The 131,023-nt window shown below is 38.4% G+C and overlaps 2 protein-coding genes across 2 annotated transcripts in view; both read left to right on the top strand.

The window, feature by feature from the left end:
* Positions 1-14,236, top strand: part of RAB32 (RAB32, member RAS oncogene family) — a 20,119-nt gene extending 5,883 nt beyond the window's left edge. The window contains exons 2-3 of the mRNA XM_009898773.2: positions 10,482-10,759; positions 13,152-14,236. Coding sequence (XP_009897075.2) covers positions 10,482-10,759; positions 13,152-13,301 — 428 coding nt within the window. The 3' untranslated portion in view covers positions 13,302-14,236. The remainder of the gene's footprint in view (positions 1-10,481; positions 10,760-13,151) is intronic.
* Positions 14,237-17,377: 3,141 nt separating this feature from the next.
* On the top strand, positions 17,378-124,722 carry ADGB (androglobin). Its single transcript, XM_054162507.1, has 37 exons — positions 17,378-17,491; positions 18,279-18,979; positions 32,591-32,741; positions 36,084-36,176; positions 38,280-38,351; positions 39,617-39,805; positions 43,317-43,456; positions 44,691-44,774; positions 46,372-46,574; positions 48,485-48,613; positions 52,087-52,181; positions 55,416-55,590; positions 56,299-56,389; positions 59,459-59,603; positions 67,894-67,939; positions 68,645-68,647; positions 69,039-69,201; positions 71,024-71,087; positions 72,871-72,973; positions 73,968-74,109; positions 77,537-77,651; positions 79,056-79,223; positions 80,781-80,919; positions 83,843-83,977; positions 85,964-86,057; positions 88,475-88,609; positions 88,809-88,962; positions 100,174-100,361; positions 101,903-102,087; positions 107,006-107,205; positions 108,083-108,194; positions 114,385-114,572; positions 115,885-116,040; positions 118,475-118,583; positions 120,467-120,554; positions 122,446-122,629; positions 124,503-124,722. The coding sequence occupies exons 1-37, from the start codon at positions 17,378-17,380 to the stop codon at positions 124,692-124,694; spliced, it is 5,445 nt and encodes a 1,814-aa protein (XP_054018482.1). The 3' UTR covers positions 124,695-124,722.
* Positions 124,723-131,023: the final 6,301 nt, after the last annotated feature.

Below are 131,023 nucleotides of genomic sequence, written 5' to 3'. Positions count from 1 at the left end.
CAGGGATCAGTGCTGGGTCCCATCCTCTTTAATATCTTCATTGATGATCTGGATGAGGGGATTGAGTCAGTCATCAGCAAATTTGCAGATGACACCAAGTTAGGAACAGATGTTAGTCAGTTAGAGGGTAGAAAGGCTCTGCAGAGGGACCTTGACCGACTGGCCAGATGGGCGGAGTCCAATGGCATGGCATTTAACAAGTCCAAGTGCCGGGTGCTGCACTTTGGCCACGGCAACCCCATGCAGAGCTACAGGCTGGGGTCAGAGTGGCTGGAGAGCTGCCAAACAGAGAGGGACCTGGGGGTGCTGATTGACAGCTGCCTAAACATGAGCCAGCAGTGTGCCCAGGCGGCCAAGAAGGCCAATGGCATCCTGGCCTGCATTAGGAATAGTGTGGCCAGCAGGAGCAGGGAGGTCATTGTGCCCCTGTACTCTGCATTGGTTAGGCCGCACCTTGAGTACTGTGTCCAGTTCTGGGCCCCTCAGTTTAAGAAGGACATCGAGACACTTGAACGTGTCCAGAGAAGGGCAACAAGGCTGCTGAGAGGCCTTGAGCACAAGCCCTATGAGGAGAGGCTGAGGGAGCTCGGATTGTTTAGCCTGGAGAAGAGGAGGCTCAGGGGTGACCTCATTGCCCTCTACAACTACCTGAAAGGTGGTTGTAGCCAGGAAGGGGTTGGTCTCTTCTCCCAGGTAACCAGCACCAGAGCAAGGGGACACAGTCTCAAGCTGTGCCAGGGGAAGTTTAGGCTCGAGGTGAGGAGAAAGTTCTTCACCAAGAGAGTCATTAGTCATTGGAATGGGCTGCCCAGGGAGGTGGTGGAGTCGCCATCCCTGGAGGTGTTAAAGAGGAGATAGGACATGGCACTTGGTGCCATGGTCTAGTCATGGGGTTTGTGGTGTCAGTTTGGACTTGATGATCTTCGAGGTCTCTTCCAACCTTGGTGATACTGTGATACTGTAAGTCTCCAGGCAGATGAAAGACTGTGACTGATTGGTGAATGCTTCTTGCTCACACACATTTAAGCACACATTTCATGCAATAATAGTCACTTAATGGTGATGTTGGCTGGAAAAATGTGAGACGAGTAGATACATTTTGAAGAGGGGAAAGTAGAAGGCTTGCTTGTGTTGGAAAGTTTTGAATAGTGACTGCAGCAGTAGAGACAAGAAATGGAACTGAAGGTGTACTGTGTGTTTCCTTCTAGAAACCACCCCTCTGTGGGAAATCATGTGTGGGTGTCATTTCATGTGACTTCTTGAACAGCTGAGTTAGAGTTATGAGCTTTCAGCTGAGACTGCTTGACTGTGCATGGATCTCTACAGCTAAGTATCCAAATAAGTGCTGAACATGTTAAACTTGTTTGAAGGCAAGAGACATTAGAAAGAAACATCTCTGAACACAGGTTCTGGATGACAACATGCTTGAGGTTTTTATTGTTTTGGGGTTTCTAAAAATTCTGTCTTCTGTTTTTTTTTGTGAAATGCTATGAAATAAGGTATGGTTATTGGTCTTGCTGATGCAGCTATTTCTTTATCTTACCGGTAGGGTACTCAATCATTCATATTAATGAATGTTCTTGTGCTTAGTATTATAGTGTACAGGAACATGAAATGCTGTATATATTGTGTTGAACTAAACTTGCTTAGCCTGGAGAAGAGGAGGCTCAGGGGAGACCTTATTGCCGTCTACAACTACCTGAAGGGAGGTTGTAGCCAGGTGGGGGTTGGTCTCTTCTCCCAGGCAACCAGCATGAGAACAAGAGGACACGGTCTCAAGCTGTGCCGGGGAGGTTTAGGCTGGATGCTAGGAAGCAGTTCTTCACAGAAAGAGTGATTTGCCATTGGAATGGGCTGCCCAGGGAGGTGGTGGAGTCACCATCACTGGAGGTGTTTAGGAAGAGACTGGATGGGATGCTTGGTGCCATGGTTTAGCTGATTAGATAGTGTTGGGTGATAGGTTGGACTCTCTCAAAGGTCTTTTCCAACATGGTTTATTCTATTCTTGAAGCCTGTGTGATTATGGAATTCCTTAAGTAGAAGGTAAATGTTACTGTCTTGAAGTTGGTGTCATAAAGGAGTTTATTATGGCAATTTTGATTATGCAGGAGAGTACTGTTTCATTAGTTTTCATTTAAATGGTAGAATATAGACAGATGGGGTTTTAAGTGTTTTGGAAATAAGCTTAGAGTTTGTTCATAGGCTTTTCTAGGTGCCATGCAAGAAAGGAGATTAAAGATGTGATCTTAGAAGACCACCCTATCTAGCAGAGACTTGAAAGAAAGTTTGTTGTATTTGACCTTGCAGGTACTTTTAATTTCTTTTAAGGATGGAAATGTACATAGTGAAACAGTGCTTGAGGTTTACATCACTACAGAATAGATGAGCTTCTGCCTTATTTTCAGATAGATCATATGCAGTTGTTGCTCAGAAGTTTATGCTTTCTACAAGGTTGCAATAAATAATGCTTCCCTAGCACTCCAATACAGAGAATAAAGAATGGATCTATATCATCCATCAAATGTGCAGGGGGGAAAATGCCTTAAAGGGAAATAATCCCTAAGTTTATGTGTAGAATAGACCAGACAGGAGGAAAAAATGGTATATATTACACAACATATACACAACTAATTTTTGCATTAGATTATTAAACAAACTAGAAATCTTTGCAGAAGTTGATCATAAGCTTTCTTGAGAAAAGTGTTGGCTAAACTCTCACCCTCCATGTAATTCTGACTCAAGTAGTCAGAAATTAATCTGGTTTGACAAGTCAAGGGCATTAACCTTTGGAGAAAAATTGGTGTAGGTAATATTAATTATACTCTTTTGATGTAAGGAGCTTTTATGAATTTAAATTGGCATTCCTCAATTCTTCTTGCGTCAGTGTTGCAGCTTCACAGTCTTGGTGTTGTCTTATTTACATGTCTCCCTCTTACCAGTTTGTCTTTCCTCATATGCAGATTAGGACAGGGTGCAAGTGAAGTGAATGTACACAAGTACAATCTGAGGAGGCAACTACTGTAAAGGGGTTTTTCTCAGCTGATTACTTTCTGTCCTGCATTTCTGAAGACAGGTAATCTTAGCTGCTTGGTTCAAAAAAAGGCTCCAGCATGCTGTATAAAATAACTCTTTCCTTCAGTAGTGGGCAGGCCTGCTGGGATTCAATCTCACAGCTGATGGAAATAATTTTCCTTGAACTCCAGTGGTAACAGTTGCCCTCCTTTTGCAGTCTTTTTTAAACTGGCCCCTTCAAATACTTGCTTGAACTTCTGAAGTGTGCTGTGTATGCCATGTCAGAAGGAAGTGATTTGCAATAAGGGATTTTTTTCTTTATATTTTTGTATGAAAGCATAAGAAACAACTCTTTTGAAGTTCTTGTGAATGTTAAAGCTAACATGTGGGCAGTGACTGCAAAGCACAGTTTGCATCTCGAGCTACCTGAGATAGAACATTAGATGTTCAAAGTTATCTTCTGGCTAAGGAGACAAAGGCAGATGGAGTGATGAGATTATGCTTTGAAAAGTGATGGCATTTTAGGGGTTTACAGAGCTTATTTAGAATAAATATTTTAACCCTGTCCAGAGGAATCTTAACTCTGCCTAGAGAAGGTGTAGCAAGCTTTTAGTAGTACTGGCTTCTAGATTAGCAGCAAATGAAAAGCAGTATTCCTTTTTGTATGCATTTTAGCAGCTTTTCAAATAATAGATTAAAAGGCAGTCTCTGAGTGTTGCTGCAAACATCTTATGAGAACTTGTTTTTCAAATGCTCCCAGGCTAGGGTACAGGGTGGAGGGAAGTGGCAGCTATTTGGTACAAAATTCCAATCACACACTATGTGCCATGACACATTGACTATATTAGAGATTAACATTTTTTCAGTCTCGTGATAAATTTGTTTCTGAGGCAAACTGACTTTAGAACTGTTCTCCTGTGTGCCCTGTGAAATGCTGTAGTGCCATGCAGCATCAATGGTAAGTACACAGTACAGCTCTGGCTGAATGACAGCTCATCAAAGGAGATGGATTACAGGGTGTCAGGCATGAAATAGCTTAACTCTGGCGGATTGGTTAAGTGTAGTTAAAGCAAGGTAGGAAGTACCAAGTCATGCTGTTGCTGGCACTAATTAGACTAGCCTCAACTTTTTCTGAATACTAATGCAAGGAGAATTTTTCATACATGTTGCAGTTGGCAACTAGATAGAAACATTTAGCTTGGTTGACTCAGTTTTCCTGAGGATGGAAATACAGTGCTTACTCTAGGACTTCCTCTCTTACTAATTTACTGTTTAGCACAGATGAAAGCAAAACAGGTGAAACTTCTTACAAACATTACTGTCCTACTTTACATCCCGTATACATGTGTTGCTGGACAAAGCCTCTTGAACCATAAGTGCAGAGTGCTGCCTCTAAACTTCTTAATGACAAGAAAATAAGCTGTTAAAATTAGTTTGGACAATCTTAAATGATTAGTTCTAGGTTACAGGCAGCACTGAAAAGTTTATCAGTCATGCTATAAAATTCCTTGTGAGAGCTCTAAAATTTTTTTTAAGGAAGGATTATGTCTTTGAGAAATAGATGGGAAAAGCACACTCTTCTCTTAGGATGATAGATGGGGTTAGCCTTCCTGATGGAAATTAGATGCCATAAGGTCTGAGTGTTTACACTTCATTACTTTTGTTGTTTCACTGGTAGTGAAAAGGTCTGTCCTGCTTTGGAATAGAGTATAATGATCGCAAAACAATGAATGGAAAGACAAGTCACTGATTTGGAAAATGGCAGGTAGCTAACAAATCACTAGCTTAGGAACAGTCTGCGTTGTGCAATGATACTTTACAATGAACTGCTTCCATATCCATGGAAATGGAAGTGCTGGAACGTGTCCAGAGAAGGGCCACAAGGATGATTTGAAGGCTGGAGCACCTCTCCTATGAGGACAGACTGAGAGAGTTGGGGCTATTCAGTCTGGAGACTGTGGCCTTCCAGTATCTTAAGCAGGGCCTACAAGAAAGCTGGGGAGGGATTTCTTAGGGTGTCAGATACTGATAGGACTAGGGGAAATAGAACAAAAGTAGAAATGGGTAGATTCAGATTGGATGTTAGGAAGAAATTCTTCACCATGAGGGTGGTGAGACACTGGAACAGGATGACCAGGGAGGTGGTAGAAGCCCCATCCCTGGAGGTTAAAGCCAGGTTGAATGTGGCTGTGAGCAACCTGATCTAGTGTGAGGTGTCCCTGCCCATGGCAGGGGGGTTGGAGCTAGATGATCCTTGAGGTCCCTTCCAACCCTAACAATTCTATGATTTTTCTGATTTCAGAATTAAGCAGTTGACTTCTAAGAATGTGTGAAAACTTTGTATTATGACCTAAATCAAAATACTGCTGTACCTGAACTGGTACTCTTCAGTGACTTTTCTGTGATTACAGAGCCTGTGTCACACATACTGTGTATATAGTATATTGTGAATGGCAGGTCTCTGGCACGGTCTCATTCAACAGAACTGCTTCAGCTACACTCTGAAACTTCCTAATGTGGACATAACCAGAGGACTAGAGTTTATCTCATGGTAAAATGGGAGTTGGTTCTACAGGGATTGACTGGCTGGTAACATTTTCCCTTGAAGACCATTCTTCTGAAGGTTGCTGCTGGGAGGAGATCCATCTAGTAGTCACTAAGCTTTTTCATTCCAGCCTTTGTAAGAAAGGACACTAGCAATTCACTTAGTTGTCTGAGGCTCCTTTTGTCTACTAGAAACTAAGAGCTACAGCCAGTGAAACTTCCGGTGCTGTCTAATACAGGAAGATAAAATGTTCTTGTAGTTCTTACTTTTTAACCTCATGGTTAAACCACAAATACCAAATATTACTTCCATAATGCTGGAAATTTAAAGTCAGTAGATGTATGTTTTTTAACTCTTACAGGTTTCTAGTACCTGCTGGAGCTGCTGGTATAGTTCAACATCTCTGGTTCAAATGGCAGCTTTGCACTAATAGCTGGAATGGGTAAGAGTGAGAAGTAGAGAGCCATCTAGAACGGATAATCTCAGAGCCTGTCTGCTCTCAAATCTGTGGCTGCTACTCATGTGAAAAAGCAGGTAGACACATTTGAGCATGTCCTGTAATATTGATAGTGCTTTGGTTAACCTACTTCTTGCTGAATAAAAGATTCAAACTAATTGGGTAAGACAGTTCTGGGACAAGCTGCCCTGGTCTGGGGAGAGATGGGAATGCAGTCATCAGTGGTAGCTTGACAGTAACATTGATATATCTGGCTGAAATAGAGCCTGGGTCACCTCACACCTGACCCTGCTACTATTGTAATGTGTATTAGATGTCTGGAGAACTGCAAGATGCATTCTTAGGGCAGTTCTAGGTATTTGCTGTGTTGTGCCAAACATCCAAAATGTAGTCTGTTCTTGCCTGTGGATCCTAAAGGACAAAGGTGAGTTTTGAAAGCAGCAGTGGTTCTAACATAGTGAGAGGAATGTGGTTCATACACAACCATATTGGCTGGTGTGCTACCCTAAATCTTCCATGCTGAATGAGATGAACTTCACTGAGAGTTGGAATTGTAAACTAGGAGCTGCCGCTCCTCGACATTAGCGTGTAAAAACCTGACCCTAGGAATCCAGCAAGTTGGAGAAAAATCTGTAGTAAGGCAGTGCAACTGGAGCCCTGAGGAGAGTTATTAGGTTAGGCCTTAGCAGAAAAAAGAATGGGGAAAAAGGGAGTTCCCCTGCTGTTGATTTTTTTTTTTTCCCCTGTTTTTTGTTCTTTTATTCAACCGAGAACCTGTCTGAAACAGCTAACTTGTAGAGTTTGGCTTTGAAGCCAAAATAGTAGCACTGTGCTTGTACTGTGTGGCTAATAAGGTCAGAGTAGTTGATAGCAAGGTCCTAAGTCATGGTATTGACAGTCAAATTCGAGTTGGTCTGACTGTCACTAATGACCCTTCTTGAATTTTGGCACATAGTCATGGCAAGTAGTTGATCTGAGAACCCTTCTTACAGTGGAATGAGAACATTAAGTATTCCCAAATGGAAACTGATTTATTGCATGTATTCATTATAGCTTAATAAATGTCCTGTGATGCCTTGAGTTTGCTGCAGTGTATAGTCCCTGTTGATGGAAAAGCAGAATGACTGGAACACTAGCAGCATGCTATTTCTGTGCATTTTGAACCCAATTTGATTCACTAGGTTTCTTGATCATTTTCTACACTATAGTAGTATTGACAAATAGTTGGGGGTTTTTTAACTTGGTTTTATCAATAAAATTTTTCCTATGTGGTATATTTCTTCTTTTCATTGAACTTAAGTTGCCTTTTAAAGTAACTGAATTCTGAGTTTCAACATTCTGAAGGACAGTGCTGATGAAAAACATTTGACTTCATTCTGAATAAACTGGGAGCTTCTTGCTTTTTATCATACTCTGGATGACTCTGCATTATTTGGTCCAGGAGAAGGCTGCAAAATTTCATTGCAATGGTCCTCCAGTTTGCAGCAAAAAGCTTTGGAATAAAACTTCAGCTAGTTGTGCATTGATTTTTTTGGGGTGACTGCAGTCTAGATTGTATAATCTATAGTTTAAGATTTGTTTGATGTGGAACTGCTAAACTTGTTAAAATTTTTGAGATTTTGCCATCCATTAAGCTGATCATCCTGTCAAAGATGACTTGAACTAACATGAATTTAATGAAAGAAACTATTTTTCCCCATCATTCTTGCCAGGATTTTATAACCTTTGGTAATCTATCTATTCTATATTAATGACACAGTTTTTGCAGGATGTCATAACTACTAGGCCCATTAGAAAGGGTTTTGAAGAACTTTGTCTTATTGATATGAGTCCCTTTGAGGAGATATTAAGGGTTTAAATGTGACCCACACAACCAGTTTGAGTTGTGTGGTTTCAGATAGGACCAAGCTTAGATTACAAGCTAAAGGAACTCCTGCTATGCTCTTGGTATTGACAGATGTAAACCAAAGGTGTAGCTGGAGAAGTGTCTTCCAGATAGGCTATTTTACTTTCTCTGAGTAGGTTCTTATTAGTTCACATAAACCGAATATTAAGACTTTTAAGTGTGGTAAGTAGTCTGGGAGAAGGAATCCTGACAAACTGTCATGCATATCCAGCAGTCATTTTCATGTTTAACTTGCTTTTCCTAGCTTCAGTTCCCATCATGTAGGAGTTAAGAGCAGAAATGGTGATAGGAGTGTAGAGTATTTCCTGCAAACCTGAAACCAGGGCTTCCACAATGCTGTCATACTATTATCATAAAACAGGACTCTCATTCTTTACACAGGGAAAGATTACTGTAGGAGCTCTTTAAAATACACTTCATGGCAAGGTTCACTATCTGAATCTTAAAATTATAACTTGGTTTACAATGAAGTAAAGGACAAAGATAACATTGCTCATGTCAGATTTATTTTAATGTAGCTTTTAGCTTACAAATTACTCCTGTTCCATTGTATAAACTGGGAAGCAAAACTAGTTTTAAACTGAATTTATTTCCTGTGATGCTGCTGTAGGGAACTGTATTAGTTCCTGATTATGCAAATATTTCACTTAAATGTTGTTGCAATTACTGGAAAATATGGTCACAATATGTGCTGAGTCATTCAGATGTGAAAACTCAGTGGTTAGAGAATGAAGAACTTTGCATTGCATACTTCCCTGCTCCCAAGCAAAACCTCTGATCCCCATAACTACCCTGTAGCTTAGCTTCTCATTTTCATCTAAAGTATAAAAAGTATATCTTTTGGCACCATCATGTTTATGTCAAGGCACTTATCAGAATGATTAATCCTGTGATGTTCTTTTCATACTGCTGTAGTAAGCAAGTAGTTATTTTCCTGTATTTGTATGGCTACGCACATTGGAGATCTTAAATGTAGTTTCATCTGATGACTTCTAGGTTTGGGTTTTTTTCCTCCTCTGAGGTGTGATCCACTCTCTGCACTGCTTGACGCTGCTCTTGCATGTGGTGAAATGACAACAGCAAAAATTCTGCTGGATGCAGGGAAGGGAATGACAAATCCTTGACTGAAGTGACCATGGCAAAATTTGAGTAATTTAATTTTCATAACAAAAAGGGAGTATGGTATTCAGACTCCAGATTTTGAAGCAGTAGTCTTTTCTACAGGTTGTTTTTTTTCCATATTGAGGGGTTTTTTGCAAGTAGAAGAGCACTTGCAAAACCTTTGCCTGAAAGTCCTATTAAGTTTTTCAAAAGGCTGTCTAGAATGTTCTGCATCCCCTACAAGAAGCCTAGCACATGCATTGTCAGTAATAACAGGATTGTAAAGAAGGTCTACTCGGTTTATACTGATTTCCCATCTTATACGCATTTTACCACAACAGAGCTCTTACCTATTAGGTGTTACTGCTTCTGTCTTCTTGCCATAGAATAAAAAGAATATACACATCCTCGTTAGAGCTCAACAGTAGAGCAGTCATAAGTGAGTATGTAGGTCAGATTTATTGTTAGTGTATGTGAATTCTAGAGGTGAAAGCTGTTCTGTGGAGTAAACTGCTGTTATAGAAAAGGACAGATCTCCTACTGGAGTGTATTTGAGCAATTGAAAGGCATCAATCTCTAATACTACAGTGGTGTTGAGTTTGGTTTTAGGTGTTAGGTGTTTCAAGTCCTGCTAATGTAAAGCTTAAATCTAATAAGATAGAAGCATTTTTTTGCAGACTGGCATCAGTCTTCTTCACAGTGGTGCCCAGTGACAGGATGAGAAGTAACAGGCACAAACTTGAACATAGGCAGTTCCATTTAAACATGAGGGGGAACTTCATTACTTTATGGTGGAGGTTGCCCAGAGAGATTTTGGAGTCTTCAGAGATGCAGTCATCAAAACCTACCTGGGTGTCATCCTGCGCAACCTGCTGTAGGGAAACCTGCTCTGGCAGGGCAGTTGGACTAGATGATCTTCATAGATCCCTTCCAATTCCTATCATTCTGTGATATGCACATGAGTTGTCTTTCACCCCAGATCTAAATTACAGAAAATATATTTTTCCAAATCTAAAACTCAAAAGTACAAAGATTTTTTATTTCTATCAATAAAACCAGCTGTGAATAATACTTTAATCATTGTTCTGGGCAGATGAAGGCCATGCTTGCTAAGTGACAGGGCAGGAGGTTTTTTGATGAAAGAATGATTTTTGTATAGCTTTGCTTGTAGTATTTGTAGGGATTACTTCACAATGAACACTACTCACAAATAAGTTAAAAGATGCAACTACAGAGTGGTAGTTAAGATTGCAAACTGCTTTTAGCACTTAATTTGTGATGTCTGATATACATAATGGCTATTACAATGAGCTTAAAGAGCCTAGAAGAGGTAATGTTATATGAAATAGATAACTAGATTTGAATGCCAAACTCACAAGTACTAACCTGGTACAGAAGTTCATTTATACTGATTACAGTTCATATTTTTAAATATACTTTCCCACTGTTCTCTGTTTCAGGACAGGAGCGCTTTGGAAATATGACCAGAGTATACTACAAAGAGGCAGTTGGTGCCTTTGTGGTCTTTGATGTCACAAGAGGCTCCACTTTTGAGGCTGTTTCAAAGTGGAAGCATGATTTGGACAGTAAAGTATTACTTCCCAATGGCAACCCCATCCCTGCTGTTCTTCTTGCAAACAAGTGTGACCAAAAGAAGGATAGTAGCCATAACCCCTCTCAAATGGACCAGTTCTGCAGAGAAGGTGGCTTTGTTGGATGGTTTGAAACATCTGCCAGGGTAAGCATAAATAAGAAAAGTGAGCTCTTCTAAGTATTGGCATAATAATGGATTAATATAGTTGTGTAGGGGATAAAATTGTCAAGTGCAGGAAATGACAGTTTCTCAGTGTTCAGTGAAAGCTGAAAGTATGCAGGCTAGCTCACTCCTGAGGAGGACTTGTGGCACAGTTGGTTTAAATCAAAACTGCATTTTAAACTCGAGAACATTAAAACTAGTTGTAAACCTTGATTAACTGAATTGGATAACATTTAGGGTTTTTTCTTGCATGCATCAGGATCAAAGTAATTCTTTAGATGTGAATACTACTGTATATTGATCAAACTATCCAAAAGATACGTGTAGTCTTTAGGTACAAGTGTTTAAATTGCAGCTTCTGTCTTTGCTGTTGCATGTAGGAGGTGGTAAGACTCTAGAAGTGAACAAGCTATTTGTTCACTTGTTACTACCCATATGTCACTAAAGCACTTTTCTATTTGATTGGGCTGAACTGGTCAACAACTTGTGATGTATATTAACAAGCTAAGACAGAATGCTGCTTTACTCAGATAACTTAACTGACTTCATACATTGCACAGTTTATAGACTGTCAAGACAGAGATAAGCTTGTGGTAGCTTAGTTGGAACTAAAATTGAACTGTTCCTTAAAATTCTATTGATCCTTAAAACAAAAGGTTCCTTCAGATAAAGACAGTGTTGATGACACATCAAATTAGTCATCTGGCTGGCAACTCCTTTATATGGTAAGCTAAACCTCAGGGTCCCTCTTGGCCTTTGGCTTTCCAGCATCCTTTAGCTGATGAACTGGCACAAAATGATGCTTGAACAACTCTAAAGGGGAAAAAAAACAAAACAAACAACTGTAAGAGGAATATAAAAAATGAAGTAACAAACCTTGTCCTAATCAATTTAAAATAAGGAAGAAATGTAAATGCTGGCAGGAATTTGTTAAATTGTCTAATAATTTGTTTACATTTGAACAAATAATTCCCTAACTCACCTGTTACTAAAAACTCGCATTTTAAGGTTCTCAAAAAGATTACCAAGATTCTGCTTTGGGTTATGTCTTCCTGCCAGCTTCACCTGCACATAACACTGCTACCTGTAAACTTCAACATGGGTTACAAAACAAATGCAAGTAACATTGGAACAAACCCTAATATGGAAGTGTAGTAACAACTTGTGTTTTAGCTGGACTTTAAGACACAACAATGTGAAAGAAGGTTCTTGGTGAAGGGAAAAGCCCGGACACTATTGGTCCTAGTACAGTTATGAATTGACTAGTCTGGCACTCCAAAGAGGTGTAGTTAAAATAGCTTAGCAAAAATTCAGGATAGCTTTCTTAAGTATACCAAATAGCTTTAAGTTCTGCCCACTCTAAATATCCTGATAATTTTTGCCTTTCTGGTGGAACTGATACTTTAATCTTCAGTCTAGTTACCAGTAAGCTCAGTCCTGATCCCTGTAGATTAAAGAGAATATTGAAGGCAAAAGAACTGCAGAGAGTATAAATATTGATAAAAATATCTTACAAACTTCCTTACACTAAAATTAGAAGAATCTTCCTTGCCTTGGGGCAGGAAAAAGTGTCTATCTGCCAACTACCAAAAGTAGTTGGTGGCTGGCATCTACAAGTTTGTGAAGTGTGATAGTGATGAGTCAAATGTTCTCATGATCTAACTGTACTTGTGTAGAGTTTAGATATACAAATACAGAGACTGGTGTGTACTGGTGTGGTATTTTCTCTGGAAACAAGGATGAGCAATTCCGATTGTGGCAGCCCTGTGGTGAGCTAGTGGGTGGTGCAGCCAAGTCAGAACTGTGACCAGAGGCCCCTTGACATAGACTAGATTGACCTCTCAGTAAGTGAGATACCTAGAGATGTATTTCAGCAGAGTATCCTGCATACACACCATCTTTAGAAGAATATGTGAAACTACTTAAGTACTTTTCAAAGAATACACAAGAAAATGTAGAATTCCTAGTTGAGGCACTTTGTTTTAACAGGATTTTTGAGGTCCTTTTACATAAATAAGTGCATCTGAACTGCAGCAGAAGCGGGAAAAGCTATGAAAAACTGTGCTATGAACAGTATAATTGACTGTTACCTTTCCTGATGCAAATATGCACTCTGGCATTTTTGAGCCTTCCAAATGCAGGTGACATTTATCCTCTGCCTACTAGATTAGAGTATCCTGTTTGAAATACATGTGATTAACTGTCTCAAACTGTATGGTAAAGTTTCTCAAAAAGCAAGTGTATGTGGAATGACCTGATGCATCATGTTGATGAGACTGTAGATGAATTTTTGTGTTTGTCCACCTTCTAATAGGAATGTGTGACTATTTAAAAAAATATAATCGCTGACTTATTTTCTTTCAATATTTTTTAGGACAACATCAACATAGATGAAGCTGCTCGATTCTTGGTGGAAAACATACTTGCCAACTACAAAACTTTTCCTAATGAAGAAAATGATGTGGGAAAACCAAGATTAGATATTGACCCATTGAAAGCAGAGAGTAAATCACAGTGCTGCTAATGCTATCACTGTTGAGTAAATGTAATGGGATGAGTGGCAAGACTGTTCCTTAAACTGCTGCTAATGGTGCTGCATTGTGACAATCCATATGGGGTGTCTGTGGTATTATCTGAATAGGTGATTCTTGTGGGTGTTTACATATTCTTGTTTAGCATGAAACTGAGCATCTTATGAGTTATCACTACTACTGTGAGTGGCTGCGAAATCTGATTAGTGTTTTCTTACTTCAGAACATAAGGTAGCGTTTACACTCCTGAAATGGAACAAAGACAGTGTCTAGTTTGCTTTTAGGACATGTGCTACATTCCAAATATGACTTGCTCATCATGGTTTTAGCTGAACTTGCACCTTTAAACTCTTTCTTTGTCACCTGTATTGTTCCACTTTAGTCTGCTCACTAACACACTTTCCTGTATTTATTATCCCCCACCACGAGGATCTGTCTTGTTGCTAAGACATTGCATAAATCCTGAAAGGTCCAATGACGGATGGGAGACATCTTTCTTAGTGTGCTCATGGATTTTACCACTGAGGAAGAACAAGATAGATAAATGGTTGTACTTAATAGAGGAATAACAGGGTTATAGAGATACTAATAAAAATGCATCTCCAACGTACATGTTTAAGGCAGAATATTTTTGGTTAATACTGTACATATGAAACACACTAATAGATGCAGTTGTACTGATGGTACATAGCTATGGTAACCTCACTCACACATTCAGTAACTTTTTCATGCACTAACACTGAAAACTTTACCAAGAGTACAAAAAGTAGATATCTTTCTGTCTTGTGATAATGAACTTGCTTTTTCCTTCTGTTGTAAGATCCCTCTGAATCCTATGAAGGAGAGAGGTCTTGAAGGAAATAGCTTAACTGGTTCTTGCTAGCCTATCAATCCCCACCACCAGCACCTCCACCTAACCCCCCCTGCTCCAGTCTCTATCTTTTTTCAGTTTTAGAACAGTGCTGTACTCTCCTGACTACTAGTAACTGGTGAACTTGCTTACCAGTTTGTAACTCTGTATACTGAGATGCTTATGTTTCCTTGTTATAACTCATATGTATTTTTGGCAGCAAATGATGATCAAAAGGATTAGAGAGCTTTCATGGTTCTTGAATACATTCTGAATGCTGGCTCTGCTTGATTGAAAGACTTCGAAGCTTGTAATTATTTTAAGGGTTTCTTCTCTCCTGGTACCTCATTGCTACTGACTTCAGAAGTCATGCCTTACTTCATATCGTCAGATCAAGCATATGCTGGATTGGATAAACTTTAATCTGTATTGAGGTTTCCTAGACTGTCTTTTGGTTTTGTTTTTGGTTTGGTTTTTTTTCTAAAGAGTAACATACTTTTAAAGAGACAAATAAATATATTTCGGCATCTTTTGTATGTTGTTGGTGTATGCTTTTGAGAAAATTAATCTTTAAATCACATGCTCCACCCTATTCACAAATGCTTTCCATGGACATTTGAGAACAGTTTTGACTTTTGGAAGCTGCTACGTTAAAGGCTTGTCATAAGCTAAGATTGGGTTTAACTATCTTAGAATCATAATACAGTTCAGATGAAAGGGTTCTTAGGAAGTCTTCTAAACCAGCATCCTTCTCTATGCAAGGTCATACCAGGATGTGTAGGCTTTTGATCTTGGGAAAGTTGTTTCAATGCTCTGTGCATCCTAATTAACCCAAGGACTTTGGTCTGGAATGACACATGGACTTCAGACACATGGACTTCCAATTTTACTTGAAGTAAAATTGGAAGGAATAATAAACTGGACCAGTACAAGTTAGGACGTGATCTGCTAGAAAGCAGCCCCATGGAGAAGGACCTGGGAATCTTGGTGGACAAGTTATGTATGGGACAGCAATGTGCCCTTGTGGTCAAGAAGGCCAATGGAATCCTGGGGTGCATTCAGAGAAGTGTGTCCAACAGATTGAGGGAGGTTCTCCTCCCCCTCTACTCTGCCCTGGTGAGACCACACCTGGAATATTGCATCCAGTTTTGGGCTCCCCAGTTTGAGAGGGACAGGGGTCTACTCAAGAGTGTCCAATGGAGGGCTACAAGGATGGTTGATGAACTGGAACATGTGCCCTATGAGCAGAGGCTGAGAGCCCTGGGGCTTTTTAGTCTGGAGAAGAGAAGACTGAGAGGGGATTTAATAAATGTTTATAAATATCTGAAGGCTGGGTGTCAAGAGGCTCTTCTCAGTTGCACCCTGTGATAGGATGAGGGGTAGTGGATATACACTACAACACAGGAGGTTCCACCTCAACATGAGGAGGAACTTCTTCACTGTGAGGGTCACAGAGCACTGAAACAGGCTCCCCAGAGAGGTTGTGAAGTCTCCTTCTCTGGAGACTTTCAAGACCTATCTGGATGTGTTCCTGTGCAACCTGTGCTAGATTCTATGGTCCTGCTCTGGCAGGGGGATTGGACTCAATGATTTTTGGAGGTCACTTCCAACTGCTAACATCCTGTGATCCTGTGATTCAGCTGGAGAGAGGAATGAGAATTCATGAGAGAAACAGCTATGCAGATACCAAGAGCTCGAGCAGGGGTTTTTCATGGTTATATTCAGTTTTATGAAGACTTCACAGTGTCATTGGAAAACATGTTCATGTGTTTGACCACCCTCACTGTAATCATAATAAAAAGAAATACTTCATTTTTTTAGAATTCCTGTATTGAAATTTTCATTGTCTCTAATCCTATCACTAGGCACCTCTGAGAAGAATACAAGTGTTCTTAGTCTCTCCATGAAATATTTCTACACAGTACTATTATTATCACACTCCTAGACCGTCTCTTAAAGCAAAACCCCCTCTGTCATGTTCTGGAATCTTTCTGCCCTCTGCAAAATGAGAGTTAAGTTTGAGCTCCAAGACCCCTGAGAGGGGCTTTGGCAGTCTCCCTGTTCACAATTTTTCTGCTTTCTCCATCTGGCATCTGTAGCTACAAAACTGGAGCAGAATACTCAAGACTTCTTTTCCTTTGCCTTGTTTGTGCTATAGCAGTTGGTAATGTGGTTTTGAGTGGTGTCTAAGAAAAAGGTAACCAGCATGCCCCCCATCCATTGCCACTCAGTGCCTAACATTCACCATTCTTGTTTTACTGTCTCGTACTTTTATTTCACATTTTCCAACTGGAAGGTTGCCTCTACCCTAACAGCTTTTCCCTTGGGGAGTATCTGTCAGACATACTTCATGGCTTGAGACAGTGGAACAGTGAATCAGCTGATTTGACCTTACAGATTCTTTGCCAGTTAGAAAAATAGCTTTTTTAAAATTCAGATTAGCTTCTCTTTCCAAACAAGCTGCCCTTGTCACTGTTAGGTTGTGGAATTCTAAATTAAGTTCTTGGATAAATAAAGAGATGTAACTGGATGGATGCAAAACAGGAGATCCTTTTTTCTCTCTTTCTAAAATGTTTCCCTTTTTAGCCTCTTTTTAAAAAAACTTTTTAATTTCCTTTTCCCCTTCCTTTTCTTCTTCCTTTCTTTTCTTCCTTCCTTTCCCCCTTTCTTTCCTTTCTTTTTCCCTTTCTTCTTTTTTCCCCCTTCCTTGCTTTCTTTCCCCCCCCTTCTTCACAAAGCACCTGGATACAGGCTTTTAATGCCATCACTCTTTGCAAACAAACATTGCAGAATTTTGTGGTAAATGGTGCATCTTCTGATTTCTGTTCTTCCTCCTTTACCACCCAAAAAATGTTTGCAGGCAGATGTACTCAAATTTCAGTTACCTCTCTGTTGTCTTTCATATAATTGGAGTGCAAGGATTATATTCACTGGGGTCATAGCACTGTTTGGGCTGGAAAATACTTTTAAGATCACAGAGTTCAATTGTTAACCTAGCACTACTTAGTCCACCACTAAACCATGTCTATGCATCTTTTAAATATCTCTGGGGATGGAGACTCTACCACTTCCCTGGGCAGCCTACCTCACTGCAAAGGATGCTGCAGACCTCACTGGTCATCTGCAGTGGGATCAGGAAAGAAATTTTCTTACTATGAAAAATTTAATAGGTCCTTCTTATACATGTTTCATTCTTTTCCATAGTACTCTCCCTGCCCAATGAGTATAGGTAAAGAATACGGATTCAGAGAAATAGACAGAAGTCATGAATTGGGATGGTTTTATCCATGTTCTGGGGCACAAACTCAGTCCTGCAAGTTCCATCCTCAATCTGTAAGTTTGCATCAGGATTCATCAAGGTGTGGAGGTTAACGGCCCTGCACTGGTACTGAAGCAGTAGCTGTCTGTTTTGAACATACCTCTGTCTCTGCTATTATTCATCTGTATGCTCTGGTCAATATTTGATAGCATAATTGGCTTTAAAGAGACCAGCTGCTCAGTTTGAAAATAAATAAATAAATAAACAAACCTGATATGCTTACTTGGTTCTCAAGTGAGAAGTGTCCCAAGTTAGCTTATTTAAAATGGATGCTGTTGGACATAATGGTAAAGGAAATGCAAAGATGTGAAAGAATTGTCACTTTGAAATTTCAGAGTATATATCTGATGTTCTGTCATCTTGATATAAATGAATATCTGGCATTTGTCTAAAATAAGCCTCTAGATGTAGCAACATCTGCATAGTTTTCCTTGTGTCTTTTGAACTACTTATGCCCTCTACAATTTAACAAATTTTCATTTATTTTTGCATTTCAAAAACCTCGGTAGAACGCCATTCACTCTGGTAATCCTGGGCATCATATCAGAAAATACTTAGTTTCATCATTTTGAAATGAAAAAATACTCGCACATTTCAGCTCTAAAATCTCTCCAGGTTGCAGAGCTAATTCTTTTTTGCTTCCTTCTCACTCGGTTTACATGTACCGGTATACAAAGCCACAGAATATTGCCACTATTTCAAAAAGATACTTTTGCTCTTCACATGTTCAACAGAAACACAGTCATGCAATTAGAATGTTTGTAACTGAAATGCATTTATAAGTATCTAATTTTTTTTCAGTTAGCGTCTTCGGAAGGAGCCTTGGAGCTGCAGAGCTTAGAAAGCGGTATTTCATCACCTTCAAAGCAAGGTCTTTTTCCGCAAAGACACTTTATTTCGGGACGAGCGCGGGGCATTTGCCCCGCTCGGCCCGCGGCGTTGGTCGCGTCTGCGGCGGGTGGCACCTGCCGGGGCGTCTCCTGCCGGGCCGGCCTCTTGCGACGGCCGGGGTTCATTCGGAGGCGGGCCGGCCGCAGGGCGGTGTTGGAGCCGCTACCTCCTGCGGCCCGGGTCGCCCGGCAACGCGGCGGACGCGGCGGGACACGAAGCCATGGCCTCCAAGGCGAGCAAGCGGTTCGGCAGCTGTACCAGCTCCTTCGTCAAAGAGTAAGAGCCCTGGGAGGGAAGGAGGGACGACGGAGGAGAGGGGCTGCCACCCGACGGCCGGTCACGGTGGACGAGAAGGCTAGGCTAGGCGACAGACCTGGTGCATGGTTGGGACGGCTGCTGCTGCTCCCGGGAGGAGGCTCAGCCGATCCCACGGTCGCCTTGAAACTTGTCCTAGAGCTCCTCGGCCATTCGCTCGCTGTTGGTCGGGCCCGGGATGCCGTTAAGCCGACAGGGTTGGGCTGCGCGGTCGGCTGCGAGCGGTGCTGCCCGTGCTTCTGTGTGGCGGCCTTGTTACTGGCACCGGCTGGACATAGCTGCTTGCCCAAAGTCCTGTGCGTGCGAGTAACTTATGCTAAGGAATTTGACTTGTTCGAGTGGATGCTTAATTAAAAGTGGTTTCGGTGGACAAGGTGAGGGGGTTCGTTGCTGGATTTTGTTTGATTTTGTTTGTTTTTTTTTAAACTGGATGCCCAGCTTGAAGTTGTACTTTTTCCTCCTATGGTATTTCTTATGCACCTGTTTGGTGTCATTCTGCAAAAATGATGCAATGCGTGTCTTATACCATAACCTGGTCTGGTAGACAAGGTACTTTGAACCTTGAAGAAAGCAATAGGAACAAGAAGATCCCAGCACACGTGGTGCATGGGCCTTGCAACATGGCTATTTATTGTGGGATAGTATGTTTGACACAGATTATGAAGTATTCAGCTTAGGGTCAGGAGCAGAGAGGAGTGCTCACTGGAATGTCATTTGGGTTTAAAAGAACCTTGAAACTGTGAACTGGAACAATAATTTTGGGAATACACAACTTCCATTTTCATCAGGTAGGGGATCTAAGTTAGTAGTTTTGACGGCAAAATGGTTAAGAGCTCTTATAGCACGTCAGTTTCATTTGCAGAAGGGAAACAATTCCCCATGCCTTCCTATTTCTGAAATATTTCTATGTAAGTTGCACCTCTTGAGATATTTTAAAGTGATTCACTGTTTGCTATGTATTTAGTGTGAATTGGTATATTTCAGTGAAAATGTATATTTCTTCCTGCAAAGATGAATAAATAAAAGCCTTTCACTTTCTTTCACTGTTCGTATTTTGGCCTGTGTATTCTGTTTCTATGTTTTGAGCAGCTTTCTCATCCTAACATACGTAAGCCTGAATGCATGGCACATATCTAATATATGTGCTCACACCCTTTTCTTTTTCTTGCCATGAATAAAGGTATCACAGTATCACTAAGGTTGGAAGAGACCGCAAAGATCATTGAGTTTTGATTTCTTTCTTTCTTGAAATCAATCTTCAAATGCCCCTTTGGCTATTTCATATCCAGTTACCCAGCCTCTGCTGCAAAGTAGCTTCTTATTTCTTGTTTTCATACACCTGTTTCATATTTCACATCTTGATTCCCATTTTGGTAATTTTTCTGGTGTTGGAGACAGCCAGTATTTCCAATTCCTCCTTTCTCCTCACTGCATCCCTATGCTTAGTAACTTTTTTGTTTTGACCACTTCCATGCAGCCCCTCATATTTACTGTTTCAAGTAGCTTATCAGAATTTTTCTTACTGTATCTAAACTGTCAAGGACACTAAGCCCAGTATCAGAAAGGTATTATACTGTTCTTAGTCCCTCTGAAAATACTGAAACATTTCTCTTCTTTTGTCATACTATATGCCAGTGGTCTCTGAACTTGTTTGATTGTGCAACCCTAGCAGTTAAAATTTTTATATATGCGCTACTGAAGTTGTAATTATAATTGTTTCCTTGTGTGCACATCCCACTTTGGAGACCACTGCTATAAGCTATAGAATTTCTATGGCAAGAACAAGCAATTAGGGACTTTCAAGTTTTGAATTACAGTCTGCTTAACTCTACAGGGAGCTTTTTATTTGGATCAGCCTTAGAACTACAGGTGGTGATTTATGCAAAATGGAAGCTGTGTTTCAGTTTTGAGCATTGCTTCTAGAGTGTTTTCCCCTTTGTCACAGGATTTGTGATATCAGAATGATGGGAATTCAATTGACAGCAGACAGATTAACATGTTGTTTCTTTATTTGGAAATGGAAAGATGCTGTATAATAAGTGTATCTGTATTACAGTAAAGATATTCCGTGTTTGCAAGTGAAGTGAAGTGAAAAGAAGATGCAAATGTAATTACTTTCTAGAAAATACAGTCTAGCCCTAGATGCAGAGAATGTTCAGCTTTCTGATTTAAGGCTAGACCTGTATCATTGTTGCCAAGAATAAACAGAATAATACCAAGCTGATTCTGCAGGACTCTACTCTGGGACAAAATGATTAATATTAACACTCTTAATATTTGTAACTGTTGAGAAAAACTGCTGAACATAGTAATAAAACAATTGTACCATGCAACCCTCTGATTTAGTCCTCATTTGGTAGTTCCTGTGTTGGACAAATTGCTCTGTTTTCTCAGGCAGTGATTTTCTTTTAATGGTAGGCAAGTGTTAGTAATAATCATGAATGTTTTATCAAAGACAATTTGCTAGGTCTTTTTTATTAGTGGGTTGTGAAGATTAGAGGTAAATCTTACACACACGCTCTAAGATTGGAGCGGTGTTCACTGCAGATACAACAATTACTTAGTAGATATTTCCTTGACATCTGTTTATGTTCATTCTGTTACTTAGCTTGTTCAGTGCATTCGAGAGACAACTTCTAGTGTACAAATTTTGTGTAAGGCTAAGAGAACTTAAGTAATGTTACTATTGCTGTAGCTGAAAGAGGAATGTTTGTTTGCAAGCTACCTGAGAAAATGTTTCCTTGAAAGTGTAGTGTTCTGTGATGATTACAAAGTAGGTTTTCCCTGAGGACCTTTGTTTTGTTTTTGAATGCAACTTGCAGTTGCAGGGGTAAAAGTGTTAAAACTATTTTGTGTAATATTTTCTTTCTGATAGTAAATTCTTCTTGGTTTTACAGATCTGTAATGGCTGAAATGCTGAATAGAAATGTCAGTAGGATGAAAAGAGAAAAAATTCAAATAGCTTTTAGAAATAATTAGTGAAAAAAGTAATTCTGAAAGCTGTCAATGCTTACCACAAAGAATTACAGTGTTACATTTTCAGGTCTTGTGGGTAACATTAATTCAGAAGTCCTCTGAGAATCTTGTACATATACTGGGCAGTGTATTTTTGATGACCTTGAAATTACTTTTCTTGATTTATAGCAAGATCAGGCTTTATTTTTTATTTTTTTTTCCCTACTGTAAATGCTTTCAACAGTCAGAACAGTACATCTGCACTGGGGAAAATCAAATGGGCATTATTGGTAGATATAGTGTGATGCTGGAGTGACACCTCAAGAGTATATGAAGAAGGAAGAAAAATTCCTTTGGATTTACTAAGCCAGACTGCACTTGCATTCCTGCAGGATGCTACATTGGGTCTCTCTTCATTACTGCTTTCTAATTAGGTAGCAGTTACTTTCAGAAGCTAGGCAATTGACGGAGATGACAAGCTGAAGAGCTCAAAAGAACTGTTGTCCTTAGAGCTTCTCTTAATTGCACCATTAGAGGATACCGCGAATCTGATCTTTTTCAGGTTGCAACAGCTGTAGCGAATAGGAACTGATGTCTTTGTCAGCACTGTAAGATACTCTGGCTAGTAAGAATAGTGATTAATTAAAATGCCTTTTAAATTAATTTGGTGAAGCTCTATACCATCAAGCACCATTTTCTGAATTAAATCTTAGTCATCAACATCTATCTGAATTAAGATTTGGATTATTAGGGACAAAAGTGAGGAGTCAGGGCCAAGAGAGGCAATTTAGAGAGAATTGTGGCATAGACATAGGTCACCATTATATAGGGGAAGATCAGAGTGGTGCTGAAGATCTTTTTAGGAAGAGCAGTAACTAAAAGCAGTATTTACTGCTGATGGATCTGTAAGAACTTGCAAAGAGAGTCTGAAGGCTGAACTGGCTGTAAGAAAGGATTTAAGTTCAGCTGTGTGCCTGATTGATTGCAATGAGTAGCAGCTTGCTGCACTGCTGTTGTATGGTGAGTTGCTGCACTAAAGCCTAGGATTACCTAATGGTTGCTATTAGTCTTAAATGCTGGAATAGTAAGAACTGAAAAAATAGCATCATTGCTAATTCATACTCGAATTCCCATATGCTTCAGCCAAAGCTTATGACTGAGGTTTTTTCCACTACCATCGTGTGTTCTTCAGGTAAGTATTCTTAAGATTTAGATTACAGCAGTGGTTTAGAGAATACAAACTGAACAGATTAACTTTTTGATGTTTTGGATGGGGCTTGCTAGATTGACTGAAGTTTGGAAATGGCAAGAGGTAGTGTCTTGTGGATAACAATATGATGGTTGAACTTGAAGCTGCTTTTAGTGCTGTGCTGGAGCGCTAGTCTTGGTTAATGTAAGTTTTAATGAGCACTAAAAGTTTCAATGAAGTCATGGAACAAGGCTGTGGAAAAGAGCTGTGCTGTATTTTGGTCTGCAGCAGTTGTTTATTTCCAGTTTGCAGATACTGTCCTGATAATCCTGAGGAACAGGCATTTTGAGGTCATGGTCTCAATAGCAGGCTGTTAATTGCAATGATTCTAAAGATTAAAAGAATTATTTTGTTTTGAAGAGCTGCCTTGAGCCTTTTGGAAGGGTTTATTGGCTCTTTGCATTTCCAGCATGACAAAGGCATTTCCTGTTCTCTCAAATAATTCAGAAGCAGCATAAATCTGCAATGGCCCCGGATTCCAAAATGTCCAGATGCAGAATTGAAGGGAGACATGTCAATGTAGCTTCAAACTTAATCATCTAAATCTGAGCAAATGTTAGCACCATGCATATGCATACTTTCCCCAGAGACAGTAATCACAGAATTATTCATGCTGGAATGAACCTCTGAGATCATCAAGTCTAGCCTATGACCTAGCACCACCACATTGACTAGAGCATGTCACTAAGTGCCAGTCTTTCATTAAACCCCTCCAGGGAAGGCGACTCCACCACCTGCTCATGGATGAATGTGTTATGATCATAGGTTCATTTTATGTTGAATTCTTTGGTTCGTGATACTCCTTCAGAAGTTATTTATTGCATCAATGTGCATCTGCAAAGTCTTTTACTGTGCCATTGTACCAATAATCTGACAAAACATTAGGGACATTCCTAAACAGTTTTTATTGTCCTTCCAGAGCATAAAATACCTGCTTTTCATTTCTTGTCCTTCATTGTCTATTTGCTTTGCACGTAACTCGTATTTCCAAGGCTAGTATTTCTGTTTGTCACAGGAACACAGTTAAGCACAACTGGATTTTTAGTGTTAGCATTTTCTTGTCAGAAAGATGAAGATCTTGTTCTCAGCAATTATGCTTCATTCATCAAAATGTTTCAATGTGTAAATGCAGCACCACTATAATCTATGGTGGTACCTTTTATTTTTCCTTCTGCTGTTAACTTTTTAGTTTCATACTTTGTGGTGGGACAATGGGATCTTCCCCAAGTACATATGATAAACATGTTAAAATAGAATATAAACCAACCTGTAAGTTGAATTTTTTTATTAATTAAATTAAATTTTAATTAGGAAATTATACATTCAAATTAGTGTTTTTACTTAAATCTGATTAAAATAAGGAACCCCTGAGAACGCAGGCTACCCCGATCTTTGGATTTGAAACTTCACGGACTCAATGGGCATGAAAACTTTAAGTAATATACCAGTGGCAATGCCACACTTAATGCTGTGTCCCTCATGGTCTTGATTTTAGATTTTTCTTTCCATGGAACTCAAAATAATGTTTTGTTGTTGTTGTTTCTTTCTTTTTTTTTTTTCTTTACTAAGACTTAATGACACAAGATAAAACTAATCTGTTGTGATTATATGAAATACTCATTGGCTTTATCACTCTATCATCAGATTTTTATGTGCATCTTCATTTTTTTCTCTAACACCAGTCTAGCACTCTATTCTGGTTTTTATATTCAGCTTCTGAGTTTTTTGTTACTTCAGATTTTTATATAGGTGTGATGGGTTGAGGCAGACCCCTCCCCACCACGGGCAAAAATAATGACTCAAACGGATTGCAAAAGTGACGGAAAGTTTAAATGGAAAGCAGTGAATGTTTACAGAGAGTCAGAAGCACAGTGACAAAAGAAATCCCAAAACAGACCCAGAAACATCCCATCCCCACCTGAGGGTACACCCAAGACCCCCGGGGCTCCTTCTCCTCCCCCCCCCCTTCCTCCCAAGGCTGGGAGACATCTACCCCAGTTACTGGAGGAGGAAGAAAAGAGAAAGTGCTAGACCCCGCACTGGATCTTATAGTGGTGCAGAGAATTATGGTAGGAAATACCTAGTTTCCTGTGTCCGCCCACTGGGCTGGACCTCTGGACACAAGAAGCACCTCACGTAGCATAAGGCACCCAGCCCAAACTGCAACAATAGGAAAAAAGTATAGTTGGTATAAACAGAACAGCAAAAGTCAGGATAATGTTAATGAGAACTGATACAAAGTTCTAAAGATGTAAATATCAGTTTCAGCTGGAATGTTGAAATTATCAAGACCAAAACTCAGACATTATTTATAAGGCAACAAAAGGAATCAGGCCAAAAATTAAAAACAAACTAAATTTAAAACAAACGAATGAAAAAAACCAACATACAAAACCAGACAGTTCTAAACCCAACAATGATTCTAGGCCACTACTTTATTTGAAATAATGTCCAGGGAACACAATGGTGTACAATTTGGGTAAGGGATTTGGCATGTAGCTCCACCTCTCCCACCCTCCCCTTTCTATAATCAGAAAGCAAATTGAGAAGGAACATTACACTAAGAAGGATAACGAAGAAAGATTTCATGGCCTTGGGACAACTGGTCAAGGGATCAGGAGACTTGGTGTTCCTCTCTATGCTTTCAGTTGCCAGAAATTATGAGGTGGTAAACAGGAAGAGCCAGCAGATCAGTGCCTGGCTCCAAGTCTGGTGCTACCAGCAGGAATTTGAGTTCTTTGACCATGGCTTGGTTACAAGACACCAGGCCCGATGGTGTCTTTTCAGTGGTGCCCAGTAACACAACACATGTGCCCAGGTGGCCAAGAGGGCCAATGGCATCCTGGCCTGTATCAAGAATAGTGTGGCCAGCAGGAGCAGGGAAGTCATTCTGCCCCTGTACTCAGCACTGGTTAGGCCACACCTTGAGTACTGTGTCCAGTTTTGGGCCCCTCAGTTTAAGAAGGACATCTAGACACTTGAACATGTCCAAAGAAGGGCAACGAGGCTGGTGAGAGGCCTTGAGCACAAGCCTTACGAGGAGAGGCTGAGGGAGCTGGGATTGTTTAGCCTGGAGAAGAGGAGGCTCAGGGGAGACCTTACTGCTTTCTTCAACTACCTGAAGGGGGGTTGTAGCCAGGAGGGAGTTGGTCTCTTCTCTCAAGCAACCAGCACCAGAATGAGAGGACACAGTCTCAAGCTGCACCAGGGGAAGTTTAGGCTTGAGGGGAGGAGAAAGTTCTTCACTGAGAGAGTTGTTCGCCATTGGAATGGGCTGCCCAGGGAGGTGGTGGAGTCACCATCCCTGGAGGTGTTCAAGAGGGGATTGGATGTGGCACTTGGTGCCATGATTTAGTCATGAGGTCTGCGGTGACAGGTTGGACCTGATGATCTTTGAGGTCTCTTCCAACCTTGGTGATACTGTGATGCTGTAACAAGAGGTAATGGTCACAAACATGAACATAGGAAGTTCCGTCTAAACATGATGGCTATAAGCAGGAACACAGTAAGTTCCACCTCACCACGAGGAGAAACTTCTTTACTGTAAAGATGATGGAGTACTGGAACAGGCTGCACAGAGAGGTTGTGGAGACTTCTTCTCTGGAGACTTTCAAAACCTGCCTGGATGCATTCCTGTGTGTCCTGCCCTAGGTGATCCTGCTTTGGCAGAGGGATTGGACTAGAAGATCTCTAAAGTTCTTTTCAAACCCCTAATATTGTATGATTATATGATTTTATGACAGGGAACTTCTTTACTTTGAGGGTGGTAGGGCACTGGAACAGGCTACCTAGAGAGGTGGCTGCGTCTCCATCTCTGGGGTCATTCAGACCCTGCCTGGATGCTGTCCTGTGCAACCTGCTGTAGGTGAATCTGCTCTGGCGGGGACGTTGAACTAGATGATCTCCAGAGGTACCTTCCAACTCTTATAATTTTATCATTCTGTGATCTCACCTTCCATTAATGTGCAGGCAAATAAAAATAAGAAAACACATGGACTTCTCCCTGAAAATGCAAAATGCGAGGCTGGATGACCATTCTGTCTTAGCAAATGTGCCCACATTTGAAAAGGCTCATTCCTGGCATATTACTGAAGTCTATTAGCAGTTTGTCTGACAACTAAAAGGATGTCAGCTATACTTAGAAATTAGAATTTTACACTTGAAAGTTGTGATCCAAATTACAGACTCCTTTAAAAATTATATGCCTTTAAAGAATAATCAGTTGGTATTAATCTTTTCTTTCTATAATCACTTCAATTTTCCATGTTTTGATCTTGCTTCATACAGAATGCACTCTGTGCCTTTTTGTGGAAGAAATCCTACTCCAGGACACAAAAATGAAATGACCAAAACCTGTTACAGGTTTCACAAACAACTATCACTGCAACTTAAATGCTTTACAGTTATTCTGCTCATCATAGCTGAACTGCATCCATGGCTTGAGTCTCTCCCCAGACATGAGAGCTCTGAGTGTTTCAACTGGTATAGTATTCTTTGGCAGAGAGTTCTTCAACTAAGTTTCTGAGATAAGAATAATTGCAAGTTATAACACATACATATTTTGGGTTTATTTTGTAATTGCTGATGACTACATTACTAATAAAGAAAAGACTATTCTGCCTTAGCTGCTTATTAGATAGTCTGATCATGACTCACTCTGTTCTTTCCTCTTCTGAAGAACGGCACTAGGTATGAAAAAAAAGAGTAAATAATTTTTCCATGGAGTAACTGATTCTTGGTCAAATATTCTCATATCCTTTCCATATTCTTATGAACTTCAGTGTTGCCATGGTTTTGGCTGTGGGTTTCTAAGATACTGAGATGCTACTTTTAAAAAGCTATTTCAGTGATAAGAGTTTGAAAGAATTTTCTGCCACGAATAAGGTCTTTAAAGGGGCCTTTTGTCTTTGACTTCTGAAAGGACTAGGGAAAAAGTTAAGTGGCTTCTCCACAGGATATGTTTGGAGGCAAAGCTGAGATCTCTCTTTGTTTTCAGCCCTGATTTTCCTAACATAAAAGTCTTATTTGGGCCAGAAATTGTTTCTCCCATCTCAAATAATCCAAGAAATAGAATAGAATAGAATAGAATAGAATAGAATAGAATAGAATAGAATAGAATAGAATAGAATAGAATAGAATTAACCAGGTTGGAAGAGACCTTCGAGATCATCGTGTCCAACCTATCATCCGACACCACCTAATCAACTAAACCATACAACCAAGCATCCTGTCAAGCCTCGCCCTGAACACCCTCAGCGATGGCGACCCCACCACCTCCTCAGGGATAAATGGGATAAATTTTTTCTTTACTGCTTTCTGATAAGTAGAAAGCTACCCAAATTCTCATTTCCCTGTGACACATCAGTATGTAATGGGGAATACGAGATGCGATATTCCTCACTGCTATCTCTTCCTTCAGATTGCTCTTCTGTAGATATAGAGAAGTTCAGAGCATCCAGAGGAGTTGAAGGAGAAAAGAAAAAGTTTCATCACTGATCCTTATTTGCTGATGTGCCAGATACTAGTTAGCATGATAGTTACAGATACTAAGTAGCATGTCCTGTTACTGAATCATTTCCATTAATTATTTGCCATCCCAAGAATTGTAATTAGTGTGAGATTAGATGTATGTTAACAGTATATTTGCTGGGATTTGAATGAAATGAAGCTTTACAGTGTAATGGTTGCAGAAATTTCATGAGAAGAATAAATAGTATTTAATGAAAGATAAAAGATTGGCAACACTTCCTAGGGAGCAAGGTGAAAACTATTAGCTTCAAATAATTTTTTTTCTTCTGTTGGGATATTATTGTGATCAAATTCACAGTTTATTTTTTAATCTTTAAAACATGCAATGAGTAATGTTTGTGACCATTTAGAACACCTACAGGGAGCACTAAGATGAAATGAAGTGAAGGCCTGTTGGCAGTTATTTAGCAACAAATGCCCTGCTGTGCAGATAAACAAATTTTTAGCAGAGTCAAACGAATGAAGACCAAACGCACAAACATTACATCTACAGAAAGGCTGGCATATAAATACCAAATCAGACCACATAAATGTTATCATACTGCAAATAAATGGATGGTTTGTTTAAACAGTCACCCTTATAGATACCAATGCTCAGCCTTTTGATTCTCTAAAATGGGCTTTAAGCAAACGCATACTTGACTCCACTTTGTAGCTTAGCTAAGGACAGGTGCATAGACAGTAACTGACAGCTGAACCAGCCAATGAGTATTTGATGCCATGCTGACATCATACCTGCTATGTAAGTGGAGGGCTGCCTGGGATAAGGGGGAGTGTTTTGAGTTTGACTGTGACACGGCAGCTTTGTGATGGGACAGGGGTAGGTGGATCACAGTATTTCTTTGTACTGTTCTATTAAACTCTCTTTATCTCAACCCACCGGGCTTTGCCTTTTTCTCCCAATTCTCCTTCCCATTCCATGGGCAATATGTTGCAGGAGGGGGCAGTTGCATAAGCAGCAGCATGCAGCTCAGCTACCGTCTGGGCCTGAACCATGACAAAGTCTCAGGCAGAGATGCCAATACTGCCAATATAAAGACAGGATTAGAAAAATGGTGTCTTCCCGAATTCTAAAAAGCCTACATAGTGTCACAAAATTATTATTATCTGGTGATCCAAAATGACATGAGTGCTGGGAAAGAATGGTGGAGTAGCTGTGTCATTCTGAAACTAAATATCAATACTTCTGCAATTCTCTTGAGAAGACTCCCTTCAAAGTTGGTGGGTTCCCTCTGTTAGGAATAGTCATAGATACTTTACCGGTAGATTTATCTACATAAAGAAGAAAGTATTCACTTCCCTGACTCCACTGACCATGCTGACAAGATCTTGCTTACAGAGTAGGTGAGCAGCAGTGGGTGTATACGCTTACAGACTAAATGACTACATTTATCTTGAAGTCTTTGAAAAACGTAGGTCATAATTTTTGGCTTTTTATCCTGTTGTGTTTTGTCTACCCTGCCATTCCCTGTTGGCACTATATCAGTCAGACCTGTATTCTTGTTGAAGATGCTTCAAGGGTCAGATGTGAATTAGTCCCAACTTCATAGTGTTTCTCCTATTAGGCAATTTACTCTTCCTTTTCTCCTTTAGGACTTAGCATAGAATTAAAAAGAAGTCTGTTAGTAAGTTGATGATTAAAATACTGTTTGCACAATGAACCCATCCTGCTTGAGCATGAGACATCCACCTTGATTTGCATTGTCCTTGTGTCTGTTAGTTTATGTCAATGAATTCTCAATGAATTGTATTAGTCCATTCTTGTAATACAGGAACTTCTTAAGATCCTTACTCAAACACAGTACTTTAATAAATGCAGCTATGTTTAGGTTTGTGGGTTTTGTGTGTTTGTTTGTTTGTTTTCATAGTGGTTTACATGTGGAGTCAAATTAACTTCCTTTCTGTATGAATTTTCCAAAAATGTTCTTGAATCATCCTTTTTGAGTAGCCACAGTGTTGAGCTTCCCCAAATTATTTCACACATCTCAGTCATAGGTGGCGCTGTTTTCATGTCTCCCATGTCAGTGCTGAGGATATTCCAAGTCAAAGACCAAAACTAATTTTCTTAGTGTGACAGTAAGCTAGGCAAGTCTTTTCATATCTCATTTAAAAAAAAAAATGCTTTCTTAATTATTCCATTATTGTTCCAAAGCAGACAGACTCTTATGGCAATTATTGCAATTATGATTTGAGAATGGCTTCAGAGAATCATCATTATTATTATAATTATTGAATAAAACTTCTATGCTTCTCTATAAATATTTAACAGATTAAATGCAGACTTGTAGTGAGAAAAAAAAACAACACAAAAAATAAGAAGTAGTTCTTGAATATTTAAAGTCACTACATGCATCATTCATATTTTATCTGAAATAAGAAAAAGTATAAAAATTAATTGTCCTAACTTGTCATGTTTTGCTTAAAAGTATATGTAAGAGGCTCCCAAGAGTTGGATTTAAATAAATACTGAACGGGGCAAAGTTTCAAAATAATCAGGTATTTAAGATGTTGGTACAGGTGGCATTCTGTTTTTCATTGTTCTTCATGCATTCCCTTTCATGCAGACACTTTGACAAAACTAGAAATGGTACACACATTCCTAGTAATCCAAAGAAACTGATAAACACTTCAGGGTATTCAATTGTTTGTTTAATATTATTGAAGATAGACTGAAGCACCATTGAGTCCTCAAGAAAATACTGGAGGGAAAAAAGATCCCATTAATGAAAGATCAAATGTAACAGAGAGGGACTGGAGGTCATTTACAGATGAATATGACAAAGATGGAAAAGCAAAGCAAGGTATAACTCCAGAGCATACATCTTCCTTCCAGTTAGGATAGCAGAAGCTGTATTTTTTATTTGCACAGCAGAAGGCACAGATGGCATTGAATTTTCACAGCTGTCTTCCAATAAGAGTTACCAGTAGCATGGATGAATGCAGTTACGGTCTAGAGAGTGAGAAATCTTCATTTTTACCCACTTCCTTATTATTACTAACAACAAAATACTATGTTGATTGAAAGGTGCCTCTGAAAGCCATCTAATCCAACTCTCTGCTCTAAGTAGGGTGTCATAGTTTGGGCTGGGTGCCCTCTGCTACAGGGGTGTTTCCTGTGTCCAGAAGTCCAGCCCAGTGGGTAGACACAGGAAATTAGGTATTTCTACCATTATTCCTGCACCATTATAAAATCCATGGCGGGGTCTGGCACTTCCTCTTTCCTTCCTCTCCGCCACCCGGTAACTGGGGGAGATGTCTCCCAGCCATGGGCCTGGTTAGGCCCAAGGCCACGGCGGGGATGGGCAGTCTCAGATCTGGCCAGCAGTGGGGGGGAGGGAAGGAAGAGCCCTGGGGGGTCTTGGGTGCACCCTCAGGTGGGGATGGGATCTTTCTGGATCTGTTTTGGGGTTTCTCTCGTCACTGTGCTTCTAGCTTTCTGCACACACTCACTGTTTTCTATTTAAACTTTCCATCACCTTTGCAATCCATTTTGTCTGAGTTGTTATTTCTGCGCGTGGTGGGGAGGGAGTTTGCCCCAACCCATTACACAGGGCCAGTTTAGATCAGGTTGGTTAGATCCTTCTCCATTTGAGACAGTAGTGAGAGTGCTGATAGCACAAGAGGCTATGAAATATAACTAGAGACAGAATTGGCTGGTCTAGCAGCTCACAGGTGCCTAGCAGTGGGAGTATTTTTTCCCAATATGTCTTTTTCTCCATGGCAAGCTCCTTTTGGTTGGTTGGGAAAAAAAATAATGAAAAAAGAAAGCCTTCAGGTGTGTGAATGAGTTGAACTGAGTTGTGAATGTTAGGACTGGAACAGTAGAAAAAGGAGGTAGAAAAAGGAGAACCATGTAGCTTGAAGCAGGGGAAAAGGAAGGGGAGGAAAATGCTCTTGGATAATGTTGTTGTGCTTTAGCTGTCCCATTTACTTCATCAGCAATCCTCATATAAATGCATTTAAATGTTTTGTTGAGTTATACTAATAATGCCATTTAGCACTTCTATAGGCATAGTTATCTTAGTGACAAAAAGTAATTGTAGTTACTGACAGTGCAATGTTATTACAGTATATTAAAAAGAATAATATTTTATGAACAACAAAAAAAAAATCTTCCTGCTACCCTTGCCTAATATACTATTCATTTTTATTCATTCCTCTGTTGGTTTCCTAGCACATTTGTGTCTCCCCATGGAGGTGCTTCCAATGAGAAGTGGAGATTTCCTATTTGGCCAGAATGGAATGAAGCAGATATCAATGCTGAAAAATGGGATACTGGAAAAGTTGGAAAAGAGAAAGAAAAACCTGGGAAAAGTCCTGTTTCAGTAAGTTGTATGACACATATATATATATTTCTAGTTTGTTTTTTGTGCCTGTATTTAATAGAGTATGTGTCACAACTTCAAAAGAATCTGTTATTGATGACAATTTTCAATCGCATCTTTTCAATAAATTTAAATAGTTCCCTACTAAACTAAACTAACAACTAAAAGTACTGTGCATTTGTTGCTTCTTAAACAAACTGTTAACATACGTATGTGCATTAATGTGTGCACATTAATCATTAAAAAAAAATTGCAATCCCTATTTTATTAAAAGTATCACAGTATCACCAAGGTTGGAAGAGACCTCAAAGATCATCAAGTCCAACCTGTCACCGCAGACCTCATGACTAGACCATGGCACCAAGTGCCACGTCCAATCTCCTCTTGAACCCCTCCAGGGACGGTGACTCCACCACCTCCCTGGGCAACCCATTCCAATGGTGACTCACTCTCTTGGTGAAGAACTTTCTCCTCCCCTTGAGCCTAAACTTCCCCCGGTACAGCTTGAGACTATGTCCCCTTGTTCTGGTGCTGGTTGCCTGGGAGAAGAGACCAACTCCCTCCTGGCTACAACCCCCCTTCAGGCAGTTGTAGACAGTAATGAGGTCTCCCCTGAGTGGGGACATGGGAACAGCTGAACTGTTGTGGTATGTCAGAGTGATACCTTCTCTGGGCACTGCCATTTCTGTGGACTCCAATGGTTAAGTGCACCTGTCTTTACTATGGGAAAAAAACCCAGAAGTTTTCTTTTGGTTTGGTTTACACACACCAGTTTCTGGACATATGAAGCAATGTCTGAAGTTCTAGTATGCAGAGAAAAGTTTTGTATTGTGTGTGTTTAATCATCTATTTTAAATGCAAATTCAGCATTGTTCAGATGCTTATTCTGTATGTATTCTTGTTTGTCATGTATATGTTTACATATGGGTTTGTTTTTGATTATCATAGGCTTAAATATATTGTACCCACATGGGGCTAAATTAGTCTTTTGAGTGAAGCTATAGATTGTATACTGAATTCTGCCATTAATTTGTCAGGGAAGAGACTCAGGGGTGACCTTATTAGTCTCTACAACTACCTGAAGGGAGGCTGTAGACAGACGGATGTTGGTCTCTTCTCCCAGGCAGCCAGTACCAGAACAAGAGGACACAGTCTCAGGCTGCACCAGGGGAGGTTCAGGCTAGATGTTAGGAAAAAGTTCTATACAGAAAGAGTGATTGCCCATTGGAATGGGATGCCTGGGGAGGTGGTGGAGTCACCATCATTGGAGGTTTTCAGGAGACTTGTTGGGGTGCTTGGTGCCGTGGGTTAGATGTTTAGGTGGTGTTGGATTGCTTGATGGGTTGGATGCGATGATCTTGAAGGTCTCTTCCAACCTGGTTTATTCTATGTATGTATTCTATGTATGTATGTACTTTGTGCATTACCACATTTAGTGTCTTTGGGCTGTGCTCTAAACATTCATTGAGCATTAATTAGTTAGGTCTGCCAGACACTATTAAGACGAAATTTTAAAATAATTGTAACTGAAAATTTGTCTTCCTTACTAGCCTAAGAGGCATTCTGAAGTGTTTACTGGAACCATTCAATTCTTCAGCCACAAGTTATGGGAAATGTTGCTATTTCTACAAGTTTAAAGGGATTCTTAAACATGTCTGAGCAGATGAATTGAGAGATCTAAAGAATTTTTTAACATGACCTCATTTCATACAAGCAGCTAGCCAGAATTCAACATTGTATAGGGCAGTTCAGTTAGAAACAGTGAGGGCATCCACTACCTTTGAGTACACTTAGAACACGAATATAAACAATCTGATTTTCTTTTGTGAGAAAAGGAATAGATCAGAAGCTCTTTTACCAAGCAGCCCTATGCAATAACCTCTCTTAGGTCATTGCAATGTGCTGCTGAGATTGTGTGTTTGACCTTGTCTGTTTCTTTTGTGTGTGTTTCATGCTTGCCCTTCCAGTAGAACTTTTGATTGAGTCTCCTGTCCATAAGGCATGAACTTCTGAGACACAACAGTTGTCTCTTATCACCATCTTAAGTAACAGATAAGTTAAAACTGGTTTTGTCAGCCAAGTTTACCTGAACCTACAGTATCCTTCTTCAAAGAATTTTTCCACTTGTTAAATTAAATAAAAGGTGTTTGGTTTTCATATTCCTTTGCATAATGTTATGTCTTTCTCACCTGCTTCCTTTTTCTAGTTTATCTAGCATTTAAGTACTAAATTTTTCTGTTACACATTGTAGTTGAGGTTGTAAGTCTCTGAAAGCAGAATATAAACTCTATTAATACAGAGTTAATTCCAGGCTACAAGACTTCCTTTAAGCTTTTAGAAAAATAATCATTCCCAAAAGGGTTTTCTTGTCCTCCAACTTACTTTTTTTTCTTTCAAGTTCTCAAAATAATTTATTGCAGACTGATATGTTGAAGGAATTTATACTATGAAACTAGTAAGAGAAAAAAAATGCATGGAAAATGCTATTTTGGAGTCTTTGTGGGGTTTTTGGGCTTGTATACTTTTGTAAAGATTTTTCTTTTGTCTTCCTTGAATCAGTAGTTATGTAGTTTTTCCTTCCCAGAAAATATTTCTCTGGTTTGTAGACATCATGGACTGTGAAACACACAGAAATGTATATACATGCCTAAAAGCTATTTAAAATTCCAGGCATGAATAAAAGGCATTAACTATGTATCTGATTAAATGCTCAGTCCACATGAGCAGAAGCATCTCTTCACCCTATATTGTATTATTAAGTAAAAATATATCATATATCCTGACACCTTCTGTTCACACAGAAGATCAGTAACACTTTAGAAATGAAAGTTTGAAAATTATTTGAGACTCTCTTTTTAATGGGCTAATTCACAACACTGTATAATTATAGCTCTCTGGTTTCTATAGCAGTATTAACTGTGTGGAACCTGCTTTGTGTCTAAACACTGCTTTAGATACTTTCAGTCTTCAGTTTCAAAAGCTCTAGGAATGAGTTAGGGTACTTAGAAGCAGGTTGGTGGATGAGTGCCTGACTTTGAAGCTTAATCATTTTTTTGAGAGTGTTTTCTGAAAGGTGGAAAAGAAAGAAAACATTTCATATAAACATATTTATAGGATGCAGACCATGTAGACTGCTTAGAACACTATAAGCAGCTTTTGTACTGAATCTTTATTTTGGGCTTTGCACTTCTTTTGGTTCAGTTATGGATACTAGTAGTTCATTTTTCTGCTGTTTTTTCCCCTTAATTATTGCATGAATTATATATTATTATAAATTGTGTGGAAAATACAATACTGTAATTAATGAAAAATGTTCCATTTCTGTCCATGCATATTATGTAGCATGTTTTTGATGATCCTGAAGGGAAAATAGCGTTGCCAACATCCTTAAAAGTGCATTCATGGAAGCGTCCACATGAGTTTTTAACAAATAAGGTAAGAAACAAGCAAGGTCATAATGAAAAAATCCCACTTGCTTAGCTATGTCACAAGTAGTGCAAAATTAGCAGAAGAAATTCATTCAATGGATAAAACCTTGCTTGGCCATGCATAGTCATCCTGTCCAGTAAATTTTTGTGCACTGATGAGTCAGTGATGCATACAGCAGCTAACCTGTGCTGCTCACAGAGTTTGGCCTTGAGGCCTGCATGGTGTTGGGTGTAATCTCTGGTTGCTGGAGAAACTCAGACATCTCGCTGTTAAGGGAGGAGCCTGCAGGCAGTCCTGCTTGTTACCAGTAACTACACCACCTGTGTCCCCTTACCTATATCTGGCTGCAGCAGCAAGTTCTTATGTGAACAACCTTTCAGTTAACTCTAACAACAATGACATTTAAAATGATACTTTACAGAGTCTGAGTGCCTTTCTTACCAGGATCATATGGACTAGCACCTCCTGGTACAAAAAAATACCGTTGTATTGTATCCTTGTAAGTTTGCTTTGCTTTTGACTCCACATTCATTTAGAAGACATCTGGACAGAGAGATGCTTTTTTTTCCTTTGTGTTCTTGTTTTCTCACTTAAAAATCAGTGTCATGGCAAAACAAGTTCTGTTTGTTTCAGCTAAGGCTTCCCTTGATCAGGTATCTCAAGTAACTATCTGTCCTAAGCTCATGAATTAGCTTTACCAGAAATACAGTACCTTTTGTCACTTCAGCTATTGTATTTCCCCGGTGTACATACAAAATACGTCCACATATCTGACAATATTGGTCTGGAAAGTAACCCTAACATATAAAATTATGCTCTTATTCAGTTTGCTTTTAAAGTTAATTGCAAAAAAACCACAACCCAACAACCAACCAACCAAAAAAAACAGCCAACCATTTCAAAGGTTAGTGTTCTCCAGTGCTGCTGCTAATCTAAGTTTTAAACAATTTTTGATTCAGATGAAATGCTGAAGTTTTAAAACACTTTGACCACCCTTCCAGCTTTTTCAGGCTTGTCAGTTTTCCTTTTGTCAGTTTGTCAGTTCTATTTTTTATTAACTAGACACTAAACAGGTCCAAGTTTAATTTTTAATGGAACTAGGAGAGGAGGAGGTCAGGGGAGAAATTGACAAGACCAAAAGATTGGATGAGAAACACTGCCAAAATGCATAAACTGAGTAGAGGTATCTGAAAGATGAGGGCAAAACAGAGCTGGCAGCCCAGAAAGCCATGGAAACGTGTATCTGTATAAAAAAATAGCTTTTAAAATCTATCCTTAAATCACTATGAAGAAAGAGTTAGTTTTTCTTTAAGACCAGGTTGAAACTTTGATGCCTGTTTTGGTCTAATGTATCTTGAACCAAAAAGTTATGATTACTAGAAATGTTAGAAGTTGTAAAAAATATAATGCAAATGTGAAGTGGTCAAAGGCTCTTAAGATGATATGTGCTACCTAATCCATTAGTAACTATAAAAGAAGCATGAACAAGCCTATTTAGTGTGGTAATCAAAGACTAAAGCAATGAGCACGAGTACATGATGCGAGGCCCAGATATATATAGTTCAATAAACTACAGTCCTAGCACATTATTTCTAAACTGCTTACAAAAAACCCCAATCCAAACCAACCCAAGAAACACAGACCCAAAAAAACCCATATAAACAAGTAATTGTCATAAAAAGTATATCATACAGTCAAAAGAGTTCATACTGAAAATACCACTCTCTAAATGACCACGAGGAGACCCTTGCCTTTGAATCTTGGGAAGAGGGAAGACAAGGTAATCTCAAAGTATGAGACAGTGTGGTGATAATTATTTAAATGCAGAGCTATGAATATATTGAGGGAATCTCAATTTATGTGTGTAATCTTTTAGTTTGGTACTCTTTAAAAGTCTTGTGGTAAAAATAATAGTTTAAAAATTCTGAACATCTACATTTCAAGACCTTTTTTTTTTCAGAAATACAAAAGCAGCTACAAGATTTGCATACGAATGGCCTTTAGTTTGTAAATGTCTAATAAATGTTTCCCAATTGTCTGTTATTTTTATGTCACTATTGTAAAAAAATTTGTTTTCATTTTTTTATGGACTTAACTAATTCCTCCTAGATTCCTGTGGTTGTCCAAAATGAAACCTCATTTGACCTCATTTCAGCAAATGAGCATATATTTTGTAGTGAGGTAAGTAAAAGTACATTACTGTTCCTTAATAATTTTTTTCCTTGCTTTTTAAGTATTTGAAACTTTTTGTTTTATTTCACTCCAAATTTCTAAAATGAAGAAATAAATTGCAAAGGAGGAAAGAATGATAGGTACAAAGTGGCAATAAATCACCTAGATTAGTGTAATTGTTGTTTCCCTTTTAGAATTTGAAAAATTAAAGCAATGTTAGTAAGAGGGCTTACAAACCTGTTTAGGTGTTTGGGTTTTTTTAACTATGCAGTCTATGAACTATGAAAATTATTGCAGGATAATATTCTCTAAAGGTAAGAACAAATAAAAGATATATTAGAAAGGATTTATATTTTTCATTCAAGCTTTCCTGTAGTCATGGATTTTGTGTGCTTGCATATATGTGCTAATGTCTGTAACCCAGCCAATCTTTTCCTTCTCTCCAGTTGAATAATTGTTTACTGAATTTCTACAGATCAGAGAAAATTATACAGCAAGTAGAACCAAAGCATCTGAATGCTTTGTTGAATAGAATATTACTTCATAATTTCTATTTCATTCAATGCTTCAATGAAAATTCAAAATTCATCACCAGTGAGAGTGTAGGGAAGGAAGCCACCAGAAAACAGATTATGTAAATTTTACTGTCCACAGAACCATTAATGAATTTTTGGGCAAGTTTCTTGTAGTAAAAGCTTATTCTCATTCTTGGTTATATAAATCACTATAATGGCCTTACAATGCTTGTGAAACTATAGCACACATCAGAAATCTTCATATTAGAAAGCCATATTAAAAAACACGATCAGTGAAAGTTTCTATTTTAAATTTTTTTAAATTAATAAATATTTTTACTAATTTGGGATTGGTTTTGATTGTGTACAAATAACAAGTACTAAAGCCAATACTGATTTTTAGCAGCTATTTAGTAGCTTATTATTAGTAATAAGCTATTAAACAGGTGATAATTCACAAGCCCTGTAACATAATTTATTTTGAAATCATATGTCCTTATTTTTATTTAGTGATAGGCAGCATAATTTATATTGTGCCTTTACTTAGTTTCAATTTATGTTAATGTAGAAAGAGATGACAATTTTAAGAAAAGTTGTTCCAGTGAAATTAATTTTTGCATGAAACAGTAGCTACACTTTGTCACTTCTTTATTTAAAACAAGATATGTTTTAGCCTTTGATCTTTGTATTATAACTTGATTTTATTTTTCTACAAGAGATAAGCTGGAAAAAAATATTCTATTTTTCTCTGGTTTTCAGCTGATGAGATGGATTGTAAGTGACATTTACACAGTCTGGAGGATCCTCAATGAAAAGAACTTAACTAATGGAACATCCACACTTTCGTGGAAGCCATGGGAACACATTTATGCCTTATGTAAAGCTACCAAGGAACATATGCCTTTGTACAATAGTTATGGAAAATACGTAGTGAAACTTCATTGGATGGTAAGTACTTCGATCCAACAATCTCTAAACTTGCAGCTAGCATGGCGAATTTTAATGGTTAGGGTAAGTATTTATTCTTTTCAAAAAGATACAGATTTGCAGGAATAGAAGTGTTGACAAATTGTTGATGCGTGTGAATAAAAATGCCTTTTATAGTTCCTGTGATTTCTGTACAACTTAGAACTTGATAAAATACAGTTATTGAAAAGGCATTAATCCTTTTTCATAGATTATGTAGAATTTTGCTGATGGATAGATGTTTGGGTTTTTATTCTGAGCACTGCAACAAGATGCTACATTTACAGTATATTTGACTGTTTTTTATTACATTACAGAAAGAGGATCCAATAATGGTGGTTGCTAGTGTTGCATATGTTCAAGCTACCTATTGAAATATTTTTTTCTGATATTTGTAACATTTTTTTGTACTGAGCAGCAGTTCTCGTTGTCATTCCTTAGTCCAAAGCACAATTTGAGTACATTTGACAGGAAGCAATTGGTTTATTCTGTATCATATTATAGCATGTAGCTAAAATAATGTTAATTTGAGTGATTAGTAGTCACCATTTGTAGTTCTTTTGAGGTGTATGTGATGCTTTACATCACATTTTTGCAGGGCTTTATTTCTAAGTCACATGTCCTCATATAGTCTATTTTAAATTATTTTTGATTTGGCACATTTACAGAAGTTTTTTCTTTTCCCCTCTTTTTTCTTATGTGTTTTGTTTGTTTTATGAGAGTATTTCTTGTCAGTATTTTGGGATATCCTTTAATACTCAGTGTTACTTGGCTTCTACTGTAAAAAAAAACCAGAAAGGTATGTCTCATTTCAGTTTTGCTAGGGAGAAAAATATGAAGGCTGATTGTGAGGTTTGCCCTGCACTATGAACTGTATGACTGGAATTTTCACTCAGTAACTTTTACCCCTTTTTTGTTTCAATCTTAATTTTATCTGCTGATATTATGTGCATTGTTTCAAAATAGAACTTAAGGTGTTTCTGTTTCTGTACAGTGAATATAGAGGTTTGATTCAAATGTTTCCCAGAGTCATTTGCATGAAGAATGTTTTTTTATTAAGTAACTCAGCTGGATGATTTTACAGAGCTATTTGTGTACAATTGTATTTAAATACCATTAAAGACTTCAAATGTGAGGACTATTTACTGAAGATGTACTGGTAGAACCAAAACATTCTGTGGGGACAATAATGTCTCAATATATTTTGCAGTCAACAGGGAGAATAACTTAATGTTGAACCTCATACTAATAAATAATCACTAACCCCAAAGTTACAAGTTGTCTGTATTGTTAGGGTTATTTTGGTTACATTTGCCTTTTGCAGAGTATCAGAAAGCACTAAGGAGCATAATTGACCCTATTGAACTTCCAGTTGCCCAAACTTGAAAATATTTTGGAAACAGTCAGTTGGAAGTGTAAAGTTGGACATGTTCATGAAAACTCAAAGGCATCCTATTGGACTTCTATAAAAACAGAATTCATGGAAACAGAAAAATTTGTACTTAAAAAAAAAAAAAAAAGAAAACAAAATCTTACCAAGTGCTTAAAAGCCTTTTTAAAAATTTATTATTTAAAAAGCAAAAAGCAGAAATCTGTGCTCATGAATAAAAGTGAACAGCCAAAACAAGGGAGACAGTTGATTAAGCAGTCCAAAGGTCCTAATGAAACACAAGTTGCTCAAGTTTATTGTATTTGTATCATTATTTCCACTATTTATTTTTTTCCTATCCATAAACCTTCTGCACCACATATTTTTCTTTCTTTCTCCTGGTGTCTTATTTCCTTAAACCAGCATATTTAACTCTAAAGATGATAGTGAAATGCTAAGAAAAGGTTATCAGTGATGGAAAATAATTGCAGTATGGATACTATTATTTATTAAGTATAAAAGGTGAGCAATTGGCAAAGAGGGAAAAAAAATGATGGTGCTAATTTTGCAAAAAATACTATTGCCTTTTAGGAATTACATGCACAGAATTGCCAAATATCTCTTCAGTTTTTATCTTTCAACTTGTACTGCTCACTCTATTAAACTTCAGCGATTGTTGAAAGAGGAGATGTATATGTGACTAGTTCACTTACTAGGTCCTTTTCAAACATGGGAAATACTAAAAACTTAGTTTTGGCTATCAGGTAATAGTTTTAGTCATAAAAAAATATGTTAGCCTTTTTTATACTTTTTTGGGTATCTTTGCCACATGGCCTAAATTTTCTTTCTCCTGGAACCTCTAGCGCTCTGTCCTGGTTTTGCTGGCACAAAATAACAGACCAGCTGCAGGCCATCAGTAGTTTCCAGTCAGCCAGGACAGCTGACTTGAGCTGGCTCACAGGTGTATCCCATACTATGAGCATCACACTCAGTGTAAAGGAGGAAGTTTGTGGGGGAGAGAGGAGTCTATTGCTTGGCTTTTCTCTCGATCTGCTCCTCTTCCTTTTGGCTAATGTGACTGCTGCACTTTTGCTGGGCTACATATAGCTTTATATTAACGTTGGTATTAATTTGGCTGTGTCATTAAATCCGTTTTCATTTCCATCTGTGAATCTTCTCTCCTTTTCCTGATTTCTGTGCTCTGCTGGGATGGAGTCATTTGGTGATAGAGTAACTGATATAGTTCATTCCCAGGTATGGGCTAAACCTAGACAAACTCACATGAAGTTAATCATGGGCATTTCAGCTTGAAGCCATACTTTAGTTACAAACAGAGAGTAGTAAGTTTGCAAGCTTTGATAACATATGGTGAATGTTTTTCTGATTTGGTCATTCTTTGTTATTTTGTGGGTAAGTTAACAGAAGTACTTGCTATTGCCCCACTAATTCTAATAAGCCTGGTTTTTGATCACTAGGATAGAGACTGTTTTGGGAAATGGTAGGCAAGATTATTTTGTGGGATACAAGCTCAATTTACTAATAAAAGATCTGGAATTGGAGACATCAGTGCCTTACCTGTTTGTTTCTTATCCTGGAAATATGGGTATTTCTTACATTTGGTCATTTTTTGCTGTTTCCTGTAGTGTTTTGTATAAAACACTGTCTTAATGCTTTCCATGGTGCTAACCACTGTAATCAACATCCTCAGGTAGTTCCTGGGAAGCAATGCTCATATGAAAAATCTTTGCTAGACTAAGACCTTAAAGAAGCATTTGCAAAAACTGACATCTTAGTTAAGCCTCTTTTTGATAATTACTGTTTCTTAGGCATCTGTCATGGTAGCTGAAGAAACAGAAATGAATGTATGCACATGAGAGGAAATATATTTAGAAATAGCTGCAATTAGATTAATTGCAATTACAGCAGTAAAATATTGTGATGAGTACTGTTTCTGTGTTTCTCAGATTATTATATGAGAACTTCTTTTAAAGCTAAATGTAATATAAAATTATGCTACAATTGGGTTCTTGGGAAAGTGCTGAAAGTTCTCTTGCATAGAAGTTCTGTTTCCAGCCCATGAACTGAGTGTTTTATTCTTCTTTTCTCTCTCTCCCCCTGTCATAGGGGTGCTGGAGAAAGATCACTGTTGATGACACTATGCCATTCAATGAAGTGGATAGTTTATTACTACCAGTTACAACCTGTGAAGTTGAACTTTGGCCAATGTTGCTGTCCAAAGCTATTATTAAGCTGGCAAATACTAGGTATGTTTAGTCATCTCACTTGTGCTTTGTTTTTTGAAGTAATTTGGAATTTGCAAAAATTTGTTTAGTATACATGAGAAACATATTTTGGTCATTGTTTTAATAATAACAAATATACACATTTCTGCAAGTCAACACCATAAATCAATAAAGCAAAATGCTCTGTACCTACAGAAGGTGCAGTGTGTTTGAAAATTCGTGCACAGAAAACCTCACAAAGAAACTGGAGTACTCTCCCTGATCTGTTTGCCAATGTTCCTAAAAAGTTTGCATGTGGTTATCTGCCAAATTAAAATGCCCAATAAATTTTTGCCAAGTTTTAACTGTCAGCCTTTACCAGTATTGGCTTAGCCAGCATTGAAAAGATTATTTTAAGCTGCTTGTTGATGCTTTTGCTACAGTTCTGCTGTCGTGGGCTGAATAGTGATCCACTTCCCTAAAACGGACCTGAAAGGCAGTTGTTTTGTGGTCACAGGTTCCTATGAGATGAGCAGTGGATGCCAAGTTTAAAACACTGGTGTGGGTAGTCAGGTTTCCTTGTTTGGTCCTATCAAGTTATGTTTGTCACAAGGGTGATCTTAAGTACATATACAAAGGCTAGGGAGTTGCCTTGGGCTGTCTATTAGGAAACTGTTTGCAGGAATGTGTTTTAAATACTGCATTCTCCAGAGTATAAGGGTTAGTCATTGCCAGCTGCTGGCATCTTTAGGCTTGATCCTCTGAGGATCTACAATCAGAAATTTCTCTAGAGAGTATGAGACTGTATTAATTTGAAAGAGTGGAGTGCAGTACACTGAAAATGCAGTCAGCTTGTGCATAATAACATGGGAGTTAAAGCAGCTGGTCAGGTAAACGAAGTTATAGATCCATATCCCTCTTCTAGCATGAGAATTTTCAAATCCATATTCCAAGCCCTGAAAAAAGGGGGCTTTACTGTGTGCAAGTATGCATAGCATGCTGCTATGCTAACAATTCACAAGCAATGCTGTTGTACCAGAGGGAACACTAAAGTAGTGGATGTGATGCAAAGGCATAAAAGCAAATTGGGCTTTGTTGGCTAGCTGTCATCAGTGGTTTGGAAAACTCCTCATGTTGCAAGTAATTATTTTTATCCTCCCCACCCCCCCAAGCTGTTGTGTGTGGATTTGCTCCTACAGAAAGCAATTTGGATTACACAGTTTATTTTGAGTTGATTATAGTATAGTTCTGTGTAATGTCTACTTCTATCTTGTAGTGTACGGACTGGGAAAAGAGAGCTGGAGGAATTTACAGTTCTACATACACTGACCGGATGGATACCAGAAGTTATTCCTCTCCAGTAAGTTGTTCTAATAACAATTTGCTTATTACTTGCTTAATATTTAATTCTAGAAGGAATTATGAGAAATAAAACTGATCTGTAAAAATCCTTCAGCATCGATTTTGGAAAATGTAAAACTTTTGATTTTGGCACTTGTGAAATGTGCCTTCAAGGGGTGTTAAATTTTATTGTATTTTTCTTTGCCATACAGTTGCTTGTAAAGCTATTTTTCCCATTAAACTGATGTATATTTGTGATAAAGTTTGTAACTAATAATAACTTTATATCTGAAAGTTCTATAGAAAGGATACATCATGAATTCAGAAGTAATCAGCCTCAGTCAATATGGTGTTTTTACCTTTCATATTGGAACTGTTGATACACCTTTATTTCCAAGCAAAACTATTATTTCCAACCTATTATAAAGTTTTTCTTGTTTCCTCTGTGTTTAAATTCTGTTTAAAGATGAGATATTCTAATTTTTCAGCTTGACATTCTTTTTACTGAATGACCAAGATATTAGTCATCTAGTAATAGTCTAAATATTTAGACTTTTGTTTAAATTACACTTTTTGCCTTTTGATCTATACATTCTAATGAAAAAAAAAAGCATATATATAAACCACAGCTATTTGTTATCTAATTTATTTAGGTATAGTTGTTTATTTATGATGGTGTTTCAGTATTAAGTTCAATAAAAAAAGTATTTTAGCACTTATTTAAGCAATTTTTATGTCCCAGGCTGTGCTTGTGATTTAGTTTTTCTGATATATTTGTGTCTCACAGTAGTGTGTGTGGAGCCCCTGGATTTAGATTTCCAACTAATGTAAATTTTGTGTCTTTATCCAGTTAATTTTACAACTGTCAACAGAAAAAAACCCACAATGCAACAATATTTATGACTCTGGTATTTCATGCAAAAGTATTATACGCTGATATAAGAAAATGTGAATAGTACAGTCTTTACAGTAGTAGTATAGTAAAGCTTTGAGTCATTCTACAATCAATTACTTTTCTTTGGTTTTTTTTTTTCTTTTAATTGATTGCATGCAATTGGTTTGCATGAAACTTTATTTGTGACCCTGAACAGCTTACTCAGCTTTAATTTGTTTCTGCAATCATTGAATTTCTGCAGAGAACCAATATGATTGCAGCTGTCGATTCATGTCATAAAAAGCTGTTAATAGCGGATGGAATCAAGTGGAAGAGGCATGGAACTATCTGTGCTGAAACTTCTAGACTATTTTATCCTAATTGCCCCCTTTTTTTTTTTTTTTTTAAAGTATAGAGCCAGAGGCAAGTTACATGGTGTGAAGTTCCCTACTGCAACTTTTATCTACTAAAAACGTTAAAAATAATGCTTATTTATATGCTTCTCTAGGCACCATTTCTTTCTTTGTGGGTCTGACCATTATCTATATCTCAAATTGGCTAATACACAAAATCAAGCATGTGTATTATACTAGAATAACCTAGTGGCTTTTCTGAGAGTTTTACTGTCAGTGGTAGTATATGGTGGTGTCTAAATGTAAATCACACTTTCTTCTCATACTGCAAGTGTCACTACCATTGACATGTGTGGATCTTTTTGTTGTTGTTGTTGTTTTCTTTATAGGCCTGAATACTTGGACAAAGTCTGGGGCTTTTTGAAAGAGCTTGTGCCAGAATTCAGGTTGCCAAATAAGAAAACTCCAGAACCTGATATTCCTCAGTCAGATACAAAACCTGAAGAGATTGAAGTCTCGGAGTTAAAAAACACAGTGAATACAGTGAATAAGCAATCAGATAAACCTGAGAAAGCTGATAAAATTGGTAAAGGTCTGTAATTTTAGGCAGTGTTATCTTTGCAGGAAAATCATGAATGAAGTTAGCAAAACCTCTGGCTTCAAATGAGCTTTATAATCCTCTGTGGGTTTGTTTCACTGAAAATAGATTCATAGAACGGTTTGGCTTGGAAGGGACCTTAAAGGTGAGGCTGTCTGGCTGATCTTTGCTTACAGTGGGCAAATCTTGCTTTTTTTCTCTCCTCACCTGTGTATTCTGGAGCTTGGGTGGTGCAGCTAGAGCCCCTGCAGGTGAACACTGAGGAAAAGTCACTGAGCACCTCAGCCTTCTCAGTATCTGTCATGACCAGATCTTTTGGAGAAGCCCCACATGTTCCTTAGCCTTCCTTTTGTCACTGATGTACCTGAAGAAATAATTCTTATTCCCCTTTATGTCCCTAGCCAAATGTAATTTTATCTGTGTTTTTGCTTTCCTAACCTGATCCCTGGCTGCTTGGATAATTTCTTTGTAGTCCTCCCACGTGGCCCATTTTCACTTTCATTGCTTATAGACTCTATTTTGCCCAAGTAAGCATAGGAGCACCTTGTTCGCCTATACTAGCCTCCTGGTGCTCCTGACTGCCTTCTTCCTTCTTGGAAGGCACTGCTCCTGTGCGTGTTGCAATGATGTAAAATCAAAAAAGTTTTATCTATAAAGCTCATTGGAAGCAATAACAGTCTCTCTTACATTTTGCAAAGAGCTTCATTTATGGCAGAGATTTGTTCAGCTCTCTCGCAGCCATTTCTCTAAGACTGGTTCCTAGCAGAGAGATAAGAGAGGTTACCGTTTCCTTAAGGGAACACTGCTCTGACCATCAATAAATTATACATTTCACCTGCTGAAGACTCTGACAATTAGATTCTATTATCTACCCGCATTTTTTTGTTTATAGCAGCTTTTAGGTTTATACTATTAGGTAAAAGTATTACTTTTCTTCAACAGCTGCTTAATCCTATTTATATTTAAACGAAAAAACTTAAGTTTAGATACTTATTTGTTCCAGTGTATTCTTAAATGTTTATGTTTTAAACTGAGTTTTCTTAGTTGATCCTTTTTAAATTGAAGGCAGGGATTTCACAACACTTCCAATACTTCTGGAAGGTCAAAAATCATACTGAAATTTCTAATTCTTCCTAGATTTTCAGAAAAATCCCTGCCTTCCCTACTTTGAATCCCAAATACTAAGTCATAATGTCAAAAGTGTTATGAAAATACTAGAAGAGCCCTGAGGGGTAATTTTTCTTAAGAATTTTTGCTGTCATTTTTATGACCCACTCACCTTGGTAGTAGATATTTCAGAGTTTGGAATAGACATGCGCAGGGATGCAGCCACTGGGATGAGCACTGTCATTCACCCAATGGAATACTCTACCTCTGTTCAGATGCTTTGCTAATGTCTGGGATTGGTGGTTTTTTTTCGTTTTAAATATATTTTCTTATAGTCTAAGTTCTAATTCTTGAAGGAAGGTTCTAATTTTGGGAGACTTTCTTTTTTTGATGTCTGTTGGGAATCTGTCTCCTCTCTGCTAGAATTTTTTGTTTTCTTTTTAAATTACTGATTTACAGGAGCAAAGACACAAAGGAAATATTTGACATAGTGCCAGAAATTAAGGAACTATTATAGTAGGGACATGAAAGTTGTGCACTAACTGCTACATGGGGCCAAAGACTCTCTGGCCTCTTCTCAACAAATCTGCATTTACAGCTTAACAATTTTTTTTAGGTGTTGTTTTAACTGAATAATATTAGTTATTTGCCAGCACACCTGGCTTGAACTAGTGTGTGGTTGACTCTTTTTTTAAAGTTATCTAAAATATCATGAAAGCATTTATACAGTATGAGCTATTATGGTTCATAGCTTGTATGTGGAAGAATAATAATTTAATATTTATTTTTCATGTTAGAGAAGGCAGAGAAGGGAGAAACTGGAAAAAAGAAAAGCAGAGAAGGAGAAAAGGAAAAAAACAAGGTAGCACTTAAGTCTCCACAAAAGTTGCCAGAAGCCCAGCGCTCTCTTCAGGCCTTAGTTAAAAGTAAGTCCTGTTCTTTTGAAGCTAAAAATGCAAACAGGAGATATATGTAAGGCAAAAGGCTTTGCTTTCATTTAATTTTGAACTTGAGCTGAGGTTAAACCTACTAATATGTTCCAAAATTGCAGTTCTTTACAGGCTGTATTACAGACTGGATTAATTCTAACTTGTTAAAATCCTGTAACTTATGTTAAGAATAGTATTGCAGTAATTTCTGTTTAATTTAAAAAGGTAAAGTCAATCTATGCAGGATATTGGGAAGTTGCTGAAAATGTATTGAAAATTTATTGCAGGAATGTGGTTGCTTTAGCGGTAGGTATTGGGGAATGAGAAGTGGACATTTCATGTAAGGAGCGTGACCAGTACTTGTGTATGTTGTGGGGAAAAGAAAGCAAAGGTGAAGCAGAAGGATGCAAGTGATGAATCCTAGAAATTCTGCTGTTGAATTGTACAGTATTAACCATCAGAGTCAATGAGATACATAACAAGCATTCTTTTAATTTTCCATTTGTTTACTCAAAGGTTTTCACTGAATTAGGGACTGAAGCCTTATAATGTGTTCTGATTTTTCAAACAGATATTATCATTCAGCAATATTTGTGTCAATTTGTTTGTTTGGGGGTTTTTTGTTTGGTTGCTTTTTATAAGTCTGAAAAATCACTCTTCAGTAGGTAAAGCTAAACCATGACTAACACAACAGAAGTTAACATATGACCTGTACACCTGATATGAAGAATATTGAAAGCCAACTAAAGTGTATTGGAAAGTTAAAACTCAATATCAGCTCTTGTTTGACAAATATGTAGGTGAAATACTAAGATATAGTGAGAAAATTCTTTGAGTCTTTAAAATTTATGGTTTTTTTTTCTTTTAAAATATAAACAATTAACTATTAAAGACAACAATTTTCCTTCTTGGCTTTTCTTTTGAAGTGGCTAGGTAGCTATATATTATATGAATCAGTTCAAATTTTACTTTCCCTTCTTCCAGGGACACAAACATTTATTCAGGTTGTGTAGTGGTTGCCCTTTGTAAATAAATTTACATTAAATGCGAAACACAAGCAGCTACAAAGATTCAAGTTTTTAACAAGTCACAGCAGAATCTTTAAATCCAAAGTGATGGACGTAAAGAGGAGACTCAGGGGTTGCTGTCTACAACTACCTGAAGGGGGGTTGTAGTCAGGCAGAGGTTGGTCTCTTCTCCCAGGCAACCAGTACCAGAACAAGAGGACACAGTCTCAGGCTGCACCAGGGGAGGTTTAGGCTGGAGGTTAGGAAGAAGTTTTACACAGAGAGTGATTGCCCACTGGAATGGGCTGCCCGAGGAGGTGGTGGGGTTGCCGTCGCTGGGGGTGCTCAGGACGAGGCTTGACAGGATGCTTGGTTCCATGGTTTAGTTGATTGGGTAGTGTTGGATGATAGGTTGGACACGATGATCTTGAAGGTCTCTTCCAACCTGGTTTATTCTATTCTAAATAATAGGCTGTGCTGAATATAGTGGGGTGTTTTGTATTGTTATAATATTCATCATCTATTATGACAATTTTGTCAAGGATATTTGTTTCAAGAAGTTTCTTCAGATGCTGAATTCATGCTAATCAACAGTACACTTGATTTATATACAAATAATTTATATACATCCTCCTCATTTTTATTTTTATTTTTTTCAGTAGAAAAGGATCAAATAATATTCTTTAAAGGTACTGGCACAACATATGAAGTCTTTCTGGTATTGTAATGGTGGTATTGATGTGAATATGGTGTGATTGGTTAATCGTTTGCATGATTTAATAGTTTGTTCATTGCTGTTTGTCTGCCCTGCAGACATTTTATTTCACAACCCATTGGGCTGGCTATGACAGCCTTACATTTGGCCTGATGTTTGATTAAACACTTTTATTCGAGAAATACTTCTCACAAGCAATGGTATTGGTGTGCCTTCTGGCACACACTATTCTGTAATGTGTAGGACATTGTAGTTACTACTGATGTGTTGGTAACTTCACCTATGTCAGTAGGGACTGAGACCAAACCTAGAAAACAGCCTTTATTTTGAGAAGTTGAAACTCAATGCTAATACAAGATCTGTGCTTAGTGTGAGAATCACAAGCATGCAGTGAGAAATAGAAGAATTCACTGTGAAGTAACTCAGGCTTACTATATGCTTGTATTCAATAGAGTAATTGAATTTCTGTAAGAATATTTAAGAACTAGGCACTTCTTACTGCTTTAAGAAAAGAAGTTGAATATCTTCTAAATAGATGGATTTAAAATCTGATAGAGAAGTGTATGGAAAATACAATTTATCTTCCCACTTTCTTTTCCCTTTTACTTTTCTCTTTGTATGTTGGCAGCATTCTTTTATTCTATTTCACAGAAAATAACTGTTCTTGGGGCCTCTTCTAGTTGAATACTTTCTAAACATAGGAAGCAATTACCCTCTATTTGAGGTGGAACTGAAGGGAACAAGAATAAAACATTCTGATGAAGAACAGGTGTTACAATTTGTGTACTGAAATCCTGTCTTCACATGCTTTCTTAGATGACTGAGGAAAAAGAGAGAGAGATCCTTCTTTGTGAACTGACTTTAAGGTCAAACAATTGGTTTATAGTTTTTGGTACTGTATTTTTCAGACGTTTTAATTTCCCTTCAGGATAAGTGACCTGGCTGTCAGCCAGACAGCCTTGGTTTCTTTTCATAATTCAGGAATTAACAACAGCTTCTTTCACAGATACAGATATGATTGAGTGGTTGCCTAGTGCAACAGTTTTTTAGGAGCAACAAGGTGAATGAGCCCCTGCTTTGTCTTGTCTATGGCAGAATTACAGGGGAAAGAAATTATTTGTAAGGCATGTGGGATAAAAACTATGGGGTCACACCCTTACACTTTCTGAAGCAGCCATCATGAACTGCATGTTTCCATCTGATTGGCAGAAAAGAGCAGTAGCACTGGTTTACAAGCAGTCCCATTTTTCAAAGTGCTTATCTCAGTCTTCATATCCATTGGCAGAAGTGGCTGGGTCTGTAGCTTTTGATCCTCTTGTAGGCAAGATCAAATTTTGCTTTCACTGATGAGAAGTCTCTAGATAGTACTGACTGATCATTATGTTTTTAATGTGTCTACTCACATGCATTGTCTTCCTCATGGCAGCATCTAATTTTTTTCTTTTATTTGAGGAGAAAAGAAAAATGGCAAGAGCTCTCTTTGACCTGCTGCATTTTATGTTAATGATTTTTGTCAAAAAAGTGAAAAATGCATAAGCTGGTGGTGGTCTAAACGGGTAAGGATTAGAACAATGTGTTTTTTTTCTATCCATGGCTTCTCTGCTGAGACCTTTACAATGAGCTCTTGTTCTGAATGAAATAACAGCCAGACAAAGAAGAAAAACTAAGGTAGAGAAAGAATAAACCAGGAAAAAAAAAATTACTTACTGTTTACCTGTTTCTAAAGCATGTTAATGTTTTCTCTGTAGAATTGTCTGTGTCAACCCATCCAGAAATGGTCGTCTATGCTGGCTGTATACCACTACATTTGTTTGAAGAGGATGTTTTTACATTAGGGCAAATGGTAAGATTCCATGTTTCAGATTGCTATAAAATGAAACACTTGGAAAATAAGTAACTATGTTGTAACAAAAATAATAAAATTAGTGCAGTGAAGCAGTTAGCAGGTAATGCCTATTAATTAAATCTACATTTCAGTACTTCTGCACTCTGAGCATCCATTTTCCTGCCACAGCCTGCTCACTTTTTCCATTTTACTTCACTTTCCTCTGGATCCTAGGAGATGAAGTCTCCTGGGAGACTAGATGTGGACTCAAAAATGTATCATGATGAAATGCTTCTGAAGGGAAAGACTAATTATTTGTAGGGCTACTTGAAAAACATGAATTTTGGTATGTTATTAAGACTACAGTTAATTACTTCTGTGATACACAATTTCTGTTTTGTTGTTCTATAAGAAACAACATGTTTATAACTATTTCTACCATTAATGGTGAAAACAGCTGGAGAATATGTACCACTTAATAGAATCATAGAATCAATAAGGTTGGAAAAGACCTCAAAGATCATCAAGTCCAGCCTGTCACCCAAGACCTCATGACTACTAAGCCATGGCACCAAGTGCCACGTCCAATCCCCTCTTGAACACCTCCAGGGATGTTGACTCCACCACCTCCCTGGGCAGCACATTCCAACAGCTAACAACTCTCTCTGTGAAGAACTTTCTCCTCACCTCAAGCCTAAACTTCCCCTGGTGCAGTTTGAGACTGTGTCCTCTTGTTCTGGTGCTGATTGCCTGGAAGAAGAGACTTCATGCAGCTGGGGTAAAAACAATTTCCACTTAGCCACTCACACTCTACCTAAAGCTGTTTATGATGCTAGAGCAGGCTTTCTTGGGTTGATTATTAATTATATTTAACTCTTTGTACATAATTATTAGACTATAAGAAATTTCCAAAAATGACTTGCAGGTGTGAAGCTCTTACTGCTCTTGATTCTTGTACTATTTTCTTTTTCATAATTGTGCTGTGTATTTTATATTGTTTTGAAGACTAGCTTGTTCTCTGAAATATTATTAATTTACTTTAAAGTCTCCCACAATACTGTTTATTTGCTAATAATAAGCAATACTACTTGTGCTAGGTTACACCCATCCTTGATTGGGGCTGAAAGAACTCAGCCCCCAGGTGGACAAAAGAAACTTGATCCAGGTGGGCAGAGGGAGACTTGGGTTTTCCCCTGCCAGGAGGAGGGGTCCCCTGGGTGAAAGGTGGTCCTATTCCTAGTCCCCCTGCTTATCTAGCAAGCCTATGAAAAGGGTAGACATCTTTTACTGCCATCTCTTTGCCTGCTTGAGAGGTCATCTGCTGCTGCTGCTTCCACTTCCTGCATTGACCATGTGGTGGGGACCTACTTTCCAAGCTGCGTCCACGCTTTTTAAAGAACTGAATCCATTTGCAACCCAGGATTACAAGGCCATCCAGGCTTGGTTTTGTGTGTTTTCCTATTTATCCTTAGCCCTTACCTTTGTAAACCCTCCCTGTTATTGTGCTATATATATTTTTTTGTTGTTGTTAAAAAATCAGCTCTTTTACTTCCATATTGATTTCAGACCATTTCTTTTGTGAACTTTATCTCTCCTTTCCCCTACCTGATTTTTGTTTTACCTTACCAGGAAAGGGAGGGGGGAAGGAATCGCAATCTGTTACCATTTGGGCTTTTAAACTCCATTTAAAGCTCAAACCAGCACACTACTCAAAAAAGCAAACTGGAAGGGGTGACGTAGGGTTATATCTTTCCTGTTACCTAATGCCTTGATTCTTGGTTTCAATCTGTTATGCAACAGAAGCTACTGCAGAGGAGGGACGGCAGACCAAACAGGATGAGGTGGATGAATCTATATGCCTAAGACAGTATTTTAGTAAAGACTGGTATTACACAGAAATTAAATATACCAGTGTAATGGATTTTGTTGTGGGTTACCAAAGCCCATTTTCAAGCTTCAAGGGCTGAGATGTACTGCACTGATAGAAATAATAAAAGTTTGAAAGTCTGAATTCAATGGTATGAGTTGTTCCTTCTATTTGTAGGAAATTTTGCCATGGACTGCAGTGGTTCCAGAATTTCCTTTTAGCAGTACCCCTTTTAGCTTTGCTTTCTAGTACGTATGTCCTTGGACTGATATGCTTTGAATTTAGTTGTCTTAGGCTTGCTGAAATAGAATGAAAAAAATCAATAATTGAGTCATTTGAGTGTCTCCTACTCAGCAGCTGACGAGTTCTCCTGTTTTTGCACCTAACTGATCTTCTTCAAAATCCTTGCTAAACTTGTACACTTTAATGTGCATTTTTAAGTTGCTTGAATATGTGTGTACCCAGTCACCATTCCTTTATTAAACTCAGAGATCAGATGAGGTTTCTGTACCTGACAGAGTTTAATTTGATGCATTCAATTCAAATAACTGACAATCACAACTACACTCTTTTCTGAAGAGTTAGTGATTACAGAATTTCAAGAACATTTGACAATGAGCAGGAGCAGTCAGAGACTTGCTGAGAAGCATGTTATAGATATAAACTATAGATTATTTAGCAAGCAAAAGAAGGTATATTTTTTAATGGATGTACAATCTTGTAACAGAACTTTCAGTACTGAAAAATACTAAGTTTTGGACTATTATTTTAATGGAAAGAGCACCACTCAATGTCCACATTTAAAATTACTCTTAAGTCTGTTAAGGGCTTTTATATACAGGTCAACCACAGTGCCTTTAGTGTGTTTTCTAAATTAAGCAATGTATAAAAGGTTAACGTCAATGATGTATTGGTTCAAACTGGAGATTTCACAAGTTAATAACAACAAAAAAAAAAGGCAGTTGCTTTTGAAATTCTGCCACTTTATAAATTCAGCATGAAGGACATTTTTACTTAGAAGTATTTTTAAATATGTTGGTGTAGAACAAAATGTTGTCACTGTTCTCTTACATCTTCATTCTGCTTCACTTCTGTTTTCTGTAGCACCTAAAATAATGGTTATATAAAAACTTGAAAGAAGCAATGAATCTATTATGAAAAATAAACTATATAAACACTTCTAAGTATTCCATTATACTTTTTTTTCTATTGAATATCAAATTCTAATTAGAATGGTTTTGGGTAGCCTTATCAGGTGATCAACTGTCTGTGATGTTGTTCAATCCATAAGATGCTTTTGTCTGCATTATGTACTTTTTTTGTGAGAGCGATATGACAAGAAAGGAGATCTGACCCCAGTCATATTTTCTTTCCATGTTTTATAGGCTGATTCTTCAGAAAAAATGAGGCTCTATGGGCTTTGCCATACATATAGCCATCCTGTCCTCATCACTAGAACTAGATCCTGTCCTCTGGTAGCACCACCACAACCACCACCAGTTCCTCGTTGGAAGGTTTTCCGTCAGAAAAAGGAAACTGTTGTGACATCTGAACCCCAAGGTTTGTCTACTCAAAATTCTAAATTTAATTTGTAGATACATTTTAGCTGTCAAAACGTTTTCAGAGCTAAATGTGACATTGTTTAGCTTAATTTCAATGAAACTTCCCAAAGGATTACATTTTTTTTCCCCTGTCTGCTTTGTATTGGTTCTTTCTTAAATGCTTTGAGAGGTGTCCTAATTTATTCCTAAAAAAGCACGCTACTGGAGAAAATGAAGTGGGATTGTTATCCAAGCAACACAGAAGCTCTGTGATGCAGATATCTGAAAGCATCTGAACATCTTTTAAACGTTTAAAGTATGTGACTAGTCCTGCCACAATAATTCAGTGTTAGAAGTACACTTGTTCTAGGTGTGGCTCTAGATGGAGTTAAATGTGGGATATGAGAGAGTGTGAATATAAAACCATTACAGCCATGTTAATAATGGATAAGAAACAGAAAATTAATAAAAATAAGCTGCAGTAGTTGTTCTTAGCTACCTTGGATAACCTTACATTGAGGTTAAGCACACTTTTAGCACCCTAGACACTGGGGATCGGTGTGTTCAGCACTTAGTTTTTTCATGGTATGTCACTTAGAGCCACCCATGGTTTTTCTCTGCTATTCTCATGTTTGCAGTGAACCTCTATAGAAAGTATTTTCTAGAATTAATACAGGTATTAAATATTCCTTATAAATATGTATTTAACAAGTTGGTTTTTTTCCAGAGCTTGTGGTAAAGAAACCTGAAGAACATGTAGAGATTGCTAGTCCATTTCTGAATTACAAATTGAATATTATCACAAAACCCACTGATGTGTAAGTATTCAATGTATTTTCAGCATTAGCATTGCACTGTTAGTCCATTTTACTGTGAAAGTGCAATGGCTTCTGTTTTACTTGTATCACGGGGAAAAAAATGGCTTAGTTTATATAGTTCAAAGCACATCTGGATCAGAGTGTTATTGATGTCACATAATTTGCCATCAATGAATTGAGTCAGTGTCAGCTGCACAACAGATAAGCCACTCTACTGGATGCTTACAAGATGTAAATAAATGCTTAGAAATTTTTGAACACTTTCTTGTAACTATTCCCAAGAATTTCTAATCATACAGACAGAGGCACATACATGCAACTACATGAACCCTCCTGTCACTGAGGGTTACAAACATACCTCTTTTGAGAATCCAGTACAGAGCTCCTGTTGGTGATAAAAATTGGGGTGCTCTAAGCTCTATGTGCTGCTCTCTACAATCAGCTATATTAGAAGCTGGTGAGAAGACCCACCAGGGTGATGAATGCACACACACCTGGGAGGACCAACCCTACTATGCTAAAAGTCCTCTAAATGAATGCCAGCCTCTTTGGGAATCTGTCTGTGTGGGGAAAAGCACTCAGTGAGCCCAAAGATGTGCAATACTTAACTCTCACTAAAAATGAGAATGTTCTTTGTCTTTCAAGTTTTCAAGTTTTCTACTGGCCTTTTTCAATTCTTGCCTGTAACCAGGAAGTTGTTGACTTCAGCCCATGAAAGTCAGTACTTTCATGGGCATCACATAGTTGGCACGGAATGATTAATATTTTTTAATAAAACAGTCTATTTTAGCTTCATTATAGTAGTTACAAGAGGCCTGAGAGTGCAAGCTGATGCTCATGCTCAAAATACAACATTTTATAAATGGTTTGTGTTAAAGACTGTTCAGAAGTTCTATAAACCTCTGAAAACAGGGGTTGTTTTAAGAAGACAGGAAAGCATCTTAGAGAAGAGGTTCCAGGAAGTCATGCATGTATGACTTTTAATCAGCATATTCAATGTTCAGTATAACACTTGCTCATTGACAAGAAAAGGATTACCAGTAAGTGTATCAGGGTCTCAGGTTATTTCCAGAGAGCAACTGTATAATACATTTCTGTTAGTCTTCAACTTAAAAATAGTCTCTATCCAGTTTTCCCCTAGGCCCCCTTCAGGTACTGGAATTTTTATCATCATAGAATAGAATTAAGCAGGTTGGAAAAGACCTTTGAGATCACTGAGTCCAACCTATCATCTAACACTATCTAATCCACTAAGCCATGGCACCAAACACTCCATCCAGGCTCTTCCTAAACACCTCCAGTGATGGTGGACTCCACCACCTCCCTGGGCAGCCCATTCCAATGGCAAATCACTCCTTCTATGAAGAACTTCTTCCTAACATCCAGCCTAAACCTCTCCTGGTGCAGCTTGAGACTCTGTCCTCTTGTTCTGGTGCTGGTTGCCTGGGAGAAGAGACCAACCCCCACCTGGCTACAACCTCCCTTCAGGTAGTTGTAGACAGCAATAAGGTCTGCCCTGAGCCTCCTCCTCTAAAGGCTAAGCAACCCCAGCTCCCTCAGCCTCTCCTCATAGGGCTTGGGCTCCAAAGCCCTCACCAGCTTTGTTGCTCTTCTCTGGACATGTTCCAGCAAGTCAACATCTTTCCTAAACTGAGGGGCCCAGAACTGGACACAGCACTCAAGGTGCAGCCTAACCGGTGCTGAGTACGTGGGCAGAATGACCTCCCTGCTCCTGCTGGCCACACTGTTCCTGATACAGGCCAGGATGCCATTGACCTTCTTGGCCAATGATCATGATTGAATGGGTTGATAATAAACCGATTAGATGTTGATTGCTTGGGTTGAACAGCATCATTTGTCAATAGAAGAAATTACCTTGAGATATTCAGAATATATCATCGTTATTCTGATATAGTTGCATTTTATTGGTTAAAAAGACATTCAATTGTTTATTGTTTGTTTTCAAATAGTAGTAGAAATACAACACCACCTAACTGATAGGTTATCAAAACAATAAGAAAGAAGACACTGCAATGTCGGTATTTCTTTTGTTTTGTCATGTTTAATAGATTGCTCCTTTGTTAACTTACCCCGTTTTGTCAAGGACAGTTTGTTCATTGTACTCAATTTCCATGGCAATCAGTTCATTTAATCTCTTACGATTCAATTAACAGGTAGTTACAAAAAATATATATCAAGTATTAGTATTTTGTTGAAGTAATATAACTGTCTAAATAAGATAAGGGACTTAGATACACATTGAGATTGAAACTCTTTTAATCTCTTGCTTTTTTCTAATAAAATACTCTGGAACACTCAAAGCCAAGATCATTGTGATAGCATTACTGCTAAAGATCTTGATACTTCATTATCTCAAGCCTTAAGAAGGGGACTAGATAACATATGCTTACATTTTTGTCTGTTCTTTATTGCTGCAATAACGCAATTACACATTTATGTCTAACTGGCATGCGTGCAACATTGTTTTGATCTTGTTCTCCTGGTTCACTTAAGCAAAGAGTTATTTGTATTTCCACTAATTTCTGCTTCTTGCTCCCATAGAGTTAGCAGCAGATCCTGCTCTTACTACAAGCAGAATAGGCCTTGCACAGGTTTCCTTGGTTATAATGTGTTTTAGCTGTCTGGTAGCTATGGAGACCTATTTTGAGGGGAAAGACACAAACCCTTCTAACACAAAACATTTGTTATTTTTTTTCCTACCCGCATTTATGATACACACATGTTAACTTGTTTTTTGTGGTCTAGGGGGTCATAGAAATTTATTCAGTTCTGGCATTATCCTATTTTGACTCAATTGTTTTGGGTTTTGTTTTTTTGAGAGCTGAGTGCAGCAGTTTAGTCTTTTTGAGCATAGATGTGTGAGTGTAGTGCCAAGCCAACAATGACAAAAAATATATGCATATATAGATTTTGTGTCCTATTGAGCTGTCAAAATAAAGAAGGCACAAATTATTTTGACAATGTTCTGTTAAGAACAGCAATTATGAGGACTGTCATTTGAAAGTAAATGTATAGATTAAAGTGTTTGAGTTTTCTTTTATTATTTAGCCACTTTCCACAGTCTACTATCAAGAAAGGATTCCATTCTGTATCCTGTCCCCCTTCTGTTACCGAATGTGATGAAAATGTAAGTGACAGTAATGTGAATATGAATCATAATGGGAGAGACTCAAATGCAGAAGATTGTTCTCAGGTAATTTAATTTGACTTTTATTTTTTTTTTAACTTGACCTAGTTTTATATTGCAAAGGATAGTGAAAGACAAGGTAGAAAGCACTTACATATGTATTTTAAAGATTCTCAGTAAGCTTTTTTTTTTTGTCCTGCTATTGAATTAACTTCCCTACCCTTTCCACTTTATAGTCTTATTGCTGTGTACTAGGTGGGAAATCTTTCTTAATACTTCTTGGTTTTAACCTTTTTTTTTATGATTTATTTCTCAGATTCTAAAAGTCTTATTGCTAACACTAGAAAATATTTTGGGTTAAAAAGTGATGGAAGAATGTTAAGAAGATAGTCAGGGATCTTCACAATTAAATCTTATTTTGTGAATCAATATTACAATTAGTGTATTTTAGCTACAGTGAAGGATTTACCTAGGCACATGACTACTAGAAAAATCTAAACTTTACAAGCACATGCCTCAAAATGGTGTCCTCATCTGGTTTTTCATTTAAAAACTTCAGATTCTAAGAGAATCTTCAACCATAATTTAGAAACTCAGACTCCCTGAGAGACAACATGGGAGAATGTAGACAGGCAGAGGTTGGTCTCTTCTCCCAGGCAGCCAGCACCAGAACAAGAGGACACAGTCTCAGGCTGTACCAGAGGACGTTTAGGCTGGATGTTAGGAAGAAGTTTGATACAGAGAGAGTGATTGCCCATTGGAATGGGCTGCCCGGGGAGGTGGTGGAGTCACCATCATTGGAGGTGTTCAGGTGGAGACTTGATGGGGTGCTTGGTGCCATGGTTTAGTTGTTTAGGTGGGTTGGATTGGTTGATAGGTTGGACGCGATGATCTCGAAGGTCTCTTCCAACCTGGTCTATTCTATTCTTTCACACAAGTTCACTATATGTGGCACACTGACCACAGGTTGCTGAAGCTAGCCAAGGAAACACTAATTATTAGGTAGAAGTTTCCCAGATAAATAAGACAAACCTTGCCCAAGTTCAGTACAAGATTACTAGAATGTCTTTAGGCAGTTGTAACTGATGTGTGGTTATTTTTCTTGCTTCTGTTTTTGATTTTTAAAATGGTACGTGCATATGCTTTCAAACTCTTCTTTTAAATGAAACCTGAACAAAATGCTTGTAATATTTAAATCTTCTATGTTGAACAGAATTTCTGGACACTAGACTATATCACACAAAATACTGATTTTTCTCCCCTAGTCCAAGAGTGTAAGAAATACATGATTCTGAAAAGCAGGTCTGTCACAGGAGGATACACAGTCAAGGAGAGGCAAGGGCAAGTTAGAAAATACAAGAGTCAGGGGGCATTGATAAAACTGGAGTGGTTGGGAGAAGACATGAATGTGAGTCTGAGGGCAATCTGATTCAGACATGAGCAGCTAACTGACTTGTACTTGAACTTCACTTTTCCTTCAGTTTGAATCTCAGCTGAAACATGCTATGCATATTAATAGCTGCAGTATGTATGTAGGATTGCATTTGTTCTGCAAGTCAAAAACTATTTTCTTTATTCATACAATCTTCTTTATTTCACATATTAACACTTCTCATTAACAAAATTATGTGGATACCTCTGAGAGATTCATTATGGGTGAGCTTTATTTAAAACTTGAAAAAAACAGTATAGGTTTATACTTCTACTAAAATAATGAGACACAGGAAGTGTCCATGTAAACATGAGGAAGTTTTTTTTTCACTGTGAGGGTGATGGAATGCTGGAACAGGCTGCCCAGGGGGGTTGTGGAGCCTTCTTCTGTGGAGATACTCAAAACCTGTCTGGATGCATTCCTGTGTGATTTGCTCTAGGTGGTCCTGCTCTGGCAAGGAGTTGGACTAGATGATCTTTCAAGGTCCCTTCCAGCCCCTAACATTCTGTGATTCTGTGAAAAATCATGTAATGGTTAAAAAAACAACAACAGAGAAACTGTGATATCCCAATCTTAATAGGTTGCTACTAATTCATAATTTTTTTTTTCTTGTAGTATACTGAGTGTCAATAACTTTGTCTCCATGTGCAATTGCTACTCAGTAGATATCTTCTTTAAAACCTTTGGTATAGACTTGGTGAATCTTCAGGATGCAGCAGTTTTATCCTGTAAGCTGACTGAAATTCAGTTACCTGCTGTATCAGATCCTAAGCAAGTTTAATTTGGAATATTTCAATTCACTCTTAACTGTATGAGGTTGCATCACTGAATATCTCATTTGCTCTTCCTAAGGTCTGCTGTCACAGAAACAGACTACTCATGGAAATAGAGACTGGTAATAAATGAAAGATTAAAATTATGGGAGCTGGATTTACCTTCTTTGAAGAATATCAAATTGAAAGACATGGCATTATTCCTCATGTGCCCAAAGCACTTGTGCCAAAGAACAGGAATTACTTTTTCAAACTTATCCTCCCTGAATTTCCTGTTTCCTCTGATTCTACATTTCTGAAATATTTTTTGATTTGCATTAGAAAAAATATTTGTTAAAAACCCCTATGTTTAGTAGTTAAATTGCTCTTGAATCACTCTGCTATTAAAATATATTTTGTGATTTAGAATTATTTTTTTAAATTTAAAAACTCCATAAAACAGAGCCCAGGTCTGTAATGAAGAGGCTTGGTTTTACTCTTCTTCAGTAGGAACGCAGAATTTTCCATGTGTGGCCTCACTGGTGCTGAGTACAGGGTCCTGTTCTGCTTGTCACAACAACAGGGTGTTGTTGGCCTTCTTGGCCACCTGAGCAGGCTTCTAGCTCATTGTTCAGCTGGCTGTCAATTAACATCCCCAGGTCTTTCTCTGCCAGGCATCTTTCCAGTTGCTCTGCCCCCAGTCTGTAGTGTTGCACAGCGTTGTGACCCAAGTGCAGGACCTAGCCCTTGGCTTTGTTGAATCTCATACAATTGGCCTTGCCTCATCGGTCCAGCCTGTCTAGGTCCCTCTGCAGAGCCTTCCTACCTTCAATCAGATCAACATGCCCTCCCAGTGCAGTGTCTCAGTGCAAATTAAGGGTGCACACAATCCCCTCAACCAGATCATTGCTAAAGGTATTAAAGAAATTTGGCCCCAAAACTGAGCCCTGGGGAACACCACTAGTGACTGACCACCAATTGGTGGATATAACTCCGTTCACCACTGCTCTTTGAGCCCAGCCATCCAGCCACTTTTTTGCCCAGCAAAGTATCCACACATCCAAGCCATGATGAGCCAGGAGAATGCTGTGTGAGGCAGTGTCAAATGCTTTACTAAAGTCTGGATAAACAACATCCACAGCCTTTCCCTTGTCGATTAGGTGGGTCACATTGTCATAGAAGGAGATGAGGTTTTTCAGGCAGGACCTGCCCTTCATGAACCCATGCTGATTGGGTGTGATCACATGCTTGCCCTGCATGTGCTGCATAATGGCACTCAGGATGATCTGTTCCATGACCTTTCTCACCACTGAAGTCTATCTGATAGGTCTGTAGTTCCCTGGATCCTCTTTCCAGGTCTTGTAGACAGGCAGCACATTTACCAGTTCCAGTCAGCTGGAACACTGGTGATGACCCAGGATTTCTGGTAAGTGGCTTGGTGGGCAATTCTGTCAGTTCTCTCATACATAGGCCATCTGGCCCCCTAGACTTGTGTATGTCTAAATGGTGCAGCAGGTCACTAACGATCTCCTCTTGAATTATGAGGAGCTTCATTCTGCTCCCCATCCATATCTTTCAGCTCAGGGGGCTGGGTATCCAGTAAAAGACTGATCATACTACAAAAGACTGAGGCAAAGAAGGTATTGAGGACCTCAGCCTTTCCCTTATCCTTGACCATTATGTTTCTCCCTGCATCAAACAAGGAAGAGATATTCTCCTTAGTCTTCCTTTTGTTGATAACATATTGGGAGAAGCATTTCTTCTTGTCTTTAACAGATTAAGATGGATTCATTTCCAGACGGGCTTTGCCCCTTCTAATGTTCTCTGTGCATAGCTTCACAATAACTTTGCTGTTCTGAGTGGCCTGCCCCCTCTTCCAATGACCATAAACTCTCATTTTAACCTGAGTTGCAACCAAATCTCTGTATTCAGCATGCACTGTTGTGTGATTATTTTTTTTTCCTGTTCCCCATAAACGTTTCAGACTCTTAGTTCATAACAAGCTTTTTCTTCTTCACAGCCTAGTCCTTTTTAATCACATATTTCATACACCAAGTGCATCAGTATTGAGTCAACAATATCAATGTATTGTAGAGAAAATAGGGGGGGTGTTTTCTGTCTAGCCCTTGAAAATGAAGAATTCCATTTTCTTTAAAATTACATCAATCTACCCAAAATAAAAATTTCCTGCTCATTTTTGTCAGGAAAAAAAAAAAAAAAGGTATGAATGAGGTACAAGGCACAGGGATTAAAAGGACCAGAGAAGACTGACACAAATGTAGACATTTGTGGTATGGAGAATCTTTTTGACAGGCCCAGAAATATCTGCTCTCTTTTACAGACTAGGACGGCTCCAACATTATAAACTGCATAAAAGAGAAGCTGAGCTGGCAATCCAGTATTTTTAAGCCATCCCTATGACTTGACCTATGTACAACTTTGCATCTGTTCTTTTCAAAAGTCACCTCTGTTACCTTCTCCCACATCACAGCTAAAGAGAACTGACATTCAATTTAATAAAAACAGTGACTCAGGAAAAGGCAGAAAGAATATGTTCAAGTGAATACAGATACAAAACACTTAGGTGATTATCAAACCTATAGATTTAACATAGGGCTGGATCATAAGAAATATTTTGGTTATCTTTCACATTTTCGAGGCAGATTTTAAATGGATTTTTAAGCTTGTGTTTGAAGCTTTATTCCTTCATCTACATTAGAATAGTTGCCCAGGGAGGTGGTGGATTCACTAACCCTGGAGGCACTCAAAAAATGTGTGAAGGCGGCACTTTGGGACATGGTTTAATGGCCACAGTGGGGTGAGGTCAATGGCTGATCCCAGAGATCTTTTCCAACAGAAACAATTCTGTGATACCATGATACCCAGAGCACTTACTTTTGTAAAAAGAGTACTGTTTTTTTCCAGAAAAAGTTTTGCCATGCATCAGTAGACAAGGATAGTGGTTTTATAAAAATATCAAGTAGGTTTTTAAGCCATATTATTTAGTGGATATGAATAGAATAACAACATAGCTAATGTTAGGAGGCTGAAAAATGCAAATAAATCCTTGAAAGCAGCAAGATATAAATTTATCAATTACCAAATTTTACAAATTTGCACTAATGATTATAAAACATAATAATTGATAAATTAGATGAAGTTTACTAGCAAATTTTCCTTGCAGTTTGTGTTCAGACTGCCCATTGATTGCAGGAAGAATAAGAAACTAAATTCTCCCTGAATCTAACTGTGTGCATCCTTTCATGTTTCATAACTGGATCCAAGTCTTTGCTCATTTCTTTCTTTATTAGATACTGTGGCAGCAGAGCTGACCTTTCAGACAACATGTGTTCATTAAGGAGGAAAAATGCCTTTCATTTCTATATCTGTGCCAAAGTCTTAGTTGCTGTAGGTGAGGCAATAGCATAACGGACAGTTGGGAGTGTCAAGGAAATTCTCATTCTCAGAGACAGTTAAGTTGAGGTACATTGACTCATCCCATACCATTAGAGATACAGACAACTTTTGACTATGTTTGCACTCCAAAAACTGAGTAAATGAGCCCACAAGGGTCTCTGCATAGCTGTGGTTAAACTGCTCTCACAGTTCAAACTGGCTCAAGTAGCATTACCTAAGCATCCAGAGTTTCCAGAGTACTTTCCTCTTCTTTGCTGGAAATTCTGTTGAAACAGTTTTTGAGGATTTTCTGTATCCCTCCAGGCCTTCTACTGCCAGCTGTTAATACTAACAAAGTAGTTCTATAGTAAGCTGCCACATGTCTGTACTAGTAGTGTGGATAATGTGTACCGTCCATGAATAGCAAGTCTGGCAGGAAGTGCTAGACTTGTGGTGCAGACACTGCAGTCTCCAAGGCTTGCATGATAGATCTAATACTTTTTATACTTTGGACATGCACAGGATTTCTGAGGAGAAAATTGAACAGTTGTACAGTTAACCTGTACCTGCTTGGTAAATCCTGCAACTCCTACAAGAAACTTGGCAATTTGGGGATCTTGCAAGTTGTAGACTGCCACGCAAAAATATTATGGCTGTGTGCATGTGTATTTCTGAAGTCAGAGGTTAAAGAGGAGAGGTTGTTCATGTATTACTAGAGGTTTTTCAGACCCAAATGTTGAAGCGTGACTGTAAATGTCTTGTGGCAAGTGATCACAGCTTGCCTTTGGGTTTGCACATTTGGACATGCAGAAGCCTGGAAGCAGGAGCTGAAGCACATGAGCAACTGCAAAATCTGATTGTGTTCTTTTAAGCCTATTTGCTCTAGAAACACAAGAAATTAATCTAAAATGAGACATATAATATGTAATACTTTTCAACTACTAAATTCTTCAACTGTTAACAACTTCAACATTGTCTGTATTTTTCTCTTAATTGCTGCTCATATAAGTTCAGTCCCTATCTTTGGCTCATGCACATTTGTTTTAAAAAAGCAGAACAGATTTGGAATAGAATTTAGAATTTGTGCTGTGTGAAAATGAGACTTTCAGATTCTCTCAATAAACAATACTGCAGTTAAATTCAAACCATTAAATTATATGGTGCTTCTGGTTGTGGGACAAACTATTAGATCTGTACTTTGTTTTCTCAACTCCTTTATTTAGTTCAGAGAGAATCAAACACAATATTTTGACATGAGATTCCTGAGCTTATTCTGGGCTTGTGCAGGTGCTGTGAAGTGCTGCAGGAATATCTTTACTGCAGCTATGAATTAAAGTACAAAGCCATAAGGTTTTCCTCTAAGGTGGCATCCACGGGTCTCTTTGTTTTGTGTATGCAGGGTAATAGGGGAGTTGGAGCAAACCTGGAGTTAATGAGGTTTTTTACTTACCCTCATGCAAGCTTTAAGTATTGTTGTGAATTGACATACAGTCAAACTTACTCAGACTTCAAATTGTGTCAGCTTGCTCCTCAAAAACTGTTTCTAGATTATATTCAGAAAGCATAAAGCAACTCCAAGTCAGTGTAGCTCCCAGAACTTCTCTTTGAAATGTAGGTGAAATGAAAATGAAATGTGTGTCCATATGTTTGTCATCTCGGTGCTATCAGTTTCAGCATTAATGCCATTGTCACAGGTAAAGTTGGGTACATACGAGAAGTTCAGATGAGGAGAAGGATGAGAAATCTTGTTAAAGGAAAACCTGGGATGGAAAGGAACTGGCACATTTTTTTTACAATAGCCCTTTTAGGTGTTAGTGTTTACTTTGCAAAGGCAAAGCTAGTCCAGTTAACCCATTAATAGTACCACATTCAAATAGGAAATAAGCTGGAAACTCTGGAACCTTTTTCTGCTCTCGCTCTCTCATAATAAAAAAAAAAAGTGCAAGTGATTCTTGTGCAGTCTATGTCAAACTGCAGGTAAGAAAGCAGTCAGAAGGAAGGACACAAGACACACATTTTTAACAATACAGAAGATTTTAAGCTCTCAAAGAAGGGGACCCTCTCTGTGTGGATATAATGAATGGACTTTCTAGAAGGCTAGCTAACTTGATTTCAGATGTAAATGTAAGATGTATTGCATTCATATTAGATAAGCAACACTAGCTTGGAATTGAAATCTGTTAGGATAAACTTGTTTGCCAAAGACATGAAAAAAGAGAAGGCTACTTTTTGCAGATAGAAAATAAAAAATGCTGTAGCAATCATTCGTGCTGTGGTTCATGACCGTTGTGCACACTTGCATGCCAAGAAATGCTTGTTGGAAAAGGAGCCTTCCATATAATTTTCAAGATGGGAAACTTAAAGTAGAAAAGAACAGAACTGATTCTAGAATGCAACTAATTAGTTCTTAGAATAGAAACAGAATAGAATAGAAAAGAACAGTTATATCAAAGAACCCTTTTTTTTTTAATAGCAGAGGAGTAGGCATATGGAACATATTTTATCCCAGACTCCAGATCACATGTACTTCTCTAGAAAAACATCAGTCTGTGTATTGGTGATGTAAATATAGGTATTTTAAAAACAAAAAAACCAAACAACAACAAAACCCCACAAACAAAACAACAACAACAACAAAACAACTTGCAATGATAACTTGCTAGTTTGTTTTGCCACCTTAGGAAGTACTGTCCCAAATTCAAGAATTGTCTTTAACAAAATAGTGCAAGATTCTAATCACAATTTTGTTTTGTTTTGTTATTTTCCCACCCCATAGGAGGCCACCTTCTTTTGTCAGGAAAATACAGAGAGACCTCTTGAAGGTAAATGTATTTGAAGTTTATATACAGACTTATGCAATTCCCACATAGTTTACCCTCAGTGTTAATCCTTATGTGCAAGTACCAGCAGTCTTACTTATTTATGTGTATGTAGTTTACAGGAAGGGATGTTAAAAAGTGGTAATAGCATGTGTAATTACACAGAATAGAATTAATTGGCCAGCACACCACTGTGTGTATTACAAAGATAATTTAAATATAAATTATGCCTTTTTCTAATTAAACTTTATCATTTTTCATACTCTACCTCTTTGGATATTACCTCACCTGTTTCTTCAGCAAACTTTCTGAATTAGCAGCTATTTGTGTTTGAACTGTTTTCTTCTATTCTGAGCTGTTCTGAGCTATTCTCAAAACCATTGGGGCCAGGTTATACACCTTCAATAACTGCTTGTGTTCATCTCAGGGTAAAAGCAGAGAAAATGATATAACACAACTTGGAAAGTTACTAAATTACTGTAAATGTGCCTATGACATTTCTGTGTTTATATTTTGATATGAATGTGACAGTAGTTCTGATTTTCCTACAATAAAATTCATGTAATGTAGTTCAAATCTATTTCTAAGTAGTTAGACTGATAGGCATAACATCACAGGGGGTACTATCGAAGTACCATGGCAAGTATTGGTCTTTGTGTCTTCCACAATTCTGTGTATTTTTTCTGTGTATTTTTTTATTTTCTGCAGGTGGTAAGAATTTTATGATACTGCCTCATCAGCTTTACACTGAATAGGAGCTTTGAACAAGGAGTTGTATTTTTCTTTACATAGATGATTTTATGTCTGCAGAATTTGTGTGTGTGTTTACCTAACATGCTCTTGCTAAAGGTTCTAGTTCCCAAGTCAATATCTGACTGAGGCAGAATACGTAAGCACTTGTATACGAAAACAACAAATATCTATAAAGAGTTGTTTCTCTTACCTTTTGAGCTTTTGGGGGGGTGGGGGGCTAGTGGGTTTTGTAAACTCTGAGATGTATGGAAAATATCCTGGTAGTTTCAGGATAATTTTCAACATTAAAATGATACTACTTTAATGTCCGCATTGTCGCTATTATTAACTCTGTGTCTTCTTATTTCAGCAGAAAAATTACATGAGAATGATAAAAAACAAGTGTCAGAAACAGCTGATACTGTTATGAACAGCCAGACAGGGGATAAATCAAAGGAAGAAACCAAGTCAGAAAAGACTGTCGTTTCCAGGGAAACCTGGATTAGCTTTGAAGATTTCTGTGTTTGTTTCCAGTAAGGAACAGAGGCTTGGGTGTTGGTTTTGGTGGTGTGGTGGTTTTTTTTTCCTGTTTCTGTTTGTTTGTTTGTTGCTATTGTTTCTTTCTTTTTTTTCCTCCATAAAATATACAATATAACAGTAGCAAAACATTAACTGTGACTATATAAAAACTGTACCTTGTCAAGAGTTCTTCTTTGTATAACTCTCTAAGTCTGGTCTGAAGGTGACTCTTCATACCAGACTTACTGTTGATGGTGGGTCTGTAGGTGCCACTGCATGTTGTATCTTGGGTATGTCCCCCAGAGTACACTGGAGAACACAGCCACCAGCTTCACAAAGGATGTGTCAGACTGTAATGTGGGTGGAAGGTGTAGGTCATGGAGAATGCATCTATTAGAGTGCTCACATACCCAATCTGGCAGTCACTGGGAGACACAGTCTGCATCTGAACAATGCAGCTCTAAGGAAAAAACCCAAAACAACAAAATCCTGCTCAACTAGATGATTTATTTTACTCCCTTTTCAATATAATTCCGAGCCTGGTACAATATAGATCTTTTGAAGAATCTGACATTGCTGAGGGGAGTGATTTTTATCAGAGACCATTCACACAGGTTTTCTGTTCATCTGAATTTGTAACTGAGATTTTGTGAAGGTTCTACTTTCATAGGTAAGTGTTTTCTTGAGAAGATATTTAACTCTGTTTCTTCTGTGAGGGAAGATGTGTAACTTTTCTACCAGCAGCACTACAGGGTCTTTAGGGATAAAAGATCACAGACCACCTTTAGACGTTAAGGTTTACTTGACTACATTGCCCCAGACCTAGGAAGATAGAGCCTTTACAAAATAAAGCATCAGGAGCAAAGTGATTTCCTTCCCTTCCAAAATCTTGCTCATAGTTTCTTACAGACAGAATGTAAAATACAAACTTTTTAACTTATTAGCCAAACATTAAACTACTGCTGACCTTTTATATACCACTGCATTTGTAAGTTTCTTATTCCTGCCTATAAATGTGTGAGTTTACTTATTTTTGCAGTGAAATTGTAAAGTAGCTATTAATAAAGCATTTGATAGATTTGTGAGGGATTTATCTCTGAGAAGTATTTAGATGCACGATTTACCAGTGGAATGTATTTCCTTGACTGACATATCAGATGCAGTGAAAATAAGATGACTGTTCTGAGTTCATACAAACTTTGAGAAACTAAGAAAATGTTAGTCGTTGTAGGAATTGATATGTCAGCAATGGATCATTAAAATGTGAAATTTCTGAGTAATCAAAATATGTTTTTTACATAAAACATTGGACTGTGCATCTGCTTCTGTCCTCAATTAAAGCTGAAGTAATTTATGTTGCCCTTGGTTAAATCAAGGTCAGAAAAATTTGTCTGGAGCTAAGTAGCTGAAGGTGTGCAAACACCACAGAGTTGAAAAAGCACATTAATAAACTACACAAAAACATCATTTCTTATAGTGATACTTTAAAGATAACATTATCACATTAATTTTCAGGTAGGTATGGAAGATGTAGAGTAATATTAGCTTATTGGTATTTATAATTTCAAATTGGAGAGATTATGGGCCTGACCTCCAATGCAAGTGTGTAGAAGTGCAGCAGAGGTAGAAATTAATGTCAGCTGCTTTTATTGGAGTCATATTATATTCACCTTCTGTGAAACTAAAAATGTTGAACTGTTTTTGAGAAATAGCAGGGACTCTGTTATATAGAAGTAAGATTAGTTTCTTATGCAATTAAATAGATGTTTACTGGAAATACGTCATTTATACTAAGACTATTTTCCTGTGTGTATCTTTATTTTGTTCTCTCCCTAGGAATCTGTACGTTTTCCACAAACCACATACATACACTTACAACTATCAGAAAATGGATTTTAAGGTATATGACTGTGTTGAGTTTTTATGTGCCTTTTTTATGTTTGTCAAAGCCTTCCACCATTAGATAATACATATATATTAAATTATATTTGTAGAGCACATAGAACTGCTATTACTGAAAAATAAGAGTGTTATGGAATGCTATCATACAATAGAAGGAAAAGAGTTGGCAAATTATGAAAGTTTGTAGTGAGAATACATATTACAGTGAATCAGATATTCATCCCATCTTTATCTTTATTAAAATCTGCCTTATAAAAACTTAGAAACTAAATTAAATTTTATGACCATTCAGCTGTAGAATCTGCTAACCCATGGCACCAAGCACCCCATCAAGTCTCCTCCTGAAAACCTCCAATGATGGCGACTCTACCACCTCCCCAGGCAGCCCATTCCAATGGGCAATCACTCTTCAATTCTCCATCATCACCTGTCACCTGAAACTCAAATCAGGAGCCTGTATAGATCCATTTTCCCTTTACATGTTATGACTGTTAGCAATTTGCAAGACTCTCTTACAGGCATTAGAAATAGCCCTTACTTACACTGAAATTACAGTATTTCTTCAAACCCGCCATTAGTTTATATTTTCAGAAGGTTATTTGACATGCTTGAATAGTCTATTCTGGCTCTAGTTTTATACTGTGACTGAAGTGCAATTGTAGAGTATGGAAATGTAAACTCCAGGCATGAACTTCATGTAAAATCCTGTACTGAGAAGTTTAACTGCATGGATTATGCTTGATAATTATAGTCTACCTGTAATTTCACACCTCTCTGTATTTGTAATCACCTCAAGAAATTTTCCCAATCACTGCACAATATACTTTCCCAAGCCATAATCAGCATAAAGACTATGCAAGCCTGTGTGCTATTGTGGTGAAAAACAAACCTTTTGCTGTGAAACCATTTTATATTATTTACATTGATACCAATGAAATGTTTACACTATTAGATAAATTCTATATCATACTTATACAAAAACACATTTATATTATGCTGTGAAGTTAACAGTAGTGGTACTGCAGGATCAAATGTAAAAAAATGTATTGCTGTGACTCTGGAGGATGTAGGAAGACATGAGTTGAAACAATTGTGAAGCAAAGAAGCTCATTCACCTCAAATTTTTGAAAAAAAAATTCTAGGAAAAGTAGAATCACTCTATAATTTCTAATATTGGCATAGGACTTATGTATTAAAGCTGAGAGTGGAAAATGCTGCCTCCATGTATTTTTGCAGAAAAAACACCACACCATAATGAGGCAGAATCAGTCATGCATTACAAATTAGAAGTGCTTATTTCTTTCGAGCTTGCAGTAATTAGTTAGAATCAGAAAGCTGCAGCACAAACCAAATTTCTCACAGAAGCACAGAATATTGGGGGTTGAAAGGGACCTCAAAAGATCATCTGGTCCAACCCCCCTGCCAGAGGAGGATCACCTATGACAGATCACACAGCAACATATTCAGGCGGGTTTTGAATATCTCCAGAGAGGAAGGCCTTTCACTGAACATTGTTTGGCAAGCAGAACTATTAAACTAAGGTACATATGAAGAATATAATTAAAAGCAGACACAGTCCTTTCCAAGAAACTTTTCTGTTTTCCTTTTCCCTCTTAACTGAGCTTTAAGATTATACATGCAGCATGTCTGAAATTTGGAATAAGTAGTGACAGTTAATTACTTTCTATACCGTATCTATGGTTACAATATCCATAATCTTAATCAGGCAGACAGCATTCAATGAAAATGAAAGATGAACCAATGCCCATTTTTCTATACAGTTTACTGATGACCAAGTCTTCTATTACTTACTTGTGGACAGTCTGAAGCCCATTGAAATCCTGGTTGGCTTTTCTGCGTTAGTACACTGGGGTGACACTGCAGGTAAGGCCAACGTAGAAAAGTGCAGGTTAATGTTGTGTTTTCCCAACACTGAGTATGTCTGTGCTGTTGTGTTTGTCTGTGCTGTATTTTGGCACAGTTGAGAGTTTAGCATTAAATAGCCCAACTGATCCTAGGAAATACACTAATATTCAAACAATACTTTCTTGTTATTTCACATTGATGATGAATATTTTCTTCAAAAGGATCCTTACCTTTACTGTTTATTGCAAGCTTTTCACCAGGATATTTCTGATATAGATGTCCTTTTTTTTTTCTTAAGGTTTCTTTTCCTACAAATTCAATTCTTGCAACATACTTGATGTCTTAGTTGATTAAAATGCAGTAAAATCAGCAATATGATCAAATTTTATATCTGAAGTGATTTTTGAACAGATGCAGAAAGCTCTTAAATATATCTACAGCTGGCATATTTCAAGATCCTACAGCTTGGATGGTTTAAATAAAAATCACTTTTATTTTACGAAAATCATAGAATGGCATTCAGAAAAGCTAGTACATGTTATGGCAGTTGGCTTAAGTTTAATCAGACATTTAAACATTGGGTATGGACATAAATTCAGTGCATCTAGAGTAGAGTAAATAGAACCAAAAGAAAGCTTAGAAAAACCCCACACTGACCATCCTGTTAAAATAATTAAGCTGTAATATAGATGTAAGCTTTATATGGCAGTTTGCTTCCTTTGCATGTAGACAGAATTCATTTTTAAGGAGTTTTAGAGCAGCCTTAAGGCTTGGAACATGTCTGATTTACACATCCTTCTAACCATTATTTTCTAGTTAATAATACAAATAAGCTATAGTCTGAACCATGCATGCAAATTAAAGGACAGTCTCTTTTCTCTGAGTTATCAACACCTAAATAAAGACTTCAATGACTGTGAAGTAGCTACAGATTCCACAAAAGTGTACTTCCTTACTGCTATCCCCTCCCACAATTGTGTGTTACTTTGGCATCTTTTATCTCTTAATCTAGGAACTAAACAAGAATGTTTTAGTGTTTCAAAAGGCACACTGATGGTTGAACGTTTCTCTTGGAAATGTGTGACTCCTGGAGAACTTGTGTTAAAGATGCATACATCTGCAACCAAAGCTACTGTATTAAATCTTCCTCTTGGGTATGTATGAGGATCCATTTCTGTCCTAACATTATAGCCTTAAGGCTTTCATAGTAAGAAAGAGTTAATTTCTCACATTATGAGTTCATGGAATATTTAACTGCTTGATAGCTAGGATTTGATAAGACTGCAAAACTGGTATGAAGTTAAAATAATTAGCAAAACCTAAAGGTTTTGAATATTTTGAATTCCTTACTCCCATTTAAGTGCATTTAGCAAGAAAAAAACCCCACATTCTGACTTGCTAAAAAGTAAAATAGGATTCAAATTTGTACTTAAAAGTGTTTCTGACTAAAGTGATTCTGAACTTTCCTTGGGCTACCAACAAAGATTAAAGAACAAAGATTTTTAGTGGAACTGTAAAAACATGACGATACCATAGGAGGTTTCATAGCTTTTCTTGAAACAGGACTTTTGTAAGAGGAGAAAGTCTGTGGCTATCCATGAAGCCTTGCATATGTTCACATTCAGATAGTGCTTAATATGATTTATTTCTCTTTGCATGTAATTCTAGATATTCAGTGTAGAGCATTTACTGAATGTTGAAATAAATAGATAGACAACAAGAGCCTTTGATACTTATTAGTTTCTGAAAATGCTTCCAGTGAAACAAGGAATATAACATCTTCATATCATAAAGCATTATCATGAAGTTGCACACTAACTCACTGAGGCCTTCTACTTTTTCCAGAAACAGAGGATCACCATTTTAATTTCAAAAAACCCACAACATGTGGGCTTAAACAATGAAGTATGGTGTCAAATAAATAGGCATAGAATGAAAATGCAATGCTAGAAATTTGGTATTTAATAGAAGATCTTTTAAAAGATCTTAAAAAGCCCTATGAGGAGAGGCTGAGGGAGCTGGGGTTGCTTAGCCTGGAGAAGAGGAAGCTCAGAGGAGACCTTATTGCTGTCTACAACTACCTGAAGGGAGGTTGTAGCCTCGTGGGGGTTGGTCTCTTCTCCCAGGCAACCAGCACCAGAACAAGAGGACACTGTCTCAAGCTGCACCAGGAGAGGTTTAGGCTGGATGTTAGGAAGAAGCTCTTCACGGAAAGATTGATTTGCCTTTGGAATGGGCTGCCCAGGGAGGTGGTGGAGTCACCGTCACTGGGAGTGTTTAAGAAGAGCCTGGATGAGGCACTTGGTGCCATGGTTTAGTTGATTAGATAGCGTTGGATGATAGGTTGGACTCGATGATCTCAAAGGTCTTTTCCAACCTCTTCTCTTCTCTTCTCTTCTCTTCTCTTCTCTTCTCTTCTCTTCTCTTCTCTTCTCTTCTCTTCTCTTCTCTTCTCTTCTCTTCTCTTCTCTTCTCTTCTCTTCTCTTCTCTTCTCTTCTCTTCTCTTCTCTTCTCTTCTCTTCTCTTCCACTTTTATTGGAAAAGTTGTGCTTATAGTTTAGTTCTGCCACCACATGAATTTTTTTTAGTGTTATTTCCAAAAGTTGCATATCTGTGTCCTGTGGAGAAGCAGAAAACATGTCTTTTTACACCTGTGAATTTCAAAGCTACCAGAGATACTGGCATCTCAAATTGATAAGCTTCTCACCTTTGATTCTCTTCACACCAGGAAGAGCCAGCAGCCTTTCAGGAAGATTTAATTTGCAGCAGTCCTGCGAGACAAATGGGCTTATTGACTACTTCCCCATTTCATTCCAAATGAGAAATTACTTGCTAAGCCAGGAGGGCTCTGTTGGTGGCTGGGGACATTTCAAATTTCACTTGCAAGAAGATGTGACATAAAAAGTTAGAGTGTTTGTGTGTGTCTAACTTGCACTGTTGGATCTCTGGTTGGATCCAAGCTGTTGCCTGGATGAACTTCTCTGGCTAAATGCCAGTCTGACAATGAGAAAAGACCATGAAACTTTACTGTTCGCTATCAGCAAGGTCCTGAAGTATTTCAGTGGGACTACATGACATTGTTGACTGGAGAGAAGAGTGTGAATGCTCTGTGTTGTATAACTATAATCAGGAATGTTTCCTCTTATGAATGGAATCCATTACAGAATGAGCTGAGTGTATCCCAGTAAGACATAGTGAATTTCTCCTTTCTACCTTAGGAGGTTACAGCTAAGTGATATGGCCCACAGTTGTTCCATAAAATGATCACTCTGTGATACCATCTAGCCTGACATGATTATGGGTTAATTTTTTTCCCGATTTTGTCAATGAGGGCATAGAAATTATAATCTCAGTAATGTGTTACCAGAACACTTGACTTCTCTAAGCTTTGTAGAACAGATGTGTTTTCAAGTGTGCCTAATAGTAATAATGACTAAAAAACTTCAGGTTTGTTACCATGTGAAATAGTGAAAGTACCTATTTTGCTAAAGGAAATAAAAAATAAAACCTAAACAATAAGGTAAAACCAAAATAATAGTGACTTCTGATTTCACCTACTGCCTATGTTTTGAGGTTCTTGAGAAGTGAGGAGTTAGAAATTCTGGTGGGTTGAAAATTCCCCCCAACACTAAATTGCCAGATCAGCTCAGTTGGAAGCAAAGCAAGCTGTATTTACACGCAAAACCACAATCTAAAATGAAATGTAATGAATATGTACAAAATATACAATATTTACAGGTATTTACAATTTATAAGCAGCACAAGAACCACCCTGGACAAAACCAGGGGGCTAATAATAGCTTCCCCACTCCCTGCCCCCTTCCCCCTCCCCCCTGTACACAGGGGACAAGAGAAAGAGTAGAGTTAGAATACATAGAATACATAGAATACATAGAATAAACCAGGTTGGAAGAGACCTTCAAGATCATCGCGTCCAACCCATCAACCAATCCAACACCGCCCAAGCAACTAACCCACGGCACCAAGCACCCCATCAAGTCTTCTCCTAAAAACCTCCAGTGATGGCGACTCCACCACCTCCCCAGGCAGCCCATTCCAATGTGCAATCACTCTTTCTGTATAGAACTTTTTTCTAACATCCAGCCTGAACCTCCCCTGGCGCAGCCTGAGACTGTTCTTTGTTAGTACTTAACCACAACAAAGAACATCACCAAGGTCAGCAAAACCCAGCAGAAGCACAAGTTAGTATCTGCCAGAGTGAGGAAGCCAAAGAGAAAATTAGTTTACATATCTAAGTTTTATGTCTGTTATTTTTCCAATGGGATTGTTTAGAATTTACCATTATTTTTCTTTTTATACCCAATGGTGATTTATTTACATTCTACTACTTTCTGTTCAAGATCTGTGGAAATTTTTCCAGGCACAGCCTGAAACTACCACAGAAACATGAGATTTGAAGAGCCAAGACCTCTAGGGAGGGGTTTAAATTTCACAAAAGGCATTAAAGGAAAAGGTTAAGAACTGCTGTGGCTTTTTTTTTTTACTTTTGTGGTTTTTTGGTTTTAGCTTGTTTGTTTTGTTTTTTTTAAGTTTAAATTTATTTTTCTTCTTGATTGTAGACGCCATATATTGCTCTTCACAGTAAGTTCTGCAATAGGGCACCATATTCATCTATGTAGCACGGTGCCATGTGTCTTTGGAGAAGAGGATACTGTGTTGCCAAGTCTTGAAAAGGTACACAAACCAGAGTTGGTCAAGCATTGTGCTAATGGTGTTTCTAGCTATTATTTAGCTTTAAAGTGAAGGACTGTTGGATTTTCATTTTGAGTTTTTATTTTTAATAGTGTAATACTAATTTCAATGTGAAATGAATGAGTGCATACAAGAAATGTGTTTTATGGCACAGCAAGTACTGACATGGACCTTGCAACAACTGCCTTACATACATGCATTAGGTAGTATCATGGTTTACAGACAACATCAGCATGTTACAAGTAGTCAAAGAAATTATATGATGCTGCTGACATACATATTTCAACAAGACTACTTCAAGCATAAAACTTTACTTATGCCAAGCAATTGGTAGTAATTGTATAAACTGTAAATTCAATTAGATGTCTGGTACAGATATTAATTAGTATTTAAAAATATCCACAATCAGTAAAGTTTGTTTTGTCCCCTGAGATCACTTATTACTCACTCACTGATTCCCAGAGCAGCTTTTAAGTCTCTAACAAACAGCTGATTCAAACAGCATTTCATAGCCGAGACAAGACTCAGGGGAGTAATTACTATAGTTTTGTTCTTCGTTGCCTACAATCCAGACAGATATCACTGTCACCCATATTTTCAAGATTTCTTCACCCAAATATTTGTTGTGGGCACTGAGTGGAGGGAGCATGGCTGCAAGAGCACAGCTATGCAAAAATAGTTTGAAAGGTGAGCGTACCAGAAAATTTACCTGATATTGTAGACTCAGTGTCCTAACAATAGGACATCAAAGCACTTTGTGCAAATTTATTACATTTACAGTAGCAAAGAAGTTTAAATTTAGGTTGGATCATTAACAATTTCTTCTGACTGTAGTATTCCCTTGTCTTCAGTTAGTGGATGAAAACCTATTTCTCATCAAGAAAATACTGCAGAACTGTATTTTGGGATCATCACTGCACTTCTGCAGTGTCATTTGCAGGAAAGCGTCCACATTCTCGCACAGAAATCCTGACAAAGATTAATGGTGCTTTAGGCAAGCATGTCTTTGGACATTGTTTTCAGCAGGATACAAATACTCATCTGTGTTTTATAATAGAGATGCTGAGTATTTCAGCTAACAAGAGTCTCATTATCACTGCAGGAGTGAAAAAAAAAATCATCCTTAATAGTTACATACTATGGTGCCCATTATAGTGTTGCAACATTTTTATTCGAGTAGCTAAAAAGAGTGAACATTTTGTAAGCTTTTGAATACCAGACATCTAATTGATTTTACAGTTTATACAATTACTAGTAATTGCTTGGCATAAGTAAAGTTTTATGCTTCATCATAGAAAAAAACCCACTTGGACACTGTCACAGCCTAGAAAGAAAGCCTTAATGCAATCTTTCTAACAATGTTTTTTTGTCATTCTCTCTCTCCAGGAGAGCTACCGGTTTATAGAGCAGGCTACAGCTATTATGAAAGCTGTTGGAAATGTGATAAATAATTTCAGCAGTATGCCTGAACTTTCTAAAGCCTTGAAGGAGTTGGAACTAACTCACTGTCCTCCTGGTGTCCATGGTACTGGAATGGCTGAAGAACACTTCAAGGTGAACAAACAATTTTAATAAACATGTATCTAAAGGCTACGGAAGGTGAATAACAGCTTAACATTGTCATTATCCTCTTCAAGCCAATGGCTGTGCTTATAAAAAGGACCACCTGAGTGCTCCAAATGAAGCATTCATTATTCATAAGCCCAAATGACATAACTTGCAACTTGCAATTATCTTTTTGGTTTTTTTTTAATATGAACACATTTTAATATGCACAGGGTAGCACACTCTAAAATTGACTCTAATTTTGTCAGTGTAATTTAGCATAGTTTGGGGCAAAAGACGTCAGCTTTTTAAATGTTATGATTTATTTTTGCATTTAAAAGAGAGTACCTGAAATGTAGGAAAGCCAGGATGGTTCCTTTCAGTGCTTAATGCTGTGATGGTACAGGAAAGCATTGATAAAGTTTATATTACAGAAAATGGTCATGAGGGTTGTTTTTTTTTTCATTCATAGTATTCCTGAGTTGGTTTTCTTTGGTTATGAAACTGCAATATTCTTATTCATCATTTCTGCCCTGTGTGATAAATTAAATGGTCTTTAGATACATAATGAAAATGTTGCAGTTATCTGTAGATCTCTATACTATAGCTTTTCAGTATTACAAAAAGGTTGCAACAACAAAAAACAAACATTGTATCAAGACAATTTTTATGTGTATACAAATGTTGGTAATACTGCTATAACTTGGTTTTTCTATAGACAGTACTTTATATATTTCCCATTTGTGTATGGGACTAGACTACAAAGCTCATGCACTTCAGAGTCTAAACTGTCTGGTTTAAAAGACTGAATTGAAGGGATTCAGGTATTTTTATCTCTGATATTATAATAATAGAACACTTTATCTCTGATATTAAATAATAGAACACTTAAGACACCAGGCTCAAATTCAGCTACATTCTTCAATCCAAATTATGAAACAAGCTCTGGAAAACACACTCTTAAATTTTGATCCTTTGAAGAAGGAAAAAAGGTTTAGATTCCTGCTCTTGAAAGCAGGAATATTGAGATTGTTGAGAATAAAAACAGAGCCACCACTGTAGTTATAGAAGTGGGACACCAAATCTTCCCCACTTGCCCACCAGTATATTGCTACATTTCCCTGTGGTGCCACCTCCTAATTCACTAAGCGTGTCCATACAGTTGTTGCTCTGTGTTCTGAAATCTCTTAAATTAGAATGGTAGTTATGATGGTGATTATTATGTGTTCTTCTGTCCTCTAGTATGAGACCATCAGTTGATGCACTTCACTTCATATAAACTAGTAAGATGTTCTCAAGTGATAAAAACTCATGCTGTATAATCAGTCTTGTATTTAGTAAGCCAGGCCTCAAAGACGTTTTCTCTTAGTTATGCACTTGAAGCAATGTAGTCTAATATAACACTTGGGACTAATTTTCTGATACTGTATTTGATAGAGGAAGTTAAAGATTTCATTTTTATGTGCAAAAAAGGTCTAAACAGTTTTTGAACAATAATGAGAGGCAATATAAACCAACTTCTAAAATTACTTGGTCTTTGAATGCTTTTCCTCTTCTTGCTTTTAGGTTTTCAACAGTGCATTTTGGTATTTGATGAAATATGTATTAAGCAACAATGTTCCTTACAGCTATAAATTTGCCTTCAGATCCTTCTCTTTGGATTTTAAAGACACTGAGGTTTATGAGGATGACACTGTGTCTTCAGGTATTGGTATTGCTAGTCACTTAAATGTATCTGCCCATTCTTCTTTTCAAGGAAGCCAGCTCTATTTTCTTGCCTAAGCATGGTTCATTCCTTATCTGATGCCTAAGCCTTCTGCTGTGGACAGTACATCTGATCCTCATCTCAGAATAGACATGATCTTTCTTGTTTTTTCAGAAAGTCTGTTCTTCCTTTTTGTTAATTTCTAAAATTCATAAAATTGCCCTTTGTCTTTCTTGACTCACACTTGTCGGTATTGACAAGGATTAACACAAGTATCTACAGCTGCTTGCGGGAAGTCAGGCTGAGAGGGACCTGGGGGTGCTGGTCGACGGTAGACTGAACATGAGCCTGCAGTGTGCCCAGGCAGCTAAGAGGGCCAATGGCATCCTGGCCTGCATCAGGAACAGTGTGGCCAGCAGGAGCAGGGAGGTCATTCTGCCCCTGTACACTGCACTGGTTAGGCCGCACCTCGAGTACTGTGTCCAGTTCTGGGCCCCTCAGTTTAGGAAGGATGTTGACTTGCTGGAACGAGTCCAGAGAAGAGCAACAAAGTTGGTGAGGGGTTTGGAACATAAGCCCTACGAGGAGAGGCTGAGGGAGCTGGGGTTGCTTAGCCTGGAGAAGAGGAGACTCAGGGGTGACCTTATTACTCTCTACAACTACCTGAAGGGAGGTTGTAGACAGACGGATGTTGGTCTCTTCTCCCAGGCAAGCAGTACCAGAACAAGAGGACACAGTCTCAGGCTGCGCCAGGGGAGATTCAGGCTGGATGTTAGAAAAAAGTTCTATACAGAAAGAGTGATTGAACATTGGAATGGGCTGCCTGGGGAGGTGGTGGAGTCGCCATCACTGGAGGTTTTTAGGAGAAGACTTGACAGGGTGCTTGGTGCTGTGGGTTAGTTGCTTGGGCGGTGTTGGATTGGTTGATGGGTTGGACGCGATGATCTTGAAGGTCTCTTCCAACCTGGTTTATTCTATGTATTCTATGTATTCTATGAAGACTCAAGTTGGTACCTTCATTTCAATGCTGTTTCTTGGTGTTAGGTTAAGGTTTGCTTATTCTTTCAAGGTTTTGGATGTATGTATTGCATTTATTTTTATTATTATTTGTTTGCTTGATTGTTTTTTGAGCAAATTATCTTGCTGGCTGGCTAGTTACTTGGTGAGTCACATACATATAGTTGGGAAGTAGCTACAGCATGCACCATCCACCTCCTCTCCGGCCTGTGTTTAGTATATGTTGTATACCTGAAGGTATTGTGAGAGTAGACATTGGAAGGCAAATGGATTTGTTGCAAGCAGAATAATTCTCTCCCCATAGATTGTTTGCTCATTTTCTAAGCAGGCTGGAGGCATAAGCAGTTAGAATTAAGTTTGCCTCTCTCTCCAATTGTAAGAGATTTATTTTGAAGTCTATTTAACTTCTTAATCTATTAATATTTAATTTATTAATAGAAGGTTTATATTTATGCATATCTTTAAGAATTTATCTGAAAAATTATCAGGAAGATGTGTCATAATCATTTGAAGGCCATTCACAATGTCACGGTTTTCCTTCTGCTATAATGAACTTGCAGTACAAGTTTTTCTTCTTGGTCAATCAAGGTGATATTAACTTTATTTTATTACTCAGTTTATTTTGGAAAATTGGTATAAGATACTGCATTAAAATTTAAACAAATATCTTTACTGACAAAATAATATGATACTTTTGTTCTTTAAGAAAGTACATATATTTGTCTCTTGCTTATTAATGGGGACTTTATCCCAATTCTCTCCTCAAGGTTGAGTTTTAGTCTGCTGCTGTTCATATCATCCTGGCGTGTATCAGAAGGGGTGTGGTTAGTAGGTTGAGAGAGGCTCTCCTCCCCCTCTACTCTGCCCTGGTGAGGCTGCATCTGATATTGTGTTCAGTTGTGGGCCCTTCTGTTCAAGAAGGACAGGGAACTGCTTGAGAGAGTCCATCATAGAGCCACAAAAGTGATTAAGGGAATGGAACATCTTCCTTACAATGAGAGACTGAGGGAGATGGGGCTCTTCAGCTTGGAGGAGACTGAGGGGTGACCTCATTAATGTTTATAAATACATAAAGAGTGAGTGCTAAGAGGATGAAGTCAGGCACTTCTCAGTGATGCCCAATGACAGAACAAGGGGCAATGCGTGGAAGCTGAGGCATAGGAAGTTCCATGGAAACATGAGGAAAAAATTTTTCACTATGAGGGTGACAGAACACTGGTACAGGTTGCCCAGGGTGGTTGTGGCACTTCCCTCTCTGGGGATATTCAAAACCCACCTGGATGCATCCCTGTGTGACCTATTCGAGGTGATCCTGCTCTGACAGGGGGGTTGGACTAAATGATCTTTTGAGATCCCTTCCAGCCCCTAGCATTCTGTGAATCTGTGATGTTTTAAAAAATATTGGTGTCTAAATTATTACTTAATAAAATGATTGGAATGAGAGACGGAAGCACTGAAAACCTTGTGAAGCTCTTTCAAGCTGTATTCAGAGTCAGACTGTAATGTATCAAATCATCTTGGTTTGTGTTTGAAAGGATATTTCCAAATTAGTTTACAAGATTTGATTTTAAAAAATGCACTGCAATAGCTCTCCATGAAGAGAAGTAAGAATTCAATGATTTGGGGTTTGGAATTAGCATAGTAGATACGTTCTGACTTTGTGTAATTACACATATATTTTGTCTAGTTTTATCATGGTAAGAGCAAAATGTTGTTCCATTTTTCTCAAAATTGATGTTTTAAGCAGAAACTCCTCTGTTTCTGGGATATAGCTCTCATTGCTTTGTGTTTGGTGGTGGTGCTTTGTTTTGTGGTGTTTTGGTTTTTTTCCTTTTAAGCTTTGTTGCAAGCAGCTACAGAACTTCCACCTTTATTGCTACTGCTCATTCTCCTCCCCTTGTTTCAGAGAATTGTGAGAAGAATCGTCTTAGTAGTTGGGATAACAGAACTCCCACTCCTGAAGAAGAAGCAGCAGCTCTTAAACTTCAAGCCATCTGGAAAGGGACCTATGTTAGGAAAGTACTGAACAGCAGAAAACCAGGTGTGTCCTTTAAATATACCTTTTAAAAAGGTTTCATACTTCACCTTGTTCAAGTATTTACTGTAAAAATTTTGTTACTAAATGACATCTAGTTAAAATGAACCGAAATGCAGCAGGAAGTTGTAGTCAAATCTCTAATCTCTTACAAAAGTAAGAATAGTGCTCAGCTGTGGTGGGTTGAGAGGAAAGGCTCTGCTTCCCTCCCCCACTGAGAAAAAAGCCGCGCTAAAACTCAGTCGGAGAAATGAGTATATTTTACAAGGAAACAGCTTATATGTAACACAACAAATACAGGTATTTTACAATATATACAGGGATATACAGCAAATGAACTCAACCAGAAACCAGACCCCCCACAGAGGGGGCTTCCTCCTGTGCCCCCTTCACTCCCCTACCTCCCTTCTCCCCCAAAGAGGTAGAAAGGAGATGAGGACGGTTAGCAGGACAGGGAAAGAAATGGAGAGGCCTGTTACAGGGAGTGAGTTAGTTCTTATCTCTTGGCAAGAAGCCCAGAAGCAGATCCAGCTGAAAGGGACAGCGAAGAAAGGAAGACTGAGAGAAAGTCCCGGCTGCGCCGGGCCTAACCTCACCTCCCACCTTACTTGGCCAATGAAATTCGTTTAGAATACCAAAATATTTTATAAACATTTAGCCAGTGTGCACCTTTCTTAAAGGCACAGCCTCAAACGGTCACATCAACCTAACCACTTGATTAGCATATTTGGTACTTGAAAGTAGAGGAAAGACAACCCCTTCTAGATTTCTGTAAATATTAAACCAGAATTTATGTTAATGTAGATTTAGCTCTCTTTATTAACTCAACCCCTTTCAGCTAGAAGCTCCTTCCTTCCATGACTGCTGGGATTCCTTTGCCCGTATATTTATTGGCACCAGATGATCTCTTCAATCTGTTTTATGTACCTTCATCTCCTGATCAGTAACTGATGTTGCCTCTCATACTGTCATCTGTAGTCTTGCTGTGGTACTTGATTTCCTCTAAGCAGTCTAGTGCCCTTCTATTTTCCTGTAGGATGTGTGATGTAAATTAGGAATTTCTGTAAACTTTCACTAGTGTTAAAATGCCAAAGCCCAGAAACTGTTCTTTTGAATTTTAGTTTTTTGTTATTTGAGTGTTATTTTGGCATCCCAACTCTTTTCTTCTATTGTCTATAATGTAATCTTCTGATTTATCAATACCCTGTTACCTTAACTCCAATATATTATCTTTTGCACTGCTTTACTGGTGGGAGATGTGTTCAGTCATAATAGTGTTCTCCTCCTTTCTCCCCTTTATCTATATTTTTTTCTCTCTTACTTGTCATTACAGCAGAGTTATTACTCCCCTCTTTTTTTTTTCTTTTTTTTTTTTTTTTTAAGTTTTGCACCTCCAATTCTGTCACTAAGTGCTTAAGCAATAAGAATGATTTAACCTAACATTAGTCTTGAAACTTAGACAACAGACAAACAGATCCAATCTAGTTGCGTATTTTTCATCTGTCTTTGGTGGATAGAAGTAGGCACCATGAGATGACAACACATCGTGTAATCTGAGAGGTGTCAAACATAGATGAGGTGAGTTAGCTACTGCAGCTGTTCTTTTCTTTTCAGACACCAGATAGCCTAGGCACATGCCTACTTCTGCAAATAAAAGCTGCTGCAGCATGTTTTCTGAGGACAAAGATCACATCACGTTAGTGTGTAACAGTGAAAAAATCCTGTAAATCAGAGAAAATATTGATCACATCATTTTTGGAGTTGTAGGAGTGCTTAAAAGTACAGAGGTGATGATGAAGGGAATTCTTCTGTCAAAGGAGAAATTAGTTTTCAGCTCAGTTGAGACTTCTGTAAAATTCCAAATAAAAACTAGTGGTTCATAAGACAATTTACTTGTGTGAGTCCCAGATTTTACAAGTGTTTGGCAGGTGTGCATTTAGAACAATAGAAAAGTTAGATGCTACATTTTCTAACTTACTTTGTTATTTCCAGGTACTAAAGAAAATGCTAATGTCAAAGAAACATTGCAAAAATTGTGGACTGTGATTGAGTTAAATTTTGAACAGTATGCTGTAATGCTACTAAGGTAATCATGTAATAAACTATTTGTTTGCAGGCACTACCATAAATTGCTGGCTCACAAAATAAATATGCTCAGATCATTACTAGGTTTATAATTACAAGTCTCTATAAGAAGGCATGAGATTAGTGGATATATGCCATGCTTTATTCTGTGTACCCTACATGAGTAAACTAATAGCAAATCTATTTTTTAGGCATGTTTGTTGCAGGTTTTTCCCAGACTTGAGCTAGAATATCACACTTCTCCTCTATTTAATTTTTTTTAATACCTGGTAGGCTATTTCATAAGTAGAAATCTGATACCAATTCCTTGGTTAAACAGCTAACCAGTTGCTTTAAAGAAGCAACTGGTTGCTGTTAAAGAATCCTGGTTGACATTAGAAAGGAAATAGCTATACTATTTAATCGTACCACAGCTTATATCTTCAGAGGATTTGTTTGTAGCACTTGCTTGAGGGAAAGTAGATGTATTTCTAGATGGATGCTCTCCCTGTTATTTAATTACAGCTTTTGCAAAGACAGCTACTGTAATTTCAACAGTGTCCATTCATTTACAAGCATGACACTCTGTGGGGATCAGATATATCCATAAAGACCTTCAAAAATCCTTCTGCAAGTGTTCATACTGCTGATTTAGCATTAAGTAAGTTTTGTTAGCAGTGAGGAGTAAGAACCAACAGTAATTATTGACTGTGAATATAAATCCTTACTCCTGATAACCAGCAATTTCAGGGACACTCATATGGGGTATAATTTTATTTCACATTTTAGCATTTTTAATCCTGTAAAACCCTTGTATGTTCATGGGATCAGATCTTTGCAGCTGCATCCTTGTTCCAAATACTAGACCTCAGTTTTAGATTTGCAGCATATTTAACAGCTGAACAGACTTGATTTTAATGTAACAAGCTACCACCTTGGGAAATAAAGTAGCATGCAGGAGTTTTTGAAGTTCAGTATTAGGGTAAAAGCCTTCCCATTCTCTAACCCCAGGCATGCTGGAAGCAGTGCCATTTTGCAACACAAACACCAGTTTAAAATGCCCTAAAACGTCACAGTTTGTGCAACAGTTGCCACCTATTTCTCTTTATACATCCCATGTAAGCTTATCTATGTTTGTAAATACTGTAATTTTCAATGAATTACGGATTTGAGGTTTTCCAGCTTTTGTGTGCGTTATTTATCACTTGTGAACGGAGCTTCTGCAAAGCTTCTTGGACTAAGATTTCAACCTGTTTTATTAAATCACTTCTGGCAAGGTTTGCATCCAGTCACTTAAATGAATGTCAAGGTCAGCTATTATCACTGCTAAAAACATGAATGTAAAGAGTTTCTCTAGTTCTGATTACTATACAGGAATAAAGGAACCTCAAAGTAGGATTGTCCAAATGTTGTGGATAAAAATTTGTGGTTGAACTGCTTGACCATGCTCATATTTGACACAGAAAAGAACTAAGCTATCACTGAAAATCTGTGTTGTAAGGTTTCTTTAGACTATCTCCTTAATGTAGAGCATATAAACAAAACTTTGAATTAGAGCAAATAAAAGATAGCAATATACATATATGTATTGCTTACTGCAGAAAGCAGGTAGTTAAAGAATAATGCAAGACAAAGGGAGTTGAAGGGAGAAGGATATTCTTTCCTTCACATCTATGTAAGCATATTTGAACTCATAATGTCCAGATAAATCACTGTAAGGAGCCAAAAGATAGAGTGAGACAGTTTACTTTTCTTCTCCCTTTACCTGACAACCTGGTCACATAACTGAGTTTTGTATGCCGGTCTTCCCATTGCTTTGTCCAGAGAAACATTAATACTGCATATGATGAATAAAAATTCATTATGTCAGTTAGGTGCCAGTAGGTTAGCTCTAATTTCACAGAACTTCCTGTGAGCTTACTTGCCTTACAGATAACTTCTGAACGTAACAGTCTTAGGTTCCCTCCTGTGTGAAAGCAATGTCCTTCATCGCATTTTAAATTGGTTTGGTTTTGGTTTTATTCCTTTCTTGATCAAAACCATTTTAAAAAGAAATAAAGGCTTTTTCTTTTCACCTCCTAAGGATGCCACAGCTTTAAGATGACAGCTTAATATAAAGAAATGGAAGCTATGCTGATACTTATTAATTAAAAAAAAAAAAAAAAAAGTAAAGTTTTTGTAGAAGCCCTGATGTTTTGGGCTTATTAGAGGTAGTAACTCATGGACAGACTGGCAGATAAATTTGTATGTAAGTGTTGGCATTCTGAGCCATTAACTCAACATTTTTTGAGAGGGAACAGCTACTAGAGAAACATTAGTAACACATTTGCTGTCATTGTTTTACATTCATGCATGAAGCAGTGCTCTTCATGACTACAGCTAGAGTCAAGATGTATGTGCCTGCCTGATTAAATGTTTTTCTTGTTTCCTTCTTTCCAGAGACATGTTTAAGACAAACTGTAAGTCAATTGAAAATTTTCCTTGTTATGAAGATGAGTGGTGTAAGCTCTCTTTTTCTGACTATGACGTAATGTATGCTGATCAGGCACCAAATGTGTGGTTTGTGGTATTTAGGTGAGTTTCTTACTCCCCTATGTAACTCTTGCAGGGAAGTACTGTTGACAAACTCTGGGGTTTTAGTAACCTGCTTTAAAAATGTAATTTTGCAAAGTCTGTTTTACTTAAATTCTAAGGAATGCTTCTTGTAGCACAAAGAATATTGTGAACATAATTGTAATAAAATGTTAAATTGTATTTATTTATTTATTTATAGGGAAATATTTTTTGTTCCAGAAGACATGCTTATAGTGCCAAAGATGTATAGTGCTATCCCTTCCTGTAGACTTCATGTCATCAATAATGACACACTGGAAGAAATGCCACATGTGTTTTTCAAAGTGACACCTCAGGTTTATACCAAAAATAAGGTAAATGCAAAGAGTCATCGTGGGAAGCATAATTTTTAATGTGGCAACAATTGCCCAAATTCTACAGACATTTGTAGCCATGTCATAATGTTCTACTTAGACATGCACCCTTATTTATTATCAGGCTTCAACTGACACTGTCTCTGATCTGCTTCTGTGCTAAACCTTTTTCAGTGGAAGAATGAAAGAATAGTCTTAATTTTCTTTGGTATTTTTAACTATCACTAAATGGAGGAATACAATCTGGCTTCCATGTGCTGCACTACTCAGTAGTACTTACAACAATTACATTAATGTGCATCTTCAGTTGCTAATGGTAATTTCAGCATTGATGCCAAATACAGTTCTAGATTTGGTCCTTAATGCCTGTATGTCACCTCAGAAGCATTAGTATAAACTTCTAAAAAATAACCACCTCCTGCCTTTTTCCCTGCAGATTAACAAAGTTTGCTCAGTCTTTCCTTCCAAGTTACATGTTCTACACTCTTGATTACTCTGTCCTCTGCACTCTTTCAAATTGCTGCTGTTTAGTTTCTTGCTTATTATGTGCAACACTAAGCACAGTAAGCTTTGCAGTCAGAATTAATTTGTGGCCACCATGAGTGAGGAATCATTAGTTTACATGTCCGGGGGCTTTACTTCTGCTTACATATCCAAGTGTGATGCTTTCGCTATTTTGCAACACCATTGTACTTCTGTAATCCACGTGCATTCCTGAAGAATTGAATCCTGTAGTTTATTCTTCTTGACAAAATGAGTAGTGAAATGCACTACATTTAAATGCTTTTTTTCCCCAGGCCATTTCCCTAATGTATTTCCCCTGAAATACTCTTGTATTCTTATCTTGTATTCCTTTAAAGATGCAATCCTTTCTTAGTTTGTGGTATCAGCTAATGAAACATATATGTTCCCTATTCCCCCATCCACAGTACTAATAAAAATATTTAATGGAATCATGATAGCATCTGGCCCTTCCAAAAGGAGCCATGAATGCATGTTTTCTGGATGTGGTTGGTCAAAAGTCCCCCTATTTTCTTAGTTATGAAAGCATTTTAGACTCAGAAGAATGATCTTTCCCACAGTGTGTTTTTCTATAGAAGGAAGCTTGATTGTTTGGTTTGACAGGACTTGGTTTTTTGCAGATTTTTTTGCTATGAGAGGACTGTAAAGAATTAATTTTACTAGTTATTTTATGATGGTTTTAGCCATTGGAGTTATGCTGAAAGATCATTTTCTAGACACCTTTGTCCATCAAAAAACAACATACAACATTGCAGTTTTGTAGTCTTCCAGTACCTTATATCCTCCTTCAACTATCAGACATAATTTTAAAAGCTTTTGATTGTTTTAATCTGTAATTTAATTATCTTTCAGAAAGTTCAGAAGGTAAGTAGACCTCGCTAAGCCAAACCCTTAATTTCTCTACATAAGCATTTTGTACTTCTTTTCTTGTTCTGGCCTGCTTCTTGTCCTTTCACTACATGCCTTTGTAAAATCTCTCCCTCCAGCTGTAGACCCCCTTCAAATACTGGAAGGCTGCTACAAGGTCTCTCTGGAGTCTTCTCTTCCCTAGGCTGAACAACCCCAACTCTTTCAGCCAATATCTGCTTTTTTTTGTGATTCAGTGATCAGCTAGTGAAAGTGGCCATTTTTATTTTGTCCCTGTTATTCCTTATTGGAGAAGTCCCCCACTTAAAACAGATGTTTTTGTTATTATTCTCTAAACTTATGACTTATATTTTTATAACATTAAACACTGTTAATATCAGTGAAGAGTGATTTTGGTTTAAGAATATTAAACCAGTATTAAAGCAGTTTTGCTGTATTTTTCTAGTTATATTTCTTAATCAGTACTACTGACTTTCTTATACTCTATAGTTGAGTTTCCTTACTTTTAGTTCTTCAACTAAAAATGATTTGTGAATGTTTCAGTGGCCCTGCAAAAGCTACTGAAAGCTCTGTTGACATTTTGACAAGACATTACACAATTATTATGAAACACAGAACACAGTGGTGCTATATGAATCTGTCACCTTTCTATTCAACAGTATTTTGTAAAAAATAGTCAGTGATATAATAAATCAAGCAAGAAATCATGCAGTATGCCTGAATTCTTAAATGGCAATATTTTTACAGAAAAGGTCCTTTTTTTCTTTAAAGAAACCTACCAGTTAGTTGTTCTGCTTCAAAACTGTGAATTGGCAGTTGACAACAGAGCTAAAAAAGAAATCCTGTCAACAGATACTGTTATTCTGCTGCAGAGACACTCCTGTAACGCATGAAAGTTTATTTCAGAATGATTGACAATAAGGATAAAATCTGCACACTAGCAATAATGTCTATCTTCTTTCTACAAGCACTACAATCTAGATAGAAACTAGTTACTTGTTTTGCATTATTGGGACTTATTTTCATATTACATATTCTTCTTCCATTTTTTTTTTTTTAGACTGCTAGATGCAGGTCTGTTTTGTTGGGGGTTATTGGTTTTGACTTTTTTTATTCAACTCTCTTTTATTATTCACAAGTATATTGAACAAATTCTAGAAAGTGTTAGAGATAAGCATTCGTCAAGCTTCAGCATACCAACAAATATAAGATTTTCAGAAATCATCACTAAAAGCATATTCAGTCTAGAAAATAGAAGCCTATTTGAGCAAGGGTGCTGATTAGTTATTTGTCTTGTGGTTGTTTGAGGCTGTGCCTTTAAGAACAAACACTGCTGGAACACACTGGCTAATGTTTTTGGTACTAGAACCAAAACATTCTGATATTCTAAACGAATTTCATTGGTTGATAAACAAAAATTCAGCTTTAGATTGTGAAGCGGTTGGAAAATTTTTTCCTCAGTTCTGTTCGGTTTGGGAGTTGGGGGAGTTTGGTGTTTCAGCCTGTTCTCCCTGCCTGCTTCTTCTGCGAACTGCTGGACTTGGCCTTCAGATAAGCAAACACTAATCCTGCATGGGCTTTTGAAGCTTGCTAACAACTCTTTTCCTTAGTAACTTGCCTTTCTCTCTCTCTAACCCCTTTTTGGGGAAAAAGGGGGGTAAGGGGGGGAGAGAGGGGGTTCCAAAGAGGGGATCCCTCCCTGAGGGAGGGATTTTTGTTGTGTTATTTGTCTTTGCTGTGTATTTCTGTGTATATATTGTAAATACCTGTATATATTGTGTTATATATAACCTGCTTTCCATATATGCTTGTAAATATATAGCTTTTGCTCTTCGACTGAGTTAGCTGTGGTTTCTTACTCTGTGGAGGAGGGAGAGCTAAGCCCTCTCTCAACCTACCACATTTATTGGCTGCCCAACTCGGGGCTTGCTGACAAATTAGTTTGATTTATTGCTTGCTTAAGTCGAACGAGCAAACATGAAGGTGTTTTGGCTTTTTGAGCGTCTGTTCTTCTCGGTCTTTGGTGTATTGATCTACAAGTATTGCCTGGGTATGATTATCGATAAGATAGGTAAATATATAATGCAAAAATTATATTTGTGGTTTAAGTACAAGATTCGGCTTCTGTATGATCAGTACCTGGAATTCTTTTATGTTAAAAAGTGCAGGAATGTTACATCTAGCACACTCCCTATTGAGATAAAAGAGTTTAAGATTCCGCTCGGTGAAAGGGTAATTTTAAGTGATGGCTGGGATCCAAAGCTGATTTTCTTGATGTGTGTAGTCCTGCTGATGATGATAATTAATGTGTATTTGTTGGTAGCACTGTACCGGGAGAAAAAAGTGTCCAAGGCATGTTTTGTTATAAAACGGAGGGTTAAGAGACGAAAACGCCACCCTAGCTCTGTTTCAGGAACATCCAGTGAGGATGATAATGGAGAATCTGTGTCAGTTAAAGATAAAGCTAAAAAGTCAATCGGCAAGGCAGCTCTGAATAGCAATGGTGATGATTCTGGCAAGCAGCCAGGGGCTACAGTTGCCCCAAACATGGCGGCTCCCGTGTCCCCAGCAGCCACCATTAACGAGGCAAAGTCATTTCCTCCTTCTTCCATGGCAGGAGCGGAAGCGTCCTCCAAAGCAACTAATCTGTCTCAAAGCTTATCAGCTTCTGATAATAAGGCAGCTGGAAACCCAAACACAGCTCCAGTAAAGCAAGTAGCAGTTTTAACAACAAGGAAGGGTAAGACTAAAGCTGATTCAGGAGCTGACGGGGATGCACAGCAAGGTTCTTCTGCTGGGGAGGAAGAGAAAATCTGTCTTAAAAATATAGCTGAGTTATTGAGATCATCAGAGGATCGAGATGCATCTCTTGGTAGGACAGCAGCTAGTGGTGGTGCCTCTCAGCTTAAAGGGATCCTTGAGAGAGTGACAGAAAGGTTGTTGGGACCACAAGTTGAGGAACAGGAGGCAGAGGAGCAAGAACAAGATGACATAACCGACTGCTCTTCACCACGTGAGGAGCTTAGAAATGTGAGAAAAGACTATCTCAGAGCAGATAAGGAGCCAGTTCTCGCTTGGCTTGGTAGATGCTATGATACAGGTGCTCCAGCTCTAATGGTTGGAGACAAGTCAGCAGCCCAGCTAGGAACTCTCTCAAAGGATAATGGAATAGATAGACATCTAGGCAAGGCTCTCGGTAAGGTTAATCTGTGGATACGCCTTCTAATGGCGGTTCTCATGAGATACCCTTCCCGAGATGATCTTCCATGGAATCCTAAGCCCTGGACTACCATAGATGAGGGAATTAAGCGTCTGAGAGAATTTGCTGTTAGAGAGGTACTCTATGGTGAACATGAATCTCTGAATCCTGATGATGTTCCTGTAGGAAATGGTCTTACTAAAAAGCTCATCAAGCTTGCTCCTTCTAATTATGCAAACATTCTGGCAAGCAGAATTGTAGCAAGAAATTATGGTGGAGCTCCTCTTACGGTTGGCCAATTCACTGATCAATTGAGACAATTGGATGATAGCATGACACGTGTTTCTTTGGTTTCAGCCATTGAAACTCTGTCTGGAAAACTGGAGAATTGCATGAAAGAGCTGAAGGATGAATTTAAAAACACCATCTCCCAATTGGCACAAAGAGATGATTCCAATTCTTCCTCCAGGTGGGTACAGGTTTCATCTGTGAGGAACAGACATCCTCCAAGGAGGTCATTCCAAAACAGATCAAACCAAAACAGACCACCAAGGCAGTCACGTAGGACTATTTGGATTACCCTGCGTGATCAGTTTGGTGAGAACATGAACAGGTGGGATGGTCAACCAACTTCTAATCTTTTCAGGAGACTGAGAGAACTGCAAAGTGGCAGAACCTGAGGTAGCAATACCAGAAGGGTAGCTGTTACTTCTACAGTTCCCCAGGACAACTCTAGTAGCTCCAACAGTGGCTCCAGTTCTAACACTGCACAGTGTGCTCGTTGCACCTGTGGACATGTTCCCCATAACTAGGGGTGCCCTGCCTCCCGCCAGGGGGAGGAGAGGGGTAATACAGATAACAGAATCTATTGGGATGTGTACATCCAGTGGCCTGGCACTTCACACTTTCAGAAGTACAGGGCCTTGGTTGACACAGGAGCTCAGTGCACCATATTGCCATCAAATTATCAGGGATCAGAGTCCATAACTATTCTGGGAGTCACTGGTGGATCTCAAGAGTTAAGTAAAGTGGAGGTTAATATAAGCTTAACTGGTAAACAATGGAAAAAGCATACAGTTGTGACCGGACCTGATGCACCTTGTATTTTGGGAATTGATTTTCTGAGAGAAGGGCGTTTCAAAGACCCTAAAGGTTACAAATGGGCTTTTGGAGTAGCTTCTGTAGAAATTGATGGACAAAAACTGAAGCTGTCTGCTAGACCTGAGCTTTCTGATGAATCTGCAGTTGTGGGACAACACAAGATTCAGGACATTAAGTTGCCGGTTGCTTCTCGGACTGTGCATCACAGACAATACAGAACCAACCGTGACTCTTTGTTGCCCATTCAGCATCTGATTCGTCAGTTGGAGAGTCAGAAAGTCATCAGCAAAACTCATTCACCTTTCAACAGTCCAGTGTGGCCTGTGCGAAAGCCGAATGGAGACTGGCGTCTGACAGTGGACTACCGAGCCCTGAATGAAGTAACTCCGCCTATGAGTGCAGCAGTACCAGACATGATGGAACTCCAGTATGAGCTGGAATCCAAAGAGGCCAAATGGTATGCTACCATAGACATTGCTAATGCCTTCTTCTCTATTCCCATAGCAGAGGAATGCAGGCCTCAGTTTGCTTTCACCTGGAGAGGAATCCAGTACACTTTCAACAGACTGCCAATGGGCTGGATCCACAGCTCCAGCATCTGTCATGCAGTAATCCATGATGCTCTGGAGGAAGGTGGTGCTCCAGAACACATCCAGTTCATCGATGATATCATCGTCTGGGGTAAAACTGCTGAGGAAGTCTTCGAGAAAGGTAACAAAATCATGGACATTCTCCTGAATGCAGGTTTTGCCATCAAGAGAGACAAAGTGAAAGGTCCTACCACAGAGATCCAGTTTCTGGGAGTGCAGTGGCAGGATGGACGCCGACACATTCCAGTGGATGTGGTAAATAGAGTCTCTACCATGGCAAATCCCACGAACAAGCAAGAAACTCTACGTTTCTTGGGGATAGTGGGATTTTGGAGACTACACATTCCTGGATACAGTCAGATTGTGAAACCTCTGTATGATGTGACTCGAAAGAGGAACAGTTTCCACTGGGGACCTGAACAACAAGCAGCCTTTGACCAGATAAAGCAAGAAGTAGTCCAAGCAGTGGGTCTGGGACCTGTGCGAGATGGTCCAGACATTAAGAACATTTTGTACACGGCTGCAGGTGACAATGGTCCAACCTGGTGCTTGTGGCAAAAAGCTCCAGGTGAGACACGTGGACGACCTCTTGGTTTCTGGAGTCGAGGTTACAGAGGTTCAGAGGCTAATTACACTCCAACAGAGAAAGAGATTCTAGCTGCCTATGAAGGAGTGAAAGCAGCTTCTGAAGTAATTGGAACTGAGTCACAACTTCTCTTAGCTCCCAGATTGCCAGTTTTGAATTGGATGTTCAAAGGCAAAGGTTCCACACCACATCATGCCACAGATTCCACCTGGTCTAAGTGGATGGCCCTGATAACACAGAGAGCTCGAATGGGAAATCTTGAAAGACCTGGTCTGGTGGAGGTGATCTCAAGTTGGCCTGAAGATACCAACTGTGCTAAACCTCCAGAGGAGAGAGTAACTCGTGCTGAGGAAGCTCCTCCTTACAATGACCTTTCTGATGATGAAAAGAAATATGCTTTGTTCACAGACGGTTCCTGTCGTCTCGTCGGGAACAAGCGAAGGTGGAAGTCTGCCGTGTGGAGTCCAACACGCCGAGTTGCAGAGGCGAAGGATGGAGAAGGAGAATCCAGTCAGTTTGCAGAGGTAAAAGCTGTCCAGCTAGCTCTCGACGTGGCTGAACGTGAGAGATGGCCAAAGCTTTATCTCTACACCGACTCATGGATGGTAGCCAATGCTCTATGGGGTTGGCTAAAGAACTGGAAAAAGAATGGCTGGCAGAGGAAAGGAAAACCCATCTGGGCAGCTGAACTGTGGCAAGACATTGCTGATCGAATCGAGAGAATTCCAGTGAAAGTGAGACACATTGATGCTCACATTCCCAAGAGCAAAGCTACTGAGGAACAGCAGCACAACCATCAGGCAGATCTAGCTGCAAGAGTTTCTCAAGTAGACAAGGACTCTGAACTTGATCTCGACTGGAAACACCGAGGTGAGATATTCTTAGCTCGGTGGGCTCACGATTCGTCAGGACATCAAGGCAGAGAGGCAACATACCAATGGGCTCGTGACAGATCCATAGACATTTCCATGGATGCCATCACACAAGTCATCCATGACTGTGACATTTGTGCTGCTATTAAGCAGGCAAAGAGAATTAAGCCCTTGTGGTATGGTGACAGATGGTCCAAATACAGGTATGGTGAAGCTTGGCAGATTGACTACATCACTCTACCACGTTCTCGTTCTGGTAAGCAGTACGTGCTTACTATGGTAGAGGCAAACACTGGATGGCTGGAAACTTACGCAGTCCCACATGCAACTGCACGCAACACCATTCTCGGTCTGGAGAGACAGATCCTGTGGAGACACGGAACTCCAGAGAGGATTGAGTCAGACAACGGAACTCACTTCAAGAACAACCTTGTAAAGAGCTGGGCAAAAGAGCACGGTATTGAGTGGATTTTCCATATTCCTTACTATGCACCAGCTGCAGGGAAGATTGAACGCTACAACGGTTTGTTGAAGACCACTCTCAAAGCCATGGGAGGTGGATCTTTGAAAAACTGGGAGAAACATTTAGCACAAGCAACCTGGCTGGTGAACAGTAGAGGTTCAGTGAACCGAGCTGGACCTGCACATTCTGATCTGCTACAGAAAGTAGAAGGTGATAGAGTTCCTGTTGTTAGGGAAAAGAATCTGTTAGGTAAAACTGTTTGGGTATTTTCGCCCTCAGGAGAGGCTAAACCTGTCCGAGGGGTGGTTTCAGCAGAAGGTCCGGGTCACACTTATTGGGTAATGCAGGAGAATGGTGAAATTCAGTGTATTCCACAAAGAGATTTAACTTTAGCTGAGAGAGTTTAATTTCAGAATGTTGTACAGCTACAGCGCGTCCAAAGGAAAGAGTCCCTGAGGAATCTACGGTGCACGAACCCTGAGAACCCTGAGAGCCCTGAGTCAACTGAGAGTCCCTGAGTCCCTGTTTCCCTTTTTCTTCGCTTCGTCTGCGGAGAGACAAACTGTTTTCCATTTTCTTGATTTTGGATTTTCTTGGACTTCTGAATCATCTACATCTGAGTATAGCCGGAATGGACGATGAACTTAACTTACGAACTGTAAATATTGTTCTGGATTGGATGGACAGTACGAACAGCCAATGAAATTGTTTAGAAAGGGGTGGACTGTGGTTGTTTGAGGCTGTGCCTTTAAGAACAAACACTGCTGGAACACACTGGCTAATGTTTTTGGTACTAGAACCAAAACATTCTGATATTCTAAACGAATTTCATTGGTTGATAAACAAAAATTCAGCTTTAGATTGTGAAGCGGTTGGAAAATTTTTTCCTCAGTTCTGTTCGGTTTGGGAGTTGGGGGAGTTGGGTGTTTCAGCCTGTTCTCCCTGCCTGCTTCTTCTGCGAACTGCTGGACTTGGCCTTCAGATAAGCAAACACTAATCCTGCATGGGCTTTTGAAGCTTGCTAACAACTCTTTTCCTTAGTAACTTGCCCTTTCTCTCTCTCTAACCCCTTATTGGGGAAAAAGGGAGGTAAGGGGGGGAGAGAGGGGGTTCCAAAGAGGGGATCCCTCCCTGAGGGAGGGATTTTTGTTGTGTTATTTGTCTTTGCTGTGTATTTCTGTGTATATATTGTAAATACCTGTATATATTGTGTCATATATAACCTGCTTTCCATATATGCTTGTAAATATATAGCTTTTGCTCTTCGACTGAGTTAGCTGTGGTTTCTTACTCTGTGGAGGAGGGAGAGCTAAGCCCTCTCTCAACCTACCTAGTTATGGAAGGGCATGAGGAAATCATCTTACTTTACCAAAACATTACTTTAGGTGATACAATTTGTGCCCCTGTACTCAGCACTGGTTAGGCCACACCTTGAGTACTGTGTCCAGTTCTGGGCCCCTCAATTTAAGAAGGACATTGAGACTCTTGAATGTGTCCAGAGAAGGGCAATGAGACTGGCGAGAGACCTCGAGCACAAGCCCTACAAGGAGAGGCTGAGGGAGCTGGGATTGTTTAGCCTGGAGAAGAGGGGGCTCAGGGGAGACCTTATTGCTCTCTACAACTACCTGAAGGGGGGTTGTAGCCAGGAGGGGGTTGGTCTCTTCTCCCAGACAACCAGCACCAGAATAAGAGGACACAGTCTCAAGCTGCACCAGGGGAAGTTTAGGCTTGAGGGGAGGAGAAAGTTCTTCACTGAGAGAGTTGTTAGCCATTGGAATGGGCTGCCCAGGGAGTTGGTGGGGTCGCCATCCCTGGAGGTGTTCAAGAGGGGATTGGATGTGGCACTTGGTGCCATGGTCTAGTAGGCATGAGGTCTTGGGTGACAGGTTTGACTTGATGATCTTTGAGAGAAAACAACCCTTTCTGATTCTAGATAGAGTGAATTGTAACACTCTAAGTAGGTAATGAGATCTCTCAAGAGTTTTTGAGGAAGGCATAAATCTAATGAAGTTGCCTAGATCTATTTCCCAATTTCTGTGTAGTGGCTGGTGATTACTCAGTGTTCAGCTATTGTGCTTTCTACATCTATATAGTATTCAGCTTCTGCATATTTGTAGCGAACATTAAGATTAATAACTAGGTATACAACACAAAGTGGTTTTTTGATATGCACCATGCTGTCAGAAAGCGCTTGAATATTTGGCTAAATCCCTCTCAGTTTCCAAGGGCACTTGTTAAGAACAGAAAAGACTTTAACTATATGCTTAACCAGGTATTTAAACATTTGAGTTCTCCTGAACCACAGGTCTGAATGGTTTCTATTACCTCGTAGAGATGAATGGGTATAAAATGCCTTACAGTTACAATTGCACAAATTCAAATCATGAATCATTTCTTTTATTTCCGTTTCAAGTATGCAGTAGTCCTGAAATCACAACCCTGCATTATTGGATAGTTTGGAAATCACAACCTTGTTTGTATGAATTTTTCACTGGTAAATATGGATTTATTTTAACTGAAATTTAGCAAAAGACTGCTAAGAGGAAAAAAATTCAAAGAATTTTCATCTGGAGTATTTCTTGGGTGGAACATAAAATTGTAATGTTCAAATTAGCAAGTTGGTAAGACTGACTTAGAGAACATGAAGGACTTAGTCCTGAGTTCCTCTGCTACATTGCAACTGGGCATTGCGCTGTGTATCAATTTAGAATCATCAAATAATCTGGTTGGAAAGTGATGTGAGGAGTTTGATTATACCTGCCCTTAAAATCATGTGCCAGCTTTGAAGTTAGATGAGACTAGATTTGATTTGTTGTGTAACTTTTTGCAAACTCTATTATCTATTCCTGCTTCCAAAGTTATGCTCTAATAGAACTTTACAATTCTTGCTTATGAAGGACATCTTATTGCGTTAGCAAGTGCAATATGGACAAAAATTGTGTTGCATGTAGTCATAGAGTGCATTTCAAGTAATGTTATTTCTTAGTAAAAGTTACTTTTTCTCCTTTCAGAAAGGATACACATTTATGGCTGAAGCACATACTGGTGACCTATCTCTGGCAGCTGGAAGATGGAGGCTCCGGCTCATTGGTTCTCATAGTCCACTCCCATTTCTCTCTCGTGAGGCTGTAAATAATGTCTATTCTACTAAAGAAATTAAAGAGTATTATATACCTAATGACAAGCATGTAATGTTCAGGTAAATATTGGGAGAAGAATGACTAAATTCTGCATTTTGTATGGACCATTCTTTCCTCTTTCTTAGAAGGGGACAGTATTAAGGCAGCTCTCTGCACTTTATGGGACCTCAAAGGGCAATAATAAATTCAGTGTTTCATTTGCGAAAACGTTATTTCTGAAGTACTGCCACTGCTTAACGAAGAACAGGTGTGATGTGCACAGACCATAACAGCACTTTGCATTTATTAGAACTCAGTCTTGAAATATTATTCATATGTTACATACTGAAATTCCATGTTACTTCTGGGGATTAAATTTGTATTTAAATCAGCAATTTGCAAGCCATTCACATAAAGCTCTAAAAATACATAGGTAAACCCCTGTGTTTTTGGATGTTCCGAACCAGTTTCCAGCTTGCAGCATTGGCAGAAAAAATGGTACATATTTTATTTAGCCTACTGATTCTTTTAGGAGAATATTTAATAAAAGTGTAGTGATTTATTTTTATTAATCCTTTTTAATTGAGTTTATTAATTTATTAAAATCAGTTTATTCTGACTTTTAGTTCAGAACTGACCCTGACTAAATCGCTGTAGTTAAGCTTTTACCCAAAAGACTACACACTGCACTGAAAGAGGCCCTGTGCTTAAAGCTGATTACATGAATATGTTTTGAAGGTTAGTTTTGGAAAATTTTCCCTTCATGGCTGACAATTCAAATTTTTATTTCAAATCAATGGATTATTCTTGAGATAGAGGTCTCTTCAACAGACAGAATCAGCTTCAGTAGAAGTTAAGAAAGCATGTAATGGAACTATAAACTCACATTCTGTAAACTCTCTCATCCTTGAGTTTTTCTCTTTTTCTCATCTCTCATGTTGACAATTCTAAAAGAAATTGGTTTAAAAATATTTATATATTTTGGGCTTCAAATCTGCTGGAGTCAAGGTGATGGAGTTTTTTTGTGTGTTGTTATTACTTGTTTGCTTGCTTACCTGGTGATATTAGTCTAACAATATGAATTTATGGAGAAAAATCAAGTAATATCTAAATTTTGAGTTGCAAAGAAAGTGTCATTTAAATTTTCTCCTGAGACTAATTCTACAGTCTTTTAATTCCACCATCTTTCAAGCTGATAAGAATAGCAGCTGCTATCAAGTGACATAGCTCTGCCCCTTTGAAAGCAAATATTTTATGTTTTTTCCTTTTTCCTCATTACTTTTTAATTGAGATAGTTCCCTAATCTGGCTAAACATGCTTTTCAACAAGTACTAGTAGAGCAGGAGAGAAAATGTGTATAAGGACATTTGATAAAGCAGTGGAAAAAAAGAAATGGCAAGAACACCCTGTTTTTGCAGCAGCAGCAGCACACACTTTGATCATGAATTCACTGTACTAAACTTCACTACAGGAAGCTTCCTTAGACTGCAGGAAAACAGTAGGTTCAAACTCCATTTTAAGTGTTTGCTTCCCAATCAGAACAACATTTAGGTATTTTCCTAAAAAAAAAATGATCTCCTATAGTAGGTTATATTGCCTTTTTTCCCCCCTTCCTCTTTAGGTATTCAGTAAAAGTCACAGCATCACATATTGCTACAGTGCAGGTACAAACCTCTAAATCAGATGTGTTCATTAAACTACAAGTCCTAGATAATGAGGAAGAAATGGTGAATGTCATTGGAAAAGGCCATGCAGTCATCCCTGCTTTTAATTTCCTGAGTAATGAAATGCTTCTGAGTTCCCACAGTAAGTACTGTGTTCTGTATTTCATAATTTTGTTAACTGAGGTATATACATTCTTTCAGTAACTTTTATGTAATCACAGAAAATAATTTTTCTGACTGTTTCTGTGGATTCACAATTGCTTCAGGAGTGAGTGAAATCAGCTGCATTTTTGAGTGATGAACAGAACTCCTTTGTCCTCAGCAACAAGGAAAAGTACCAAATGGATTGACTGAAACAAGGTGTCCAACACTATTTTCTTCCTCTGCACTTTGGTCATGCTTTATAACTAAGAGTTTTGTGGGTAATTGAAATAGCTTCTCAGTTCTGAAAATGTTTATGCATGTGTTTGCCTTGTCCTTGAGAATGGAACTACGTTTCATTTTCAAGATGTTGTCTTTATCTGTTTGATCTCAAAGTTCATGAATTTTTGATTGTTAGAGACTGGTAGATTACACTGAACTTTGATTTAAATGTATCAGCCTAGGCATCACTCCTTTCAGCAGAAACATGTGTTTTAGTGGCTTCTCATCCATCATATGAGCTCCACAGTATAAGGCAAAAGAATCTTGAATAGATGATATAATATTTACCATGCAACAATACTCTCCATTTTTGGCTCTGCCTCTACTACTCAGGTTAAGCTGTCAGATTTCTCCATTACTAGTGGACATTAATTGTCGTCGGACAGTATTTAGACCAGCCAAGAAGGTGGGCAATTTGTCTTGTTCTTATCAAGACAGTGACAAGAGCCAAATGCTGACAGTTGCAGCGGAAGAGCTTGACCTAGCAGGCAAACTACACCTGGGCTTTGTACCTGGGCAAAAGGAACCAACGTTTCGAGAGCCCTGCATCAGAGGCAGAATGGGGAAAAGCCTCATGAGAACCAAATGCCATAAGAGCTGCACAGCTACAGCCTGACGTAAACAACACTCTGAGAGTCCTGCGCTGGAGTGCATGAGAGAGAGGCCCCCTTATCCCTCTCTGAGCCGAGAGCTGCTTGAAGTGTAGTTACAGCATCTGGAAAGATACCGGACAGAGGAGCAAGTCCTGAGTACCCGGCTAACTTGCTATTGATCCCCCTTGTGGGAAACCGCAGATTGCAGCACCTCGATTTCCAGCTTGAGTCACTGTATTGGAAATTCATTATTTTTGCTTAAATCGTTTAATTGCCCTCATATTCCTTGTATGTGGAACGTGTCATTCCCAACCGAATAACAGAACCTGTAAATAAGTCACAGTGGTGTCTGAAGGTATCACTGCCAGAATATTAAATATAAAATTCACAAGTCACTTTTCAGCAGCATTAAAATTCATGTGTCTTCTCAAAGTACTTTGAAAGTATTGATTGTACCTAACAAAAATCCAGCTGGCATCAGTTAAAACTGACCCTCTAGTCCAGCAAGCTATCATTCTGAATCTACTGTATGCCAAACCTGGCAGCACACAAATACTCTGACAAGAGACAAGGAGGTAAAGAAAATGAAGGGAAATGCTTCAGTGACCAAATATGAGGTGATGGACACAAACTGAAGTTTAGAAAATACAATTTAAGCATTAGAAAAGGTGATTTGGTGGGGTGGGTTTTTTGGTTTGGGATTTTTGTCCTTGGTTCATTTTTACTTTCAGGGTGTCAAAAACTGGAGCAGGTTTCTCAGAGAGGTTTTTGGAGTCTTCATCCCTGGAGATTATCAAAACCCAGACAGACACAGCTGTGAGCAACCTGCCTTAGCTGACCCTGCTTTTAGTAATGAGATTGAACTAAATGAATGCCAGAAGTTTCTTCCAGCCTCTGCCAGAAGCACTCAGCCTCCCATGTCCCAGTGATAACAGTTAGTAGGCAAGGCTTATGGGTTTGTTTTTTAGTTTTGTTTGTGGGGGTTTCTTTCTTTTGTTTTGTTGTGTTTTTTTTTTTCTTAATGACACACAAATAATCCAGTTTCCTTGGATGTGCTGTCCAGCTAAGGAGGTATTCATGTACAACTAGATTTAACAGAGAGCCTTTAGCTTGAGGTTGTAGCAATGCCCTGCTATCATGCCCCTGCACACTGCACACAGGGCAGGGTTAGGTTACCTTGGCATCCCCTTTCATGCTTCACCTCCAGGTTTTCAGAAGTCAGAGTTCTGCCAAATTCAGTACACAAGAGTTACCATCAGAAAATATTAGCCATTTGATACTGCTAATTTTTTAGCTTGATAAAATTGGGACTGGGTACTTAAGAAATGAGAACAAATTTGGAATGAAAATTTTGCCACCTGAAAGTGCTCTTTTCAGTTGATTGATATTGGATCTCAAAATGCTGTTAATGTTACTGTTCAGAAACAATAAATATAGCTGAATGAGGTACATATTTTCAACAGTTTATCTGTAGTGCTCAGATGATATTTAACAACAATGAAGTACCACCTATCTGTTTCTCCTGCATTCCTTACATATAATAATTTTAGATGCTACTGCTGTGTTATCGTAAATTCTTTCATAATCTTCATTTCCCTGCTTTCTTTATTGATCTATTTCCATTTTATTTGTGTGATTGTACACTATTTTGATTTTTTTATTATATCTGTGGGTTCATTTTAAAAAATACATTCTTCATAAACATTACATTTGCTTATATAAAGCAGTTGTTCACAGCAGGCTGTACTCTCCGTGGACACCACTGTGCATCAGTGTTGTAAGATATTAAAGTCTTTAATCCTTTTATAAAGACTTTTAAAGAATAAATCATCTATAAATCAGTTTCTGCCTGTTGGTGCATATTCAGAATGTGAGGCAGACAGATTCTTCAAATACTGTGTTATCACTCACTAGAGTCCAAATTAGCAACCAGCACCAAAACAAGAGGACACAGTCTCAAGCTGCACCAGGGGAGGTTCAGACTGGATGTTAGGAAGAAGTTCTACACAGAAGGAGTGATTGCCCATTGGAATGGGCTGCCCGGGGAGGCTTGGTTGCATGGTTTAGTTGATTAGGGGGTGTTGGATGATGGGTTGGAGGCAATGATCTTGGAGGTCTCTTCCAACCTGGTCTATTCTATTCTATTCTATTCTATTCTATTCTATTCTATTCTATTCTATTCTATTCTATTTCCTGTGCTCACCTCCACTCTTTTGAACAATGGAGTTTTCTAACATGATTCTTTATAAAAATGTTTTATTTATATTTCCAGTGCTCTGTGGGGAAAATAACTAATTTAATTGTGTTTAGGAAATATCTTAATTTCTGTCTCAACAGCACCTTTATGTTAGCAGAAATGTAAAAGGACCTATTGAGGAGTTCATGCTCTTAAAATGTAATTCATGAAATAACAATGTTGTGATTTTGAAGAGGTCATGGAGGAGCTGTGATGATTCTGTCTGAGCTCCCATGATAATCACTATCTTTTTTTTGGTTACTGTTTTTGAGATATGGAAATAGATTTAATAAACTTTATAGCAAGCTGGTGGAAATAGAAACAGGAAAACTATAAAATAGCTCAGATTAGGATCAGCATCAAAATACTTGAAAAGACTTGGACTTTAAATGTTTGCTTACCAATAAATAAGTTACATATGGACACATTGCAAAGGCAAGTCCTTTTGTTGATACAAGCACAGCAGTCTTACAAGTACAGATGGGCAAGCGAATTCTCAAAATCCTTTTATTTTCTACAGCAGAAACTGCTGTAGAAACTCTGATACTGAATACTGATTCAGTCTGGACTCAAAGTACCAAAATCTCTTTCAGATATTTGTAGTAAGGATTAGTAAGGAGTTCCACCTGGTCAGAACTTTGCTTGGAATAACCAAGGCTGAGTATTTATGTATGTAGTAAGAAAATTTAGTGTCACAGCACCACCTGGTGACAATTGCTAGAACTATTGTTTTGGATGTGTATGCCTCTTTGGGAACTGTTCCGAGGTACCTCTCCAACAAGGAAAGCAGAATGTGTCTTACAGAGGATTGAACCGTTCCAGGTGGAACTTCTCAGGATGTTTTGCCAACACATGTGAAACTCTACGTATTTCTTGCAAAGGGTTGCAGTGATACAGTACAATTCTTTGCTTCTACAGTAAACTGTGGGAAGACTAAAGTCTTCAGTAGTGTCAAAAAGCTACCTCTTTCCCAGCTGATGGTCTGGACATTTGTTAATGTAACACAGGTGAAGTTGTTTCCCCAGAATTGCTATTTTTGCCTTTACTCAATTTGGTATGAAATGTTCCTTTTCAGAATTGTTTCCTTTCTCCATGGGCATTCAGGCAAGATATTACACAGATTTAGAAGTGAACACAAGTTTGTATTTCTGGATTAATAGTTCTGTTGCAGCCCTTAAGAGCCTGGTTGCACAGTTTTTCCACAGTAATACTTTCCTTAGAAGACAATAGTTTAACTTGGAAATTGACAGGCTACTAACTATTGGTCTACAGCTCCTTTCAAGATTGGCTTTTTCTAAACTTCAGTCAGCTATGACCTTTTTGTCATGTTGGAATAGAATACTTCTATAAGGGTAGGAGTTGCCAGAATGGTGGCCAATACACCGCTACCCTCCTTCCACAAGTGTACAGAATTTATTCAATGAGGTTAGTAACAGAGAGACCCCATCATACAGAGTGCAAGGTATTGTGCAACATACAGCACAGTGCTGTGGTGGGGAGTACAGAGAAGTGTGGGTTTGGAGGGGGAAAAAAAATTTACTTGCTTCATAAACAGTACCAACAAATATATATTGTATTTCAAAATTTTCATTAATTACTTTGAAGAGATTTGTGATTTGAATGCAGAACTAGATCAGGTTAGTATTTTGAATAAGCATAATTTTAATTGGAACCTTATGACCATAATGCAGCATGAGAAAATTCACACTGGTGATTCTTTCTTATGATTCCTTGAGGCATGTTTATCTCGTACAAGTAATTCATTGAATTTCTGGAAATGGACACTGACATTTTCTATCATCTTGCAGCAAGCAAGCCCCAGATTATTCAAAATAATATGAAGAAGGAATCAGGAACTGGAGGATCAAAAAAGAAAGGTCATATTTCATCTTCTAAGGACAGCAAAACCTCTTTGAAGACAGGGCTGGTACAAGAAGGTTCATCTTTACTGGAAGATGATTCTTTCTTCTTGGAAAACTGTCGAGATACTGAAGGAAGTCCACAGCAAGTAAGAGATTCCAAATCAATGGGACTTAGGAATATAAAAAGCAACAACAAACCAAAACAAAAATACCACCCCCACCCCTCAAAAAAACCCAAAAAACAACCCTGATAATTCTTTTGGTACATGCACAGATCTGAAATCCTGAGGAAAGAACAAAGAATCCAAAGTTAAGATTGTTCGTAGCTTCTGAATGAGGCTGTGAAGGAAAGACAATGTACATACACAAACAGCCAAATAACAGTGGGTCATTTTTTGTTTCCAAGTCAAAGTGATAAATTCAATCTTTAAACATCCTTCATTTACTAATCCAAGTATAGCATATCTTTCAGCTAAGGGCCAAAAACTACCAGTAATGAAATTAAACTTCTGATGCTTCACCATTTTCTTTGAAATGCAATGTAAGAGAAGCTCATATTTAATAGTTTCAATAAAGAAATGTCTATTGCCAGACAGCTGAAAGCCTTCAGTAGCACACACAACTGCTATGTGAGGCAAGGCTTTTAGAGAGGGATTGCAAAACCATAAATTTGTCTTGACTTCACCTAACATTTTTTGTCTATCTTACAAAAATAGCATTTGTTTTCTAAAATAGCTTTTTGCTTTCTGTCTCCAAGTGTTTCTTTACTGTGACTTTTCCTGATAACTGAGTTCAATTGCAACAAAAAAAAAAAGAATTCACAGGAATTAAAATAAAATCAGTGGACTTAACACTAACTTTTTAAGCTTACTGTGAATGCTGTAATGTGCAAGCTTGTAAATTAATTCTGTGTTTTATTTACTGAGTTCAATAGCTGGCAATTTACTAACCTACAGGACTTTTGAATGCTTACTGTAATTGTTATGTTTTCAGCATATTCACTTACTGAATTTTCTTTCACAGTCTCACAAGTATATCATACAAGCATTGGTGTTGTATAATAGTTGGCCACTTACTGAGAGTGAGTCTCTGTTTGTTCAAGAACTGAAAGAAATGGAGAAAAATGAAATCAAAGGTAGGTTGATGTAAGTCTGTATTAAATTAAATGCATCATATTACACATTTATGTTGCTACAAGCCAAGACCATATGACATTTTTTCCTCTTAGTTGCTTGATTGAAATAATTAAGCAACAAAGCTCTTTGTTCTGTGGTTCATAGAAATGGAGTTTGATTGCACGACAGATTCTACATTTAGAAAGACAACAAAGTGTCAAATAAATACACAGTGCCACAGAAAAGTACAAGCCCTACGAGGAGAGGCTGAGGGAGCTGGGATTGTTTAGCCTGGAGAAGAGGAAGCTCACGAGAGACCTCATTGCTGTCTACAACTACCTGAAGGGGGACTGTAGCCAGGAGGGAGTTGGTCTCTTTTCTCAGGTAACCAGCACCAGAATGAGAGGACACAGTCTTAAGCTGCACCAGGGGAGGTTTAAGCTCGAGGTGAGGACAAAGTTCTTCACTGAAAGTCGTTCACCATTGGAATGGGCTGCCCAGGGAGGTGATGGAGTCACTGTCCCTGGAGGTGTTCAAGAGGGGATTGGACATGGCACTTGGTGCCATGGTCTAGTCATCACATAGTATCACAGTATCACAGTAACTAAGGTTGGAAGAGACCCCAAGGATCATCAAGTCCAACCTGTTCCAACACACCTCACAACTACACCATGGCACCAAGTGCCACGTCCAGTCTCCCCTTGAACACCTCCAGGGACGGCGACTCCACCACCTCCCTGGGCAGCCCATTCCAATGACGAATGACTCGCTCAGTGAAGAACTTTTTCCTCACCTCGAGTCTAAACCTCCCCTGGCACAGCTTGAGACTATGTCCCCTTGTTCTGGTGCTGGTTGCCTGGGAGAAGAGACCAACCCCCTCCTGTCTACAACCACCTTTCAGGTAGTTGTAGAGGGCAATGAGGTCACCTCTGATCCTTCTCTTCTCCAGGCTAAACAATCCCAGCTCCCTCAGCCTCTCTTCATAGGGCTTGTGCTCAAGGCCTCTCACCAGCCTTGTTGCCCTTCTCTGGACACGTTCAAGTGTCTCGATGTCCTTCCTAAACTGACCTTCCTAATCATGAGGTCTGTGGTGAACTGTTGGTGCAGGCTATCACACACACACAGAGCTGACTCCTCTGTGCTGTCACCCCTAGATTCATGGAAAACCTAAAATACTACTTTCCTCCATTCAGTAAATTTCTTGTATCATTAACATTAAAGTTCCTTCCTTATATGTATAAACCTGCTCATATCCTTAAATTTTCCTAGGAAGATTTGATCTTTATTTATGTGGTATTTGTCACTTCTTACTCTGGCTGCATATTTCTTTTTAAATGCCCAGTCACATTTTTCTTTAAATTCCTGTTACCTTGAACAGGAGTTAGATTCATCAGCAGTAATTTCTGACATACACTATTTCTTCTCTTCTTTTCAAGATGAGTGTAAGATTTGAGGTTTTTGCAGTCTTTTTTTCAGCTAGCGTTACAAAACTTTATGAAGATCTATCCTGTTGATTTGCTATAGTCCCTAGTCAGTTTCAGTAATACTTGAGGAGCTGTCACATAGCCTTATGGGCCTGTATACAGCTTTTTTTAGTGGTGATTTCACCTGCTTTTAATTTGTTATATTCTTGGCAAAATCATCTTTTCTTGCTAGATAACTCCATTTGTTGTCCTTGTTTTTCCTTTAGTGATTGCTTCTTACAGTAGATATCCTATTACATTGTCTCATCCTTGTGGGTCGGCTAAACATGCCAGTCATGCTACTAGTATGTATCCTTTCATACAGCCATCACGATGTCAAAGAAGGTCAATTAATCTCTAAATTTCTTTGCTAGTTCTCAGCTGTTATTACTGTCATGAGTATTCTCATGTTTAGTTCAAGGCAGCAGTACTCTGGATCACAGCCTCACTTCCCTGTGCTAACCAATGCCTTGGTTCATTAGCAGTTAACCAGACACAAGCACTTTCTTTTTAGAATTCTTTTTAGATGTTGTGATCTATGTCCACTCACAATGGCTACCTTTCAAAGTAACCCAAATCCATTTCACAATTCATATTAACTGGATGTTTCTGTTTAAAGATACCAACAGATTGCCTAGGCCAACAACAGAGTTTAAAACAGTGTATCATAAAGTTTAAACACCAACACTTACTGCATTTACTGGTTAGCATTTATTTCATGTACCTCTGTTAGGCACAATATTTATCTGGAGTGCTTGTAACAGGTAACTATTTTGGGGAAAAAAAAAACAACCAAATATTTAATCTTTAAATCTGTCTCTGATTGTAAACTACCTTTAAGGCAGTTTGAAAGCTGCGCTTTACCATCAAAAGCTATTCTTTACCATCTAAAACTGCCACCAGCAGTTGTCAAACACACAATTCATATAATAGCAGTGTTGCTGTGTAACCAAAAAGGCATGCTCTCACCATGTGATTTTTAAGAAAACTGCAGTAAGCTAGGTGGAAAATTCCTGCAACACATTTCACCATTTTAAGTATCACTTTTTCATACAAGACAACAGTGCCATCTGGAGTTAGTTTTGTATCAAAGCTAATTTATCATGGCAAAGAATATTTCAGCATTTATGGGAGTTTTTAAACTAGTCTCCCTTTAAATGAAGAACTATACTATTATACTAGAAATACTCACCAATGTTATAATTATTTATTTAAACCACTTTTGGTGAAAGCAAGTTCTCTGGCACGCAGATGCTATGATAATTGTGTATTTTGTATTTGCTGATTTGCTTCAAAATCATTAATACTGTGGTTTAGCAGTAATTGTGAAAAGAACTATGTTAGCAAAACTTATTTAACGACTAATCTTTAGTCATATTTATTCCATACGAAGACTCGTTATATGGTTTATTAAAGAGTTTGTTGCACAAAAAACATTTAAAGTCATGAACCAGGAAGACACAAGTACATGGAAATTAGAAACTGCCAGATAGTTTATTATTTATATAGTCTTCATTCTTTTATCTTTGTTTTTCATTCCCTGCCCCCTCCCTATAGGGAACTGCTACTGGGGCAAGACTTCAATGAAAAAAAAAACACAAAACAAAACCAAACAACACAGTTTAAAAAAAAAAAAAAAAAAAGGAAAGGAAAGTAAGGTCTGGATCACAATTCTTCTGTAAATGGGGGAAAATTAGCAGGCAGTCTTGCAACTGCTCATACCATTTTAAGTAGTTTGATTCTGCAAACAAAATGATTTTAAAATTCACTTTGTATATGTGATTTTCAGCTACTGCCCTTGTGGCTTCTTTGGTTTTAATATTGTTGTGGTAAGATCAAAAGTTGTATTGTGCAACTGTCACAACCAAAGGTGAATCATCAGTGTGCACTGAATGCTGACTGTGTGCCTGTATTTTATATATTGCCTTAACTCAAGAGTATTAGCTGTTGCTGAGAGAAGGCCATCAGAGTTGATCAGAGAATAGTGTGCCCAGCCTAGGTAGTAGAGGTATGTTTGAAAGGGCAGGAGAGACAATATGCTTTGCAATATGCCCTTTTTTATATATATATTTATTTTTTTTTAAGCCGTGATATTTTCTCTCCCAGGTTTTCACTTCCCTAGGTTTTCTCTTCCTATAGGAGAACTTGCTGATTTGTGCCAATGGCAGTATTTCATTAGATGTTCAAGAGCATATTCAGTTTTCCCACTCTTCCTCTCTTTTCCACGTTGCCTGTCTGTACTGATTAATCACTTGCCTAGTGTTCAGTGAAAAACATAAATCAGTGATTGTGCTAGAGTTTAAAGACCTGTAGACCTCTGAGCTATGCTGTAACTCCACACTATTACTGCAACCATATTGGTGGTTGCTTCTGACCCAGTGTATATTTGCTCCAACTTTAGTGTCTGGATGAGCCCACCGTTGGAAAGATTTCTGATCTTGCTGTCTGTCAGGAATGTTTCTGAGGGCCCAGTCAGAGACAGAAAAGCAACATCTGAACTTCTAAGTAATTTCTTAATGAAGTCTGTCATGGGGAAAGTAACAGTCATTTCTGCCAACTACTGGATAATCAATCCTACTAAGTGCTCAGAGCCTATGTTAGACAGTGGGAGCATGGTATCTTCTCAAAAAAAACTTCAAAAGACTCCTTTGTATTTTACCTATGAAAAAGATACATCCTCTATAATTTGAATTTTATAACTCAGGACTAGCTGTCTCTCTTGACTAAAAAAGAGAATTGGTGTATCTCCACCACAATTTATGTGTTTCAGACAGCTTGTCACAGGCAGGACATCAGACTGGATGATCACTATAGTCCCTTCTGATATTAGATTAAATGAATTTCTGAGTAAATAGAAAAGTGGTAGGGAAGATAACTTTAACAGTTGCTAACAGCTGCTGTTATCACTGTCAACTGATGTGATGCCCAAGCTTTTCTTGGTGCCATACACATATAAAAACTGCCACAGAGTTTGTAATTGATGCAAAATCTGTGACCTGAAATGGCCTTTTATTTTCTGTATCATCTCCCTTTCTTCTTACCACATCTTATACCAAGCAACTGCCTGTCTTTGTCCTTGGAAAAGCATGGAGAAACTACTTACATCCCCTTAAAGTCAGAATGGGATGCGTGCTGTAGTGCTAAACTGCAGCCATGGCCCTTTCCAGGAATATCTAGAGTCCAGAGCATGAAAATATCAAAAGTCAGAGTTGTAAACTATTTCTAGAAGCCTTACATGGCTTGTGGTATCCCATGACATAGAAAGCCTTTGTCTGATACCATTTAGCTAATGACACTGAATTTTTCTGTTGTGTTTGTATAAACAATAACTAATTTATTTTTAAAAAATTAATAATTCACTGAATAATGCATGTACACCATCCTGATTTATGGTGTTAGTATGTTATGATAATGGATTTTTATGGAAGGTGTATAGTTTATGCGATGATGTTATAACTTCCATTTGCGTTTCCTCTGGAGTTGCTTTAGTGTCTTGAATATTTGTGGAGACTGCTTTCATTTTTGCTTTCATTCTTTAATATATGCATTGGCAGCACTGAATAAATTTAAGCTTAGCATTTCAGTGTCATTCTATATTATTTAAGTAGCATGATGAGATATGAGGTGCTTGAGGACCCATCCCTGGAGGTGTTTAAGACCAGGCGGGATGAGGCTCTGGCCAGCCTGATCTAGTGTGGGGTGTCCCTGCCCATGGCAGGGGGGTTGGAACTAGATGATCCTTGTGGTCCCTTCCAACCCTGACTGATTCTATGAATAATAAAAATTATACCTAAACACATGCATAATGTACAATGTAATGTAGATATCATAGAATATATATAGTCCTATGTGTAGTCATGTGTGTGATAAGTTTGTTTCAATATATGTAGTATTTACAGTTTTATGTAACTTTAACTTCCATATAACTTTAGCCATGACATTGCAGATCCCATTAATCATGCAGTGATTTGTCCTTACTGGAAAAAACTTGGAAAATCATAGCATTATAGCATTAATGAAAGGTACCTTGTTGTTATTATCAGATTGTAAATCAGTCACTCCCTTTCTGGAGATATTCAAAGCCCATCTGGATGCGTTCCTGTGATCTGGTATAGGCGGTCATGTTCTGACACAGGGGGTTGGTCTAGATGATCTTTTGAGGTTCCTTACAGCCTCTAACAGTCTGTGATTCTGTGACTCCTTCTTCCCCGCCCCCCCCCAGTAAATCCAGAAAGGAAGTTGTAGTGGCAGGGGAGAGATGGTCTCTTATCTCAAGTAATTAGTGATAGGATGAGAGGAAATGGCCTCAAGTTGTGCCAGGAGAGGTTTGGATTGGACATTAGGAAAAAATTCTTTCCTGGAAGAGTGGTCAAGGAGTGGAACAGGTTGCTCAGGAAGGTGGTGGAGTCACCATCCTTGAAAGTGTTAAAAAGTCATGTAGACATGGCACTCTGGGACATGGTAGGCATGGGAGTTGGGTTGACAGTTGAACTTATCTTAGAAGTCTTTTCCAACCTTAATGATTCTGTGATTTTATGAATGTGTAGTACTTCAACGTGTCCTCGAGATCTCTTCCAACCTTAGTTATACTGTGGTACTGTGTCAACTAACTGATTTCCCTTTGTCTTTCTTCATGGCTGTTTTGCACTGTTATTCCACCCTGGATATTATATGGGGAAATACATTTATGGATTGTTATGGAACTGTATCATCTAATTCATCTTGCATCATACCTGCATCTGAACAGTACATGGAGAAAAGCACGAGGAGCGCATCTTTCCCCTAATGCTCAATTCTTCAGAAGGACAAAAGTTTGCAAGTATTCCTAAATCAATCAGAAAACCAAAAGATAAAGCATCTGAGAAGACAGAAAGAGAGAAGGCCAATAAGGAAAGAGGATCACTTTTACCTCTTCCACCCCGAGCCGAATCTTGGGTGAGAACAAATACAAAAATTAGATTTGTTGCATGTGCAAAAAAGTCTGTAGGTCAGTATCACCAGCACTACTCGTGTGTCCCTTGTGTTCCACTATGCCCTGCTTTGCCACCTCTTTTAACTTGTCACCTAAGATTGAATTACACTTGTTAAAAGACATGCATCCTGCATTTAGAGATGGAATGTCATCATTTTTTTGTTTATGTATAAAGCAACTACTGATTGTCCCTTTTGTTGTCTAGTTTCTGTCTCTGATGAAGATATATTAAATTCTACAAATTTGCCATATTAATTCCACACTAGTTCTTTATTGTGGCTTTTATGGGTTCACAGGGAGATGAAATAGGTCTTTACGTTATAGTCAGTTCCTGTCTCATACGTCACAAACGTCATTAGCTTGCAGACGTGCAGTGGCAGAAAAATTGATATCTACTTGCCTGCTGGCAAATTCTTCTAATCTGTGGTGAGTTAATCTGAATGTTCTTTGTTGACCAAAAGTCTACTAACTGTGGGCCTGTATGCCTTAAAAGGAATAATAGGCTTTTGTGGATTGCAAACATATTAATGGAAGGAAAAGAAGAAACTGACAGCAACTTAACAGTACTGCTTTTTGCTGGGAATTTATACAGCACATATCTTGTTCATCAGTGAGATGAATAGTCTCCTACCCTTCAGGTGCTACTTGTACTCCATCATTCTAGAGAAACCATGTGTTAAAGTGGTTTAGGTAGTTTGGGAATTGGGTAGTTTGAGTAATTGGAAAGAACATGATGCCTCATAAAACAAAGCAAGATGTATTTCTACACCAAAATAACTCCAACCAAACAACAAAACAAAGCAAAACAAACCACCAAAAAAACCCCATACCAAACTACAAAACAAACCAAAAACCCCACAAAACCAAACAAATGAAAAACCCCCACAAACCCAACATGTAAATATGTTAAGAGTTCTAGTTTAAAAGCTAGGGAAGGGAAAGGAAAAGTTGGTAAAGAGCTAAGATAGTGACATGAAATATCATTACAAGATACTCTTGTTCATACAGACTTCTCAGAAAAACTAGGGGTGTGAACCATTCTGCATTAGAGTGGGGGAAGCACATAAATACCTCAAATAGCTTCTAGATGTTGCAGAGTAATTTTGCATTCCTTTTGCAGCCACTGCTTGTGTAGTAATCCATGTCAAAGTGTATCAATGTATAACATATATCAGCTGGGAAAATTGCCAGCATAGAGGAACATAATTTCATCCTAAATAGTGGTAGTAGGTGTATACCAATAAATACATTATGTTTATGATCCTTCACTTTCAGCAAGCTCCTTCAAACAAACCATACTGGACTTTACATGTAGTAAGTGAACAGAGAGATGCAGATGTTCTGGAGGTGAAGAAAGACACCCAGCGAGTAGATGAGATCAAAGCCATGAAACAAGCATGGGAGTCTGCGGAGCCAGGAAGAGCTATCAAGGTAATACTAGAGTGCAATCTTTGCAGTAATGTTTCTTCTAAGTTCCAGGAGCTGCTATGATGGTAGAGCAGTTGCCACAATAGCTAATTGACTTGATACTTGTCCTCTTAGTTGATTAGGATGATAGGTTGGATGCAATGATCTCGAAGGTCTCTTCCAACCTGGTCTATTCTATTCTGTTCTCTTCGTCACTACGTGGAAGACAGGAAATTTTACACAGCTGAAAGAATCAGAAGTGATTATGTGACAACTTCATCTAAGGGAAGGTGTCTCTGACCATGGCAAGAGAGGTTGGAACTAGATGATCTTTAAGGGCCTTTCCAACCCAATCCATGCTATGGTTCTATGTGCAAGAATTTTGGGCAGGAATCCAGATAATCTACTTGAGACCACAGATCTCCAAAACTTTAGATTCTACTTTACAAAACAGAGAAGAGTTTTGCCTTAAAATGCCCACTACCTCTGCATAATTGTAAAGCTGCTACTTGTAACAAGTTGAATGTTTAGCATGAACGTATTCTAGTGAAAAATACATTGTTAGAAACATGCCAAAAAAATTTCTCTTGAGGAACTGGCACCTGACCATATACCAAAACTGTCCCCTGTAGCCAGGATTCCCAAATTCATTCTGGGTTGCAGGTTACCCATGAGCCTGTACACACCACTCTCTATGAATTCACTGTTTTGAAGAAGCAATACTAATACAGATGTCAGCTGCAGCAGTGCTCTTTTAACACAGCATGTAGTTAAGATGGGAAACTAATACAAATTCTTTCTAGCAAAGCAAAAAGTTACACTGCTGATTCAGAATGGGAAGCATCATTACTGAAAAAGAAATATGAAAGGAAAAAAATGCAGTCTTTAAACTTACCTGACAGTCCCCTATCCCCACCACCTCCACTGACCATGGAGGGATACTCAGCCAGAAATCCCAGCTCATAAGCATCTTGCCTTCTTTATATGATTTCTCAGAAATTAACCTCATTCATGTGTCTTCTCAGCTGTACTTTCAGATTGTCTCTGTTCTCTTCAGTGTATCCAAAGCTCAAATTTTTTTTCTGACACTGCATTGCAGCTTTGATCGGCTATGCTGAGACTGAAAATGAAAGTACAGTCTCAAAAGGATTACCTGGAAATTAATCCCCTTTGATGTGTGGAATCTCTTCAGAATGCTGGTTCTATCACTATTACTTTTTTTTTTTAATCAAAAAAATCAACTGAATTACAAGTAAAGGGCTCCATTTTAAAAGCCCCTTTGTGACATTTTTTCAAAACTGCTATTGTTAAGAGAATTGCAGCAACTTCATTTAATACGCATTTAAAAAGTGCCTAAATTGGGGGTCTGCTATCCAAACTAAATAGCTTCCCTTTTCCTTTCTTCGTGATCACCTTGTCCTAATGTTTGCCTCTTCCAGAGGCCACATGCCCTCTAACTCTGGGAATGAGGTGCCTGACTCCTGGTTAACCTTTGGCTTCTCCATCCATTCTGACAAGCTAAGTCCTTAAGAGAAAGCCAGTGAATCAAAGTCACTTTCTGCAAAGACAGGCTTAATTGGGGATATTTTGTCATCAAAGGCAACTGAGTCTGAAAAGCTCCCATTTCTCAGGAGGAAGACTAAATCACCACGGTATAGGAGCTCATAGAAGGAGGTGGTATTTCCTTAAGGCGGTGCAATACCTGAGTGTATGCTGACACTTTGTTTTTCAGCACTGTTTTGTTGGATTTTTTAAATCCAAAGATGATTTTTAACAGCCCAGATATCAGTGACTTTACAGTATTGAGTTGCATGATGATCTTTAGTGTAAGTGTTTGATATTTCTGGACTGATTGGATGGGCAGCCTAGCACCTTTTCTGATTCCAGCTCCAGGCAGAGCTGCATACTGCAATCAGGTGTTCATTACTGACAGCATTGTTTTCTCATTTGGGATATACACTAAATATACCCAATAGGGACTGAGTGGAGTGAAACCATTCCAAGCACATTGCCTGCCTTTCTTTACTGAACTAAGACCAACTGTAAGTGCTAATGCTAATTTGTTTTTCCTCTACACAACATGTTAAATAAACCAATAAAAGTTCCAACATGTAACTTTAAAAATGGGATGTTTAATGTTGACAGGTTATTACTTCAGGAAACAAAACAAATAAAAATCTGTTGGAGAGGGAGCTTGATTATGACTACATGAGATGTAGTCCTCTTGTGTTTATCATTTTTTCTCCTCAGTGGCCGTTGTTTAGAAGTGATATTTTCATAGATCAAACTGGTGAAATATATTCACCAGTATTATGAAGTGGCATCATATCTTACATGCACTGGATTTAAAGATTTACTGTCTTATTGACAACTTACAGATTCCTGCTTTTGAAAATTCTTTGGGATTTAAAGGATGCAGCAGAATTTTTCTTACCTGGATTTAAACTTTGATCTCTAGGCTTTTCAGGAACGCATGCGGTTTATTAATAACTATGGTGTGAGAGACTCAGAGGAGCCCATAGATGGGGTTGACACTGCCAGTTTAACACCAAGTTCAGAAGAAAGAGGTAAGGGTGTAACTTTTTGTCAAGCATGTCTTCAGTTCATGTTCATTGTGTTCAGCTCCTTAGAAAAGACTCCTGCATTAAATACTGGTAGCAAATAGATTAAAAGCCCTGACAAAGGTGTGCAAATGCACAATGGCATGCTTAATTCTTATCTTCTTTATTTCCTCTTTGTTATAATTGTTGCATTGCTCTGTTTTCAGACACAGATACAGCCTCATGGCTCTTGGAGGCAGCCAAATTAATCTTACACAAACTTTAGACAGTGCTTCTGTACAAGAATTCTAACCCTAAATTAACCTGAAATTTTTGGAAGTTCAGTGGAAAATACCTATTCCCTCAGTTCCAAATTGGGTACCAGAGATCATTAGTGTAGAAATATTTTTAAAACTGCTTAGAGATGAAGTAGCTCTAAGCAGGGCACTAAAACTTTTTATGTGCATTTTGTTTGCGTTAATGTTTATGGAAATTGTCCAGGGGTGGTGCTCTGGAAGTGAAATGTCAAAAAGTGCATACTGAGTAGCATCAACTTCCTGGCAGCTTCCATAAGCATTGTCTAATTTTATTTGGCAGTTACAACTTCTATAGATTCTTTATCTGTATTCCCATGCAATTACTGGACTGCAATGAAAATATGAACTTGATGTAAGGCTGTGAGACTTTTTTTCTTCTTTTCTCCTGAGAATAATGTTGAGATCAGGCCATCACACAGAGGAAAGTATAATACCCAGCCTGGTTGTGATAATGCCTGGTCACAGCTCTTGTACATGGAACTAGAACCTGTAGCCAGTACATAACACGTTAAGCTAGTATTTTGTCAGTCATATAAGTAATCTTCCTGGAACTGTTTCAGAATGCTTCAGAACTTAAAGTAGTAGTCATCTTCACTTTATGTCTTAGACAGACACAGGCTACCCTGGGCAGCCTGGTTTAGTTGGGGATGTCTACTGACTGAGGGGAGGTCGGACTAGATGACCTTTGGAAGTCCCTTCTGGCCTGGACCATTCTGTGATTCTATGATTAGTTACTTTTTGCAATCCAAAGGAACTCTTCTAAGTTATTACAAAAGAACTTCAAAATCAATGGTTGTCTACTGAGAGTTTTGTTCTAAACTAAATTTGGAGAGGTGACACTCCATGACTTCTAAGTTGTTACGGTTCTGTTCCACAGAGTACAGCAACAGACAAACAGACAATAATGTGCTTCAATATTACTGTAATGTTCAGTATTTTAATGATAATTTTTATGTTCTGGAGAATATTTTTCAGCTGGTATATTTGTCTTTGTATAGACAATAAATACATAGACTTTTTTTTTTTTAATGGTCAGAAACTTCTATTTTTGAAAGCAGGGTGATAAGAGAGTTGTTATAGAAACAAACTACTGCAGCTGTTGTTAAATCTTATCAAATTTCACAGAGATTATCAGCGTATCCAGGCAAACTGAAAGAAAGATGTGTCGGAATAATCACAGTGCAGCTCAGCACAGGGGTGTGCTTAATATCAGATACGTCATTGTACTGTGAGAATGCTACAGCATGAATGTAGCTAAGATACAGATGTTAATTTCACTCTAGCATATGTGGTTTTTCTTTTTTCAGCAGAAAATGGCAGAAATATTGTATACTCTCCAACCACTCATATTATCATGCAATAATCACAGAATCACACAGAATATATCTGGTTGGAAGAGACCTCAAAGACCATCCAGCCCAACCCTTCAACCCAGTACTCAACACTAAGCTGCGTCCCTAAGCACCAGGTCCATATGATGCTTGAACTCCTCCAGGGACTGCAAAGCCAAAATAAAATTCTATAGAAGTCTTTAGATGGAGGCTCCTAGCATAACCAGTTTAATCTGTTCTGTTGTATATTCTCCTACCACAGGAAAGAAAACAACACAAGCAGCTATTGACTCAAGCTTACAAACTCGGCAAAAAAAATGGGAGCCTATTGACCTTAGTCCTTACATGAGGTAAACTTCAGTAAGAACAATTAAGTCCCAGTTGAACACCAAAATGAAAGACTGCTGAAAGATTTTCACATAGAGAAATTAGTAAATTAAATACATTTTTATGGACTTGTCTCCTCTGTGTGATTTGGTCCAGTATAATTATTATGAATTCACATTATACTCATAATGTGAACTTAGACTTTATCCTTTTCTTCATTGAAGCTACATACAAATTCAAATAATATATTTTAAAATGCAATTAATAATAGTTAATAGCTGAAATAATTATATTCTTTAGTCAAAGGAACTTTGCTCTTTATTACATATGTTGATATGAACCTGTCTAGTATACATGAACCTGTGTGTTTGATGTGCTGCATCTAGAACCCAGTTCATATTTCAGTCTGTTTGTTTTCAGTTTGGCATTTATGCAGCTCATCAATTTTCAAAATATCTTAGAACCTGCCGGAAAGATCTCCAAGTTTAGTTTTAAATTGAAAAGGAAACTGGCATTGGATTGAAGTGATTAACATTAAACAGTAGAAAATATGGCAAAAAGTACCTTCCACAGGCTGGAGTCTTAAGCATTTAATTTGTCTGTTCCTTGTCTTTTACACTACTCATTAAGTCAAATTATAAAAATATATTATCCACTTAGCTGCCAACAGCAAAAAAAACCCCAAATCACAAAACCATTTAAAAACCCCAAACAACCAAAACCCACTCAACCCCCCCCAAAAAACTATTAGTCTCAATGATGAATTATAATATCAAAAGTGTCTCACAAATTAAAAATAAATGTCACATGTAGGAGTTTTTCTTATGCTCAATGATGAACATGATTTTACAAATATTGTTAAGAAGACCTGGCCTCAGGAATGTGCTTTCTCACTGGTGTTAAATATCTAAGCAGAGGAAAAGCGACTCCTTATCCATAATTATCAGAATCACAGAACATTAGGGGTTGAAATGGACCTCAAAAGATCATATAGTCTACCACTCTTCCAGAGCAGGATCACCTAGTGTAGGTAACACAGGAACATGTCCAGGCAGGTTTTTGAATATCTCCAGTGAAGGAGACTCCACAACCTCTCTGGGCAGCCTGTTCCAGTGTTCTTTCACATTCACAGTGAAAAAGTTTTTCCTTATATTCACATGGAACCTCCTATGCTCCAGCTTGTACCTGTTGTCCTTTGTACTGTCATTTGACATCACTGAGAAGAGCCTGGCTCCAACCTCCCAACACTTGCCCTTTGTGTATTTACAAACATGAATGAGGTCACCCCTCAGTCTCCTCCAAGTTGAAGAGCCCCATCTCCCTTAGCCTTTCCTCATAAGGGAGTTGTTCCACTTCCATAATCATCTTCATGGCTTTGTGCTGGACACTTCCAAGCAGTTCTCTATCCTTCTTGAACCAAAGGGCCCATAACCATACAACTGAGACACAGAAGTATACAAGCCAAATACATACATATGGCTCAGAGGTGACCTAATTGTGGCCTTCCAGTATCTGAAGGGGGCCTACAAGAAGGCTGGGGAGGGACTTCTCAGGATATCAGGTAGTGATAGGACTCAGGGGAATGGAATGAAGCTGGAGGTGGGGAGATTCAGGCAGGACATGAGGAGGAAGTTCTTCACCATGAGAGTGGTGAAGCCCTGGAATGGGTTGTCCAGGGAGGTGTTGAGGCCCCATCCCTGGAGGTGTTTAAGACCAGGCTGGATGAGGCTCTGGCCAGCCTGATCTAGTGTGGGGTGTCCCTGCCCATGGCAGGGGGGTTGGAACTAGATGATCCTTGTGGTCCCTTCCAACCCTGACTGATACTATGATCCTATGATATAGATGGTTAAGCAAAATATATACCAACCAAAACTGTATTTGAAAGGGGGAAAAAAAATCTTGTATTTCCTTCAGGAAAACAATGCCTGAGCCTGTGCTAAGAACTGAGTCTATCATTCAACAGCGAGAGAGACGTAAAGCAGAAAAAATCAACCACTTCAGGGAACTTCAAGAGCTGGCTTTGGAACAAAGGAAAAAAGAACAACATGACAGAAGTTTGTGGAAGCAAAATATACTTGACATGTATGAGAATCTACAGGTAGGTTTACAAGATAACTTCCTAGTAACTTAATTACTGTGATGGCCACCACTAGTATAAATATCTTAACTGTTCTCAAGACTTTAGTATTCAGAACCAATAAACTGTGAACAATGTCAAAATTTGACTTGGGCAAATACTAAAACTAAAGGCTCTAGGGGAAAAAACTGTGCTACAACATCCTTCATATGGGATATTCTCTGTACTTTCTTGATACAGCTCCACAAAAAGACTGTTTTAAGATGATCAGCACAAAAGGATAGTTATAAGTGAGAATAAATTGTGCATTTGACATACATGACCAGAGGCATATTAGATAAACCATCTCTTCTTTGGCTTTTTATTTTATTTAGATTTTTAGTTATAGAATTAGATAGGGCTTTCTGGAGCATAATAAAGAACAAGATCATTTACATAGGAGGATGAGTTGCTCATAGTGCATGTTTTACAGCAAAGGTAGAGAACGTATTTTTTCTGGAATATGCATGATGCAAGCAAACAAAAAATGTGAATGATTAATCCTTTTAAAAAAATGTCTATAAATAGTAAATTGTATAGCATTATTGTAGGGATCATTGTTAGGATTAATTTAGCCAATGCATTGCACATTGGTACCAAAACTGGCTTAACCCTTGAGTGTGAATATGAAAAAATGTTCTGTTGTACAGTGGTGATAGAACGACCACTAGCAACCAGCTAGAGCTCTTAAAACCAGATAAGAAGTAGTAAAATCACTTTACTTCAAGCCAACCTGTTTACAGAAATCCCTTGAAAGCAACTCTTCAACAAGTTCCTAGACAGCCTGATTTATATTACTTAATTACAAGTCTACAAGGAGCCATATTTCTCTACCAGTGACTGCCTGATGATAAGAAGATGTCCTGGTTTGAGCTTCCATCTGTGGACAGAATGTAGATTTACCCCAAAGGAGTAAAGGAAAACACTTGCACAGAATTGGAAGTTAATATCAGTTAAACAGTAAACAAAGTACTAAAGGTATTAAGGTAAAAGGAATATAGATACAAAACCAGAATCAGCAGTGGACTAGGCTTCCCAATGGACTAAGCCCCACTACGCAGCACAAAACAGATTCCTGCCAGCAGATCCTCCCATCCACACAGTCAGTGAAAGCAGGAGCCAAAAGAGCTCTGACCGGAAGGTCTGCCTCTTAAATAGAGACTATGCAGGAAAACGAAGGGAATAACACATTACATTATTTGGTGTCTCCCCCTTGGGATGGACTTTCCCTCCCTCCAGAAGGAGTTCTACCTCTGTGATACAATATTTAACCCTTAAGGTACCACATAAGAATAAATACCCGCAGTACACATTTAAAATGAGAGCTACCTGTGAACACATGTACTGTGCAGATCAGCACTTGCACAGGTTTTTCCTCAGCAGGATTTGAAGGAAAACGTTTTCAGAAGTGTCCAAGTCCCACTTGCCCTAAGTCTCATTGATGGTCAGTGTTATTTAGGCTAGTTTAGTCTCTTAAAATAGCTCCTAAAGCATTTCAGCATTTCTGAAAACTAGAATTTAAGAGACTTTTTTAAGACAACAAAGCAAGCCAGCAACTGAAGACAGACTAGATTGAGATGGGGAACCACTCTGTTTCTCTATCCTGCTTTCACACAATTAGCTTATTATGCCATCAGTTTAGAAACCATTTTCATGAACTTCCTTTAATTTGAGGTGAAAAGTTTGGCCTGTAGCTGCGTTCCTCTGAAAATCACTAGAAACACACAAAGAAAAGAAAAGGAGAGATGCTCTCCCTGTACGTAGAGAGGCGCACAGTGGTATGTAAGAGAAAGGTTGCTTGTGATAAAATCAAGATTCATGTCCTTGGGGGGTATTGCTTTGTGTTTTTGGCTAGGCATCCTTAGATGAAAACCGAAGCAGAATTCTCAGTGTTCGCAAAGCATACAGAAGTAAGCTGCTAGAGGAGGAGCGCAGAAAACAAGAAGAGCTGGCAGCTCAGGAAGCAGCTCTTCAAGCAGAGCAAGAGATGAAAAGCCCAGATGCACACAAAAAAAAGGATGGAAAAGGTTTACGGAAAAAAAAGTAAATGCTGGCACTACTGAATTATATTGAACAGATTGGGGGAAAAAAGTTTGTATGCAAAGATGCAAAAGACTGTTTTGTTACTTTCCGGTATTTTTGTCAACTGTATCACATTTTGTCTCTTTGCCTGATGCTGGTGAAAACACTGATCTAGCATTCCTCTTTTTAACACTGATCTAGCATTCCTCTTTTTAACAACACGTTTGGTATTTTGCTCCTTATAAAAGTACTCACTACTATCAAAGTTTGTATGCTTGGCCAGAATAAAATTTTGCATCAAAAATTCACCTTCCATTCAGATTCTTCTCCCAAAATCACAGTGCCTTTCATCCTGTTTTTCTAATCAAAACAGAAACAGGCAGGCAAGAACCAGAGCTGAAACAGTGAACGTAACCTATCAGTTTCGAAGTCATTTAACTTGGCAGAAACACAAGCTCTTGAAGTGAATGACAATTAGTGGAGTTTATAATAATTAAATAATGGCATATCACACATTTCCTATGCAGGCACTGGAAGACTTCCCAAAGGCTGGTTCAGAAGACACTCACAAGCTTTCTGTGTAGTGCAGTATTTTTCCCTTTCATTACTCCCTTACATGTTTGTGGGAATCAAACTAATTCTGCATTAGCAAACTTCATGGCACAACCTTCCAAGGTGTGCTGAATACTCTACAAAACCCTCTTAAACTCTGTTTATCTTTCCTAAGCTATGTTTTGCCCACAGTGGCTTTGCTCAAAGTAATTACAATAGACTGCTGGTTCCTAGACCTTCAGCTGGAATCTAGAATTGGTTCTTAAAAGGCAGAAGCAGTGTGTGAATGAAGAGGCAATCACAGGCTTTCTACATGAAGAATAAAATATTTTCTGTAAGCTCTTGCTGCTTCCACTACCACAGAATTCCTACATTTTTTTTGGTATGGCATCAACGACAAAAAAACAACATTGTCATACTCAGTAGCTAGCACTCTGTAGTCAGAGACAATGGTCAAACCCCTTACAATAGTGAAAACTGCCCCCTAGACCAGGCAGGGCTGTTTTAAATGGCTTAAAGAACCTTCTGTGAAGATGAGAAGCAGAAGTTTGAGAAGCTAGACTGCCTATACAGTGTATGCATAAACTATGTCCAGGATGTCTAACGGATTTCATGAGAAAACATGAGAAACTATGGGACTCACCCATTCAATGCCAATCACAGGAATTGTGTTCTGGGTTAACATAGCTTGCTCTCATAAGCACCCCCCACTCCACACAAGACAGGAGGGAAAGTAAACCAAAAAAACCCCTCTGGATAAAGAGCCTTTCTGGAAATGAGATCATGTGATACACAATTACCTAACCTATTTGCTGAAAAGCACAGCAAAATGCAGAAGCAGCAGCAGAAGCCAGTGATCTCCCCTCAGCCCTTCACCTGCAGCCCACCCAGCAGAAAAGATCAGCACCCCATAAAGCAGAAACTGGAAGCAGCAATCAGAACAGGAAGCCTCTCAGGTTACAATCTGAACTTCAAGTCCCATGATACTTTGCTCCAGCCAGCATTTCATTTTGAAGCTGGCATGACAGCAGTATGATACTTAATAGCACCAGCAGATTCAACTCAACACATGACAAAATGTTGTCCTTTGCATTTTGGATGCTGATACTGACTAGCCATTCCAATTCAAACTGCCCTTTCATCTGCATCTTAATGACACACCAGATGTTTAACTTTTGCTGGTTTTGCTCACCTCTGTTCTATCAGTACCTTACTACTCGACTTGAATTCGAGTCACTCCTGTATCAGTTCTGCGATGTCTGGTTTTGTACATCATCACACCTACACACCTGCTGTGATGCCTCTGCCTCCATTTGGCCTCTTTCCTCCCATACAACATAAATTAAACTGTCTGGCTTGAGTTCTCATATTTGAAAAGCAGAAATTAAATACAGAGTACTAAACCTGCAAGGGCAATTTTTATTTCAATGAGCATGAGCTAAGTTTTGCTTTGACCCATACAGGCTGCAGATAAAAAGCCTGTCAATCTTGTGCTATAATTGTTCTGACTTTGTCCTCTCTATTTTGGAATATGGACTGTACTGCTTCATACTATTCCATCTTGTTTCCATGGCAATAGCACATGTTGGTTGTCTTCTCATGTGAATCTCTAATGAGCTTCTGTAGAGGAGGATCAAGCCGAAGTTCTGTTCTTTATGTCACTGCAAGTACTATAATGACATTCTGTTGTAAAAACGAATCCAGTTCCAAAAGCCAGCATAATCGACATCTAAATGTCAAAAATTCAGCTAATAACCTGCATGATCACAACCCATCCCCTCATGCTCTAAACTGACTTAAACTCAGGCACAGTGTACTCAGGTTTACATTATCAAATCAAGCTCTGATGCTATACACAATTCTGTTTCATAACTCCCTTATTTTAAAGAGTAATGTGGCATCATCAAAATCTGCTATGTGGTTTGTGAATGTCTTGCTTATTTATCATGTCAACAATGTAGATATGTTGAGGGAGTGAATTACTGTCCTGCTGTTTAACTGCACGTACTTTGGTGTACATAATGTCTTCAGAAAGCACTAGCATTTTTACTGAATTCCCAAAGAACAAAACATCTACTTGCCTCCTAATGAAGCCTGGGAGAAAAGAAGGCCTGGACTGGATTGTCAAATATTGGACTCAGAAAGAGACGACTGATGAAATTTCACATGAGTTTTGCATCGACACAATAGCTTTTTACATGGTGCTTTATATTACAAGCTCACTTAGTGGGGGAAAATGTACAAATATGAAACCAAAACATAACTGTATTCCAAACCAGTTGTTCGCAGTATTAGAAGAGGCCATCATGTTTAGCACTTTAAGAAAAAGAAACAAGTCAAACAAGTTGTGGTTTAATTGATATGATTCTTGCCTCAGGTTTATAGACCAACATGTGTGTTCACACGGATTAAGCACTTTATTCTTTTGCCCTTTAGGAGTAAGACAGCTTTTAAGCACCATAGTTTCATGAAATTTAAACAGCCTTTATACAAAAGGAATTTACTGCCTCTATTCAGTGCAAGAAACTGCTCAGATTCTGGTTTTACAGGTTGTATGTTTCAGAAATGTGCTGTATTGCATCAAGCATTCATATCTTCTTAAAGTCTCCTGTAACAAAAGCTCCAAAATTTGGACAGTCACCATTCCTACTTACAGTTGGCTTGGCCATCTAGGGACAGATTCAGCAGGGGTGTAAGGACAAGCTTTAGATTATGTGCTTTCTTATACAGCAAAGAGCTTCAGAAAAGGAGTGAAACATGGGTTGAATCTGTTTACAGAGCAAAATAGATAGGGAAATTTTTTCTGACTCAAGACATGATTACTCAATCTTTCAAGATGACAATCACTTTGAAAGTGCAATAGAGGAATGGCTGCAGCAGAGCACACTTTACTAGGTATCTGGTGGCTTCAAGTCACAGAAAAGAGGGTTTGGATTTGGGGGAGTGGGACCAGGGGTTGCCTTCTAACATTTCTAATAGAGAATCATCCCTGAGAAAGCCTATACAATTTATCATTTACACAGCCTCTAATTTTTGTTCATGAAAGGACCCCGTACAAAAAGATAGCACAAATAACTATGTTGATCTCTAAATGTCACAGTTCAGTTGTCTTCTGACTTGGAGAGTTGCATAGTTCTCCCTTGAAATATTAAGTACTTCTCCTGAACATGAGTATGGCAATAGCCATCTCTGTACACAGATGAAGAAAATGGAGTACTCAAACAGTTCAGAAACCCTAATCTATCTCTGGTAGAAGACTGTGGTTCTCACTGAGCCAGTCTCCAATATTTTAGTAAGATGTTGTGTGAGGTTTGTGTTTGTGTGATTCCCCCATACCTTAAATACCTCCAACTCATGAACCAAATACTAGCCTAATTTCAATTTCCTCATTTGAAAAGCTGTCAAGTCTCTTATATTTGATAACCACAGAGGACTTGTGCTGGGACAAGCCTTTGCACAGACCAGCACAGCGGCATGCAAGAGACAAGCCTAGCTTTCCTCCTGTAGAAAAGCTCTGACGTTTGGGAGATCTGATGCGCTCAGAGTTTACAGCAATATTGGAAATAGATGTAGCACACTTTGTGATTGGCTGGAATTTTGGATAAAGATTTAGAGATTATTTAGAGCAGGAGATCATCTTTCAGAGCATCTTTAAGGTTGAGCTGCATTTTTTTGCAGTGTTAAAAAGAATTTGTTTACTGTACTGAATCCTGACATTTCTCTTTCATATGAAGTATAGCCAGTTATACAATGGGAAATGTCACTGTTCAGCAGAACTTTTGAAAAGTTTTGATGGAAGCTGCAAATGCCACAGGAGAATGAGACCTTTTCAGCATTGGACTGCATTGTGAATAATCCCTGAAGAACTTCTCAGAGCTTGCTTGCTTTACTTCTGCATTTTAGTAGAAATGGTAGCATTCACAAAGCGATGTGGGGACCAGAAAAAGAAATTCAGTCTTTGACATGGCAATTCATTTCAATGGGGATTAACTCTGTAAAGAGTTGATCACTTGTAATATTTCTTTTGAGGTGTGTTCTTCTAAGCTTTAGTGGCTTTCACAGCTTGATCCTTTTTTTTTTCTGACCAGCTATTAGGAAATAGGACCATTTTCATTAAAATATATATCTAAAGTTACTTTTTAATGCAAGTAGCTTCATTAATCTTCAAATGACTTGTCCCATCTGCTTTGCTTTAATTTGGCTGGCATTTACACAATGAGTTACAGACCAAAAACTAGACCAAGCCCGTTCCAGGATGCCTCACTGCTGAGACAAGCAATGTGCTGTGAAATCAGGCTCAGTTCTGAGCTGCCAGTCTGCTCACCCCAGCAATGTGCAATTTACCAGCTATGTAAGGTCTCATTTTAATTCAAGGAACAGATACAGCATTTATGCACATGCACAGCATTTCCCCTCCAAAAGGCAAGGAAAGTGTCTACATATTTTGTCTGGCAGAAAACATAAGAGAATAGCTTTGCATAATCACACAGCATTTTGCAGAATGAAAGAAATCTCCATTTCAGAGCTCTTTTTTCCTCTCATTCATTTCTTGAATAAGCTCTAATAGGTTCACAGTCCACGTAATTTTTCAATCATTTAAATATTGCTATTTGCAGAAAAACAAGATGCTGTTGTCCTCCATCTTAAAGGAGGACAAAGGAAGGAAACAAATAGAAAGCCAGAGAAGCAGAGGAAATAGTCCACATGGTATGAAGGGAGACAACAGAACAAAAAAAAGGTGCATGGAAGATGTTAGCAGTTAAGAAAAAAGAGGTAGGGGGTGGTCAGGTAGGAGTCTGGACCTTTGATTTCTGTGGCAATAAGAACGTGACTAGGGACAGAGTTTCAGGAGGTGGCAGACTAATCTGAGAATGAGATAATGTGCAGTCAGGATACAGGTCAGGACACACTCCTCTCTGAAACCTGAGTTCCTCTGCCCAGTGCCTGGACTTCTCTCTAAGCAAGCACCAGAATGATCACTGATTCAGGGACACTGATTCAGGTGGTTGCCATGCACATGGTAGCCCAGTGGGTGCAGCACAATCCATGGAATGCAATATGCAGGCTTCTGTACCCTTAGCCCAAGAAAGCTGAAGTGGACTCTGGTTGTGCACCCCATCCAGCAGAGAATCACAGCCATCTTTCCCAGCTACCCTTCAGTTGGGACCATTGTGTAATGCTCACAAGACCAGGTACAGAGCACAGCAAAAAAGTGCCTGACTATATAAGTCAACTTGTTGCAAAGCTGGAAGTTACAAGGAAGAGGGATTATAGCAGCTCTGTGTCTGAGGATGTTGGTAAGGTTAAACTTGCTAATAAGTCACATAAATGAAGCACCCTGGTAAAAAGAGACCACTGTTTGATGGCCTGGAGTGTCCTAGATTTAACTTCTATCCTATGGCCAGACCTCCTACAGATGGAAAACTCCAGAAGACAACAGCTACAGAAGATACAGAGGAAGTCAAAGCACTCAGCTGTGGCATGACTAGGAGCAACCAGAACTTCAGACAACACAGTGCCTACAGGGATACAACAGGGCAGTGAAAAATCCATCCTTCCTCTTCTTTATCATGCTGATGCCAGACCACAACCTAACTCTGCCCCTTCTCACTAAAGAGAAACCTTGAGTTGGGTTTGGAGACATTTGTTGGTAGAGGCTAGAATCATAGATCTAGAAATGCAGGAAAGACTAAAGCTTCTCTACTCACAGCCATCTAGGCAGGCAAGGGGTTGAAAACTTAGATGTCCCAGCATTTTAGGTAGCCTGTAGGAATATGCCCCTTGGGAACTGAAGAAAGATAA

Source organism: Dryobates pubescens, chromosome 6 (assembly GCF_014839835.1).
Source record: "Dryobates pubescens isolate bDryPub1 chromosome 6, bDryPub1.pri, whole genome shotgun sequence".
Taxonomy (NCBI): Eukaryota; Metazoa; Chordata; class Aves; order Piciformes; family Picidae; genus Dryobates; species Dryobates pubescens.
Note: the sequence above shows the minus strand (reverse complement) of the source record. Positions and strands in the feature narration are given on the sequence as shown.

Coding starts and splice junctions, on each gene's coding strand:
- ADGB (XM_054162507.1), top strand. CDS start 17,378: ATGAGTATAGGTAAAGAATACGGATTCAGAGAAATAGACAGAAGTCAT. Junction 107,206..108,082: donor CTGAAGGAAGTCCACAGCAA/GTAAGAGATTCC, acceptor TTTCTTTCACAG/TCTCACAAGTATATCATACA. Junction 114,573..115,884: donor CACCCCGAGCCGAATCTTGG/GTGAGAACAAAT, acceptor CTTCACTTTCAG/CAAGCTCCTTCAAACAAACC.